Source organism: Crassostrea angulata, chromosome 8 (genome assembly GCF_025612915.1).
Source record: "Crassostrea angulata isolate pt1a10 chromosome 8, ASM2561291v2, whole genome shotgun sequence".
Classification (NCBI taxonomy): domain Eukaryota; kingdom Metazoa; phylum Mollusca; class Bivalvia; order Ostreida; family Ostreidae; genus Magallana; species Magallana angulata.
The window spans coordinates 25588505-25732683 of record NC_069118.1 but is presented as its reverse complement, the minus strand read 5'-3'; the positions used below and the strand labels follow the sequence as shown (position 1 = coordinate 25732683).

At 33.7% G+C, this 144179-nt stretch overlaps 7 protein-coding genes, 2 long non-coding RNA genes and 2 pseudogenes across 15 annotated transcripts; 6 read left to right on the top strand and 5 right to left on the bottom strand.

The window, feature by feature from the left end:
- Window positions 1–16162: 16162 nt before the first annotated feature.
- Window positions 16163–25009, bottom strand: LOC128160844 (uncharacterized). Its single transcript, XM_052824158.1, has 9 exons — window positions 24968–25009; window positions 24295–24372; window positions 23038–23124; window positions 22806–22874; window positions 21359–21464; window positions 21252–21272; window positions 20793–21143; window positions 19995–20333; window positions 16163–16416 (listed from the first exon to the last, which is right to left on the bottom strand). The coding sequence occupies exons 1-9, from the start codon at window positions 25007–25009 to the stop codon at window positions 16163–16165; spliced, it is 1347 nt and encodes a 448-aa protein (XP_052680118.1).
- Window positions 25010–42311: 17302 nt separating this feature from the next.
- On the top strand, window positions 42312–45589 carry LOC128157754 (uncharacterized). Its single transcript, XM_052820364.1, has 2 exons — window positions 42312–42466; window positions 43395–45589. Exon 2 carries the CDS (start codon window positions 43402–43404, stop codon window positions 45064–45066), a length of 1665 nt encoding a protein of 554 aa, XP_052676324.1. The 5' UTR covers window positions 42312–42466; window positions 43395–43401; the 3' UTR covers window positions 45067–45589.
- Window positions 45590–64086: 18497 nt separating this feature from the next.
- On the top strand, window positions 64087–64765 carry LOC128160843 (3'-5' ssDNA/RNA exonuclease TatD-like; annotated as a pseudogene).
- Window positions 64766–68748: 3983 nt separating this feature from the next.
- Window positions 68749–84643, top strand: LOC128160842 (uncharacterized; annotated as a pseudogene).
- On the bottom strand, window positions 77138–78357 carry LOC128157776 (uncharacterized). Its single transcript, XR_008239856.1, has 2 exons — window positions 77968–78357; window positions 77138–77575 (listed from the first exon to the last, which is right to left on the bottom strand). It is a non-coding gene; the product is annotated as an uncharacterized LOC128157776 (long non-coding RNA).
- Window positions 84644–84785: 142 nt separating the features above from the next.
- On the bottom strand, window positions 84786–91109 carry LOC128157763 (uncharacterized). Its single transcript, XM_052820381.1, has 5 exons — window positions 91016–91109; window positions 88321–88484; window positions 87757–88085; window positions 87194–87430; window positions 84786–86740 (listed from the first exon to the last, which is right to left on the bottom strand). The coding sequence occupies exons 1-5, from the start codon at window positions 91076–91078 to the stop codon at window positions 86610–86612; spliced, it is 924 nt and encodes a 307-aa protein (XP_052676341.1). The 5' UTR covers window positions 91079–91109; the 3' UTR covers window positions 84786–86609.
- Window positions 91110–94979: 3870 nt separating this feature from the next.
- LOC128160368 (zinc finger protein 791-like) lies at window positions 94980–101285 on the top strand. 2 transcript variants are annotated; one of them, XM_052823678.1, is made up of 2 exons: window positions 94980–95057; window positions 96195–101285. In XM_052823678.1, the coding sequence occupies exon 2, from the start codon at window positions 96378–96380 to the stop codon at window positions 99129–99131; it is 2754 nt and encodes a 917-aa protein (XP_052679638.1). In that variant the 5' UTR covers window positions 94980–95057; window positions 96195–96377; the 3' UTR covers window positions 99132–101285. The 2 variants fall into 2 exon arrangements, with proteins under 2 accessions (XP_052679638.1, XP_052679639.1); XM_052823679.1 differs by lacking the exon at window positions 94980–95057 and adding an exon at window positions 95090–95499.
- Window positions 101286–106142: 4857 nt separating this feature from the next.
- Window positions 106143–113322, top strand: LOC128161725 (glycoprotein 3-alpha-L-fucosyltransferase A-like). Of its 6 annotated transcripts, none has more exons than XM_052825096.1 (3): window positions 106180–106243; window positions 108076–108373; window positions 111191–113322. In XM_052825096.1, exon 3 carries the CDS (start codon window positions 111520–111522, stop codon window positions 112849–112851), a length of 1332 nt encoding a protein of 443 aa, XP_052681056.1. In that variant the 5' UTR covers window positions 106180–106243; window positions 108076–108373; window positions 111191–111519; the 3' UTR covers window positions 112852–113322. The 6 variants fall into 6 exon arrangements, with proteins under 6 accessions (XP_052681060.1, XP_052681056.1, XP_052681058.1 ...); XM_052825098.1 differs by lacking the exon at window positions 106180–106243 and adding an exon at window positions 110227–110363 and having other exon boundaries at window positions 108007–108218; XM_052825095.1 differs by lacking the exon at window positions 106180–106243 and adding an exon at window positions 110227–110363 and having other exon boundaries at window positions 108007–108373.
- An 8373-nt stretch (window positions 113323–121695) lies between these two features.
- On the bottom strand, window positions 121696–122706 carry LOC128157784 (uncharacterized). Its single transcript, XR_008239858.1, has 3 exons — window positions 122591–122706; window positions 122170–122351; window positions 121696–122065 (listed from the first exon to the last, which is right to left on the bottom strand). It is a non-coding gene; the product is annotated as an uncharacterized LOC128157784 (long non-coding RNA).
- A 306-nt stretch (window positions 122707–123012) lies between these two features.
- Window positions 123013–130072, top strand: LOC128157783 (glycoprotein 3-alpha-L-fucosyltransferase A-like). Its single transcript, XM_052820403.1, has 2 exons — window positions 123013–123366; window positions 128476–130072. Exon 2 carries the CDS (start codon window positions 128562–128564, stop codon window positions 129924–129926), a length of 1365 nt encoding a protein of 454 aa, XP_052676363.1. The 5' UTR covers window positions 123013–123366; window positions 128476–128561; the 3' UTR covers window positions 129927–130072.
- Window positions 130073–136304: 6232 nt separating this feature from the next.
- Window positions 136305–139197, bottom strand: LOC128160517 (short-chain collagen C4-like). The gene is made up of 3 exons (XM_052823845.1): window positions 138752–139197; window positions 138108–138176; window positions 136305–136794 (listed from the first exon to the last, which is right to left on the bottom strand). Exons 1-3 carry the CDS (start codon window positions 139056–139058, stop codon window positions 136334–136336), a joined length of 837 nt encoding a protein of 278 aa, XP_052679805.1. The 5' UTR covers window positions 139059–139197; the 3' UTR covers window positions 136305–136333.
- Window positions 139198–144179: the final 4982 nt, after the last annotated feature.

Sequence of the window (144179 nt, the reverse complement as noted above, 5' to 3'; positions counted from 1 at the left end):
GTTCCACCTATTTCTTAATTTGTATTTATAATTTTAATTAAATGTATTTGGGCTGAATAGGAACTGAGGAAATTCTAGTTACAGAGTTCCAAAGACACACATCCCCTGGCTACAATGAAATGTATAAAAAAAAACTGTCCCATGCAACCTAAGCAACCGCCTGCGTTGCCTTTCCATTCCACTACATCATAATTCATAATTAAGTTATCATTCGTTCGCATTTCAAAATATTTAATGCCCATATTCTCCGACTCCATGCCAGGAAATTAAGATGGTTAGTTACGACATTCTTACACATGTAGGCTACATGTATGAAGACACTGTTGTCGACGGCCAAAGGAATTTTTACAGTCGTTCTTTAAAACGGTTTAAAGTTATACCAATATAGGATATGCATGCCATTTTTATATCGATATTTCTTCATCGGCATCACTTATAATTTACTCAATTTTCTCTCTCTCTCTCTCTCTCTCTCTCTCTCTCTCTCTCTGTCTGTCTCTCTCTCTCTCTCTGTCTCTGTCTCTCTCTCAAGTCACGAGCGGCAATGCCATAACTCCACCCAGCTACAATTTGACAAAGATCAGTCAAAACAATACGTTGAAACTTTTCTCGAGTTAACCCCTTTTAAACGCTTCCATGTATTTCGCTATATATAGGCAAGACGACGACCTATATATATTTTCTTTTTGTCAAATTTTTACCTTAAAAAGTACTGGTACAAAGATTTTTATCATGCAAATCCATCTATTGTTCCCGCATAAAGATATTTTAAAGAGTTAGAACCAATAATAATGCCAAATCTTTATATGAAATCAGCGGTAGAACCATTGGTGATAGTCTTGATCCGCAAGGTAATACCATATTTTCCCTAGTCTAAAGGTCACCTAGACGTTTGTCAATACTTTGCTCTACGACAAACGTCTATGAGCATTCTACGATAAAAAGTTATACAAAGTTTGAGTGAGTCAAACGGCTTGCGTGACCTAGGCTATCATGAAACCTTACGCCGCTTTCTGAGTCAAAAGTAGACTGTATTGAGGACCTAGGCTATCATGACACATTACGCCGCTTTCTGAGTTAAAAATAGACTGTATTATCACATTTTTGCACCAATCAGAACATCGCACGGCCTTTTCCGTCAAGTCAAGAAAAAACTGACTGCAGAGTGTGCATGATCTATTGGAATTTATTATGACAGCTTTATTGCCAATAAGTAAGTAATATTGATACCTACATATTTGATTTCAATTCTTATTATTCAATTCGATACAATAATCAATAATATTGTTCTCACATTTCAATTAATTATAATGAACTTAAGCGTTACGGTATCCTTCTAATCTAAGGTTCCCAGTACAGGCACAGATGTGGGCCAACGTTTCTCAGTCCCTTTTTCCACATTCACAAAACCATCTGATTTCTCATTTCCCAATTCCACAAATATTTATTCTTTTTATTATTTTTTTTTTTATTTATTTATTTTTTTTTTTGGGGGGGAGGGGGGTTAGATATATTGAAAACGGGGAATGTCAATACCATCAATTATCCCCAATTGTCCAATCCTATACGGGTTTGTCTTTACATGTACCAAAACCCAGAAACCCAACAAGGATAGATCTGTTCTATAAATTCAAAATTATTACATTATAGCAGTAAACCCACTGACATACTCTTCTAAATATGCAGAGGCGTCAGAAGTAAATTAAAGTGTGTGGGTGGGGGGGGGAGCTTCGCCAAAATCTTGACCACCCCTAAAAAAGTTCGCCAATCCTCAAAATCATGCAGGGGTTGGGGATTGGGGTGGGTAACCGAGGTACATTGTAAAAGTAAGATGTAAAATTTTAATTTGAAAGTAGTTTTAGAATGCTACCGTTCATGATATTTTTTTTCACCATATTAAAACACTTATTGATGGAATGGAAAACACTATGCTTATTATTATACTACTGTGCTTATCTATGCGGGGGAAAAGTGTTGGGGTGGTGGGGGCGGGGGGGGGGGGGTAAGCCCCCTCCCCGGTTCCGACGCCTATGATATGATGCATGTAGCTGTGAAGTATGAAACTAGGTCTGCCTTTCCTTAATGATTCAGTATTAATAAATATATCTAAGACTAGAATATGAACATGGAAATCCGAAATTCTTCGATGAAAAATTAATAAATATTTCTAAGTGAATCTCCTAGCTGGAAAAATGAGCAAGGGCAAATTTGTCACTCATTTCAATTTTATCGAAGTTGGATTTTGTACATATATGACAGACGCAAAGAATCTTTTCACTGATTTTTTTTTTGGGGGGGGGGGGTGGGGGGTGGGGTGGGATCTAAGCTCATCTAGTTTGTGAAACCCTGTTCAATAGTAAGAAAGTAAGTAAGTATATGATTTATTATAGTGACATGTGTTTTATAAACAAATAAAGATACATGTATATGATATAATACCTTAATGAATAAGCACCCGGCCCATCGGACCTATATGTCACTTTAGAAACATGAATATACAAAAAATAGTAAAATATTAATATTAATACGATAAGACAACTTGTAAATATATATGATTATTTACTTTTACGTAGTAAAAACATGACATTCCACAGATAGATCAGATGTATAATTTTTCAATATGTTTATATATGATTGTGTATGGATTACAAATATATATTGTGGGTTGTATATAATGTCTGAATAGATACTATTAACGTATACTGTTTTGATGGAAAGTGTTTATAATTGTTCATTCATTAATGCATCCCTTAACTATACACCCATGCACATGTGACAGTGTTACGACAATGTGTAAATGATATGTATGTTTGTGTTATATTCACTGAATATGCGTAAATTCCTAATCTCTTGTAGTAACCCACAATGCATTGCAACTCATTCATGATTAAACCAGTCGGTAATATTAAACAGGTCACATACCAGCTCGAAACTGCAATAAATATTGATCATCCCTATAACATATCTCTTCAAAGATCATTTCCAAGGTCTTAAAAATCTGTACGATTCGATTTGAGATCGATCCCTTTACATAACATTTACCTTTGAAAACCCAACATGGTGAACAACCAATCGTAACTACTCGGCCATTTCCACTGGCGAAAAATAACTAATATAATTATTTTTCGCCAGTGGAAATGGCCGAGTAGTTACGATTGGATGAACAACGGCCTTTTTACACACTTACTATTCCGCCTTTTCATGATATTCTACTTGATTTTGATTTATTTTTTTCTTTCTTTTTATCCTTACCTAAAATACCAATCAAATCAGGTCATTGATTTTTTTCAAAACACAATTGTTTACTGGGACTACTTGCGTTAACACTGATCACATGGTTAAATAATAAAGCTGACCTTACAGATAGCTTAAATGTGTGTACCATTCTGACAGACAATGGAACACAGGGAACCTGCCGGAAAGCCCCGATAAGATACGGACTCAAGATAATCTATTTGTAGGGACATAGAATCCTTTTGATTATCATTATCCCCTAGCATGCATATCCACATTTAGTTTGGTTTAATTTATGGTAAACACACGTCTCGTTCTTTACACACTTTTTTCTCTTTTAAACGTCTAGTTATCTAAACGTATGTTTGAAATCTTTGAGATGTAAACATTTTAATAATGATCAAGGAGGCTCGACACCTCACAAAATCAAAAAATGGATCTTTTAACGGTTTTTATTTGAAATATGATTTCACAATAAAAGACCAATATAATCTCTAGTTTATTTGTGTTTGATTTTGTTTTTAGACTGGAAAATTTATTTGGCTGCAAACAATAAAATGTAGAGCTTGAATTGTGGTCTCATTGAGTGCATAATGTAATTGTCCTCTTATCAAAAATCGTTTATATATTTTGCGATAGAGCATGTCATGGAGAGAAGTATTTATTTATTTTTTCAATTTTCCAAATAAACATTAATGAAAATTAAAGTCGTTCCAACTTTTACAATACATTTGATGAACAAGGAAAATCTATTTACCTTCGAAGGTATTCCGCCAAAAATATAGTCATTTTAGATTAAGTTTTGTTAATTATTTTTATGCCGAGTTGTACAGTTGTAAAAGAGCTAGTAGATATTAATGATCAAATTCCTAACACAGCAGATAATTGACAGATACTAGGATGCGAATAATTTTAGCACACCTGATCCAAAGGCTCAAGTGACATTTTCTGATCACAATTTGTCCGTTGTTTGTCGTTGTTGTGTTGTCGTCGTTGTTGTAAACTTTTCACATTTTCATCTTCTCAAGAACCACTTGGCAGATTTCAACCAGATTTTCAAAAATCTTCTCAAAAATTATCTCAAAAACTATTCAGCCTGAAAAGCTTAAACTTGTGTGGAGGCATCCTCAGGTAGTGTAGATTCAAGTCTGTTCAAATCATGGTCCCTGGTGGTATGGTGGGGCCACAAGAGGGGATCAATTTTACATAGGAATATATAAAGAAAATCTTTAAAAATCTTCTTCTCAAAAACCATCAGGCCAGAAAAGCTCAAACTAAAATTGGAGCATCCTCAGATAGTGTAAATTTAAGTTTGTTCAAATCATTGTCCCCGGGGGTAGGGTGGGGCCACAATTGGGGGATCAAGTTTACATAGGAATACATAGAGATAATCTTTAAAAATCTTCTTCTCAAAAACTATTTGGCCAGAAAAGCTCAAATTAAAGTGGCAGCCTCTTTAGGTAGTGTATATTCCAGTCTCTCCAAATCATAGTCCCTGGTGGTATGGTGGGGGCTCCATGGGGGAATGGATTTTTACATAGGAATACATAGAGAAAATCTTTAAAAACCTTCTTCTCAAAAAGTATTAGGCCAGGAAAGCTCAAATTAAAATGGAAGCATCCTCAGATAGTATCGATTCAAGTTTGTTCAAATCACGGTCCCCGGGGATAGGGTGGGGCCACAATAGGGGGATCATGTTTTACATAGGAATATATAAAGAAAATCCTTAGAAAATTTTCTTTTAAAAACAATTTTGGCCAAGAAAGCTCAAATTGGCGTGTAACCATCCTCAGATAATGTAGATTCAAGTTTGTTCAAATCATGGTCCCTGGAGGTTGGGCGGGGCCACAATGGGAGATAATTTTTTATATAGAGAATAAATCTTTAAAAATCCTCTTCTCTAAATATTAGGCCAGGAAAGCCAAAATTTGAGTGGAAGCATCCCCAGATCGTATAGATTCAAGTTTGTTTAAATAATAGTCCAGGGGTAGGGTGAGGCCACAATGGGGGATGAATTTTTTTACATAGGAATATATAGAGAAAATCTTTAAAAATCTTCTTTTTAAAGACTATTTGGTCAGAAAATCTTAAACTTGTGTAGAAGCATCCTCGGGTCGTGTAAATTCAAGTTTGCAAAATCACAGTCCCTAGTGGTAGGGCGGGGCCGTGATGGCGGTTTGAATTTTTACATAGGAATATATAGAGAAAATCTTTAAAAATATTCTGGGAAAGTTTTCGGTCCAAAACTCAGTATTTAGTGTGAAAGCACAGGTTATGCAGATTTAAGTTTGATGAAACCATGATTCCCTAGAGAAGAGTGGGGCCACGAAATGGGGGGGGGGGGGGTATATAGGAATAGAGAAAAATCTTCTTTCAGGTACAACAACAAATGAGGCTTGGTATTTACCAAACAAAAGAGGTGGATAAAAATTGGCAGATTTTCAATTTTTTTTTAGCAAGATCTACTGTATTTAGTTGTCAAGATATTTTGATACTGTAATGCTAATTTGATCAGAATTAAGGCAATTGTTGCTCAGGTTAGTGATGTGGCCCCTGGGCCTGTTTTTTAATATTTTGATGAGTCAGAAACCGGAAAAAAATCTTTTCTTCAATTCAAACTAAAAAATAAACTAAAAATTGGATCCATATCAACTGCAGATATACCCGATTACTGAATAGCACTATTGTGGACTTTTTACTGACAGAAATACTATCATTGCCTTATAAAACTACTGGATTGTTACTGCATTTAAAAATCCTTTCTATCATGTGAGCCTCTGGGGTTTTTCAGCAGTTTCAACATGGAGTTGATCAGGAAATGATAAATATAATTAACAGTATCATCATAATACTGACAGGTATATTTGATTTTTTAAGTTTATATTAAAAATTACGATTTACTAATAAAAACGGGATTTCTTAAAATGGTAGTTTTTCAAGTCATAATATGTAAGAACCAGCATGAATAATTACTAAATAAATCTTATCATAACCATCTTTCATTTAATTTATCAATATTTGAGAATTAAGCTAAATGGTCTGATATTTCAGGTTATCCTCCAGTAAATGCAGAGCACGTGTATCACCTGCTGCAGCATATCTATACTTTTCCTCACCCCTACCGCACAATAAGAGAAAATACAGGAGGTACTCTTCCAATCCCTATAACAGTCGCAGCAAGTCTTCCAGGTTCGTTTTGTAACTTTTATTTACGTGCTAGTATGGTGCTTGATCCCGAAAACAAGTCGCTGCAAAGTTGTTAAGTTGAAGTTAACGTCCAAATAAAGTAATTACTGATAAAAGTGGGTTTACAGTATTTGCTAAGATTTTGTATATCAAATAGTGCGTTCAAACAACAAATATTGTATTATTTATGTACAATTATGTATACATTAACTAAATACTTCACGCAACTTTATATTTGTTCAGTTTTTGCAATTCGAATCTTTAACTGTAGAAATGTTAAACGTAACTTGAAAATATACTGAATTAATTTCAGAATTACTTTGTTCAAAGAAAAATGGTTATGAATCTAAAGTTTTATTTAAACAATAAGATGCTCTCTTTGGTGTTTCAGGTAGTCCGTGATTTTTCTTAGGCCGCTGTAGGTTTTGACCGATCGATATACGGGGCTTGTAGATTTCAGTCTGGCTGTTTCTATAGAGCCCTGAATTAACAATAATGTCGTTAAGAAATAGAAGAAATCATACTCGGAAGATGTAAATATAATGATTTAAATTCACATAAAGTAAAATGGAAGCAAAGTACATTACTAATTCAATATTTTTTCTTAAGTTGGGAAAACATTGCTCCTCAGCATATGGATTATATACATTCCGTTTTTAATCACATTGTAGAACAGGATCAAAAGCTGGTCCGTGATCTGTTCAATAGAAAACTTGGTAAGTTAATGCAGTGTTAAGATTAAGATTTTGGATAAAAATTGTAAATTGTTTCGGAAATGTTTCCCGTTTCATGCACATTTCCTCAAATCAAATTTGCTTTTAATTTCCACCCTGTTTCCATCCCAGACTCTCAACCATCATTTTTTATGACTTAAACGAAAGGTGTGTCTGCTTTATATAGAATAGTTTTTATTAATCCTGTCTAAAAAGATGTAATATCGATGTTAATTGGATGTGCCAATCAATTATTTTTCTAAAGTTTTCCTTCTGCAGAATCACTGGGCTGATATGATTCTAAAGTTTGTTCAGTATTCGACTCCCTAAATCAAAGAAGGCTATTATAAAAATATTTTTAATTTAAATATAATTTATGATTTAAATCAGTTTATTATGGCCAAAATAGATATCAATTCATTATACTCCCGTTCCGAAGGAGACGGGGTATACTGTTTTACCCTTGTGTGCCTGTCTGTTTCTCCTTCCCTCCTTCTGTCTGTCTGTATGTCTGTCGGATAGTAATACAAATTTTCGTCAAATATTTCTTAGCAACAATTTATTCCAAATGCTTGAAATTTTAACACAAATATTGTTTATGCATGCAATATTGTGTGACATATTTTTGTACCAATCAGACGTCAACTTTCTCTTAAATGACGACTTTGTTTTTTAGCCTAAGTTTTAAACAAATTTTCGTCAAAGATATCTTAGCAACTATTTATCGTAGATGCTTGAAATTTAAAACAATGTTTGTAAGCAAGCCATATCATAGGATATATTTTTTATACCAATAGGACGCCACTTATTGTTTAATGTAGACTTTGTATATTTTGCATATTCAGATTATAGCTGAGGTATCACAAGTGAGCATTAGCTCACAGATTTTTGTTTCATTTTTTTTAATTCCAACAACTAGACAATAATTAACAATGCCCATATATCAATGAACAACAAATTATTGAGTATAAAAAGTAAAAAGACAGGATTCTAATATCGCTTACTTTCAGTTTCATTTTAACAACACAAAACTTAGAATGCTGTAAACGTTACTTTTTTAAAAAACTAAGTTTGGAAAACAAAACATATACTAATAGCATTTTCATTGACGGTGGGATTACTATAAGGAATTGTTAATGATATAATTCTCTTGTTTTTCTAGTCAAATATTGAAAAAAAATATTTCCGTTAAAAATCTAATGATGTCTCAATAGCGTTTCTTTAATCTTCTGCAATACACATTTTGGCTCTAATGTAATAATATGACACCAGTAATTCTTGTTTGGAATTTTAGATAGATACTATTGTTTAAACAAATCTTTTTCATTTAAATTGACATTGGAAGGAAGACAATTAAAGTAAGAAAAAAAGTATACAATAAAAAACCGGAATATTAATTGGTGACGTAATCAAACTTTCGTTTTGCAGGCCGTGCTCCCACGGTGCAAGAATTTGTCCAGTTCCTTTTGAACTTCGAAGGTAATGAGGTGGTTGAGTCCCCTTGCAAGACTCTAGGTATTTTGTAGTCATATATAATAAAGAAATAACTTCTATTTGCATCTTTGACATGCATATTTTAGACAGGCAAAATTGAAGCTTCTAGAGGAATAATTTTAATAAATTGAGGCGTTTATGAATATTTTGAGATAATTAGAAATCTTAATATATATCAAGGACATGTAGGTTACAATGTTTTTATCGTATTGTGTTTTAAAACAGGTTCAAATGTGTTTGTTAAACTAATTGAAAATCTTTTAATTATGCCTCCTGGAATCTAACTGTAAAAGATATTCTACATCAATATGCAATTATATACAATATATAAAGTTCACGCAAAACACTGATTTATTGTTGTATTTTGAATAACAAAGGGCAGACATTCTTAAAAAATCAGGAGCTCAGAGTCACCTTAGAATATGGAATGGTTGAAAGAATAACTCAGCTCTTTGACCAATATAGCACAGCTTTTAGGAGAGTTTAACACTCGGAATATGAGAAGAATTTATGAACAGGAGACACGACAAAGAAACTTACAAAATGTTTTAGAAGAAGTTCAGCAACAGAATGCTATGCTGCAGCTTGATCATAATTCAATACAGAGGGAACTTACCGAATGCCATGTTGAGCTGGAGGATGAAAGAAAGGAGAAGCAAATGTACCAACTTAGATGGGAAGAGTTAAAGACGGCCGAAGAACAGTTATTGGCGGAAAAACAACAGTTACTGACAGACAAACAACAGTTACTGACAGACAAACAACAATTACTGAAAGACAAACAACAGTTACTGACAGACAATCAACAGTTACTGACAGACAAACAATAGTTACTGACAGACAAACAACAATTACTGACAGACAAACAACAGTTACTGACAGACAATCAACAGTTACTGACAGACAAACAACAGTAACTGACAGACAAACAACAATTACTGACAGACAAACAACAGTTACTGACAACCAATTAACAGTTACTGACAGACAATCAACAGTTAATGACAGACAATCAAAAATTACTGACAGACAAACAAGAGTTACTGACAATCAACAATTACTGACAGACAAACAAGAGTTACTGACAGACAATCAACAGTTACTGAAAGACAAACATCAGTTACTGAAAGACAAACAACAGTTACTAACAGACAAACAAGAGTAACTGACAGGCAATCAACAGTTAGTGACAGACCATCAACAGTTACTGACAGACAATCAACAGTTACTGACAGACAATCAACAGTTACCGACAGACAATCAACAGTTACTGACAGACAATCAACAGTTACTGAAAGACAAACATCGGTTACTGAAAGACAAACAACAGTTACTGACAGGCAAACAACAGTTACTGACAGACAATCAACAGTTACTGACAGATACTCAACAGTTACTGACAGACAATCAACAGTTACTGACAGACAGTCAACAGTAACCGACGTACAAACAGGCGGTTCAAACCACCGATATCTCATTATTTGTTCTAGTTTTGCCGCTTTTCCCCTTTCTTTTCATCATTCTTTTTTAAATTTTGAAACAAGATCTTGTGTGAGCAGTTCCTCTGAGACACTTTAAAGAAGATCGTTTTATGTAAGATGACACACTAAGAGACGTTTTTTCCCTTATGCTAATAAGTTTCCTTCGCGGACCTACAGTGGATAATATCTCTGTGGGCTTTACATGATTTGATTACAAAGTCAAAGTCCCGGTGATTGTTTATACATTGCTATTTATTTGTTATCAACATTCGTTTGTTTTAGAATCTCATCATTTTAACACCATGTTATACATATAAATAATGATATGCTATCCCCAAAAATGGACCATTCAATTTGCATGTATATATCAAAAATTACTTTTTTTAAAATTTGAAGTATAAGCTGAACATTATTCATAAATAGGCACCAGGGCTGCATTTTACGAAAGAACTTACGACAAAGTTGTAAATATTTACAGTCTCGTAAAATGATCTTTAAAGAACAAAATTGACATTAAACCATTTGTTTACAAATATTTCAATTCCAATAATTATATTTTCTAGCCATAATAATAAATAATTGATTAGTTGGTGTGAATAAGCATTCATTATTTGGTCGTAAGTTCTTTTAAAAAACGCAGCCCAGTACACGGTTATAAGAGCCTTTCGATTTTCTAATATCTGAATGCACATTTAAACTTCATGGCCATCGTGTAGTAATACTCATGTTATCTTAGATTTTGCGTTTTTATTCATTGTTTTAAGTGCATAATCTGTTTGTACTCGCATATAATGCATTGCCCTGTATGTTTACTGTTATTTTTTTCCTGGTTTGGAATAATTGCGTAGAATTACATAATTTCATTGTGACCAATTAAGGGGGCTCTATGGTCGTGACCACATTTTTAGACTATATTGATCTCCTTTAGAAGAAGAGATGTATATAAAAATCTATATAAAAATACATAAAAGAACCCAAATTTAAAAGGTAAAAATATATACAGGTTTTCTTGACTAAATGAAATTCTTTAGCAGATATGACGGTAAATGTGGTGACCATTCAGCCTCCTTAACACGGCGATATGAGATGTGCATAACCTGTTCATCGAAATACTTTGACCTGGGCTGCATTAAGATCGTAGCGGCTAGGTAGGGCCACGTAGCGGCTACGTTGTTGAACGGTAAGCTAGCCTAGCCACTATTTTATGCTAAGCATCGAATTCAAGATGGCCACCTTAGTTACCAATTTGTAACAAACATGAAATATATTTATTTAGTGATATTTTGTTCATCCATTAAGTTATTATGGATTTTAACATGCATATATCCGCTTGAAATTAACAAATTATGTCGATGCAATTAGTCTTTAGTTGAATATTCCCAACTTCAAATCTGAGACCTAGCGGCTAACCTAGCGGTCCGTTCAATAGACATAGATATCTACGACCTAGCGGCTAGGCTAGCTGCTACGATCTTGAACGCAGCCCTGGTAAAAGGTCTTCGACTTTCATAGGGATTTTAGGGAAAGCGACGCTGGTGGAGAAATATGGTGAATAATGATTTTTACGAACAGTATTTAACTTTTATACTTTTTAAATTCCCCGCATCAACTGCTGTCGTCATCTGTTCTTTCATTGTCATTTTGCATATTTGTTTAAACCATGTTTATGTTGGATAAAGGACGATAGAAATTCAATATTTGGCAGCAAATGATGAAAAAAAATGTAAAATCTATATTTAATGTTATAACTACTTGTTTCATCATCACTTCATGTATATAAAAATGCCTAAATTAAGATTTTGTATTATCTGGGCAGAAACATATATTTTTTTGTTTTAGAATTTGTGGAAAGAGACTCTAATGTATATTCATTATAAAGTTATCCAACTTATGAATGAACTTTATATCATAGTTTTTTTTGTACATTCTACCTTTATTTTGTTGAGCGAGGATTAACTTTAAATGAATAATGAATGTAAAACGTTTCACTGGTATTGAAAAACTCTAGATTGAAACGTAAAAAATTGCTGAAGATGTTTTTGCCTTAAAAATCGTAAATATATCTAATGTGTTTTTTTTTTAATGTTTTCTATGTAAACACTGTTCTATATAATAAAAGGTTTAAACATTTCTTGTGCTTTTTTACATCACTTTTTGAACATTTATTGAAATGCTTTTTGACTATTTAATTAATGATGAAATATTTTTATGTTTCATTTTCTTTTGGAAAATATATGTAGCCTTTTTTAAAGCTGCTTGGTCCGATTTTTTTTGTAATTACAGTATCAATTTTTTTTTATACAAATCATTTATCTTAGAAAGTTATTGACTTTCTCCTATTTACACCAGCAGAATCAGTCTCCTTTCAAAGTTAGAAATATTCAAAGTAAATAAAAAAAAATTCTCTTTGGGCAAACGAAAAAACAAACCAAAATGCATCACGGGAATGTTTAGAAAAGGAAACCGCTTGGTTTCGTCCCCCGAATGATTGGGGTTATTCAACCCGCATGCTATGCATCGATTCCAAAGAAAGCAGACTTTGGAAATATTAGCGAACAAAACGTATACATGTTTATTTGTAATTTGTCTGATCATTTTGACCTTTATTTAAAGCGATGTCAAATTCGTAATACAACCATACACGTCTCGTCGTCAGGGGTGAAATTTAACATGAGGCGAAATAACGCGGTACCTTTTAATGTAGTTTGTTTTGTTATCAAATTTTGTACGTATTTTTCTTCATTGAAATTTGGCATAATTGACGGGTAAAACTACTGCAATGTCTATTATTAAACATATACTAAGCATATCAGTCGTTTAAAGGTGTGCATAAAATTTGATATAAAATCGGACCAAGCAGCTTTAAAGAAAGCGGAACTACATTTTACAAAAGAACTTACGACAAAGTCGTAAATATTTACTGTCTTGTAAGATGATCTTTACAGAACAAAATTGGCATAAAACCATTTGTTACAAATATTTCCATTACCATAATTATATTTTCCAGCCATGAGAATAATTCATTGATTAGTTGGTGACTAATTAGCATTCATTAATTTGGTCGTAAGTCGTAAGTTCTTTTGTAAATCGCAGCCCTGGACGATCGTGGCCATTTAAGACTATATTAATTGTCTAAGATAAAAGAGCTCTGCATAATGATATAGCAAAATGTTAAAATGTTAAAGCTTTAGTATATGATTTTTGTTCTCTGTTAAGTGACAGTTTATGCCTAAACAAACTATTTAGCATATCTAAATTAAAGAAAAAAGTCTCATCTTAACATGATGATCACCCAGCCTCCTTAAATTGATATAACAAATGAATATGCTTATCTGAACAAAATTGTAAGTACATTAAAAATTTCTGTAAATAAATCGATAGACATCTCTTTTAAAACTCCACAATTCTTTTCTATGTCACTTATTTATATATTGTAGAATATTTTTCCTCTTTTATGTTTTTAGATAATTAAACAATACAAATTATTATAAGCGGCATATAGAGTACTGACAAAAAGCATCAAGAACAAAAACACGAATAATTTAACATAATATAATATTTGTATACAATAATAGTTTTTGATATTTTCAATATCAATCTTTATACACCTGGTTAAAGCATATCGATCGAGGACAGATGGTTATATATATTCTTATTTTCATCAGTCTATTTAAAGGTAATATTTTCCAATATAAAAAGGCTGTATCTATTCAATTATAATAAAGGAATAAATTAAATTGCTGCATAAATATAATACAAGTTTAAACTGGGTGAGACAGTTTACGCTTTAGAAACTGCAAAACATTTTTATAATCTTGTACTTTTTTAAACGTGTATACATGTAAACGAATTTAGATATCTAATCAGTAAATGTATTGTTTTTCATGATATGTCCTATCATCAAGAGCAGGCGGTTGCCAAAAGGATATCCCTATTGTATACGGGTAACTCCTCCTACAGTTTTCAAGATAGAAAGTTGTTCTTTTGCAGAACAATTGTACATATGTCAGAGCTGTGCATATTACTCATATTTTGATTTTTTTAAATACGAGCTGTTAAACTTACTCATTTTCTCGCAGATTATTGCATATAGGGTACCCCTATGGTACTGATAACTGCTCCTACAGTTTTCAAGATGTCTTTGGATGGATTATGTTAATCAATTCAGGGTTGACAAATGGATTATGAATACTGTTCACACTAAAGAAAACTCGGTTTGCTGTCACATTGACAGCTTTCACTTGTTTAGACAATGATTTAGTGCGTTTTAAACAATATTGAAATTTGAAATCAAATTCCACACGTAAAACTGGTCGTAAGTTTATGTTGATATTGCTGATGTATAAGACATGTTAAAACTTTGGTATGAAATGAAAATCTGAGTTTAAATTTTCATAATTTTTTCTGTTTTTAGCTTAAAAAATCCTCAGCATAATTACACATTGACAAGATATTTAAATAAAATATTACAATAACGAAGACACTTTTTTACATAAAATTAAGCAGACTATTTTTAAAGAAGATATACTTTTTAACGAAGATATAACAAATATCGATCTATAAGAAATGAATCATTAATTCCGCTTACAAGATATACCAATATTTTTTTTCCATTGTTAAGGATTGTATTTCTACTATTTATTTGATTCGATTCAATTTTTGTTTCACATTTTTCTTTATTTGCAATTGTATTTATAATTTTAGATAATAAACATAATATTTTGTTATACTTTCATGTTAAATACTGAAATCTGATTAGTTTAGACGCAGTTCATAATATGTTCTATTACCCTCAGCGTTAGCAACGCACTTAGCAACGGGTTACATTATATAAATAGTGCCTGTTTGGGAGGGTAACAGTTGAAATTGACACCCCGAGAAAACCATTGTCAACCGACGCGAAGCGGAGGTTGACAATGGTTTTCGAGGGGTGTCAATTTCAACTGTTATCCTCCCAAACAGGCACTATTTATTTTGTTATACTGAATGTCTTAATTTTTAAGAAAATTTTACTGCTTTTAGATAGGAATAACGTGAATTCTACAGTGAACCGTACGTGCATTTTTTTTCGCGCATGTAACAATTTTTAATGTTACCAGTTGCTAAGTGCGTTGCTAACGCTGAGGTTAATAGAAAGGATTATGAACTGCGTCTTAACCAATCAGATTTCAGTATTTAACATGAAAGTATAACAATACGAATTGTTACATGCGCGAAAATCATGCGCGTACGGTTCGCCTTAGAATTCACGTTATTCCTGTCTAAAAGCAGTCATGTTTTCTTTAAAATTAAGACATTCAGTATAACAAAGTAAATAGTGTCTGTTTGGGAGGATAACGGTTAAAATTCACACCCCGAGAAAACCATTGTCAACCTCCGCTTCGCGTCGGTTGACAATGGTTTTCTCGGGGTGTCAATTTCAACTGTTACCCTCCCAAACAGGCACAATTTATATAAAATCACATACAAACAAACAAAACTTGTGCTCATAGTCATTTATTTAATACTTTTCGCCAAAACTGCTGCGTCCGATTGTTCATCATTTGAACGCTGTATAAAAAGCTGTATTTCAAATACTTTCATTGATTAAAAACTGAAGTAGAAAACGTTTCTACTAGTAAAATGTAAGATATGTGTTGATATAAGCATTTGTACCTAGTATAGCCCTAGACGGGTTTAAACGGGTGGGTAACGGGTGGAAACAAAATTAATGATATTTATTTACTGGTTTATTACACAGGTGACTTTTACTTTTTGTGCAACTCCTACACGACATTTAAATTGACTGTGAATGTTTCCTAAGAAGAAACATTTATAGCTTTAATAGTAAAGAATTGAACCAAGAATCTTGTAAAATTGCTTCTTGTACATTAAAAACCCGCCCTTTGAATATTATATTACATGTATTTCCTATCTTGAAAGTCAGGTTTATAAGATATTTTTCGATAAAAATTCAGCGCTAAACATTCATTGTCACGAAAATTCGTCAATGTGTTTATACATACATCTTAGCTTATAATTGAAAGATATACACCGTGCAAATACACCCGTGCGCTAACTTCCAGTAGCATCCGTGCATAGCGTTTTTACGTTTTCTACGTTAAGTCGCATCCCATCCCTATCGCAGCCCATTTCCTTTATGACGTCATCAATATGGCTGCAGACGCAGGCTTGAGTAGAGAAGTATGCACCCTTACCACAGGGAGCTGTGTAGAGTCTATCGTCCTCACAGCGGTGGAAAATGTTGCAAAATTTCGGATCTGAATAATACCTGTCCTGATTATCTTCAGAACAGTCAAAACTACAATCTGTACAAAAAAAAAAAAAACAAACGAAAAGATAAACGACAGAAATATTACAAAAAACGTTCGTAACATATGATATAACAATATAACTTGTATCTAAAATCGATTTCAGTATATACTAATTTCTTTTTTAAAAACAAGCAAGATTCACAGTTAACATTACTTTTTTTCTTTGAAAGTTTGATAGCAATGTGATTAATTTAAATTTAGCTAATGTGTGTTTTTCATTACTGTTTGGCAAATGTTGTGTTTTTAATAGGTGTATTTGTTAATTTAACAATATCATAACACGCAGTAAACAATATGACGGCACGAAAAAAAACCAATATGATAACAGAAGGAAAAATTTAAAAATACTACAATACAATTAATTCGAGACAACTTGTATCAAAACGTTGATAATGGACCCTTAATAATTGCAATACGAACTAAAAAGGTAATATATAAATAAATCATCTTGATCTAGAAATGGTCAGACGTTTCATTTGTTGTATGGTTTTTTATATTTTGGTAGTATTAAATCAAATCTGGAACGAATTAAAAAAAAACAATTTTAGAATAACAAAAATTTATAGTATAAAGAAAACTGACATCATAATGTGAGGGATTTTTCAATAAATATTTACATGTAAGAGTTAGAAAATAATAACATATGCATACTAATTAATTTAAGAGTAAATAGTAACTCTACAATATTGTAGAAGGTGAAGTAATAAATTTCTGTAAGTTGTATTTTTACGGACTACTTCTTTTAGCGCAGTTATACAAGTAGTTGTTTGGTTGTAGTATATATAGAACCGATCAGGTATAGACAGGTCATCGAAGAGCAATCAACCCTTTCGAACACGATTTTTTCTGGCCGTACATATGACTGAGACGAGTTCAAGCCACGTGGGAGAAGAGCGGGCTTTTCATGCTGCGCCTAGAGGTTCACAACACGGTCCCATGCAAGATTCTATGGATGATTTTACGACCGCAGAAGCATTGGATATCTTTTCTGACAAGCTAGAGAGAGCGCTGAAAAGGCAGAAACAGGAGATTGTCATCGAATTGAATTTGACTTCAAAATCAACGGAGAAAAAGGTACCGGACTTTAAGTTTCAAAGTAACAAGATCCAATTTGAATTTAACTCGGACAGAGAACATGACATTCTTAAAGCAGTTAATCTATTAAAAAGCAATAATGTTGAATCTGCAATTGACGCTTTAAATTCTGTTGTAAAAGACTTGAACAAAAGAAATAAAGTTGTACGTATTGCCGACAAGTATGGATGGGATGTCGTACAAGAATATCAAGATGACCCTATTACTGATGATGCTGACGATGCTACTAAGCTTAGACAAGCTATTTTTAGGGCAAAGAAAAGAAACAACAACAGGAAGCCTTATGAGCGTAATAACCGTACGTATTCTGGACAAGATTCGTAGGGGCAATATGACTAATTTAGCCTTGATGGGGCATATGAACTGTTTAGCTTTGATGGGGCATTGTGTTTGATTTAGCCTTTATGGGGCACATTGACTTAATAGCCTTGATGGGGCATATACATGATTGATTTAGCCTTGATGTGGCATTGTATTTGATATAGCCTTGATTGGGCATTGTGTTTGATTTAGCCTTGATGGGGCATTGTTTGATATAGCCTTGATTGGGCATTGTATTTGATTTAGCCTTGATAGGGCATTGTGTTTGATATAGCCTTGGTGGGGCAATGTATTTGATTTAGCCTTGATGGGCATTATGTTTAATTCAGCCTTGATGGGGCATTTTCGTTTTTGGCCTTAATTGGGCATTGTTATGTGTATTATGATAGTTTAATTAGTCGTTATGTGACTTAAGATAATATTATAATTGATGATTGGTTCTTTGACTTATGTATTAAACATTATTTAATTATATATATTTTCAGCTTGCATGTACATTCTCACATGGGAAAGAAATTTGAGAGATTCAAGATCCAAGATTATAGGAAACAGTTTTGGGAATGGGTAATATAGTACTGAACAGCCGATCTGAAAATACCTATAAAACGTATAGAACTTAATTTCTGAGATTCAAGGCTTGGTGCAAAACATTTGATTTTCAGGATTAACCTGCTTCACCCTCTACAGTCGCAGTTTATTTATCTTATTTGATACAGATCAATTCTTCAGCAGCGATTATTGATGCAGCATACTATAGTATTCAATGGACTCATTGCATAAACTTGTGTAACAATCCGTGCGATAACAGTTTTGTGAATTTAATTTTAGAAGGCGGAAAAAGATTAAGGTCCAAACCTATAGTTGAGAAGAAACCTATTACACCAGAAATTTTAGAAAAAATTATGGATAAGTTTTCTCAGGTTGAAAATTTGTATCACTCCAGACTTGTTTGCATGGTACTATTGGGTTATGCTGGTTTTCTGAGGTACGATGAACTTGTACATATTAAGATGTGTGATATTAAGTTTCATCAATCTGGTTCACATATTGAAATCAAAATTGAAAAAAGTAAAACAGATGTGTTTATACAAGGTAACATAGTCGTTATAGCTAAAACAGGAAATAAACTCTGTCCTGTTACTTACATGTATCTTGAAAAATATATATCGTACACTGGTCTTCTGTTTCAGTTTGAAGAATTTATTTTCAGAGCAGTCACATTTTAAAGAAAGAAAATGTTTACAAGCCTTTGACATATACTAGAGCGAGAGAACTTCTGTTAGATGCATTTAAAATTGTTGGAGTTGATTTCAAAGAATATGGTTTACATAGTTTGAGAAGTGGGGGAGCTACAACAGCAGCTAATAATAATGTTCCTGACAGACTCTTTAAGGTACATGGTAGGTGGCGTTCAGAAAATGCAAAAGATGGATATGTTTTGGACAGTCTTAACGTAAAGTTATCTGTTACTCTGAATCTTGGATTATAATATCTTTAATTTCTTAATTGCATAATTAGTATACCTTTGGTGTCGAACTGGTTGATAGCTCACTCACTCTAACACCTGTGTTGTTGTTATTTATAAAATACTAAGAATAGAAATACTTTATGTTCGGATGAGTGAAACGAAGGAGAACATAAATAAATTTCTGTAAGTTGTATTTTTTACGGACTACTTCTTTTAGCGCAGTTATACAAGTAGTTGTTTGGTTGTAGTTTATATAGAACCGATCAGGTATAGACAGGTCATCGAAGAGCAATCAACCCTTTCGAACACAATTTTTTTGTTTTTGTTTATAGGTACATGAAGATATGATGAAGTATTCTTGATATGTATTTATATATGAAATTTACATTGTATTTTGTAGATATATTTGGAAATACATGTATACAATTATTGGGCCTAATTCCAGTCCAATGCTATTAAAAGTCGCGTGCTGATTGTATATTACGGCGAATAAACTGGTTGATAGCTCACTCACTCACACCTGTGTTGTTGTTATTTATAAAATACTTAGAATAGAAATACTTTATGTTCGGATGAGTGAAACGAAGGAGAACATAAGGATTGATATTCATATCTGGTAATTTTTAGCTGTAAATGCAAATATTGTATCGAATATCGGCCAAGTTATTGAAATACTATTAAAACATACTTAAACTGTCGTTACAAACTAAAACTTCTTTTGAAATTTTAGCTTCCGCTTCGTCAGCCTCTGTCTGGTTTTGAAGAACAGGGCGGCACGTGATCTCGTCAATGGAACTCACAACACTTTCGGGAATACTTCCAGTACAACCTACGGACCAACCATCATCGCCGTTATATGTTGTGATACAAGTAAAATTCATTCCATATAGAGGAAAAGTTGTATTTCCCAGAGTTCCAATCAAATTAATTGATGCAGGTGTACATCCACTTGTTGACGAGCATCTGATCTCAAATTGTTTGTCCACCGCTGACTTACCAACTTTCATTCGAACTGAAGAAAGATCACCTACAAAGTAATCATTTACAGGTTTTATTTCAAATCAGATCTTTTTCCTTTTAAAATGCATGTTACTAAATCAAAGAAATTTGCTGATATTTAAATAATAAATTGAATTAATTATTTATTATATTTTTATTTGTCAGTCATAATGAGCAGTTTATTCAAATTATAAGATTCTGGTTTAGACAAAAGATTTGTTTTTATATCATAGGTTTAAAAAAAAATTATTTGAATTTATTTCAGATAATTAATAATAACTGGGGACTGTAACTTTCTTTACAATCAGTTTTCTTCAATGTAACAAAAATAAAAATATGTTTTATTATATATTAGTATATAGTATTTGTCTGCATTTCACAAAATCCAGCCACAATGAATTCTAATGATAACACAAATCCAGCCGACTTACTTTCGATTTGAACGTCTACCTGGTGTTTATAGATAACATAAATCAAGCCGACTTACTTTCGATTTGAACGTCTACCTGGTGTTTATAACTTCTTATTGGCGTTTTTAATGTTATTACAAACTGTCCTTCATCACCACAATTTACTGGGCCCCCACGAATTTCTATGATTGGCAAAGAACGGATAATCCATCGTCCAGTCGAAATCGTTTCGGACTGTAGCGTTTGATTAATCTCGGGAAAATGTTGTGCTTGGAGGCGGTAGATATTTGGATTAAATTCCAGGAGAAGTGATGAGTTGGAGATGATTTGTTCAATGTTTTCTGAATAATTACATAATATTACTATCGCTGTATTAAATCTCAATTTCCAATATGTCGTGGTGGTGTTATCTGAGCTCAGAAAACATTCTACAACATTAAAAATAAATATATATACTGTTTATAAACGTTACAATTGAATTTTAAATATTTTATAAAGAAAAATTTGATTTTAAAGAGGCTGCAAGCCATACTTACGGAACTCTTTTGAATAATCCTCTGAAAAAGTAATAATATTATTTACATGGAAAGACTTAAGAATAATTTAATCGTTCCGAAATTTTATTTCTTTCTTACTCTTTTACCTGCTTTTGGACCTGGAGCTGGAGCTTTCTGATACATAATAGTCACCGCAGACATCACCACAATAGTCACTGCTATGAACACTGATGCTATCACAAATCTAGCAAACTAAGGATAAAATGTTATCTGTTAAAATATTAATTATTATTGCAAAATATTATGTGTCCTATATTTGATGCATAACAAATAATGCTTTGGACAGATGGAAGAAAGAAATGAAATGCAATGTGACTGAAAAAGATCAAAATTTTAAATGTATTCTCTCACGTGAAAATAAATCGCTATCTATTAAAGTCAAGTGTCCATTGCATGTAAAAACTAAATGTGTTACATTAATTTTTTAAAATTATGAGAATTTAAAACTATATACATGTACAGAAATTTAATTTGTTACAGATAATTTTAGATTCTCTGAAGTTTAAAACATTAATGTAACAAATATTTCACCTTATTAAATCATCAATTCAAATTTCAAAAATATTAAACGATTTTTGTTTCTTCGTCATGAAGAAAAGAGATAAACAGTAAAGATAAACTGTAAATACAATTGAGTCAGGCATTGAGTCGCACATAATTTAAAGCTGATTTCGAGCCTGATCAATGCATTGTTAATGTTGTATTTTTTTTTGGGGGGGGGGTGTTTTTTTCTTTTTTCTTTCGTTTTTGATTTATCGTTCATTCGTTTAATATCGTTGCAAATTACGCTACGATATATAATTTATATAATATAATTTGTCATAAAATTAAAGATGAATTATAGTGATAGTATTTGTCACTAACTTACATGTAATACTATGCAATATCGGCACATCATATTCTAATGGAAAGAAATAGTTTGCACCATTATTGATATCACCAATGTAATGAATTTTTTTAATAAACTGCATTTACGTCGATATGAATTTGAACGAATTTCCTTTTTAAATGATGTTAAAAATGTTTGCATCTGAAAACTAAGAAATTAAAAAAACACCAAGCATGCAATGGTAAAGAAAGATAAAACAATATTTACAAATCTCTCATTATTTGTGATGATAAATGATTTTCATACAACTTGCTGTATTTTTGTATTTCCTCATCAACGCATGTAGATTAAAACCTTACAACTCGTACGACAACGAGCATATACTTGTATCAATGCAAATCATTTGAAAACTAACATCAATGTTTTTACCCAACCGTTATTGCTAAATATTCTTACGTGGAAGCTGAAAGTAATTTGAGTAATTTATAACACTTCCTAGTATGTCTTTCGTCTTTTGAAACATGTGCTAATGAATATTTGGAGCTGATACTCTCTCATATAAAACTCCCAAATCTTACTCATCATAAATTACGGAAACTTTATTTATTAAAGGATTTGAATGAATTCAGGCATTATAATTAAACTGAATTGACAAGTCAATGCTATCAACTAAACAGAATAATTTATTGGTACATAATACTCACTTTTATGTAACGGAATTTAGCTCTGCTTACAGGCTTTTCAGCACCGTCGCCATTTTCATTGGGTGTGTTCTGTTGTTTACAGTAACATATTACATAAGAACAATCAGAGGGCTTTTTAGCATACTCAAAATAATGCAGTACATAAAAAACATTAGTGTTTCAATGAGAGAGAGAGAGAGAGAGAGAGAGAGAGAGAGAGAGAGAGAGAGAGAGAGAGAGAGAGAGATTTTACCACAGAGTTGCAGGTGAACTGTGAAACATTTGATTCCTCAACATTCTTGTTCCACATTAGTGTGCCGTTGTTTGGTAGTTGGGAATCCTAAACATAGGTTACGAAATGAATGAAACACAGACAAAGTATCTTTTTGAGGTGTTTTGTATGTACAGTCGAAACGCACATAATTTAGAAACGATTTCGTGACTGATTTGTTTTTCTATTTTTGATTTATCGTTTATGTTTATTAATTTAATCTCGTCGCAAATAACGGTCAACTTACTTTCATATTGAACTATGTTGACCCTGGTTTAAAAAACTGTGCATTTGCTTACTGTAGAATCATTTTTTTTTCGTATGGATCAATGTTCGTGGTCAAATATTTCCTTGCTCGTGGGGTCTTAATTTCGTTGATACATGTAGCAAGTTCGGAATAATTTTGATAAATATTAAATAAATGCTTTTATATACGTTCATGAAATATAAATTCATGGACAAGGGTTTTTTCACGAAAGTCACGAACATTTGCCCTAACGAACAATGATGAATCCAATATACTTCAAGAATATTTGTTTTTATAAAATGAGATCGCATACTGTGGAATCATTTAAATTCGAGGGGTCCAATTTTCATGGATTGTGGGTGTTTTGCCTATACGTCAGGATGTAATTTCGTGGATGCATCGGCTTCCAGTTTCAGTAAGAAAAGTTACTCTCTCATAATTTGTTTTCGTCGAGGATGTAAATTCGTGGGTGAGGACTACTCACAAATACCACGAAAATTGAGCAACCACGAATTCTAATGATTCCACAGTATCAAGATTTTTTAAAACTAAATATTTCTTCAGCAAATGCTTTCAGCATATTTACTAACTGTTAGTGCAAAATTTTGGGGCTGATCAAGACAATTACATTTTGAATGTAACAGAGATCTTGAAGTATTTTCCTATTTTGCCACTATGAAAAGGTAACATCATAAAAACTATAATTTGTATAAAATATATAGTTTTTATTTGTTTAATAAATTGCATAATATATCTTTTGCCTTAAACTACTTTTTTTTTTATAATTTGTATAAAATATATAGTTTTTATTTGTTTAATAAATTGCATAATATATCTTTTGCCTTAAACTACTTTTTTTTTTATAGTTTTCACAGAATTATGAAATGGAAATGAATACACTTTTCAAAGGCATACACCACCTTTTCATTGCATAAGATATGGAAAGTTATATGATAAAGAATAAACAATTCGGATATTTAAAGAGTACTTACAGCCAAAGGATCCAAATGTGATCCCGGAACGTAAGACGGAGGCAAACCCCTGAGTTCTTTTGATGAATCAGTAAAACGCTGAAACAAAAGAAGATAGATAGATAGATAGATAGATAGATAGATAGATAGATAGATAGATAGATAGATAGATAGATAGATAGATAGATAGATAGATAGATAGACAGACAGACAGACAGACAGACAGACAGACAGACAGACAGACAGACAGACAGATAGATAGATAGATAGATAGATAGATAGATTGTAGCTAATTCGTATTTTAATTTTTCAATGCATTCTTCTAAAGCCATTTATGTCTTCGAAAAGAAAATAGCAGTAATTCCTCTTACCCCCCCCCCCCCCCAATCACAAATTTAAAATAACGCCAAAAAATAAAAAACAAAAACAAGAGAGCAACAGGTCTCAATGGTTATCTGAGTATCATACCTTTTGGGGAATCTCATATATGCATTTATGAAACTTCTTTCTTGGGTAAAGTAAAATCTATAATATGGTAATGACCATCACCTTCCAAAGTGAAATCTGTCAACAAGGACATTGATAGGAAATAATTGTCCCATATTTGGTAACTTTCAAGATAGCTTTTATGGTTACATGCTTTCATAGAAAAACTTAAGATGGCTGGCATATACATGTTTGAATAAATACTTACAACAACAACCCCTTTTCCCATCCCCAGGGGCCAGACGGACATCCCCCCTTAGGACAGCAATATTTATAATATGACATTTTGCTAATAAACTATACCAGCTCCACAGTAACTGCCTACACCTTTGGTAATCCCAAACATGTGAGATGATGTCCGTATGGTATAATTAAATATTAACTTATAAGTAGTGATTGTAAAATTAATTAGAATTCTACTTTTATTCTACCTTTATTTTCAATAAACATGTCCAAAATAGCAAAAACTAAGATTAAGTCGATGGACACGCTTTGGCGGACCCAAGCAATGGTTAGTTTGTTTCAAAATAGATCACGTCGCGAGTGAATATATTTATTGGTAACTTGTTTATAGTATACTTTAAAGTTAAGATCTGATAACTGTTAAAAATTAAATCAGCTAATTCGATCCTTTCTTACGTATGATTTTATTTTTGTGGATAGAGAGAGGTGACCAAGAACGCGAGTTGACAAATTCACGTAAATATGTGGAAAGTGTAGGACGAGTTCATAACGCATCGCGGGCAGAAAACCTGGATCAGACATCTGTTTAATACAAACACAAAAGTTACTGAGTAAAATAAACCCATTTGACTCCCTTCCCTCTGTTTTTCCAAAAAAAAATTGTGGTTAATATTATAGTGAAATTTGACCTAAAGAACAAATTTAGATAAGAGTCGCTGCGAAGCACTATACACCAATTCCCTTGTTTAAAATAAAATAAAAGAGTAAGTACATTTGAATAATTTCAGTCAGCTGCAACAAAAAGAAATAAGGCCACGTACATGTATATATAAACAATTTTAGTTTTTTTTTTTATCCCTTTCCGCTCCTTCAAACCCACGGTGCTGTTGCATTCTAATTTCTATTTTAAAGTTTAGGTTACAAAGGCAACGAAGAAAATAAACGAAAATAAAAGATATCGACACAGTTTATATACAAAAAACCACATCTGGTTCAACATATTAGGCAGTGCACTATTTTAATGTGTAAAGTGTTGATTCACGCGTTTGTGTGGGATTTTATCAAGTTTATTAAAAAAAACCACTTAAAAGTTATTTTGTTATAACAATCCTCATGCTTTACCTGTTTAATAGTCACTATTTGGAATTTATTCAAAATTTAGTGTACACATACCAAACTTCAGAATTTCGGGTAGCCAATTTTTTCTTTACTTAAATTGACTATTTATAAATCTACTGTTTATTTAAAAACTTAAAAATAACCGGTTCTGGTTGCTTTATCAAATAAAAAATAAAACTTATTTAACTTCGTAATAACGTTTTTACAGTGGTTAATTATCAAATATGAAGAAGCAGGTGAATATAACTCCATTAACAGTTATACCCCTCATAGGCGTCGGAACCGGGGGTCTAGGGGGGCTTAGCCCCCCCCCCCCCCCCCCCCCCCCCACTTTTTGCAAAGTTAGACCTAACCAATAGGCACATAGCATAATAGGGGCTTCAGCCCCCCCCCCCCCCTTTTTCTCAGTAAGCATAATTGATCTGAAATTGACCTTGAAAATATTGAGAAGTTGGAGGCACAGGTATACTAGCTTGAAAGTTGTATCATTAGGTATAAAAGAATTTCCACCTTTGTTTGTACTTAGCAGACTTGGTCCTCCATACTTCCAGACAACTCTGAGTATGATAACTAGTAACATTGCACTTGCTATTGATACCAGAGAACATTTTCTCGGGATTTTTGCACAATCATATTTTCTGGAAGTAGATCCAGGTCATGACTATCAGAGAGCATCCAATGAAGGCAAGGGAGTACCCAAATATGTAGGATTCTCTTTGGATTGTACATGTGTTGAACAGAGAGGCCCTGCGAGTTTTGCCCGAGCTCCTGAAAATTAGGACTCTCTGGCGTTACTCGACTTGTAGTCTGCCAACTTGTTCTACACTCAGTCTCCGAATTGAGCTATATCCCAGAGTCATTCAAAGGATATGGACTGTCAAAATACTGTCCTATATTCTTAGGTGTTATTCTCCTTCTTATGACGGGTGTCTCCATTCTGTTTCAAACTCTGTGCCGTCTTGTTCTCTATAACACGAATAATAATTTCTTGGAATCCCACCGCTGCCACCAATTGCGACGTTTTTCTCTTCAGGCCCCCAGAGTCAACGCTAAGGGATCTCCTTGCTCCAGCGTTACAAACATTTGTGGGTTCTATGTTTTACTTTAAGAACCAGTAGATCTAAATAAAACTATTGAAGACAAACACAAGTTTCTGTTGAATCAAGTGTATTATACGAACAAGTTGTAATTGTACATCCAAATGGCTCTCTCTCTCTCTCCTAGCTCTCTTCCTTCTGGCTCTGTCTCTCCCTCACATTTTCCCTCTCCTCCTTTCAGACACTGTCCAGAGACCTAACGATGTTAGGGCATTAGGGCAACAGGCTCCGGTAGCGAGGCCTGCTACACCATTAGCTAGGGCATTAGGCTCCAGTATTAGGGCCTGCTACACAATTAGGGGGCCTGTTAAGGCAGCAGGCTCCAGTATTAGGGCCTACTGCACTATCAGGGCACTAACATTAGGGCACCATAATTATGGCACCAATTAAAAAACAAATTTCTAAACAGTAGTTATTTATAAAACAAGAATGCATAAAACTAAAACACTACAAATGATTCACTTTTACTTTCTAAAGACTAGAGGGGGATGGTACGAACAAGTCAGTTAATAATATCATTTTTTTTCGCAGTGCCTCTCTTGCCACTTTTAAAAAAAAAGTTACTGCGTCGATATACCCGGAGGAGGATCACAATACATTATAAAGTTGTGGTGTAATCCCGTGTGGAATCCCACATAAGGGGGCCGTGATCAGTGTAACACGGGGACCGTGATTTTGAAGCGGTGAAAGTAGGTCATCGAGTATTCAAAGAGGTATTATGTTTAATTAAAATCGATTTTAATAACCAAAAGTATCGCACGGAGAACAATGATTATTGATGAACTAGCATCGACCCACTTTTTATCGGAAGAAGAAGTTTACAAAATTTCGCGCATGCGCGGCAGGCCTAGTTTTCTTCGAGGTTGGAACTTTCGGCAGCCTTCGGTTTTCTTAAAAACAGTAATTAATCGCAGAATTATTACTTTCCGTTCAATAAATGCCTATTTCTTATTTGTATTTCATATGTTTTACCGGAATTAAACGTGAAATGTTCAGTTTTATCTTAAATAAGTCCACAAAACCGTAAAATATCGACCCGGGTTAGCCTACCCATTTTACCAATCAACAATCGTCGATTAATTTCTAAATACACATTGTTGTGCAGAAATATTTACAGCGAGTACAATTATATCGATAAGTAACGTATCCTGAAAATTTCAATGAGATTGGTTGATTATAAAAAAAAATTGAAAAACATCGATCTGCCCCGGCTTTTATTTTGCCCCGGCCCGGGTTTGCCTACCCATTTTACCAAGGTATCAGGAGAAAACGTACCCAGGAGAAACCGTACCCAATCTCTAGGGTACGTTTTCTGCAGAAGAAAACTTTTCGGGTACGTTTTCTACTGGAGAAAACGTACCCTATGAAAATCATAAGTATACTACTTGATAGTTTTAATACTTTTAAATACTATTTTGCATAATAGGTATACAGAAATGTAAGAATTTCCGATAGATAAATGAATTCAATACTTTATAACTTGGCCATTTTAAATAATTTTCAAATGCTACTTTAATGCATATTTCAATGCATAGATGTATAGAAATGTATTCATTTTATGAATGATATCTTTATAATAATTGTAGCAACTTTTATTTTAGTACGAAATAATGACCTGTCATAAAGTGTTATCAGTCTACTTCTTCTTATTATCCATTTATCGGTAGCCTTACCGATTTGAGTTTCTCTATGCGAGATCCCCTGATTTTAACTATAGTGATAATCAATTAAATACCACAGAGTTATTAGTATGTAATATTATATAAATAGTGCCTATTTGGGAGGGTAACAGTTGAAATTGACACCCCGAGAAAACCATTGTCAACCGACGCGAAGAAAAAAATTGTGTACGTTTTCTCCTGGGTACGTTTCTCCTGGGAACGTTTCTCCTGGGTACGTTTTCTCCTGGGTACGTTTTCTCCAGCATTCTTTATCAAGACTCGCTGAGGAAGGATTCAGCGAGGTGTGTACGATTTTTAAAAAATATTCTATTGTCTTATATGGATTATATATGCACAAATTTTTCTTGTGTTTAAAAAATAGGCCTAATGTTATCTTAATAAATTTTATGATATGTGTGTTCATAGAAGTGTATTGTAGATAATTACTACGTGTTTCCTTTCAGTAGCATATCGGGGTTCTATGGTATCATTGTATGTTTACAGGTATGTATGTATGTTTACATATAGCACGCGCTGAAATTGACATTTGGCGTCGGGATATTTTTAGACATAGTAAACAAAGGCACGCTGAACATCACTGGGGTATATGACAGAGGAAACTCACATTAACATTAGTTTCTGGAAATATTTCCGTATTGATAGATTTTTCGAAAAAGTGATTTTAAAACTACCGCGATATCATAGGACAGGCTCATATTTAAGTTGAGCAGATACACAGGTCCTAACCATCATTGGGTTTTGTCTCAATCTGTCAGCAATAAAAAGGGGGTACATAAAAAGAGGTATATAATGCACCTTCTTTTTGTTGTTACTCAGATTGTGTCAAATTATTGTGCTAATCATAGACCCTGAATAGTGAATTAATCTTGGAGCTTATTAAATGTTTGCCCCCATCCGTGGTCTAGCATAATGTAGCAAATTATAATACATGGAGCCTTATGTCGTAACAGGGGCCTAATAACAGTTACTTAAAAGAGCCTTATGACCTAGCTCTTTCGAAAAGTTTAAGGACCTATATGTTATCCATGTGTGTGGGCTGTACCGTGTACCTATGATCTATTTCACTGATGTCTTTATTGTCATTCATTATGCTTATTTCTAAAAAAAAAAAGTGAGCTTAATTAGTGAAAATAGAGTTTTGACTTGCCTATTGAAATAAAAAATCTGTGATAAAATCAATCTTCAATGTAAAATGTTACAAGTGCATTACAAGTACAGTATATTCTTCTGTAAGATTGATATTTTTAATTTTTTTATAAGCTTTGATTCTCTACAGTGCTGAGACAAGTATTTATTACATGCTGTACAGGATTGGGCCGTGTGCCCTAGCTTTTACGGCTGCTATCCTACATTATTTAAAGCATGCTTTTCTTGTTTCAGAATCCTCCTAACCAGTCAGCCAGCTGGAGGTGATTCCTTATAAGCACTCTGGTCAACCATATATGGATATAATCTGAATATAAATCCTTCTGCACTCTACACAATATCAAAATATCATGCGCGGTGGGACTGCTGACTTAATAGTGGTATAGCATTTGGTTCTTGCTAAATTCTTGGTGTTCTCAGACACGCAAAATAGATGAGTTGGAAGACATGATTCTTGTTCAATGCTGATTGAAATATTTCTATTTTTTTTTATGAGACCTGTGTTTTTATCTGTTTAGTGATAAAGTTATCTGTCTATTTACCTTACTAGGCAGAATAAAACAATTAGGTACTCAGTAATCCACATGGAGACTTCTCTAGAGCTTCAGTATGTTATTGTAATTTTGTGTTTTAAAAGTGTTTTAAAGAGATTCCTATTATTACAATTAGTCATTGACATTTTTTTAACATGTATGAACACGTATCTTGATTCAAATTCTTAGGTTTTACATGATCTCCATTTGTGTCTCATTTGTCTCAGTCAAATAGACGCTCTCACTTGATCTAGACAGTGACATAGCTACAACTACTCTCCGAGTATGATCACCCACATGCTCTATAAGTTTCAAGTTATTACATGATACATCATGCAGTAGGTTCAAGATATTGAATTATATCCATGCATATCATAAATGTGGAAATATGTAATATGCACACAGCCACACTATATGACACTAAAAGAAATTGATGTATATGTACTGTAATTCAGAGGAAACCTAATTATCTAGTATTTTTAAGTGTTAAAAAAGAACTTGTGCTGTTTGATATTACATGTACTACTCAATACATTAGGATACTATGAGTTGTTTAGTTTTTTTACATTGCTCAGAACTGGGATGATGTGCAATGGTAATGCAATGTAATCATTACCTTTTTTGAAAGTAATGTGTAATGCACCCATTTCTCAGTTACAAGTACTTGTAATATAATACATAACTTCCATAAAAATGCCATGAAATGTTATGAAAAAGTGTCCTTGTATCTTTTTTGTAATGTGTAATGTAATTCATTACTTGACTGTTTAGAAAAGTAATTGTAATTTATTACTTTTGTAAATGAAAGTAATGGTAATGATAATTGTAATGGAAAGAATTCAAATGTAATTGTAATTTAATGCATTATATTTTAAAGTGATTGACCCCAGGTCTGGGTTCTATGTTATACAGAGACTTGCGTCTGGTCACTGTTATCAGTATTTGTTTACTGTAATCAGTATGTCTGGTCAGTGTAATTCATATTTGGTTAATGTAATCACTACATTGTATCTAGATGATGTATTCACTTACTGGACAATTTTCACCGTTTCTGGACAATGTAATATGTGTCTTGTCAGTGTAAATAGTTTATAGTCAGTACGGTATTGTAATCACAATGTAGGCAATTACATGTAAAATCTTTTTCTTTTTAGTATTTGTTGAATGTAGTCAGTTTTAGATTGACATAAAATGTATTTACATGTATATGTGTGTCTAATCAGTATAATTATATATACAGAGTACATGTATACTAAAGTTCATACATTTGCTTTTTACAGCGCAGTATGAAGAAATTGAAATACCCACATGAGCCAGACCCTACTGTGCTTTGATAGACCCACTTATCTGATGATGAATGAGAAAAATGTGTCCTAGTGTCTGTAATAAACTTTCCAGATTTCATCAACTCTTCATTGATGGGTAACTATTTTTAACTAGGCCATAGTTGTTCAAAGAGATATCTTAGAGAGAGTAAAGATTGAAATGAATATTTCTCAAATTTGTCTTTTCATAATCATGATATCAATATTAATAATAATAATGAAGAGTGTTTGAAAACTCAGAGATTTACATGCAATGTCAACATCATTGTGAATCAATAAAGTGAAGCATTTTTTATTACATTAACTTCAATTTTAGTATCTGCTCCATAGCAATAATTTTGAAAAAAAAAAATTTGATCAATTAATATAATGCAAATTTATTACAATTAAGGTACCGGAAATCCACTACACCTTGACTTATACTTGTTAAAACACCACGTCATATGATGGCGATTGGAATGTTTTGTTAAAATGAGGCTTTTGTTCATCTTACTGAATTAAATTTTGAAATATTATTTATATCCTAAATTGCACATTTTTTCACCTATTATATTTACATGCCACTTAGCCATCATGCTATCTGTCATAATATATAAAGTAATTTTCTGCTGATTTGAGAAATTTTTCCATCAGATCTACCAGTACCTTAAATTTTAAGGTATGATTGATTGAACTATTGTTTGGCTTCTAAATTTAAGTATTTTCCTATTTATACAGAACTCTTGAAGACAGAATACAGAAGATGGCCATGACCATCTAGTCCACCAAGGAACCCCCCAGAATTTCCGGTACATGTAATGTATTAATCTTATGCACTTTCGCATTGCCAGATGCAAGATTTTAATATTACAATTAAAATCAACTCAATGATGGCTAACTTTTGCAGGTTGTATGTAGATATACTGCAGAAGACCTCAAATGTGAATGAAATTTAGTTTTGTAAGAGTGGAGCATGGAGTACATCTTTTGGAAATCTCGAAGGAAGCTAACATTACTCCTCCTTATCTGCCTCAGGTAAGCTTTTACTCTAGCTCTGATTTGATTTGAACATATTTTTATTGTAAAAATCACAACTGGGATTGGGCTCAAGTTTAGAAACTTAGACCGCCCTCTCCTGTAGCTCTATTTTGTGTGGAATTAATTATTGAATATTAAGGTTATAATCTGTGTGGTTTAATTTTATGACGTCAAGTTTTTCGTCTTTGTGATTTTATCATATATACATAGGATCTCTTATAATTAGAGATGTTGTATGGGTTGTATGAATTTTATCCAACAAGTTGTGTGTTTATTATCCTCAAGCCTTGGCGAGTAGATAGAATACACAGAATGAATTGCATAAAAATTATATACATGTACCATCGCAAATCATGAGATATTCTTTTTATCACGTCATACCACATCTTTTGTTAAACTCCAATCTTTTAGAAACGTCAACTACTCTATGCAGGTTGAAAAAGTTCCAAGCTTAACAAACATCAAAACTTTCATTTATCAAACGTAATCTTATGAATTTATAAAAAAATATATATAAAACAGCATTAAATGCTTCAGATTTATAACTCAGATTTACTCTACACTTTTCAACTGTTATATTTTGATACTTCTTCATTCTTTGTCAATCATCCAACTTAAACCTACAATATGTTTAATTATGACATCATGTTGGGTAAGAATACATAGTGTAAAATAATAAATTTGTTACATGACTCATGATGAGTGTTATCCAAAACATATTGAGCTGAACATGTGATAAACATTATTAGTGTAACTGTTCTTAGTGTATGTTAAAAAAGAAAAAAAAGGGCTTGGATGCATTTTAAGTTTCATGTGAATGATATTCAATTTCAAGAGTTTTGTTGTGAATTTTTAGGACCTTCTCCAGAGAAGATGAAAATGAAAAAATAGAATTGACAGTTAGTTCTGACAAGGAAAAAAAACACTGAAACATAATCTCCAGTAGGTTCCTCCATATCGGGAGATGTGCTGCATTACATAGCCAAAAATCCATTAAGCTATTACTAACATCATGTTTAGAATAGAAGAGGAAATAGGGATGAGGCAGCAATGGAGTTGTGCACTGGCTAAAGTCGCTACCATCCTCTACAAGTCATGTTCATCTATGGTTGATCTCTACGACCCTTCCATATGTGGGACTGGAATTCACAGTGACCCTTTCACTGTGTTAAACATAATATTATCTTTCTAAGCCCTGCAGTATACCTTAAGTCATGACGCTAATTATCTTCATCCCTCATGGCCAACTCGGCATATATATGGCTATTTCAGTTGAAAGTCTTTTACATTTTTTGCATTCTAATGCATGTTCAAATTTGTAAATTAAATATTAATTGATGACAGGCATGTTTGTGTTTTGATATTTTAAACATAGGTAATCAAAGATTACAAAACTCACTGAGACATGGTATTATCAACATGACCAAATTGATAACATTATATGCAAATTATAGTTAATGATCAATATCATAATATAATACAAGTAAAGCTAATGTCATAATATCTTATACATTGTGATATAATTAATATCACTATATTCATTCAAATCATGTAAATATCACAATAGCAATCACAAGATATGGTAAAAAAAATTATACAATATGATATTGTATCATATGATATGAGAGAATATTTTATCAAATGATATGACTCAATGTTTTATAATTTGATTCAACTGTGTATCATATGATGCAATACTATAGTATTGTATGATATACAGTACTGTAACCATATTACTTTTGGCTGTATATTCTATTTAGCGTTTTTGGCGGAGTGCGCTTCCACTAAATCAGGTACTATGCCATGCACCTATGTATAGGAATAGTCATATTCTGACAGGAATACACTATTTCAAATCCATGCCAACTTTTTCAAAAACTATTTTCCACCAAATATCGAATGATACATTATGGAATTTTGAAATTCATGACAACCGAGTCAGGGGTACTGGGTTGTTTGAGGGGGAGCCTTATCATATATTGAACATTAACATCTAATAGTGCACTTTTAAGTACAGGTTGAATGAGAATGGAGCCTATAACACAATTTATAAAACTCATGATCCTTTGGTCACAATTCTTGCAGATATTTTTTTCTGGGGGAGGAGGAGTGCCTTTCCCATTTTGACAAGTTTGAATTTCCCTGACCCACCCCTAGATACATGCATATTAATTGTATCACAACTATCAATTCTTTATCAAATGCCATTTGATTAATCCTCAACATGCAGGGTTGAATTTATGCCCAGGTAACAGTTAAATAAGGCTTTGGGCCTCTTTTTTTAAATATATACAGGTACATGTAATTTAAAATCTAAATATTTGGGACTGGAGACCTTTATAGCGAGCGCAGCTCGCCGGCGCTGCGCGCCGGCTAGCGAAGCGAGCTCTAAGAACCAGTGTGCGCGGGAAAAAGAACGAGCTAAACCTACAGTTCATCAAACAAAATCAAACAAAATTTTTTGTCTACGTCCCATAATGCTCTCTAATGTTTTCACCCGTGGTGCTATGCTAAAAATGGCCGACTTTTAACTCGTAATTTACGGTGACTTAAAGTTTGAAGACACGTTTTGAGTACCGCATATGCTTTGGCTAGACTCAACAGATTTGTTACATGCTTACATACCTCCGTATTGAGTCGAGAAACGTAAACAAAGACGAACAAAGTCATGTATGACGTCACAGTGCACTCGCGCTATATTTCCCGCGATAAATTTAGAGGTGGATCAAACATCGGTAATGAGTGTACAGGCTATTTCAGTATAGTCTGCGAAACCTGTCTCATTGACATATGATTTAATATAGAGATTTTATGTATATATACTAGCAAGAGCCACCATACTTTACTGTCATATCGACCCATCTTTAAAGTTATTGTGCATGCATGAGTAGGGAGGAAATAAACAATTGGACATTTTGAACTAAATAAAAATGAATAAAATGGAAAATAAACAGTTAGAAAAATTATGTAGATATTGCATATAGTCAGACCATTAAATTTAAAAGTGGGAAATTACACACCTACAAACAGGTACCGGGCTCTCTCTCTCTCTCTCTCTCTCTCTCTCTCTCTCTCTGGGAAGGGGGTTGCGCTGTATGTATCATAACCATTAAAATTAGTACATTTGGCATACTTATTGTAGAGCAATACTCTCTCAAATTGCTGGTACCGGGCGCTCTCTCTCTCTCTCTCTCTCTCTCTGGGAAGGGGGTTGCGCTGTATGTATCATAACCATTAAAATTAGTACATTTGGCATACTTATTGTAGAGTTCTCTTAAAAATTCTTTGACGTTCGTTGATACCTAAATAAAACTATAATTAAGTTGACAATGATGCAAGGTATGTGTAATTCTTGCTGCGCTCGCCAGAACGGTAGCACCGTAAAACATATTACTTGACAGATAAAATAGTGTATCATTGTAAAATAATTGTTTTAAACTATACTTACTACATTTATTAGTATATTAATTTTCCCAAACATTTTATGTATATGACCATGCATTGTCTTTCAATTAGTTATTTCTCTGCATTTATTTTAAAGGAAGTTAATCTTATTCTCTATTATCCTTCTCCGGCCATATATAAGTTGATGCATTTCATCAGCTAGCTTACATGTATATGCAAAGGGGGTACATTTACAAGCACAATGCACATTTCAGACTGGTTAATATAAAATTGGATACTTTTATCACCACCATTTCCCTATGCTAGCTAGTATTCTGTCAATCGATCCAATCTTGTATGTTTAGAAATAATTAAAAAAGTTATGTGATTGTGGAAGAATGGGAGATCGACCCAACATAGGCTTAGGTTGAGAGGATGGGGTGCATGATGAGAGATCGGTGTGTGTGTGTGGGTGGGGGGGGGGTGTAACATCTTCTCTTACGTATAAATATTTGGTACATGTATATAATTATCAATACATAAACACTTTCTTCACTTTGTTACAATGCAGTTAAACTTTTTGAAAAAAATATTATTCTTACACGTCCGTGTGTAGAAACACGCATTAGACCTATGTGAATTACCATTTGTTGACAGACATCACGTTACTTTCACTTTGAGAGTATGTGACGTCACAGTAAACGTCACATGGTGTGCAGGGAGCTGCCTTTAGTCTCGTTCCGTCATAATATCTTCTCAGCTGTAAATAAAAAAAAATAAAGCATCTACATGATTCAGAAGCAATTGTGATGTCACGATTCATACGTCATAATATCTTCTCAGCTGTTTCTGAGTAAAGGTGTTGCTTGCCTCCCAGGAAAATTCTTCGGAAAATTTCAGTTTTCGATTATTCCTTAAGCGGAACATTGTATTCATTGCTACATTAAGAAGTTAACCGAGAAGACAAGAATTCTGTAAGTATAGATATAATTCTGAATGTCTGAAAATTAATTTTAAAAATTAGTTATTCTAGCTAACTTCTTGTTCTCATTTTTTTTTTACTTTTTATCCTTTGTTTAATGTCTCGCTTCACACGATTCTTGTCACGTTTCACGGGCTGGTGTGTTTTAATTCAATGAAGAATCCAATCGTTTCCCTTTTCATTGATAGATACCAAAATGATAGGCTTCACGATCTTCGTTATGGCTGTGTTTGAAGGATATAAGTGGCTGAGAAAAGACGGTAAATATATATTTACCGTTTATGTACACAAACATCAATAATATTAATATACATACATTTATTGGTATATATGATATTTCTTTTTTATCAGTGCTACTAAGATAAAATTATCGAAAACAACCAATTCTGCATTTTGTTATATTATATCATTTCAGATGAAGCGGATATGGACCGCGAGATATCCGAACAGATTGATGTAATGCTAGAGAGCATTCAGAGATCTTTGTAAAAATGTTGAAATAAAACATTTGACCGATCCCATTCTGGCCTTTTGTTTGATTGTAACTTGTGTGATGTACAGTCAAGTACAAATTGTTTTATAATTAGTATCTTTACTGGGACGTTTGCAAATTAACAAAAACGAAGGTTTCTAAAAAAAAAAAAGTACAGTGAAGGGGTTGTACAAAGACAATGGCTTTGGGCATGGGGTGCGGTGTGCAATACAGGCAATGTCAGATTTTAAGCTTGTAAGATGAGTATTGATTATTTTTTTTCTAACGAATACATGTCCATTTTCAAATGTAAACAGCACCACACACCCACCCACCACCCACTCAACTACCTCGATCGAAAAATAATGAGTGTACATGTCCTCTTCATCAATATAATAATTTGAGGTATTTGTCTAACGAATAACAGTTAACGTTTATTTCCAACCAAACAGACATTTGCTATTAAAGGAGGTTTATTTTTTCATTTTGGCAAATTGACAACAGAAGAGGGGGGGGGGGTTAGATAGTGAAATGCACATTCAGTTTAGATGTGAAATGCAATCCATGCATTCAAAAATATTATAATACAACTTTGCAAAAGCACAATGTTTTCTAACTATATTCAGCTATTAATATATTTAAGAAATGATAAGCCTTAATATTTGGTAGTATCGAACACACATTTAACATAAAAACCCTAATTCTAAATCTTATTGTTTAATTGGAGCTCTAAGTACTTACACTGAGCCATTTCAAACACGACATAGTACACTGTGTAAATATACTATGCGTGACTTTGGCCACGAATTTACGGACTTGTATTATTTTTCAAAACGCTTAACTGTTGAAATACAAAATTATATTTTTAGTGTATGGTGGGTCATCCCTCCACGTTTTTGTTGATTGAAATCGGTTTGTTTTTTGGTTAGTCCTTATTTACACTATGAGAAAAATATGGTGCATAGCTAGACCCACTCTATCAAAGAAGATGCATTAAAGTTCTAAAAATATGTCACTATTTGGAGGTTTTGATACGTATTAGCCCGTTTAAAGTCAATATATTCCAAGTACTGAACATATTTAAAGGTTAAAAATCATTGATATTTTTAATATTTATTGTTTTGAATATTGTTTTCTAAAATATCAGATTTAATATAGTCTAATTTTTTAAGCATTTTATCCATGCATCCGTGTATTGTCATTATACACGCCCTATCCATCCATCTTCTTCTGAGAATTAAGTAAAACAATTAATCTGACATGTACAGCATATAATTAATAGCGTATCGTCATCAATGATGTCTGATACAGATACCCCCCCCCCCAAAAAAAAAATCAAAAAAAAAATCTACAAAATATAAAATAAGATCGGAAGAGAGAAGAAACAAGATTCGGTTAACAGTGATAAGAAAATCACATTAATTTTATCGTTTTGAGCTTGAGTGTAAGTATATCTTTTCTATAGTACAATGTATATAAAACGCCGGATCCGTACTTCTATTCGGATCTTAGGGATAGGGGGCGAAGGCCAAGACCTCCGGTGACATTTTTATTTTTCAAATTCCCATCGTGAAATACCGAAAGTAGGCCTTTGAAAACCCCGCCCCCAACCAGTAAACAAAATTCCCCATATGATCTCCGGAAAAAAGTGTCTGGGTCTGGATACTTCTGGACGTATCATCTTATAATTATACATTGTCTACATAGCTTTATAAAAGAATTCAATTTTCTGTTTGTGTTACTTTCATCACAAGCTCATGCAGCTACATGGATCCGCCAATCCATGATTGCTTCACTGGGTGGACGTATCAAAAGATTTGACTTGATAAGTGTCTTGCATGGACATGCAGTCAATTAATGTATATATATCATGCTAATAATAATAATAATATACATATCAAATTTTATTATTATATTGATAACTTAAACAAATTGTTGTTTATTATAGCAAGGATTGCGAACCAAGTATAAACAATGAGACATGTGGATGTCAATTAATTTTTACGTACATGTAATGGCTGTACAGTACGTGGTATAAATATTCATTTGCATGTTTAAGTTTTCTGCTGTATAATATTAACAGTTTATAAGCTTTTTATTTTTATTAATTTATGGTACATGAACGTGTTTATTATGTAATTTGTGTATATCATTATATGTACATACAAGAGAACGCAGGTTTTGAGAGAATCATGTTCAAACGCCGATACAATTTCTACGTACATAGCACCTCCAACAATTCATTTAATTGTAAGTCATCTGGGGGTTGTCTCGTATCTCCGAATCCTCGGCATGTATAATGATCATAACTTTTCATCCAAATAATTCATCTTTGTCAGGAGTAATAATTGATTTAATTAAGAATAATTAAATCAATCTGGCAAACAAATTAAATCAAGAATAATTAAATCTGTGTTTATACACATACTCATACACATTTGTTATTATATTAATACACGTAATTTCAGCATTGTCTGGCACTGACAATATAATAACATATATAGTATATACAAGTAACTCAATCGCAGCTTCTCGGGCCATATTCCGGCATATCTGCAGGTTTGTAGCTCCCGGTCGGAAAAAAAAATCATCTAAGTTCCTATTCTGTGCTGACTCGGTATAGATCGTAAGAAGCGCGTCAAACATGTGTCAGCTAAAATATTAACAAGTGGAAAACTGGTTTAAAAACTAAACTTTTGCAGATTTCTAAGGGTTGTAGGAGGCAGCCATGGTGTTAATTAGCTGTTTCTTGAAGCCCTCGATGGTACTGGCTTCTTTGACGTGATCTGGCAGACTGTTCCAGTCCCTGATAATTCTCAAACTATTCTTTAACTAGATGTAGATTAGAAGGTATTAAAACCACTTGGATTTTTTGTGTGTAATTTTTTTAATAGCATATCATAAATGTATATTTTTTTTTGCACAATACACAAGTATTTCCGTTGAATCAAAATTGAAATGTTATGTCAGTCATAATTCTTCGTACAAGTAATATATACTGTGGTTTCATTAATATTCAAGGGTATCAATTTTCGTGGATAAAGTGAGAATCACAGTTTCAAGGATACGTAAATTCGTGGCCAATGACCCTATCAATACGAAATGTTAATAGAAATAACACTTCAATCAACACTTAACTTCGTGGATCAACTTAATGACGAAATCCACGAAAATCGGTATTCAACGAATAACCGAATATTGATGGAACCACAGTAAGGTGAATTCGAGCTTTGTTTATCATTACTCTATGTCACGATTCGTCACGTTTCACGAGTTAATTTTATTTTTATTCATTAAAATATTGTGTTTTTTATTCCATTGATAGATATCAAAATGATAGGATTCTCAACCTTTGTGATGGTTGTATTTGAAGGTGTCAGGTGACTGAGAAAAGACGGTAAATATTTACCATTCATCTACACAAATATCAATACATTTACATATACATTGATGTTATTCTTTAATTTATCAGTGCTACTATGATACAATTCTTTAAACACATTGAATACTTGTGTCATTAGTTACATGTAATTTTGTCATTACAGACGTAGTAGATATGGACAGTGAAATCTCCGCAGAGATCGATGCAATGTTCACCTGGAAATCATTCAGAGATCATTGTAAAACAAATTAGATTCAATTTGTTGAAATAAAACATTTGACCGATCTCATGCTGGCCTTTTGTTTGATTTGATTTTAAGTCGTGTGATGTACAATCAAGTACAACTTACTAACTGGTTTTTTTCAGGGGCGCTTGCAAATTAACGAAAGCAAAAAAATTACCCAAAAGTCTATGAGACGGATTGCACAAACCGACTTCGATCTGTAAAAAAAAATTATGACTGTCGTCTTATTTAATATCAATCTATTATAATAAATCGATACATGTGTCTGTCTACCATTAACGTCTATTTTCGGGCACATCGACAACATTTTCTGAGAATTAAGTCAATAGATTTATTTAACAACATATAATTAAAATGACGTACATGTGTCTTCCTCAGTTTTTATCATTATTTATGATTTATTTGACTTCACATGTTTTGTTGACTTGCCAGATCAGCCACCGATCTCTGATTGTCAAAAATGTGGTCCAAATATTGATACAGATACAAATTTAAAACACCCCATAAGAACAAAAATGAACAATATAATTGTAAACAATTTAAGTAGACGAAATAAAGAGAGAAAGAGGACAGAAACCATATTCAGTTATCAAAACCATTTTTCATCTACATTAAAAGTGTTCTAGTTATAATATATAAATCGCCGGATGAGTACTTTCATGCGCGGATCTACGGGATAGGGACAGGACGCCAAGCAAAATTCTTATGCATCAAATACAAAATAATACCGGTAGACCCTCGCCCCCTCCCCCTTCCATCGGTAGACAAAATCCTCCATTTGATCCCCGGAAAATTCAATTTTCCGTATGTGCTACTTTCGTCACAATCACAGCTACATGACTGCATGTATATGACCAGATCAATAATTATAACCGGTACAATCAAAATTTAAAAAATCATTTGGCCCAGAGAAAGGGGGGGGGGGTGTGCTAACCTCCGTACACCCCCCCCCCCCCCCATTTTGATCCGCCCATGGGGCTACTAATTGCCAGACAACGGGCGATAGTGATGAAAGGGAAATAACTCTGATTTCTTTTCTTTTTTTATTTCAGATTAGGTGGTCACCAGAACAGGATCAGCCATGTTTTGCATTGGGAACGCATACAGACAGTTATAAATTGTGTAAATTCTTGCTGATAAGGTTTGTTATCTATCTATAATTGCATTTAAAAGAACACATAAGTTGCTAGCTATGGGGATTAAAACAATTCCAATTCCTACATTAGAAATTTTATAGCTACTTTCGTTTTGAATAATGTGATGTTTATAGTTTGTCCCAAAATATTTATGCAGCACATTTGGACGATTTTTAATAAAAATACACATACCTGTGAAAGAAGTGTAATTGAAATAGCTGAAAGGGATATTTTATAAGATAATTTCATTAACACATTATCATCTTTCACTCGGATAATTCACAGGAACTATAGTTTATCAAACGCATCTATGACAAACTTGATTTATTATAATCTAATGATTTACATGTATAAAATGAGACAGCTGTGTTGAAAAGTGTTCTATAATTTGTTTCAATGTCCGACTGAAAAAAAAAACCGAAGCTTAACGGGGAAAGCACAGGAGTCGGCGATTTTATCAATTTGTTGAAAGTAGAACCATTTTAAAATGTTTAACAAGACCTTGGACTTTAAGTAGGACGTCACGTTACTATCAATTTCTTGCGTCAAAACAAGCTAGAAATAATGCTGGTTTCGAGTGAAATATACACCGATTGCGTAGTCTTAGCTCAAAAGCCAGACAAATCTTGTTGATTTCAAAGAGCAATGGCTGAGCAGCCCACAATGAAATAGACAGGCCTACGTCACATTGCTGTTTGACACCAACTACCTAAAGTCCAAGCTCTTGTCAAAATGGTTCTAAATGAGAAAAAAATTGATAAAATCGCCGATTCCTGTGAGGAAAGGGGTGTAGTAGATGAATTCAAAAAAAAAAAAATTCAAAAATTCGTTTTACTAGCCAAATTAATTTCTAGTATTCACTCTGACTACACATATGAAAATTTTTATCTTTATCAATGTACAATCTTAAGTCTTTAATTTATTTTTTCATAGAAAAACAATGAATCCCCGTTCTAGTGCCCAGGATGTACACCGATGTGACCTTTGTGAGACCGCCATAGTACACAGCTACTGTGACTTTTGTCATGTCAACCTATGTAAACCCTGTATATTAGATCATATATTAGATGAATATGACAAACATAAAATAGTTCCTTTCCAGAAACGAAGATCAACCCTTATTCATTCGAAATGTGAAACACACTCACACAGAAATTGTGAATTCCAGTGCGAGGATTGCAACAATATGTTTGTTTGTTCTTCCTGCATGGCATCTACACAGCACAAAAGACATAGCTTCGTAGAAGTTACAGAAGTTTACAAAACTAAGAAAGATGGTATAAAAAAAGATACAAAAGAGTTAGAAAATCATATTTCCCCTACATATGAAGAAATTGCATTTGACTTAGAAAATCAGCTTGCAAGCCTTGATGGAGGATATGATAAACTTACAACAACAATTTCCAAACAAGGAGAGCAATGGCACAGAGAAATTGACATCATTGTCAACAAAATGAAAACTGAAATCAGCGACATAAAAGTAAAACACAAAGAACTTTTACAGAAACATTTGAATGATATCGAACAGATACAGTCTCTCATAAAGGAAACACTGCATGCCTTAAGGAAAATTGAGGAGTCCACTGAAGTATCTTCTACCATTGAATACAGCTCTAAGGTCAGTGAGTTCAGTAAGCCTCCACCCAAAGTTAAGGTTACACTGCCCACATTCCTTCCAAAACCAATAGACTGTGACAAGCTGTATACTTTGTTTGGACAGATCACCCCATTATCTACAGTTACAGAAGAAAATGTCTTGTCACTAAACCAACCCAACACTTCAGTCAAAGAACTACTGGATGAACCGGAGCTTGTTACCAAAATACAGACTGGGCATAAACATCTACGTAATGTTACCTGTGTAAATGAAGACATGATATGGACGAGTGGAAATAGCAATGAAATCAAATGCTTCAATCTCAAAGGTTCAACACTTGACACAATCCATACAAAATCAGGTGTTTGGCCCGGTGATATAGCTGTAGACAGTGATGGGAATCTAATGTACTCAGGTAGAGAAACAAGAACAGTGAATAAAGTAAAGAGAAGCGAGACAGAAGAGTTAATCAGATTAAAGGGATGGGTGCCTCGTAATCTGTGTGTCACCTCTACTGGTGATCTCCCGCTTACCATGTACAGTGATGATGAAAATCAATCCAAAGTTGTCCGTTACTCAGGATCTACAGAGAAACAAACCATTCAGTTTGACGATGAAGGTAAACCTTTGTACTTGGGGAGTAGTTATATGAAACACATCACAGAGAACAGAAACCATGACATCTGTGTAGCTGACTGTGAGGCTGGTGCAGTAGTAGTGGTTAATCAGAGCGGGAAACTCAGATGGAAATACACCGGTCATCCCTCAGTTACCAAGAACAAACCATTTAATCCCTATGGTATCACAACAGACAGTCAGAGTCGTATCCTGACAGCAGATAAAGACAACCATTGTATCCACATTCTGGATCATAATGGACAGTTTCTCCGTTACATTGATAACTGTGATCTAAAGGATCCGTATGGTTTATGTGTGGACAATAATGACAATCTGTTTGTGTGTGAGTTTTCAAGGGGCAATGTAAAGAAATTCAAATATTTTAAGTAAACATCATCAAATATAAAAATGCGATTTTCATCAAACAAAAGTGGACTTTTCCTGTGTACAGTTATGTGTATATTGAATTTCATTCTTTACCTTACTTATACACTGATGAATTCACAAAGTAAACGGTATTCATTTTTAATCAGCAATAAGAAATTCTCTTATCTTATTCCATTACTATTATTTGGAGAGAGGGCATTTAAGCATTATTTGCATGTAATATACATCTGTTGTACCTTATCAAGTAAACTAACAAGCGATGTGTCAGTTACTCAATCATCATCATTTAATGCTTATATTCGTATTGAAATTTGTTTTAGTAAGAATTTGTGTATCGTCGCTTTTTAGTCATTGTACATGTATATGCATGTAACCTTCTTGTCAAGGATATGAAACATACACGGAATATCCATATTATTATCGTTTTACTACATGTAGATTCTTGGATCCACCGGGGATTTTAAAAAATCTAGCAATAAGATTGTTACCAGAACTGTGTAGAACATGTAGTGAAATAAAAAACTAATTAATGTTGCATCAATTTATCTATTATAATCAATTGTGGTCAACAACATGATAAACAAACTATAAAAAGCCAAAATCATATTACAGAAACATGAAATAATTATGTTATTATGAAGATTAATTATATAATTCCGGTGAATTTTACATGCATTGAAAATGACAAAAAATCTTATGGGACTGCACCTACATGTAGTATGCATAATGTGAAATTAAGTCCAGCTTAATAACAAAATTAATTATAAAAATTAAACTATCTATATATTATACATAGTATATACGTATGTTCAAGCTCAAAATGAACTTGCACTATATATAAAGCATGTCCATGCCGGTATTTATGAGTTTTTAAACATAAATGTGACTTCACTGATATACATTTACCTGCATGTACGATATATGATGAAATAAATGTTAATTCCCAAAAGTGATTATCACAATCAAATACATGCACACTTTGTACATTAATTTTGTACTTTCTTGTATTTAGAACAACCAGCTTCGTACACAGATAACACAAATTGAAATTTAAAATTATTTTTGTTTGTTACTGAAAGGAAATACCTTCTCTATCGTGTTACGTATATTGCTGTATATATAAACGAATTATTCAGCAATCTTTTCTATTTCGAATTATTATAGACCATGGCGACTAAGACTGATAAAAGAACAAATTCCGTCTTCACCCTCCGATCAGCACCACCATTGTTGGAGTTTGTACAGCTACAGAGGAATCCCCAGGAACTGTCAAATGCTGCAAAAACAGATTGATAACAAATGTTGAAAAAAGAGAAGTGCAAGGGTCATTTGACAACAATTTGGGATTAGTAGAGACAGACAGACAGACAGACAGACAGACAGACAGACAGACAGACAGACAGACAGAGAGAATGACAATGAGTTTGTATGTACATATATGTACATTTTGTATGACTTGTTATGACTGTACAAGGTGGGCTTTTTGTATGGTTAAATTTCTAATGTGTAATATTTATAGCCTATAATAAGCTTTTTTATGCATAATACATGTACGTGTTTGGACAAAATACTGTATGTTATGAATTTGTATATAAGTACGTATACTATACTGCAGTTATACAATTATTTCATTTACATGTGCAAAATATACACATTAAACGAGTATATGCGAACTAAGTAGATATATAATGTATACTCACATGATGAACTCGATGAGCTACATGTGTAGGACACACTCGAAGAAGATCACCGATCTATAACCTTCGTTTCTTGAAGCCCTCGATGGCACTGGCTTCTTAGACGTTGTTCTTTGTTCCAGTCCCTGATGGTTCTCAAACTATTCTTTGCCTAGATGTAGATTAGAAAGTGTTAAAACCACGTGGATTTTTTGTGTGTAATTATCTTAATAGCAATTTAAATGTATTTTTTGGCACAATGAACAAGTATTTCTGTTTAATCAAACCTGAAATGTTATGTCAGTCATAATTCTTCGTACAAGTTATATATAATGGGAATTTGAGCTTTGTTTATCATTACTTTATGTCACGATTCTGTCACGTTTCACGAGTTAATTTTATTTTAATTTATTAAAATATTGTGTTTTTTATTCCATTGATAGATATCAAAATGATAGGATTCTCAATCTTTGTGATGGTTGTATTTGAAGGATTCAGGTGACTGAGAAAAGACGGTAAATATTTACCATTCATTCTACACAAAGATCAATACATGTAGCATTGAGAAACATTGATGTTATTCTTTAGTTTATCAGTGCTATACTATGATACAATTCTTTAAACACATTGAATACTTGTCATTAGTTACATGTAATTATGTCATTTCAGTAGATATGGACCGCGAAATCTCCCCGCAGAAATTAATGGAATGTTCACTTGGAAATCATTCAGAGATTGTTGTTAAAAAAAATTAGAATGTTGATATAAAACATTTGACCGATCTCATGCTGACCTTTTGTTTGATTTGATTTTAACTCGCGTGATGTACAATTAAGTACAACTTATTCAATGTTTTTTTTCAGGGGCGCTTGCCAATTATCGAAAGCAAAAGAATTACCCAAAAGTCTACGAGACGGATTGCACAAACCCACTTCGATCGGTAAAAATAAATTATGACTGTCGTCTTATTTAATATCAATCTATTATAATAAATCGATACATGTGTCTGTCTACCATTTATGTTTATTTTCTTGCACATCGACAACATTTTCTGAGAATTAAGTCAATATATTTATCTGACAACATATAATTAAAATGACGTACATGTGTCTTCATCAGTTTTTATCAGTATTTATGATTTATTTGACTTCATGTGTTTTGTTGACTTGCCAGATCAGCCACTGATCTCGATTTGTCAAAAATGTGGTCCGAATATTGATACAGATACAAAGACACCCCATAAGAACAAAAATGAACAATATAATTGTAAACAATTTAAGTAGACGATATAAAGAGAGAAAGAGGACAGAAACCATATTCAGTTATCAAAACCATTTTTCATCTACATTAAAAGTGTTTTACTTATAATATATAAATCGCCGAATGAGTACTTTCATGCGCGGATATACGGGATAGGGACAGGACGCCCAGCAATATTCTTATGCATCCAACCCAATGGTATAAATACAAAATAATACCGGTAGACCCTCGCCCCCCTCCCGCCTCCATCGGTAGACAAAATCCTCCATTTGATCTGGGGACAAAATCCTCCATTTAATTGATCCCCGGAAAATTCAATTTTCTGTTTGTGCTACTTTCATAACAATCACAGCTACATGACTGCATGTATATGACCAGATCATTAATTATAACCGGTACAATCAAAATTTAAAATATCATTTGGCCCAGAGAAAGGGGGAGGATGGTCCAACCTCCGTACACCCCCCCCCCCCCTTTGATCCGCCCATGGGACTACAAATTGCCAGACAACGGGCGATAGTGATGAAATGGGAAATAACTCTTATTTCTTTTTTTCTTTTTTTTTCTTTTATCTCAGATCAGGTAGTCACCAGAACAGGATCAGCCATGTTTTGCATTGGGAACGCATACAGACAGTTATAAATTGTGTGATTTCTTGCTAATAAGGTTTGTTATCTTTCTATAAATTGCATTTAAACCAACACATAAGTTGCTAGCTATGAGGATTAAAACAATTCCAATTATTCCTACATTAGAAATTTTACAGCTACCTTCGTTTTGAATAATGTGATGTTTATAGTCTGTCCCAAAATATTAATGCAGCACATTTGGACGATTTTTAATAAAAATACACATGCCTATGAAAAAAGTACCAAGAAATATAGTTGAAAGGGATATTTTCCAAGATAATTTCATTGACACATTATCATCTTTCACTCGGAAAAATTCACAGGAACGGATTCCTTACAGAGATTTATAATAGGAAATGTTTACATCTTTTTAGCTCACTTGAGCTAAAAGCTCAAGTGAGCTTTTCTGATCACACTTTGTCTGTCGTCCGTCTCTCCGTCTGTCTGTAAACTTTTCACATTTTCTACATCTTCTCAAGAACTACTGGGCCAATTTCAACCAAACTTGGCACAAATTATCCTTAGGCAAAGGGGATTCTAATTTCTAATTATCTCCCCTTGAAAATTAACACCTTTTCTCAAGGGGAGGTAATTAGAAATTAATGAAATTAATTGAGAAATTTTCAAAAATCTTCTTCTCAAGAACCATAAAGCCAGGAAAGCTGAAACTTGTGTGGAAGCATTCTCAGGTAATGTAGAAACTAATCAGCCTGGAAAGCTGAAACTTGTGTTGAAGCATCCTCAGGTAGTTTAGATTCAAAGTTGTGAAAATCATGATCTCTAGGGGTAGGGTGGGGCCACATTGTGGGTGTTGGGGTGTTAAAGTTTTACATAGGAATATATAGAGTAAATCTTTAAAGCTGCTTGGTCCGATTTTTTTGTAATTACAGTATCAAATGTTTTTTTCATACAAATCATTAATCTTAGAAAGTTATGGACTTTCTCCTATTTACACAAGCAGAATCAGTCTCCTTTCAAAGTTAGAAATATTCAAAGTAAATAAAAATAATTTCTCTTCGGGCAAAGGAAAAAACAAACCAAAATGCATCACGGGAATGTTTAAAAAAGGAAACCGCTTGGTTTCGTCCCCCGAATGATTGGAGTTATTCAACCCGCATGCTGTGCATCGATTGCAAAGAAAGACTTTGGAAATATTAGCGAACAAAACGTACACATGTTTATTTGTAATTTGTCTGATCATTTCGACCTTTATTTAAAGCGATGTCAAAGTCGTAATACAACCATACCCGTTTAGTCGTCAGGGGTGAAATTTAACATCAAGCGAAATAACGCGTAACCTTTTAATGTCGTTTGTTTTGTTAGCAAATTTTGTACGTATTTTTCCTTCATTGAAATTTGGCATAATTGACGGGTAAAACTACTGCAATGTCTATTATTATACATATACTAAGCATAGCCATCGTTTAAAAGCGTGCATAAAATTTTATATAAAATCGGACCAAGCAGCTTTAAAAATCTTCTTCTCAGAAAATAATCAGCCAGATGATTCTTTATAATTGCGAAGACTTTGGCTCCAGGACAATTCTTCGGCCTCACAAGAAAGTTCAGAGTTTGATGTAGCTTTATATCCCATATATAAACAATTGTTAAGGATCTTTTTGAGAACTGCAATACACAACATGTGATATGACTATAAAATCATCCTGTTAAAAAAGGGACTAATGATTATAAACATAAGAATATCCAGGGGGGAAATGGATTTTGTTTACACAGGATCTACATGTATTATTGTACATTGTCCAGATAGTTTGCATTATGACTCCATTAAGCTGATTTTATCATACCTATTGTTCCTCAGGTGAGCGATGTGGCCCATGGGCCTCTTGTTTCATTCGGAATATACTCGGAATACATCGTGCAATTTTTTAACGTTATCATCCGGGCTTGCTGGAATACAAAATCTCCGTAGACATCACATTTTTAGCATTGTATTGAAACCTGATAAGCTAACAGGGGCGTTTTAACAGAGAAATCTTGGAAATTTTTCATACTTTTATATGAACATCGTTTGAACCTTGAAGTATTTATAAATATCAAGCAATTAAGCCAAATGTAAATCCAGGATATCTTGGGACAGAGTATAGTAAACTATAGTTAATCAAACGCATCTATGACAACTTGATTTATTATAATCTAATGATAAATAAAATGAGACAGCTGTGTTGAAATGTGTTCTATAATTTGTTTCCATGTCCGCTTCGCGTCGGTTGACAATGGTTTTCTCGGGGTGTCAATTTCAACTGTTACCCTCCCAAACAGGCACTATATAATTTCAACTGTTACCCTCCCAAACAGGCACTATTTATTTTATTATACTGAATGTCTTAATTTTATAGATTTTTCTACTGCTTTTACATAGAAATGACGTGAATTCCACGGCGAACCGTACGCGCATAATTTACATGCATGTAACAATTCGTTGTGTTACCCGTTGCTAAGTGTGTTGCTAACGCTGGGGTAATAGAACGGATTATCAACTAAACCAATCAGATTTCAGTATTTAACATGAAAGTATAATAAACAGCTATTCTACCTTATCAAGTAAACTATCAAGCGGTTTGTCAGTTACTCAATTATCAGGACAGAAGTAAATTTAATAGACATTTTGCTCACTCCTATACAATTTAATTAGTAATTTGTATCATTCAATGCTTATATACATATTGAAATTTGTTTTGTAAGAATGTGTGTATCGTCGCTTTTTATTCATTGTATATGCATGTATATGCATGTATATGCATGTAACCTTTTTGTCAAGGATATGAAACACACGGAATATCCATATTATTATCGTTTTACTACGTGTAGATTCTTGGATCCACCGGGGATTTAAAAAAATCTAATGATAGGATTGTTTCCAGAACTGTGTAGAATATGTAGTGAAATAAAAAACTAATAAACAACACGATAAACAAACTACTAAGTATATTACACGGTAAAAAGCAAAAATCATATTACAGAAACATGGAATAATTATGTTATTATGAAGATTAATTATATAATTCCGGTGAATTTTACATGCATTGATAATGGCAAACAATCTTATGGGACTGCACCTACATGTAGAATGCATAATGTGAAATTAAGTCCAGCTTAATAACAAAATTAATTATAAAAATTAAACTATCTATATATTATACATTGTATATACTTAATTTTACATGCATTGATAATGGCAAACAATCTTATGGGACTGCACCTACATGTAGAATGCATAATGTGAAATTAAGTCCAGCTTAATAACAAAATTAATTATAAAAATTAAACTATCTATATATTATACATTGTATATACTTCTGTTCAAGCTTAAATTGAACTTGCAATATATATATAAAGCATGTCCATGCCGGTATTTATGAGTTCTTAAACATAAATGTGACTTCACTGATATACATGTACCTGTATGTACGATATATAATGAAAGAAATGTTAATTACCAAAAAAGATTATCACAATCAAATACATGCACACTTTGTACATTAATTTTGTAGTTTCTTGTATTTACAACAACCAGCTTCGTACACAAATAACACAAATTGAAATTGAAATTATTTTTTTTTGTTATTGAAATGAAATACCTTCTCTATCGTGTTACATATATTGCTGTATATATAAACGAATTATTCAGCAATCTTTTCTATTTCGAATTATTATAGACCATGGCGACTAAGACTGATAGAAGAACGACTTCCGTTTTAATCCTCCGATCAGCACCACCATTGTTGGAGTTTGTACAGCTACAGAGGAATCCCCAGGAACTGTCAAATGCTGCCAAAACATATTGATAACAAATGTTGAAAAAAGAGAAGTGCAAGGGTCATTTGACAACAATTTGGGATTAGTAGAGAGAGAGAGAGAGAGAGAGAGAGAGAGAGAGAGAGAGAGAGAGAGAGAGAGAGAGAGAGACAGACACACAGACAGACAGACAGACAGAATGACAATGAGTTTGTATGTACATGTATGTACATTTTGTATGACTTGTTATGACTGTACAAGGTGGGCTTGTTGTATGGTTAAATTTCTGATGTGTAATATTTATTGCTTATAAGAAGCTTTTTTATGCATAATACATGTACGTGTTTGGACAAAATACTGTATGTTATGAATTTGTATATCACTACGTATACTATACTGCAGTTATACAATTATTTCATTTACATGTGCAACATATACACATCAAACGAGTATATGCGAACTAAGTAGATATATATATAATGTATACTCACACGATGAACTCGATGAGCTACAGGTGTAGGACACACTCGAAGAAGATCACCGATCTATAACCTTTGTTTCTTGAAGCCCTCGACGACACTGGCTTCTTTGACGTTGTTCTTTGTTCCAGTCCCTGATGGTTCTCAAAACATTCTTTGCCTAGATGTAGATTAGAAAGTATAAAGACCACGTGGTTTTTTTGTGTAATTTATTTAATAGCATGCATTAAATGTATTTTTTGACACAATAAACAAGTATTTCTGTTTAATCAAAACTGAAATGTTATGTCAGTCATAATTCTTCGTACAAGTTATATATAATGGGAATTTGAGTTTTGTTTATCATTACTTTATGTCACGATTCTGTCACGTTTCACGGGTTAATTTTATTTAATTTAATAAAATATTGTATTTTTTATTTCATTGATAGATATCAAAATGATAGGATTCTCAACCTTTGTGATGGTTGTATTTGAGGGATTCAAGTGACTGAGAAAAGACGGTAAATATTTACCATTCATTCTACACAAATATCAATACATGTAGCATTAATATACATTGATGTTATTCTTTAATTTATCAGTGCTACTATGATACAATTCTTTAAACATATTGAATACTTATGTCATTAGTTACATGTGATTTTTGTCATTTCAGACGAAGCGGGTATGGACCGCGAAATCTCCCCGCAGAGATCGATGCAATGTTCACTTGGAAATCATTCAGAGATCATTTAAAAAAAAAAATTAGAGTGTTGAAATAAAACATTTGACCGATCTCATGCTGGCCTTTTGTTTGATTTAATTTTAAGTAGTGTGATGTACAATCAAGTACAGCTTACTTAATGTTTTTTTCCAGGGGCGCTTGCCAATTAACGAAACCAAAAGTCTATGGGACGGGTTGCACAAACCGACCTCGATCTGTAAAAAAAATTATTATGACTGTCGTCTTATTAAATATCAATTTATTATTATATAATAAAATATATGTGTCTGACTACCAGTAACGTTTATTTGCTGGAACATCGACACCATTTTCTGAAAATTAAGTCAATATATTTATCTGACAACATATAATTAAAATGACGTACATGTGTCTTCATCAGTTTTTATCAGTATTTATGATTTATTTGACTTCATGTGTTTTGTTGACTTGCCAGAACAGCCACTGATCTCTATTTGTCAAAAATGTGGTCCGAATATTGATACAGATACAAAAACAACCCATAAGAACAAAAATGAACAATATAATTGTAAACAATTTAAGTAGACGAAATAAAGAGAGAAAGAGGGCAAAATCCATATTCAGTTATCAAAATCATTTTTCATCTACATTAAAAGTGTTTTACTTATAATATATAAATCGCCGGATGAGTACTTACGGGATAGGGACAGGACGCCCAGCAAAATTCGTATGCATCAAACCCTATGGTATAAATACAAAACAATACCGGTAGACCCTTGCCCCCCCCCCCCCTTCCGTACATCGGTAGACAAAATCCTTCATTTGATCCGGGGACAAAATCCTCCATTTAATTGATCCCCGGGAAACTCAGTTTTCTGTTTGTGCTACTTTCATCACAATCACAGCTACATGACTGCATGTATATGACCAGATCAATAATTATAACCGGTACAATCAAAATTTTAAAAAATCATTTGGCCCAGAGAAGGGGGGGGGTCTAACCTCCGTACACCCCCCTTTTGATCCGCCAATGGGGCTACAAATTGCCAGACAACGGGCGATAGTGATGAAAGGGAAATAACTCTGATTTCTTTTTCTTTTTTTATTTCAGATCAGGTGGTTACCAGAACAGTCACAAGAGTGTGGTGATTTTGCCCACTATTTTTAGTGCGGGGGCGAATTCATCAGAGATCGTCTGCAGGACGCATGTTTTGTATATTGTACAATATAACTGATTGCAGTATACAAGTTTAGCTTTTTAAAAAAGCTTACCAAACTCTTAACAGCAATAAGATATCAAAAACAATTTAAGGTCATTATCCATACGTCACAAAACAACGTCTGACGTAATTCACGCGTTATTACGTCTTATCCGTGCCCGATCTAATTGAGACCTAACGTTAAAAGGCGTATTTCAAAACAAAGAAATCAAGCTGACATAGAAATTGATTCAAAACAAATATATCAAAAATCCTGGCAACTGTAATCAATTAGGCCCACCGGGGTATTAATCAGCGAAATAACATGACTAGGTTGTGTCGATTGCGTACTCGTTTTGAAAATATAGACCGCTTACTTTTGTGCTGCATAAACATCAATCCATTATAAGGTTGAATTTAATCAAATTCTTTTAACATTAATCCCTGAAAGTCCATAAACATCCAAAATGAAATCCTGATCGAGATCTATATTTCAGTGCATAAGGGAGATAAAAACACAAGGGGAAATAATTTGACCTATATCATCTTTATCCTATTCGCTTAGCAACGAGCATAGATTTGTTTTCCACAAAAAAAATGTTTTTAGAATTAAAAACCATGCGCTGAAGAGAAGTTATTTCATTATAAGAACAGTCTTTAAAACCAGTAAAAAAAAAAAGTTTGAAAAGAGGTTTTGTCTTGAAGGCATATATCAGGTAGTTAGCATTATCCACGCATGTATCCGCAATTTCTAAATACCGATCTCGATCCATAATACTAACCGATATCCAAAGAAACCATCTTTTGCGATTTAAATGATACAGATTAATCTACAGTTTGTTTAAATCATATTTTCTATTAAACAATAATGAAAACATATTTGTTTAGAGTTATGAAATAATTAACCTATGCACAGTTTTATTTTTACGGATCTTTTTTCAAAATATATATTTTAATGATTTTACCAAAAATATGCCAATTGTGATCCTGTAAAGGCCGGTCCCTTGGGTAATTTTATTTCCAATTGATTAATGGCGTTAAGATGTAAATAATATCAAAATTTTGGAGAATTCTGTACGTAAATAAAATCATAAGAGCTTATATTCTCTTTGAAAATTTATTGATTTTATCTAATTTGTATGCAGATTTATCTATTTTTTAATAAATAAGCAAGTGTAACATTAACATTTTTGTTTTGAAATAAAAATTCCTTTATTTTACATAGGATATAAGTCAAAAAAAGAATTTGTAAAAGTAAAATTTCAGGCTTAGGCTTATATTCTTTGTGTATGAGAAAAGCGCCATTTCCGCAATCGGTTCTATTTTTAGCAACGGCCCTAGCTTTTATAATACCGATGGACCAGCCAACAGGGTAAAATTTGATAAGAACATATCCTCAGATACATGTTTGAAAAATATGAAAAAATTCTGTACGCATTTTATTTATCTAGTGGGGTATGGACCATTACCTTAATATAATTTTTTTTTATATATATGTCGCCTTCTTCTCCATGCAATAGCGTGCCGAATATTTTTTAAAAATATGTGCCTTTTAAGAGTGCGTGCTTAAGATTGAAAATTATTTACAGCGTGTTATTAATTTGAAATCGACTGTAGTATGTAGAAAGAGATCTTAGGAAGGTTTGTATCACTGTTGAAAAATCAAAGTTAATACAACTGCATTCAGTATCATTCATTTTTACTGATATTAGTTTCACCGTTTCTAATATACTAACTTGTTTACTGATATTAGCCATAGCGTATCAAATTTCATTGGTATTTGTATAATCAAAACAAAAAGAAAAGAACAAATTATTTCAAGAGATGTTACAGAATATTGCTTTAACTAGTTAACAGAAAAATAAAAGCCTGAATTTTACTAAGAGCCATTTTTATTCTTCTTTCGTTTTCTCACTTTTTAAGATTTGAAATCTACGAAAATTGTTAAGTCGTACGTAAAATCGATCATCAGAAAATTATCTCCCTTGTGCCGAACAGTATATCAACCAATGAAATAAATGTAAATTTTCACATCATGTATTTTCTACCAATCACACAGAAGAGGAAGTGCACAGCCCGGAGACCGTAAATTATTTCAATTATTTATACCGTCTTCCAAGGAAGTCGGTAATAAAGATATTTAACGCCTACCTGGTAAGTTCTTGCTCATTCCTATCGGTTTCCCCGACTATCTAGCCATCTTAGCGGTGGGAAACACGATAAATGGCACTGCGAGCAGGGTCAATTTTGATGCAAGTGGGGAAAATTGAAAATTCAGTGCAACGCCGAGACAACGTGGTAGGCGCCATTTTGAAAAATAAATTTTGTATGACATAGTTTTGTACTTGCGGCGAGCCGCCGGGTGTTCATTTGTTGAAATATTGGTTTGTTTTATTTATGATTCATTGATTTAGTGTGCTTTGAATGAATATTATGGCTCAGGAGATGCAAACAGCAGGTGTTAGTAGGGGGCCCGAAAAATTCCGAATGGCTGGTACATTCAGTCTGAGGGAAATGGCCAGGATGGCATGGTAGGTACCTCAGGGAATAGCGTCAATAATAGCTAAATGGTGTATCATCTAGGCGGGTGCGGATTCCACCGCATACTGCTCAAGTGATAGAATGTGATTTGGCTACTGAGATGTCAGATTTTATCATTGAACCAGCCAATGTCTTCCCATTGGGTATTGTTGCTTCGAGGACTTACAATGCTTCTGGGAATAAGGGCAAGTTGTGTGTCATGAATATGACTGACCTCAGTCATATTGTTAAAACAGGAAGTGTTGTTGGAAAAGCGACAGCAGCTTGTGCAGTCAAAAAACAGCAATGCCTCAGTGCGTCGGGTGTCAACGGAAGGGCAAAAGGATTGTGAGCATGTCAGCTCGCTCATCAGAGATCTGAAGGAAAACGCTCCGGCTGAAGTCCGCCAGGAAGCAGTCAGCCTTGTAACAGAGTTTGCAGATATTTTCGCAGTCAATGATTTAGATTTAAGCAATTTTGTAGTGATTGAGCATCGTATCGACACTGGCGATGCGCGCCCCATTAAACAGCGGGAGAGGAGGAAGGCCAATTGGATAAAATGTTGGAAGCTGGAGTAATCCAGCCCTCTACTTCAGACTGGGCCGCTCCTTCAGTGCTTGTGCGTAAGAAGGATGGAAGCGTGAGATGGTGCGTTGACTTTCGTGCACTGAACAAGGTCACAATCAAAGACAGTTTACCTTTGCCACTAATAGAGGAATGTATGGATACTCTATCAGAAAACAAATGGTTTTCGAAGCTTAACGGTAATGCAGCTTACTGGCAAATTAAAATACACCCAGATGATATGAAGAAAACTGCCTTCATCACGAAGTATGGACTTTTTGAATTTACGCGGATGAGGTTTGGACTGGGTTTGGGTTTTGGATAAGCTGATTAGTTTACTGCTCAAGCCACCACTGTTAGCAATAACAACAAGCGCAGGACATTTTATTTTTGACACAGACGCCTCAGATTTTCCTGTTGGCGGAGAGTTAAGTCAGATTCAAGATGGACAGGAGAGAACAATAGGCTATGGAAACGCAGTGTTGTCAACAGAGCAACGTCGATATTGCACAACACGTAAAGAGTTGCTAGCGGTGATAAAATTTACTCTACAGTTTAGACACTACCTTCTTGGTCGTGAGTTTACGATTAGAACGGACCACCATAGTCTAGTATGGTTAATGAACTTTAAAAATCCACAGAATCAGAGTCAGTACAATATGCGGATAGTCCATCGGTCTGGTAAGAAGCATGTTAATGCTGATGCTCTGTCGCGGGACATCGCAGACAAGTGTCAGAGCTATTCTTCACAAATTCAGTTGAGAGACTTGCCTTGTGGGGGATGTAAATATTCCCAAAGAGCTCACGAGCGCTGGCAAGATTTTAGTACAGATATTGATGATGTGATACCGTTGGCTCAGATGTTGCGGAGGGTTCCACCGCAAATGAGGGAAATGCTAGTGGTATGAAACCTTTAGGGCCACAGATTAGAGAGTTGTTGGCATCAGTTCCCTTCGATCCTATGGATCAAAGTCAGGTTAATGTGGATTTTCCTTCAATTGAGTTAGTTGTTGTGAAGGGAAGTACTGGCAGTTCAATAGAGACAAGTACATTTGGAGAGGACAAGTCAGTGAGTCAGCTTGGTAGGGCAAAAAGTAGCAAGAGTCCTGAAGAGGATTCTGATCAAGCAGCTAGGGAAGGGATATCTCTGTCTTCATATTCTGCAGAAGACATGGTTAGGCTGCAGAGTGCAGATAAGGTATTGACTTTCCTTCGGGCATACTTAGAGTCTAGGGTTTTGCCAAGTGAGAGTGAGTTGATGACCTCTAGTCCTGAAGAGAAATGTTATGTTCTTGAGAAGGTGTCACAATTATGTTCCAAACATACTCCCATACTTTCCAGTCCTATTCTCAGACTTCCAGATCTATCGAAATCGTGTATTCTAAGGACTGATGCTTCTAATCATGGAGTTGGGGCAAATTCACGATGGTAAGAAGTACCCTGTAGCCTATGCAAGCCGTAAACTGATTGAAAGAGAACAAAGGTATTCGGTCATTGAAAAAGAATGTCTAGCGATTGTTTGGGCTCTCCAAAAGTTTCAGGCTTATTTATATGGCACATGGTTTATCATAGAAACTGATCATCAACCTTTAGTCCATTTACAGAAAACAAGAGTATTAAATTCTCGATTGATGAGATGGTCGCTATTACTGCAGTCTTACAACTTCATTACAGAGGTCATCAAAGGATCAGAGAACATTGGAGCAGATTTCCTGAGTCGACATGTTGCAGAATATATTAGTTTTAAGTGCATGAACTGTTTAACTCACGGCACATTTCATTTACAATAAAATGTTACAAAATTGTATTTTGTTCTTAGGAAGGGAGGTATTGTCACAAATATGTTCCAAACATACTCCCATACTTTTGGTTGAGTTCTGGTATCTAAATTTTGCTTGAAATGTATTTCCATACTTTGAGTTATTTATATATTTTTGCTTGCATGAGTGGTCACTGGGTGTAGTAATACTTCTGGAGAAAACCTGTTTAACACGTATAATTTATTTTTAAATCAACTTGCTCAGTTGTTTGAAGAGTGAAATGTACTCTGGGCGACAAGCTGTGTGGACGTGTCTGTACTCTGGCTGAGATATCTTGGGCGTTTCCCATGCTGTGTGATCTTGGGAATCTTGGGAACGGCATCCCTGTGTGGGCTTATTTGTGTGAGAGAGATACAACCCAGTAAGTGTTATATTTTTTCTATTTTTATGGTTTATATTAATTCTGCAGGTATGTGTAATTGTAATTTAAATAGCTATTATGTTACGGTAGCCCAGAATTGTAATATACTGAGTCAATCCATGTTTCTAATTTCAAATATGTGTATAAGAAAAATCATGCCACGTTGTTCGATATTTAAATAGGTGACCACGGAGTGGGCACGTGCACGTGGTGGACCAGGTTATATCCGTGCTAGGACTAATGGTGGGACAGTTAATATCCGAACCAAAAACTTATACTTTCCCAGTCCTACGGAACTTGCCTTATATGAGACGTCTTGTCGAATGCCATCTAGTCCATTCAATAAAACTGAAGTCAACAACCTCCTATTTATTGTATATTTGTAAATAAATTGTTTTTGTTTTGTAAATTTTGTTTTGTTTGACTTACAAGGACCATCCTTTTACCAGATTGGTGAAATGTTCTAAGAACCTAATAGATACAATTTGAATGAATTGTGACAGAGGGATTGTTTCATGTTAGATGATAGGGGTGTAATTTGGCGGAAACCTGCGGAGGATAAAGTTTCCCTGCGACTTCTTGTGCCTAAAGCTTTGCGTGACGAAGTAATGTATTTGTGTCATGACATTCCTTCATCCGGACATCAAGGTATTCAACGCTCTAAAGAGAGGCTTAAGCCGATTTTGTCATTGGTGGCGGATGGTCGCCGACATGAAGAACTTACATGTGATGTCTGTTGTAAAATCAAAAGGGGTCCATTACCAAATCGTTCTGCTTTGAAGAGTTATCAAGCAGGTAGTCCAATGGAAAAAGTTCATCTTGATTTCCTTGGACCATTACCTCGCGCAGAGAACGGAAATGAATACATACTCATGATGGTGGATAGCTTTACAAAGTTCGTGGAGTGTGTCCCAATACTATCACAGACAGCGGAAGTGACCGCAAGAGCTGCCATCAATGATTTTTTCTCAAGGTTTGGGTACCCGTATGAAGTGTTTATAGATCAGGGTAGGAACTTTGAGAGCGAGCTATTCCGAAAAATGTGCGAGAAATGTGGATCCATAAAACGCGGACAACACCGTACAGACCATCAGGGAATGGCCAAGTTAAGCATTACAATCGCACGCGTATAGACGCGGTACGCTGTTACATTGATGGCTGTCCTAAGAGCTTGGATCAATACTTGGGTCCAATAGCAGGTGCTTTATGGTCTGCTATCAATAGGCACACTGGGAACACAGCAAACAAATTGATGTTAAGGAGAGAAGTCTATGTGCCGGCAACAATCCTGTATCGACCCCCAGATTTCAATGATTTTCAAAATGGGGAAGAAGGAGAAGTAGATAAATATGTGCGTGATTTGCAAGAAAAATTGCAAAAGTCACATGAGATTGCCAGGAATAAGTTAAAAGCCACACAAAAAACAATGAAGCGGGATTATGATATCAGAGCCAGAGAACATCAATTTAAAGTATGTGATGCTGTGTACTGGCGCCGGAACGCAGGAAAGAAGGTAGAGTCAATGTGGATAGGCCCAGGTGTCGTAGTTGAAGCAAAGTCTGACACAGTTTTTGCTGTGAAGTCACGTCGGGAGGTCAAGATAATGCATCACGACAAACTAAAGAAATGTGATGCACGGAAACTGCCAAATTGGTTGGTAAATTACATGAGATCACGGCAAAGTAATGTTGCGTTTTTAAAACTGCCCCCCCCCCCCCCCCCCGATAAATTATATTTTACTGAACTTGGGTTTTATATATAACCCGGGATGTTGTGAAACGCAACTTGTGGGTCTCCCAAATCTGTATATTGGTACCAAAGAAAACTCAAAGTCAGGATTCAAATAAAATATAGATATTTCAGTTTATTAAATGAGGATAGTCCCAAGACTCTGGGAGTGTAAATATAACATAAATGAATTCCCAATTTGATGGGATTAAAATACAAATATTATAAATAGCCAAAACCCTTAATAAATATAGCTCTAAATCCTGCTTAACCGTGCGGGAGTCCCGTTCCTATAATAATCCTCCCCCTGTGGCCTATATACTTAAGTATAATAAATTGATTGATCTAATAAGATTATTTCATCAGCTCCCACTGCTAAATTATTAAGCATTTACCCAACGGGATATTTCCTCGGTCATTTCCAATGTATGGCTGTTGTCCAGAAGTGGACTTGACCGTCTGCTTAAAAATCAGCTTGCAGGCAGTTATAAAGCATCGGGCTCGGTCCTCATGACGTCATACCGCATGCTATACAAACACGCCATTATGAGGAATGCAGTAAACAAGATGGGAGAACTGAAACACGTGAATAACGGCGTTTTGACGATATGTATTATCGAAAGGCGATAGAAGGAGTTGTGATTGAGGAACTTAATGAAACGAAAGGGTTTAAACGATGCATGAAACTATGAATAAGGCCAAATGTATCGTCGAGGAAATTCGGGTAATTTCTTGCCAATATTTTTCACACTGACTTGGTAATTGTAAACAAAGAATACATTAATAAAACATCTTAATGCATAGTGCATTATCATTATACAATGTGTTAAATAGAAATTCACTTCTTGATATGGTGTATGTGGACTTTTGTTGCAATAGGGAATGTGTATTGGGATGTGAGAAATAAATTTCGTAACAGTAAGTCGCTAAGTGACCTGGGTGATCATCCAGATGATGAGGTAAGTGTTGGCGGATCAAACAATACAGATACTACTTCCGCCAAAGACCCTGCAGGTATTGCCACTGAGGAGAGACTTAGGAAACAGTCTGATGGACCATTCAGGGGTACAAGGTCTCATTCAAAGGGTATTACTAAGCATGATGAAACTATTGTAGCAAAACCGCCAAAGAGGGGACAGATAAAGGTACGGAAGTCATAATGTGTGTGTAAAAAACAAAATCCAAAAGGGTTAATGGTGCAATGTGATTCCTGCAGAGACTGGTTTCATCCGGAATGTGTGGGTATTACTGCTGAAATTGCAGAAAGGATACCTCAGTATACGTGCCCTGAGTGTTCTTTAATAGATGGGCAGTAGGGAATATGTATAAAAGTTTTGGGTAGTTTTATCAGCATCTATTAAAAACCCAGAGCTTGTAAGGTATAAAATTGGTTTCCGAGTGTCCTCGGATATAATTTATTTGCTAATGTTATATTTTAATTTCAGATTTAGCGATGGAGGAGCAATTCGAATTGTATGTGTTCGATGAGGAGGATGGTATGTTCAAGGAGGAGAGTGCTGGTGGGCTGCAGGAGCCAGTTGGACAGGAGGACTGGGCCAGTATGACAGTTGTTGACCAGAGTAGTGGCTCAGATCGGGAAGTTAGCATGCATCCTTGTCAGGAAAGAGCCCACACAAAGGAAAAGAGGGAAAGAAGAGTAAGAAAGTGCGCTGTACACAGTTGCAGGGAGACATTTTCGGGAGCTACGCCGATGCTCTACCACATTTGGAGGGACCATGCTGGAGGAGCATAGACTCCTGAGAAGTTTGTGTCTTTACTAGCGGATCTATCCGCTGAGGTTTTTTAAACACACCAGAGAGAGCCTGTATTGCAGTCCCTGGAGAGGTTGAGGGCGTGGGCTGAGAGACGACTGGGGAGAGTGGACTGGACGTTCTCCAGGCCCGTGCAGGAGGTGATGAACAGGGTCTCAAACTTTTTGGGACTTGACAGCCCAAGTAGTTGACTGATTGCCGGGATTAGCCAAGGCAGAATCGGCCATGTGGCTCTTCTAGTCCATCCAAGATTGATGGCAATGGGGATTAACATAGCTGTTAAGAAGGGGAGATGAGATACCTATTTTTCTCGCTCTAGATCAGATATCTCTGTGTCGAGAGAGGGGATTCAGGAGCCAGATGGGGAGGGTCACCGTGTGCCGGTGAAAGCGGAACTACCCGCTAGTGATCCCCTTGAGTTGCCTGGTCACCACTTGGCGGTGGTGGACTGCCATTGACATTGGCACCCTGGACGGATGCCAGTTCCATTTACAGGAGCGATAAATGCCGCGGCCCTAGACAGCCGACCCTCCTTAGTGCCGGTCAGCATTTCCGGTGGGTGCTTGGTTTATTGAATGGAGGAGGCCCGCATTCCAATGAAGTTAGAGAGTGGATTGGTGATTACAAAGGGGATCCACCCGAAGGAGGCGTATCGAGCAACAAGGGCTGATGTGGCAGCTACCATGAGTTTGTGCAATAGCAAGGGCTGGGCTGTTGGAGAGATAGGCCTGGATTACTCTACCAAAGAACATCACCCCCAGCAAAAGTTCATCCTTGCGGAATTTTTCCGCAGAGTTGACCCATGCTCCAATATGGTGTTGCATCTGAGAAGTGGAGATGAGAACAGCTGCAGTCGAGTTCCCACCCAAGACTGCATAACCCTTTTAGATGGGGTGGGCGTGTCTATCCATGCACCTATCTATCTGCACTGCTTCTTAGGGGGCCCAGCACAAATCAAACTCTGCATGGATAGATATCGGGAGGCCGGTGTACTCTGGGGTGAGCGGAAGGGTCCGCAGCATGTTAGATACCCAACAGGATGGCGTTAGTGCTATTCCACAGGATCGGATACCGGTGGAGACAGATAGTCCGTATCTGCCATGTGGGGTTGGCCAACCAATGACGCCAAAACATATTGGAAAGGTATAACAATTGGTGGCAACCCTACGCGGAGAATCCGCGGAACACCTTGCAGAGGCGGTGACGAGGAACTTCTCTACCTTCTTTGCAAAGCAGTTGGGCCAGAAACGCTGATCGTCGGTCTTCCTACCAGCGAAAAAATCGTTATGGATGAGAGACCAAGGACCGCCAGGAGAGACGAGAGGGACTGGGATCATCATGCTTCCATTCCGGACAGCCATTACCTGTGACTGATTGACAGTGACTTTTTATTTGGTCATGATTTATGAACTATTAATATGACTGCCGTCATGAGAAAAGGGCCCTTATCTTTTGACGTCACAATGCTCAAAAAACGACGTCAAAGTTGCAGCATTGTAAACGCAACTTTTTTAATTTTCTGTTTCTATTTTTTCTGCGTCTGTGTTGTGTTTTCTGAATAATTAGAGTCTGGCCTTCTACCGCGATTGATATTTTTTTCAGTCCAATATTACATGTTGATTAAAAAAATAAACATTTGATAAATGAAATATACACATGTAACGTCAATATCTACACATTTTGAACGCGTAATATTGCACACAAGTTGATGCTGAGACGTCATAAAATTGCTGCTTTTGCATCCGCTATGAAACTTAAACACCACAATTTACATTCTAGTGTAAATAAATCATTGTTAGAAACCAAAGACCCGTCTCACATAATTCAATGGTCGTGGATTTCCGATGATGAGTTATAAAGTAATCTGAGTAAAATTATACAACTTTAGTTTGCATGAGCAATACATGTATGATTTAATAACGTAAAAAAACAAACAAACAAAAAAACTACACTGCACACTCTTTGTTGATACGAGGGGTTGAAGGCTGAGACCTACCGAGCCCTACGGAATCGATGCAGAGCAGTACTGTTCAAATCTAACAGTTATCTGTGCAGTAATTACTGTGAAACAATACAAGTCAAATATTTCAAATCATACGTTTGGAAGTTCCCTCGCGGGAGACGATTCTTCACTTTTTAAATTAGTCGGAAGGAACACGCGAGAAGCGGCTATGTCTCAATTATAGTGCTACCGCCAACATACAAAATAAATTCACGCATATTCTACATGTATTACAATTTAAGAATTTGCGTTCAAATTTTGAAATTATTTAACGAATTAAAAAGCTATATAACTAACGGATAAGAAGAGTTTGAGAAATATTTTGACAGAATAAAAATCTACTCTGATATGTCGCATTTGATTTCATGGAAAAATCTGATTCTTAGTGACATTTTCATGTAAAGTGCCATTTTAAAATGAAACAACATAAAAGTAAATATACCTGTACAAATGAAAAAAAAAACTTGTTTATTATTTAAGCGCAACATATTTTTTTTCTTGTGCAGTTTAAATCCACATGTGTGTACTTTCTGAGCTAACTTACATAAAAATCATTTATAACATGGATTTATAGCATTTTATATGATTATGTTCATCTCTAATCATTTACGTACATGATCTATTCAAAATTCCTTAAATTGAACAGGTTTGTTAATGCAATCATTATGTTACTATACGTTTGATATCAAGTCGATAAAATTGCCGTTTTATAAATCAATTCATGTTTATCGATAAATACATGTATAAACACTACATGTGCGACATTTATAATTAATAACATGCAAAGCAATACAATTCGGCTTCATAGATGATGGTTTCTCATCTTTTCTTTTTTATACAAGAAACAACTTTCGATGATACTGAAGTCAATGTTTATGTGTGTTTGTAACAATGTACAGCAATAAAAAAAAATCCGAGAATCGCGATATTTCTTAAAAATTCGGAATACCGTATGCAACTTTATGCACACTATAAACGTTTATCATTTAATTTGTCATTTTATTTAAAATTGATAATCACTTGGCCGATATTTGTTTTCAATATGAGAGAGAGAGAGAGAGAGAGAGAGAGAGAGAGAGAGAGAGAGAGAGAGATTCATTCAGCGTGTAACATAGAGAGAGAGAGAGAGAGAGAGAGAGAGAGAGAGAGAGAGATTCATTCAGCGTGTAACATCGATAATAAGAAAATTAAATTTAGTCAACATGTAAAAAGGTTACTTCTCACTGAGTATAAGCTACGTTTATCGGCACTGTACTACCAATTAGTGCAAAAGATAAACATAATTATTGCAGAAGTCTTATTGAAATTTACTTGCAATCATGCATTTTGAAAAAAATGGAATAATGCTTATGTATAACTAATTATTTTAACGATTATGGTTTATAAAAATCGCATCACAAAAATACAACGGTATGCGTAAACTTACAAAGCGTATATTCAGCAGGTGGGGTGGCTTTTGAACATTGTTGGTCTGTCGTATTTGATACACTTAATTAGGTGTTTACGAGTATTTTTAAACAATTAACATAAACAAAAGGTAGCGATCAATACCGAACAAATTAACGTAACCCGCGTTCTGTAATGTGGCTATCTTTATATCCCGCATGTGCATTGTATCACCGATGAAAGCATTTTATTGTTTATATTTACATCTTTCATGTAATAAATTAATGAATTGAATTGATCGTAAAAAGTAAGTAAAGGTCATTAAATTATTGTTAATGTACACTGGAACGATAGATAAAAGCTATAGTCAAAGCGTCTTATATGGGATTTGAGTTTGGCATCATCATGATTATATAGTTCGTGCAATTCTTGATTTTTCTTAGGTTGCTGAAGATTTCGAACGGTCGGTAAACTGCATGGTTAGAATTGGACCGAGTTGATTTCAGTCCTGTCTGTTTCTATACAGCTGTAAATTACAATAAATTTTCGTAAGATATAGAGGGAATCATACTTAATGGATTTAAATTTTAATCTATAAATATAAGATGCCATTTTTGTTATAATCTTTTCTCTCAAATCAACTGTCCACATTCTTGTAGTTGTAATTACTTTTCAGTGAGAGAGTCGAAGACGATTTTTTTCCATTGGTAATTTTATAAAAATTAAGTGTTGATAACGTATTAAAGAGAAGAGCAATCATGACAATAATTTAACACAATACGCTCGAGTTTCAAAAACAGCTATAATTGATTTTAAACTTGCTTCAGAACTATGAAGATACTTAAAAAGTAATATCAGTAAATATGCGATAAAATTTCCGTGCAAAAGGTTTATTAAAAAGAATAAATATTTCTCTTTTTGAAAATAAATTCGCGTATGCAATTTGACTATGCCCCGAAATTGTGGAAACATACATGTAGGCATCGAATTTGACCATCTTTTTGTTTGTTATATGTTTGCTTACTAAAAAACTTTTATGTATTTAAAGGTTGGGGAGAAGTACCGGTATTTGTTTTCCTTAGATATCCTTTATGTATCCATCTTACATGTATGTTCGGGGGGGGGGGGGGGGGGGGGGGGGGTTATTGCATGTGGAGTCATCAGAAGTGTGCAGAACTTAAACTATATCTGAATATTCAAAATGTTTTTTTCTCTTTTGTTAAAATTGTAAGAAATCTAGAATTGTAGAAATTTATTAATTAATTCTACTTCAAACAATTAAAGACGATGTGAAAGGAAGTATAGAAGAAAAAAAATTAATGCAAAAAAAAAATTTGACGTTCGTGACGTCGTGACGTTTTCAACGAGCTACGTCAAAGTCGTGTTAACATATCTTACTAAAATTGTCATAAAATGCTTAAAACACACAAGATCTTGAATATCTTTGTATACTTGTATTCAGAAAGAGTTGACTAATCAGAATTGACAAAAAAGTGAGTTTGTGAAATTTTGACCTTAAGGGCCCTTTTCTCATGACGGCAGTCATATCTATTTTTCTGAGTAATGTCAAATCACAACGTTCTAGGTAATTATCTTGGTATTGTCAATCATAGGTGTTAAAATTGTATTAATGTATATGTCATTGTTTTTGTAATATCGGGGGTCAGGTTTTCAAAATCGGGGGGAGTGTGGTGATTTTGCCCACTATTTTTAGTGCGGGGGCGAATTCATCGGGCACCGGATGAATTCGCCCATGCGTAGACAGAGATCGTCTGCAGGACGCACGTTTTGTATATTGTACAAGATAACTGATTGCAGTATATAAAGATATCTAACGCCTACCTGGTAAGTTGTTGCTCATTCCTATCGGTTTCCCCGACTATCGCGCCATCTAAGCGGTGGGAAACACGATAACAGGATCAGCCATGTTTTGCATTGGACACGTATACAGACAGTTATAAATTGTGTAAATTCTTGCTGATAAGGTTTGTTATCTATCTATTATTGCATTTAAACCATCTCATAAGTTGCTATCTATGGGGATTAAAACAATTCCAATTCCTACATTAGAAATGTTATAGCTACTTTCGTTAAATTTTGAATAATGTGATGTTTATAGTCTGTCCCAAAATATTTATGAAGCATATTTGGACAATTTTTAATAAAAATACACATACCGGTGAAAGAAGTGCCATTGAAATAGTTGAAAGGGATATTTTACCAGATAATTTCATTGACACATTATCATCTTTCACTCGGAAAAATTCACAGGAACGGATTCCTTACGGAGATTTATAATATGAAATGTTTACATCTTTTAGCTCACCTGAGCTGAAAGCTCAAGTGAGCTATTCTGATCACATTTTGTCTGTCGTCCGTCTCTCCGTCTGTCCGTAAACTTTTCATATTTTCAACATCTTCTTAAAAACCTCTGGGCCAATTTCAACCAAACTTAGCACATATCATCCTTAGGCAAAGGGAATTCTAATTTCTAATTATCTCCCCTTGAAATTAAGGGCCACACTCTTTTTATAAAGGGAGATAATTAGAAAAAAATCATGACCCCCAGGGGTAGGGTGGGGCGACAATGGGGGATCAAAGTTTTACATAAGAATATATAGAGTAAATCTTTAAAAATCTTCTTCTCAGAAACTAATCAGCCAGGAAAGCTGAAACCTTTACGGTACTTTTAATTATATACTTTTGAATTTCAACACTGTTCATTATCAACACATGTAATACATCTACATGTATCTTCTCTTGCACAGCTAAGAATGTTGCCATGATATACATGTAGTAACAGTTTTAATAAGAAAAAATATACCCCCTCCTTCCCTCCTCTCTCTCTCTCTCTCTCTCTCTCTCTCTCTCGTTGTAACTATTCTCCTCCAAAGTCAGGAAGGCATACATAAGCCCCCCCCCCCCGCAATATTTCTGCTGCATCACAATTTAATTTTAGCATCTCTTCAATTATAAGCGACACCTTAATTAATAGGTAAACATGTTTATTTTCTCTTTCCGTAATAAGTGAATTGTGTAAGGGTCGGATAAATGAGAAAAATAGTTTTATTATTCGGTAATTGAAAATACGCAATTTATTTTTGAATCATGTTGAATGTATATGACCTAATAAATTTCACGACGATGAATGAGCATGCAGCCCAAAACATGCATACACAATTTTCTTTTTTAAAACAAACTTATGAGCTATTAAAGCTGTATTTACTGATTATACACTCAATTGGAACTTGTTGCACGAAAACGTCACTCCATGGAAAACGAACTCCATTAGATGTCGTCGTATAATGGCTGCCTTTTCATTCAAGTGAATATTTTTACTGATGGTTTTCTTATACAATTATATTTGTTAAAATTAACGTCTTAAACAATGTCAAGTGCTAAACACAATGAACTGAGTTAAATCTTTAAAGCAGAATTAGTGTACTGAATTTTTTTAATTGTGCTTTACACACGTGCTTGGACGACATTTCCGTATAAAATCGCTTCGTATGGTCATTAAAACAAAAAGATATTCAAACTACGACTGACTAATTATTTATATCTTGTGTAATATTTGCTTCCTCTGTATAGTGATTAGCAGCGTTCACGATCGCAGGTAGACTTCCAGCCCCGGAGGCTTTCACACCTCTAGAATTTAAGCCCCGCACTCACCTGAGAATTATCACCGGTAAAAAAGTTCGGCCTTTAAAACGATCTTTGGTTTTTTCTTCTGTTTTTTTTTTCTTCATTTACTGAAACCAGTATATTGTATCATAGCAAACATTTCAAATCTTCTATAAAATCTCTCTCTCTCTCTCTCTCTCTCTCTCTCCCTCTCTCTCTGCTAACGTATGAATATTTTAATATTTAAATAAAGTACTACCGGTAACATGTAGTAATGTTGACAGCGGCTAAATCTACATATTGGCATTAAAAAAATTAAAGTATGTATTTATCTGTAGTTTCGGGATAATGTCCATGGATTCAAATGATTTGTAGTTCGTTATTCAATGATTGTCTTAAAAATTCCTAATGATTGAAAGTCAACGCTAAAAGTAATATTTTATATCGACAGTGAACTGTCTCCTTCTTTGTGAATGTCTACAGAAAAAAATCTTTTATCTGTCTGGGAACAACGAAAAACCCGGAACTAACAGAAAGGCTCATACTATACACACGGCCGGGTGACTGTCAAGGTGTGAAAACTGACCACCTGTGTATATGTGTTGGGGCCTAAGAATAAATAGATGTAAACGTCGGGGAAATACACTGTTAAAACAAAAATTCTGAATTTTCACTTTTGATTAAAACAAATCATTATGGTTGCCGGGTGCATTGGGATCATAATCATTTAAAATCTGTCTTAAAAGATTATTATAATTTACTTACATGTAGGACTAGTTTCATGTAATGTTTGCACAAAAGTGGGATTTATTATATCTATTTAATAGTGATTACACATCGAGGTCAAAATAAAAAAAAATGCATTAATTTTTATAACCGATTGCTTAACATGAATCGTTTCGACATAACATAGTACTGCAAGGGGTATCAAGTAGATTCGTGAAAAAAAAGGGGGGGGGGGGGGGTGATATTATCCATACAATTACATTTCATTTTTCGACTTAAAGTTTACAGATATTTTTCTAAAACCACGGAGTTGGTTGGCAAAAATAAACGTAAGACATAAAGAAAAATAATCGATATGTAAATCAATTTCTTATTATTCTAATCGATTTTTGATAGATGGATCTCTCTCTCTATCTTTCTCTCTCTCTCTCTCTCTCTCTCGTGAATTTTCTAGTGCTAAAACTTAAGGCCCCGAGTCAGAAAGGTATAAGCACGTTAAAATCCCCTTACGGCATCACAACCGCCACTTCCAACATAGATTTTATTGTGAACTTTTGTACGCTTGCAAATGACACCAATACAATATTGTCAGAAAGTGATATACACTTCTCTCTCTCTCTCTCTCTCTCTCTCTCTCTCTCTCTCTCTCTCTCTCTCTCATTATACAAAAAAATGTGTAGCGTAGGGCATTTTATATATCTTATTTCTTAAACATTTAAAAGTAAATCATATATTAAGAAAACTGTACAGCTACGCATATTACAACATTTTACAACCTTCCTTGATTTAAATCCTTCGTTTTATTTCTTGCTGAAATTAATGATACAGTTAATTACCGCTCAATATGTCACTGATTATGTTTACAATTTATAATGTATTCTGCAGTAGGTGTTATTTTGTAAAATTAAAACTCGACATTTGGAGTGTATATTTATATAAATCAATTAACAAATGAGCTAGAAACTCGCACACTATCTTCAAAATGTACCTGTGTAGTCCAGCGGGCAGTCATGATATTTGGACATGTGTACAAAAAAAAAACAAGCATGGATATATTTTGTGGATTCTGTGTTTAATTGACCGTTTTAGTGGCTAAAACACAGCTTATGAGACACAGAGAATTAACAACCCGATCATTTAAACGAGGGCTTGTCATATATCATCAATAAGAAATGATTATGTAACCTTGCTGGTGTGGGGGGGGGGGGGGGGATTTTCGAATGGCTGGCAGAATGATCATAATGACATGTACTTTTTTAGTTATCAGATTCAACATGTAAAATTCAATACTTTCACCATATAGCTAGGGAAATTTTCATAATTTTTGATCGTAACATTCAATAACAATAGACATTTATTAATAAAGAAAACATATTAAATAAATTTAACGACCTGTTGCATTCTTCTGTCAAGTTATCTGTATACATAATGATAATGCTATATACAGTATAATAAAAATGAATATCGAAGAAAAAAAATATTCTGAAAATTTAAAAATCTTATTTTTTTCTCAAATTAATAGTACAGTGCCGTACAGTGGGGTACAGTGATGGTCAGTGCCCAGTACAGTGGCGTACAGTGGGGTACAGTGCTGGTCAGTGCCCTGTACAGTGGGGTACAGTGGAAGTCAGTAGGACTGTACAGTGGTGTACAGTGGAATACAGTGCTGTTCAGTAGAAATGTACAGTGGGGTACAGTGGGGTACAGTGGAAGTCAGTGAAATGTACAGTGAGGTACAGTCAATGTACAGAGGATGTCAGACAATGTCAGTCAATATTTGGGAACATCAGTGGATTTTGAATTCAGTAGTGATGTGATATGACTATAAAATCATCCTGTTAGAAAAGGGACTAATGATTATAAACATAAGAATATCCAGGGGGAAAATGGATTTTATTTACACAGGATCTACATGTATTATTGTACATTGTCCAGATAGTTTGTATTATGACTCAATTAAGCTGATTTTATCATACCTATTGTTCCTCAGGTGAGCGATGTGGCCCATGGGCCTCTTGTTTCAGTCGGAATACACTCGGAATACATCGCGCAATTTTTCAACGTTATCATCCGGGCTTGCTGCAATACAAAATATCCGTAGACATCACATTTTTTAGCATTGTATTGAAACCTGATAAGCTAACAGGGGCGTTTCGACTGAGAAATCTTGGAAATTTTTCATACTTTTATATCAACATCGTTTGAACCTTGAGGTATTTATAAATATCAAGCAATTAAGCCAAATGTAAATCCAGGATATCTTGGGACAGAGTATTAATAGTAAACTATAGTTTATCAAACACATCTATGACAACTTGATTTATTCTAATCTAATGATTTATAAAATGAGACAGCTGTGTTGAAAAGTGTTCTATAATTTGTTTCAATTTCCGACTGAAAAACAAAAACAAAGCTTAAAGGGGAAAGCACAGGAGTCGGCGATTTTATCAATTTGTTGTAAGTAAAACCATTTTAAAATGTTTAACAAGGTCTTGGACTTTAAGTAGGACGTCACGTTACTATCCATTTCTTGCGTCAAAACAAGTTAAAAATGATGCTGGTTTCGAGTGAAATATACACCGATTGCGTTGTCTTAGCTCAAAAGCCAGACAAATCTTGTTGATTTCAAAGAGCAATGGCTGAGTAGCCCACAATAAAATAAACAGGCCTACGTCACATTGCTGTTTGACACCAACTACCTAAAGTCCAAGCTCTTGTCAAAATGGTTGTAAATGAAAAACAAATTGATAGAATCGCCTATTCCTGTGAGGAAAGGGGTGTAGTAGATGAATACCAAAAAAAAATAAAATTCAAAATTCGTTTTACTAGCCAAATCAATTTCTAGTAATCACTCTGACTACACATCTGAAATTTTTTATCTTGTACAATTTTTTAAGGTCAGACGACACGTTCCTCGAGAATCTTTTTTGTATCTCCTTGTAATAAAGAGTTCCAATGAAAAATATAAATTTTATAATTACTTTAAAAATGATCAAAATTTATTTATAGGTGGTTATATGTCTAGATGGTCGAGTGGTTAGAACCGTGGCCGCTCACTTTCAGAAGTGTATAGGTTCTAGAGGTCGTGAGTTCAAAGCCCCGCCCCGGCGAATATATAGTTCTAATATAGTGAATATCACTGTGGTGTAGATGTATTTGTTTTTATATCAGCAATTCAAGTGTATCTTCAAGAAGATTATATAAGAAATTGCATACTCTAGTATTTTGCAGAAATGCCTGGTAAGGTACCCTAATTTTTTGCAAGAAGGCTTGTCAAAGTAGTAGTAAACCATTAACAAATTCCTGGAAAAAGTTATCTAAAATTCAGGAACGTGTCGTCTGACCTTAAAGTATTTAATTTATTTTTTCATAGAACAACAATGGATCCCCATTCTAGTGCCCAGGATATACACCGATGTGACCTTTGTGAGACCGCCATAGTACACAGCTACTGTGACTTTTGTCATGTCAACCTCTGCAAGCCCTGTATAGGAGAACACATCTCAGATGGGTATGACAAACATAAAATAGTTCCTTTCCAGAAACGAAGATCAACCCTTATTCATTCGAAATGTGAAACACATCCACACAGAAATTGTAAATTCCAGTGCGAGGATTGCAACAATATGTTTGTTTGTTCTTCCTGTATGGCATCTAAACAGCACAAGGGACATAACTTTGTAGAAGTTACAGAAGTTTACAAAGCTAAGAAAGATGATATTAAAAAAGATACAAACGAGTTAGAAAATCATATTTCCCCTACATATGAAGAAATTGCATTCGACTTAGAAAATCAGCTTGCAAGCCTTGATGGAGGATATGATAAACTTACAACAACAATGTCCAAACAAGGAGAGCAATGGCACAGAGAAATTGACATCATTGTCAACAAAATGAAAACTGAAATCAGCGAGATAAAAGTAAAACACAAAGAACTTTTACAGAAACATTTGAATGAAATCAAACAGATACAGTCTCTCATAAAAGAAACACTGCATGCCTTAAGGAAAATTGAGGAGTCCACTGAAGTATCTTCTACCATTGAATACAGCTCTAAGATCAGAGAGTTCAGCAAGCTTCCACCCAAAGTTAAGGTTTCACTGCCCACATTCATTCCAAAACCAATAGATCGTGAGAATCTGTATAGCTTGTTTGGACAGACCACCCCATTATCTACAGTTACAGAAGAAAATGTATTTTCACTAAACCAACCCAAACCTTCAGTCAAAGAACTACTGGATGAACCGAAGCTTGTTACCAAAATACAGACTGGGCATACAATTCTACGTAATGTTACCTGTGTAAATGAAGACATGATATGGACAAGTGGAACGAGTCCTGATATCAAATGCTTCAATATCAAAGGTAAAACACTTCACACAATCCTTACAAAATCAGGTGTTTGTCCCAGTGATATAGCTGTAGACAGCGATGGGAATCTACTGTACTCAGATAGTGAAACAAGAACATTGTATAAAGTAAAGAGTGGCCAGACAGAAGAGTTAATCAGATTACAGGGATGGGAGCCATGTAATCTGTGCGTCACCTCAACTGGTGATCTCCTGGTTACCATGTACAGTGATGATGCAACTCAATCCAAGGTTGTCCGTTACTCAGGATCTACAGAGAAACAAACAATTCAATTTGACGATGAAGGTAAACCTTTGTACTCGGGGAATTGTTATATTAAATGCATCACAGAGATTAGAAACCATGACATCTGTGTAGCTGACTTTATGGCTGCTGCAATAGTAATGGTTAATCAGATCGGGAAACTCAGATGGAGATACTCCGGTCATCCCTCAAGACAAGAACAAACAATTTATTCCCTATGGTATCACAACAGACAGTCAGAGTCATATCCTGACAGCAGACTTCAACAACCACTGTATCCACATTCTGGATTATAATGGTCAGTTTCTCCGTTACATTGATAACTGTGATCTAAAGAATCCAACTGGTTTATGTGTGGACAATAATGACAATCTATTTGTGTGTGAGTTTTACAAAGGCAATGTAAAGAAATTCAAATATTTTAAGTAAACATCATCAAATATAAAAATGTGATTTTCATCAAACAAAAGTGGACTTTTCCTGTGTACAGTTATGTGTATATTGAATTTCATTCTTTACCTTAGTTATACACTGATGAATTCACAAAGTGTATTCATTTATAACTTTAATCAGCAATAAGAAATTCTCTTATCAGTTTTCCATTACTATCATTTGGAGAGAGGGCATTTAAGCATTGTTTGAATGTAATATACAGCTATTGTACCTTATCAGGTAAACTAACAAGCGGTGTGTCAGTTACTCAATTATCAGGACAGAAGTAGATTTTATAGCCATGTTACTCAGTCCTATACAGTTTAACTAGCATATTTGTATCATTCAATGCTTATATTCATATTGCAATTTTTTTTGTAAGAATTTGTGTATCGTCGCTTTTTATTCACTGTAGAACCATTTCTACAAGAGCTTGGACTTTGAGTAGTTGTGACTTAAACAGCATTGTGACGTAGGCCTGTCTATTTCATTGTCAGCCACGCAGCCTAGGCTTTCTGAAATCCACAAGATTTGTTTGGCTTTTGAGCTAAGACTACGCAATCGGTGCATATTTCGCTTGAAACCGCGTCATTTTTAACTTGCTTTGACGCAAGAAATAGATAGCTACGTCCTACTGAAAGTCCAAGGTCTTGTTAAAATGGTTGTATATGCATGTATATGCATGTAACCTTCTTGTCAAGGATATGAAACATACACGGAATATCCATATTATTATCATTTTTCTACATGTAGAATCTTGGATCCACTGGGGATTTAAAAAAAATCTAACCATAAGACTGTTACCAGAACTGTGTAGAACATGTAGTGAAATAAAAAATTAATTAATGTTGCATCAATTTATCTATTATTATAATCAATTGTGGTCAACAACACGATAAACAAACTATATTACACGGTAAAAAGCAAAAATCATATTACAGAAACATGGAATAATTATGTTATTATGAAGATTAATTATATAATTCCCGTGAATTTTACATGCATTGATAATGACAAGTACTCTTATGGGACTGCACCTACATGTAGAATGCATAATGTGAAATTAAGTGCAGCTTAATAACAAAATTAATTATAAAAATTAAACTATCTATATATTATACATAGTATATACTTGTGTTCAAGCTTAAAATGAACTTGCACTATATATAAAGCATGTCCATATACCTGTATTTATGAGTTTTTAAACAAAATTCGCCGATCAGCACCACCGTTGTTGGAGTTTGTACAGCTACAGAGGAATCCCCAGGAACTGTCAAATGCTGCAAAAACATATTGATAACAAATGTTGAAAAAAGAGAAGTGCAAGGGTAATTTGACAAACATTTGGGATTAGAAGAGACAGACAGACAGACAGACAGACAAACAGACAATGAGTTTGTATGTACATATATGTACATTTTGTATGACTTGTTATGACTGTACAAGGTGGGCTTGTTGTATGGTTAAATTTCTGATGTGTAATATTTATAGCTTATAATAAGCTTTTTTATGCATAATACATGTACGTGTTTGGACAAAATACTGTATGTTATGAATTTGTATATCACTACGTATACTATACTGCAGTTATACAATTATTTCATTTACATGTGCAAAATATACACATCAAACGAGTGTATGCAAACTAAGTAGATATATAATGTATACTCACATGATGAACTCGATGAGCTTCAGGTGTAGGACACACTCGAAGAAGATCATCGATCTATAACTTTCGTTTCTTGAAGCCCTCGATGACACTGTCTTCTTTGACGTTGTTCTTTGTTCCAGTCCCTGATGGTTCTCAAACTATTCTTTGCCTAGATGTAGATTAGAAAGTATTAAAACCACGTGGATTTTTTGTGTGTAATTATTTTAATAGCATGCATTAAATGTATTTTTGTTTTGGCACAATAAACAAGTATTTCTGTTTAATCAAATCTGAAATGTTATGTCAGTGTTAATTCTTCGTACAAGTTATATATAATGGGAATTTGAGCTTTGTTTATCATTACTTTATGTCACGATTCTGTCACGTTTCACGAGTTAATTTTATTTTAATTTAATAAAATATTGTGTTTTTTATTCCATTGATAGATATCAAAGTAATAGGATTCTCAATCTTTGTGATGGTTGTATTTGAAGGTTTCAGGTGACTGAGAAAAGACGGTAAATATTTACCATTCATTCTACACAAAGATCAATACATGTAGAATTAATATACATTGATGTTATTCTTTAATTTATCAGTGCTATACTATGATAAAATTCTTTAAACACATTGAATACTTGTCATTAGTTACATGTAATTATGTCATTTCAGACGAAGTAAATATATGGACCGCAAAATCTCCCCGCAGAAATTGATGGAATGTTCACTTGGAAATCATTCAGAGATCGTTGTTGAAAAAAATTAGAATGTTGAAATAAAACATCTGACCGATCTCACTCATGCTGACCTTTTGTTTGATTTGATTTTAACTCGTGTGGTGTACAATTAAGTGCAACTTATTCAATGGTTTTTTTTCAGGGGCGCTTGCCAATTATCGAAAGCAAAAGAATTACCCAAAAGTCTACGAGACGGATTGCACAAACCCACTTCGATTAGTAAAATAAATTATGACTGTCGTCTTATTTAATATCAATTTATTATAATAAATTGATACATGTGTCCACGGGCCCTGGAAGTTATTGTAAATATATTACTTTTTTATACATGCACATGCAATATATTTATAATAACTTCCAGGGCCCGTGCATGTGTCTGTCTACCATTAACGTTTATTTTCTGGCACAATTAAGTCACTATATTTATCTGACAACATATAATCAAAATGACGTACATGTGTCTTCATCAGTCTTTATTAGTATTTATGATTTATTTGACCTCACGTGTTTTGTTGACTTGCAAGATCAGCCACTGATCTCTATTTGTCAAAAATGTGGCCCGAATATTGATACAGATACAAAAACACCCCATAAGAACAAAAATGAGCAATATAATTGTAAACAATATAAGTAGACGAAATAAAGAGAGAAAGAGGGCAGAAACCGTATTCAGTTATCAAAACCATTTTTCATCTACATTAAAAGTGTTTTAGTTATAATATATAAATCGCCGGATGAGTAATTTCATGCGCGGATCTACGTGATAGGGACAGGACGCCCAGCAAAATTCTTATGCATCAAACCCCACGGTATAAATACAAAATAATACCGGTAGACCCTCGCCCCCCTCCCGCCTACATCGGTAGACAAAATCCTCCATTTGATCCGGGGACAAAATCCTCCATTTGATCCCCGGAAAATTCAATTTCTGTTTGTGCTACTTTCATAACAATCACAGCTACATGACTGCATGTATATGACCAGATCAATAATTATAACCGGTACAATCAAAATTTAAAATAGCATTTGGCCCAGAGAAAGGGGGAGGATGGTCTAACCTCCAAACACCCCCCCCCCCTTTTGATCCGCCCATGGCCAGACAACGGGCGATAGTGATGAAAGGGAAATAACTCTGATTTCTTTTCTTTTCTTTTCTTTTTTTTTTATCTCAGATCAGGTGGTCACCAGAACAGGATCAGCCATGTTTTGCATTGGGAACGCATACAGACAGTTATAAATTGTGTAAATTCTTGCTAATAAGGTTTGTTATCTATCTATAATTGCATTTAAACCAACACATAAGTTGCTAGTTATGGGGATTAAAACATGTTCTTCCAATTCTTATAGCTACTTTCGTTTTGAATAATATGATGTTTATAGTCTGTCCCAAGATATTTATGCAGCACATTTGGACGATTTTTAATAAAAATACACATACCTATGAAAGAAGTACCATTGAAATAGTTGAAAGGGATATTTTCCAAGATAATTTCATTGATACATTAATAATTATCATCTTTCACTCGGAAAAATTCACAGGAACGAATTCCTTACAGAGATTTATAATAGGAAATGTTTACATCTTTTTAGCTCACCTGAGCTGAAAGCTCAAGTGAGCTTTTCTGATCACACTTTGTCTGTCGTCCGTCTCTCCGTCTGTCCGTAAACTTTTCACATTTTCTACATCTTCTCAAGAACTACTGGACCGATTGCAATCAAACTGGGCACAAATCGTCCTTCATCTTCGCTAGCCAAGGATTTTCGGTCCGCTTTGCTCCCCATAAACCCTTGGCGGATTTCATTACGAAAACTCGGTGATGTGGTGGCGCTATCTAGTGAGCAACTTGAGTTGCGCCCCTTGCATATTTACATTTTAATCGAATTAAACAACGGGTTTTATATACACTACGGCATTAATATAACTTGAAAACATGTTGACTACCGAATATCGGAACATAATTAACGATGCTATTAAATACGAATTAAGTTATAACCATGGGAAAGCACGGAATGTTTTATTCGTAGTGTTTTGTAAGGATCTGTACCGGGAGTGAAAAAGTCGCCGATTTATATGAAAGCTTTTATGTCATAAAACCAGGTATCGTTGTCGTGAATAATGTGAACCAAACAAATAAGATAAAACAGAACTCATTGAACCTTTAAAAGCAATAACCATAAGCAGGAACGAATATACTAACAGGATAGGCAACTTCTACATTCGCCATGTTTACTTCCCATGCATTTACGCGAGCCTTGACAAGTTTGCAGAACTACGTATAATCCCAGTAAAATATATAGGTTTTTAAAGCGATCTGGTTAGACCATCGTTGGGGAGGCACTGTACTCGAGAACTTGTGCCTCAACTTGTTAAAAGCACCGAAAGTTTTACCAAAGATCACACATGTGTTTTCTTTTAAAGTTTATATTTACAAGCTTTGCGATTGGATCAGCTACTCGCAGCTGCAGCCAATCATAAAACGGAGCTTGTCACCGAGTTTTCGTAGTGAAATCCGCCAAGGATTTATGGGGAGCAAAGTGGACCGAAAACCCTTGGCTGGCGAAGATGATCATCCTTAGGAAAAGGGGATTCTAATTAATAATTATCTCCCCTTGAAAATTAAGGACCACATCCTTACTCAAGGGGAGGTAATTACAAATTAATGAAAAATTTTGAGAAATTTTCAAAAATCTTCTCAAGAACAATAAATCCAGGAAACTGAAACTTGTGTGGAAGCATCCTCAGGTAGTGTAGATTCAAAGTTGTAAAAATCATGACCCCCGGGGGTAGGATGAGGCCACAATGGGGGGGGGGTCAAAGTTTTACATAGGAATATATAGAGTAAATCTTTAAAAATCTTCTTCTCAGAAACTAATCAGCCAGATGATTATTTATAATTGTAAGGACTTTGGCTCCAGGAGAATTCCTCGGCCTCACAAGAAGGTTCAGAGTTTGATGTAGCTTTATATCCCATATATAAACAATTGTTAAGGATCTTTTTGGGAACTGCAATACTCAACATGTGATGTGACTATAAAATCATCTTGTAAGAAAAGGGACTAATGATTATAAACATAAGAATATCCAAGGGGGAAATGGATTTTATTTATACAGGATCTACATGTATTATTGTACATTGTCCAGATAGTTTGTATTATGGCTCCATTAAGCTAATTTTATCACACCTATTGTTCCTCAGGTGAGCGATGTGGCCCATGGGCCTCTTGTTTCATTCGGAATACACTCGGAATACATCACCCAATTTTTCAACGTTATCATCCGGGCTTGCTGCAATACAAAATCTCCGTAGACATAACATTTTTTAGCATTGTATTGAAACCTGATAAGCTAACAGGGGCATTTCGACTGAGAAATCTTAGAAATTTTTCATACTTTTATATGAACATCGTTTGAACCTTGAGGTATTTATAAATATCAAGCAATTAAGCCAAATGTAAATCCAGGATATCCTGGGACAAAGTATATATAGATTAATGATTTATAAAATGAGACAGCTGTGTTGAAAAGTGTTCTATAATTTGTTTCAATGTCCGACTGAAAAAAAAAAACCAAAGCCTAAAGGGGAAAGCACAGGAGTTGGCGATTTTATCAATTTGTTTACCATTTTAACAAGGCCTTGGGCTTTAAGTAGGACGTCACGTTACTATCAATTTTTTGCGTCAAAACAAGTTAAAAATGATGCTGGTTTCGAGTGAAATATACACAGATTGTGTAGTCTTAGCTCAAAAGCCAGACAAATCTTGTTGATTTCAAAGAGCAATGGCTGAGTAGCCCACAATGAAATAGACAGGCCTACGTCACATTGCTGTTTGACACCAACTACCTAAAGTCCAAGCTCTTGTCAAAATGGTTCTAAATGAGAAACAAATTGATAAAATCGCCGATTCCTGTGAGGAAAGGGGTGTAGTAGATGAATTAAAAAAAAAATTCAAAAATTCGTTTTACTAGCCAAATTAATTTCTAGTGTTCACTCTGACTACACATATGAGTTTTTTTTTATCTTTATCAATGTACAATCTTAAGTCTTTAATTTATTTTTTTTCATAGAAAAACAATGGATCCCCGTTCTAGTGCCCAGGATGTACACCGATGTGACCTTTGTGAGACCGCCATAGTACACAGCTACTGTGACTTTTGTCATGTCAACCTATGTAAACCCTGTATATTAGATCATATATTAGATGAATATGACAAACATAAAATAGTTCCTTTCCAGAAACGAAGATCAACCCTTATTCATTCGAAATGTGAAACACACTCACACAGAAATTGTGAATTCCAGTGCAAGGATTGCAACAATATCTTTGTTTGTTCTTCCTGCATGGCATCTAAAGAGCACAAGGGACATAACTTTGTAGAAGTTACAGAAGTTTACAAAACTAAGAAAGATGATATTAAAAAAGATACAAAAGAGTTAGAAAATCATATTTCCCCTACATATGAAGAAATTGCATTCGACTTAGAAAATCAGCTTGCAAGCCTTGATGAAGGATATGATAAACTTACAACAACAATGTCCAAACAAGGAGAACAATGGCACAGAGAAATTGACATTATTGTCAACAAAATGAAAACTGAAATCAGCGAGATAAAAGTAAAACACAAAGAACTTTTACAGAAACATTTGAATGAAATCAAACAGATACAGTCTCTCATAAAGGAAACACTGCATGCTTTAAGGAAAATTGAGGAGTCCACTGAAGTATCTCCTACTATTGAATACAGCTCTAAGATCAGAGAGTTCAGCAAGCCTCCACTCAAAGTTAAGGTTACACTGCCCACATTCATTCCAAAACCAATAGACAGTGACAAGCTGTATATTTTGTTTGGACAGATCACCCCATTATCTACAGTTACAGAAGAAAATGTCTTGTCACTAAACCAACCCAACACTTCAATCAAAGAACTACTGGATAAACCGGAACTTGTTACCAAAATACAGACTGGGCATAAAACTCTACGTAATGTTACCCATGTAAATGAAGACATGATATGGACAAGTGGAATGAGTCCTGACATCAAATGCTTCAATATCAAAGGTACAACACTTCACACAATCCTTACAAAATCAGGTTCTTGGCCCAGAGATATAGCTGTAGACAGTGATGGAAATCTACTGTACTCAGATAGAGAAACAAGAACAGTTTATAAAGTAAAGAGTGGCCAGACAGAAGAGTTGATCAGAATACAGGGATGGAAGCCCTTTAACCTATGTGTCACCTCTACTGGTGATCTCCTGGTTACAATGTACAGTTGTGATTACACTAAATCCAAAGTTGTCCGTTACTCAGACTCTACAGAGAAACAAACCATTCAATTTGATGATGAAGGTAAACCTTTGTACTCTGGAAATAGTTATATGAAACACATCACAGAGAACAGAAACCATGACATCTGTGTAACTGACTATGAGGCTGGTGCAATAGTGGTGGTTAATCAGGACGGGAAACTCAGATGGAGATACACCGGTCATCCCTCAGTTACAAAGAACAAATCATTTATACCTCGGGGTATCACAACAGACAGTCAGAGCCATATCCTGACAGCAGACATCAAAAACCATTGTATCCACATTCTGGATCAGAATGGACAGTTTCTCCGTTACATTGATAACTGTGATCTAAAGGATCCAACTGGTTTATGTGTGGACAATAATGACAATCTGTTTGTGTGTGAGTTTTCAAGGGGCAATGTAAAGAAATTAAAATATTTTAAGTAAACATCAAATATATAAATGTGATTTTCATCAAACAAAAGTGGACTTTTCCTGTGTACATTTATGTGTATATTGAATTTCATTCTTTACCTTACTTATACACTGATGAATTCACAAAGTGTATTCATTTATAACTTTAATCGGCGATGAGCAATTCTCTTATCTTATTCCATTACTATTATTTGGAGAGAGGGCATTTAAGCATTATTTGCATGTAATATTATATAAATAGTGCCTGTTTGGGAGGGTAACAGTTGAAATTGACACCCCGAGAAAACCATTGTCAACCGACGCGAAGCGGAGGTTGACAATGGTTTTCGAGGGGTGTCAATTTCAACTGTTATCCTCCCAAACAGGCACTATTTATTTTGTTATACTGAATGTCTTTTTAAAAATTTTTAAGAAAATTTTACTGCTTTTACAAAGGAATAACGTGAATTCTACAGCGAACCGTACGCGCATAATTTTCGCACATGTAACATTTTTTAATGTTACCCGTTGCCAAGTGCGTTGCTAACGCTGAGGGTAATAGTAAATATTATTAACTGTGTCTTAACCAATCAGATTTCAGTATTTAACATGAAAGTATAACAATATATAAATAGTGCCTGTTTGGGAGGGTAACAGTTGAAATTGACACCCCAAGAAAACCATTGTCAACCGACTCGAAGCGGAGGTTAACAATGGTTTTCGAGGGGAGTCAATTTCAACTGTTATCCTTCCAAACAGGCACTATTTATTTTATTATACTGAATGTCTTAATTTTATAGATTTTTCTACTGCTTTTACATAGAAGTGACGTGAATTCAACGGCGAACCGTACGCGCATAATTTACGCGCATGTAACAATTCGTTGTGTTACCCGTTGCTAAGTGTGTTGCTAACGCTGAGGGTAATAGAACGGATTATCAACTGCTTCTAAACCAATCAGATTTCAGTATTTAACATGAAACTATGATTAACAGCTATTGTACCTGATCAAGTAAACTCACAAGCGGTGTGTCAGTTACTCAATTATCAGGACAGAAGTAGATTTTATAGACAAGTTGCTCAGTCCTATACAATTTAACTAGCATATTTGTATCATTCAATGCTTATATTCATTTTGAAAATTTTTTGGTAAGATTGTTGTGTATCGTCACTTTTTATTCATTGTAGAACCATTTTAACAAGAGCTTGGATTTTGAGTACAGTGTAGTTGTGTTAAACAGCAATGTGACGCAGGTCTGTCTATTTCATTGTCAGCCACGCAGCCTAGGCTCTCTGAAATCAACAAGATTTGTTTGGCTTTTGAGCTAAGACTACGCAATCGGTGCATATTTCGCTTGAAACCGCGTCATTTTTAACTTGCTTTGACGCAAGAAATAGATAGCTACGTCCTACCGAAAGTCCAAGGTCTTGTTAAAATGGTTCTATATGCATGTAACCTTCTTGTCAAGGATATGAAACGTATACGGAATATCCATATTATTATCGTTTTACTACATGAAGATTCTTGGATCCACCGGGGATTTAAAAAAATCTAATGATAGGATTGTTACCAGAACTGTGTAGAACATGTAGTGAAATAAAAAACTAACTAATGTTGCATCAATTTATCTATTATAATCAATTGTGGTCAACAACGCGATAAACAAACTATATTACACGGTAAAAAGCAAAAATCATATTACAGAAACATGGAATAATAATGTCATTATGAAGATTAATTATATAATTCCGGTGAATTTTACATGCATTGATAATGACAAAAAAAGAATGCATAATGTGAAATTAATTCCAGCTTAATGACAACATTAATTATAAAAATTAAACGATCTATATATTATACATTGTATATACTTATGTTCAAGCTTAAATGAACTTGCAATATATATAAAGCATGTCCATATACCGGACCGGGAATTTATGAGTTTTTAAACATAAACGTGGCTTCACTGATATACATATACCTGCATGTACGATATATAAAGAAAGATATGTTAATTACCAAAAGTGATTATCACAATCAAATACATGCACACTATGTACATAAATTTTGTAGTTTCTTGTATAAATTTCAACAACCAGCTTCGTACACAGATAACACAAATTGAATTTTTTTTTTTTTTTTTGTTACTGAAATAAAATACCTTCTCTATCGTGTTACATATATTGCTGTATATATAAACGAATTATTCAGCAATCATTTCTATTTCGATTTATTATAGACCATGGCGACTAAGACTGATAGAAGAACGACTTCCGTTTTAACCCTCCGATCAGCACCACCGTTGTTGGAGTTTGTACAGCTACAGAGGAATCCCCAGGAACTGTCAAATGCTGCAAAAACATATTGATAACAAATGTTGAAAAAAAGGATTTGAGAAATGAAAGGGTCATTTGACAAAAATTTGGGATTAGTAGAGAGAGAGAGAGAAAGAGACAGACAGACAGACAGACAGACATACACAGAGAGATTGACAATGAGTTTGTATATTCATGTATGTACATTTTGTACGACTTGTAATGACTGTACATGGTGGGCTTGTTGTATGTATAAATTTCTGATGCGTAATATTTATAGCTTACAATAAGCTTTTTTTATGCATAATACATGTATGTGTTTGAGTGGACAAAATACTGTTTGTTATCAATATGAATTTGTATATCAGTACATACACTTTACTGCAGGTATACATTTACAATGTAGGTATATTTCATTTAATTTTGCAAAACACACCAAACATGTATATGCAAACTAAGTAGAATGATGTATATATAATGTATACTCACACGATGAACTCGATGAACTACAGGTGTATGACACACTAGAAGAAGATCGCCGATCTATAACCTTCCCTTTGAAACAGCTCAGGATATAAGGCCAGTCGTAGGTCATGTAGTAACGGTAACTCCCGCTACTGTTTGACCCGTGACATTTGTCAAGGTCAGAGGTCGTCAGGTTACTGCCGCCGCCATTATGCCAGGAGGCTAGAGGGCCGTAGATAGGGTATCCATCTAGTGCTACACCTGAAAAGGTAGATTCATGTTCTGGGTAAAATAGAAAAAAGCTATAAAGCGTACCAACGTAAACGTAAACCCCTTTCATGATAGATTCATTTAAAATCATTATGCATGTAGTTCAAGAGAGAGTAATTCCAAGTCATGAAAAAGCATCATAAGCACGCGTTCAGCAGCGGGTCTTGCAGATGGTGGGGGTATCAAGTGGCCCCAAAAGTTTACCAATATATAATTTATTGTTGTATCATTATCATTCGAACGACATTTGACGTTTACACCCTACACATATCCTTAAGCCATGTAGTTTTTTTCAATTATATAAGTATTTATTATACCTAAAAACTCGTCCACCCCTTTGCTGTATAGACAGTTATGGGGGATTTTGTGGTAGTGGTATTCTCCTCTATTGGTGGCATGACCGTCACAGCTGTCAAAGGTCTCAGCATTGCTGCCTTCTACAGCGTTGTAATTCTCTGCGGTCAGTGGGTTGAACAGCGCCACCCCAGTTTTCGCGAGCCCTATCTTCCACATGGGCAGGCACCCATAGGACGACTGGTCTTCAGGCGTGTTCAGTACGTTGATTTCGTGGTTCTGTACGATAGGGGTGTTGGGGTTCACCATTTGCCAGGCATGGTCTGGCATCCCACTAGCCGTTATTTTGATTCTGCAGTAAACCAAATAATATAATTAAAATGTGCTTGAAGAGATATAACTATAACCTTTCAAGGCCTGATTAAATATACATGCAAGTGTATAGATCTTTAATTAACACATCATATATGCACCGTGCCCAATTGATTAGATCTTACAGTTTTATTTTTAATTTATGTATGTTCTGATTGATCAGTTATCGAGAGAGAGAGAGAGAGAGAGGAAGGAGAGAGAGAGAGAGAGCATACCTGTTTTGAGAGGCGTAAGTGGTGGCGTCCACACTAACGGTGGCGTCATAACTCCCCGTGACTGTGAAGGCGTTGATTTCAGTGGTTGTCAGGGCAGTCGCTCCATGCAGAGAAAATAACAGAACACAAGATATCGCCCACGATTCATGATTATGGGGCATTTTCTGAAACGAATTAAAAGGGATTAAAATTTCATTATTTATAAATAATTTTACATGCATACTATTATACATTTACAGATGGATCCTTACTCTTCAAGAAATCTCCTATCATGAAATATGTACATTTTTAATTGTGTTCCTATTTTATGAAAAAATTAAATCTTAAAATATTTGAAAAAAGTTGCCTAAAAACTATATACAGGCATTCAAGTCGACGTTAAAAGGTTGGCTTTCTTTATTCATAGTTTATTAGAATACCTGTTGCTGAAAGAGTCGGATGCGATGTTTAACAAAATTGGCCATTCGTAATATTTCATGAAATCTTATTTGGAACGTTTTCATATTCAAAATCAAATTTGACGATTGACAATTTCCGCTGATTTAAAGCAACTTAGTTTTTAGATCACCTGAGCCAAAGGCTCAAATGATCTTTTCTGATCACAATTTGTCCGTTGTCTGTCGTCGTTGTCGTCGTCGTCGTCGTTGTCGTCGTCGTTGTTGTAAACTTTTCACATTTTCATCTTCTTCTCAAGAACCACTGAGCCAATTTCAACCAAATTTGCCATAAAGTATCCTTAGGTGAAGGGGATGCAGGTTTGTTCAAATGAAGAGCCACGCCCTCTTTTAAGGGGAGATAATTAGGAATTAGTCAATCTAATTAAAATGGGAATTAGTGAAAAAGTAATGGTTTATTTTTAAAATCTTCTTCTCTAGAACCAATTGGCCAGAAAAGCTGTAACTTGCATGGAGGCATCCTCAGGTGTTGTAGATTCAAGTTTGTTCAAATCATGATCCCCGGGGGGTACGGTGGGGCCACAATTGGGGGTCGAATTTTTACATAGGAATATATAGAAAAATATCTTCAAATATCGTCTTCTGTAGAACCAATTGGCCACAAAAGCTGTAACTTGCGTTGTAGAATACTCAGGTAGTGTAGATTCAAGTTGGTTCAAATCATGATCCCCAGGGGTACGGTGAGGCCACAATTGGGGGTCGATTTTTACATAGGAATATATAGAAAAATATCTTTAAAAAGTTTCTTCTCAAGAACCAATTGGCCAGAAAAGCTGTAACTTGCGTGTTAGCATTCTCAGGTGGTGTAGATTCAAATTTGTTCAAATCATGATCCCCGGGGGCACGGTGGGGCTACTATTGGGGGTCGAATATTTTGCATAGGAATATATAGAAAAATATCTTTAAAAATCTTCTTCTCAAGAACCAAATGGCCAGAAAAGCTGTAACTTGCATGGAAGCATCCTCAGGTAAAGTAGATTCGATTTTGTTCAAATCATGATCCCCAGGGGTACGGTGGGGCCACAATTGGGGGGGGGGGGGGTCAAGTTTTTACATAGGAATGTAAAGAGAAATATCTTAGTTTTGAAAATCAATTGAGCAGAAAAGCTGTAACTTGAGTGAAAGCGTTCTCGGGTAGTGTTATATATATAGAGAAAAACCTTTAAAAATCAAATTAAAAAGGATGAAACTATAAAGGGGGGGAGGGTCAAATTTTTACATTGGTAATAAATTTGATCATTCGCAAAAATATCTAGTATATAGTATTACTAATATGCAATCATGTTGACATTTGTTGATTCTCAGTTGTTTAGGCTGTGGTCCTGGATAACTGTTGTGCCACATATAAGGTTCAAAGTTTGATGTAGGTTTATATTTAGCTGATTTTATTATGTCTAGTGTTCCTCAAGTGAGCGATGTGGCCCATGGGCCTCTTGTTTTTTAAAAAATATCTCTTACGTAAATTATATTAGTTTTTGTGTTAATCTCTCTGAAAATGCTATACTTAGTCTAGGTATTGTTGATAGCTTAAATCGTTTTGATGATGCGAATCCTGAAAAATCCTAGTCAATTATATACGTCATAAAAATATCAACTTTAAAAAGTTACTGCAATCAAATCTCTCTCTCTCTCTCTCTCTCTCTCTCTCTCTCTCATGATTGTAATAGCAATGGATGATATAATAACACACCTGACGAATCAATACAATATGTACATCGATATACTACAGGTACGTGTACATAATAGAAATAAAATTGCATAATAAACTGAATAGTTTTACGATAAAATGCAAAGAATATAGAAATATCACCAGATGAATTGATGCATTTCGTAATACACGAAATGCATAATCCACAAAGCAACTTTATTTAGTAAAATAGACCAATATACAATGAAGCGCTAAAAGTGATTCTTATAATCAATAAAAAGATGGAAGACCGTGATACACGGACATGTGATTAATAACATTCATATGTTATAGTTATAACTCACAATCTGCATACATATGTACATGTAGGTATATATAAATAGAAATTAATCATGCACAACTATAACAGGATTCTAGCTATCTAAAATTACAACGATACATGTAATTAAGAAATGGACTATATTTTCGAAGAATACAAAATGATACAGTGTAGTGTAAAGGGTGTACAAAGAATGTGCAATCAATGTTTGAATATTACATGCATTACATAAGGATGGTAGTTGTATAGTTAATCAATTATAATAGCACTTACCGTGGTCCACACCAAAGGCAGTTTGAATCGGTTTTTGCAGCGACCAGAGTTAAATATCAGCATAAATAGGACGTATCGGGTGCGCAATCTTTTGAATAATAAGTCACGAATAGATATTGAGCTTATACAGAGATTATTTAAATAGCTAGCGTCTGGTAAATAGTAAACTAATCAACTGACAAAGTTACGTCTACTAGATGATTTTTAAAATAACATCATCACTGTATATACTTATGTACATAGGAACGTTTTTTTAATTATAGATCTAATATAAAATACATGTTTGGAGTGGAATTTTATAGATCATTATAAATTGTGCGTCTTCAATGCTGACAGATTTTTTTTAAAGAGGACTGGGTTTTTTTCTTTTGCAAAAAGTTCGACTCCCTGGTAAAATATTTTGGATCTGTGCATGTTGAAAGGAGACGTGGAATAAATATGAATTAATTTTAATAATAATAAAAAAGGTGTTAGTAGTCTTTCGTCGAAAATTTAAATATATATTTGTTTATTTTCCTTTCTAATTAATTTCTTCAATGATGCGTTTTCCAACTAGCCATTATATCTTACAAGTGCATTAAATTGTTGCATCTAAATAATCTACTATTATATTGAATTTTTAGTGATAAACTTAATAACACGGGTCGACAGTGTTATAAAAAAAAACGAAACATGCAAACATTTACGTTTTTTGATGGTTTATTTTAGTGTTGGTTTGATTATTTGTTTTTTTATCGTTTAATGAATATTTTGATACCCTCTGAAAAAATGAACATCTTAAAATAGAACTTATTCACAGCCTTGTCGTCAGTGACACATTAGATAAACTTAATTCGTCATTGCTACAATAAATTTATTGCTCTAAAATTTATAGTACATGCATGTACCAGAATTACCGGAGTCACACGCTGTCAACACCAGCCCTCAACAATTGCAAGCCGTTTATATTTTTTATGACTTTATTACTCGTGGCTTCTAATATAAGAGATTGACTGCGTCCTTAAACATTTTCTTAAATAAATTCTCCCTTCCCGAAAACACGCCCCCCCCCCCCCCCCCGGTCTTTGTCTCACTACCTTACCGAAAATACAAAGTCAGTGAAAAACATCGACAACTTGAAATCGAAGTTATTAAGAGAAGGAAACTGTATATCTATATGCACATCTCACATTATTTCGGGCCAGTGTATGTATGTATACTTGTAAAAAGGTCAAGGTCATGAATTGCATGTAATTCATTCTGTCTGTGAATAACACTCTTCTTTTTCCTCTCAGACGCAATTTCTTTGAATTAGTTTATTGCGTTTGCATTCGTATTGAAGTTAAAAAAAAAACCCGAATGGAATATGAGATATGGACCGATATTGTTAATGTACTAGTACGTGGTGCATGTTAATACCCGCATTCTTATCTTGACATCTGCTACAGAAATTAACTTACTATATATTGCACACTCACATGACAGAAGGTACTCTCTATTATATTTTCCTATATAATAATTTCATTGAAAACAAGACTTTTCTTTTAACGGTTTTGATGACGTCATTTTTGGTTGAATTTTGAAGAAATTTATATAGATTATTTAAAGCGGATTCTTTTTGCAATTTTTGGACAAAGTTATTTTTGTTCTGATTTTTTTGCATGGGGTAAAATATGGCATTTCAACAATGAATTATGATAATTAACAAGAGGTTTACTTTTGCAATATGCAAGCAATTTTTTCCCTTCGGATTATTACCAAAGCTTAGAAACAGAGGGTTGTAAAAATATTATATCAGAAAGGTAAAAGCAATTCGAAATTAATCAATTAAAATCTTGTCAAAATCAATGAAGGGGTGACTTTTTAATATTTTTTATTTAAAGTTTGTTTTTCAATGAGGTACCATGTATAAAAAAGTGTATGAAGTAAAAAGGTGTATACAATAAAAACGTGTATTATTATACATGTAGTAAAAAAGTGTATACAATAGTAAAAAAAAGAAGAAAATTGCATACGTGGACAAGTGCATAGGCAACCTACAATTTATAAGTATGCACTGTTAAACTTAGGTTTTAAAATCACGTAAAGATCAAAGAATTAAAAAAAAAACAATACTCATCTGGTGTCTGAATTCATTTAAATCATTAACAATGCTCGTTTAAATGCACTAATCTGAACAAGTCCATAACAGTCGCGTTTTTGATTGTATATATATATATTGTTCTTTATTTAAATGACCATGCATATGCATGCACGTTCTGTGCTATATTTAATTTCTTAAATTTTGGTACTGCCAATTTAATATTCATGAATTGTGAACGGTTACATATATACAGTTCGATGCATTTTAAAGAGTACCTTAGACAATCTTTGTAATCAAAATTGGTAACCCTTTCGATTTTGGTTTTGTTTGAGAGAGAGAGAGAGAGAGAGAGAGAGAGAGAGAGAGAGAGAGAGATTAATTTTTTGCAATCGTCTTCGTCAATAAAGCTACAATAGACCTATTGCTACCGGCATATATAAAACGCACCGCCAAACCAGAAAAAAAAAATGCGCTAGTTGTTTAGTCCGAAACATCCGTGAAATTAATGATTTGGAAAAATTTTTCAAATACACAAAATTAATGGCTTGATATCATGTAAAAGTTTACTTTAATCAATTGTCTTCCGAAAATGATATCCATCATACCCATCAATCTTTCAGGCAGAAAAAAAATTGAGGTACAGCGTATTTTGATATTTTTGAAACCTATACATTAACCTTCTAACATTTAAATAAAGAGTAACTTGTGTTCCGTTCACAGTAAAGACTTGGAATTTAGGCACAATAATCATCATGCAATGTCCAGACTTTATGTCTATTAAATTTTAAGGTCATATCAAAAGGTCAAAGATAATGACATCATTTAGGATTTTTTTTAAATTTTCACCTTCGTCAAATACATGCAATTAAACCTCAGTTAACCTATAACCCACGGTCAAATTTTCATTAATATTTTTCGATATTTTAATTTCGGGATCATGAGAACCGTACTGGTTTGCAGTCATTATTTCTGTAGATAAATGTACGTATTGCAAAAACTGTTATGAATATACATGTACGTACTACCGGTATACAGAAACAGTACAGTAATTGCAACGGCTATTTCAATGTTATCTAAAGTTTTTAATGCCAAAAATGATAGCATTTAAAATTGAAATATGACATAATCCTTTTTTTTGTTGTTGCATATCCTTATTTAGGAAAGGAGTTTACATGTTATGTCTTAATTTTTATAATAAATAGATTAATTAAAATCAATGCGGCTTAAAGAGACCTCGATGGTCCTGGACACTTACAGACTATATTCAATTTCTTTGAGAAGAAATGCTCTATATAGAGATATGCATGTAAGAAAACATTGAAATTTTAAAGCTGAAGTATTTTTAATTTTTATTCACTAACTAACATGTTTATCGCAAACATTTTAATTTCTAAAATTTTAAGAAAGATTGGACTGATACTTTGTTGGCCATCAAGTCTCGTATCCAAGTTATCTTGCATGAAATTAACTAAGCTGGTTGTTGAATACACAGGTGCTTCAAGACGGTATGTAAACTTGCTATATAGCTGACTACTGCATGACCCCCTGCCCCATAAAAATACCCCTCGAAACCTCCAGATTTTTACTGTTTTTTTCTTTCATAAATCATTCATTTCTGATATAATTTATACCACCAGTCTGAAAATAATAATTTAAAAAAAAACAAACACTTTATAAATACCCATGGCTGGGGGGGGGGGGGGGGGGGGGGGTCGGTCACCAGTGGTTGAGCTACGGACCACTGATTTATTTCCATATCTTGCAAGTTAACAACATCTATAGAAAATAGATTGAATGTAGGGCCAGAAAGATGTAATCAAATTTATTTAAGACTTTTGTTTCCTTGGGAAATACATGTGGGAGTGTAATATAAGATCCGCCAATCTGTAATTTAGGGACGATCTAACTATGAGCGAACGCAACCATTCCGGAATGGGTTCGAACAAAACAACGATCATTGATCGACCAAAAGATCGGCAGGTAAATAAAAGAATCCTTAGTGATGTTAAAATTTGTTTATTGCTGAATGCAAGTTATGTTAATCGTGAAAATTCTCCCATTTTCACAGACATCGAACCAGTATCAGGTGTTTAGTGGCTTTGTCTGTGCATTAAATTAGCATTCGAACCCAGATCCGCCTAGAGGAAGGTCAGGGTCATGAATATTTTATCTTTTGTTTGGCAATCAGGAATGTTTTCATTGAGTCGATACGCTATTAATGCGATATTTTCTTATCAAGCTTAGCTAAATTATCGATGATAAAAAGATTTTTGTGTTTATAGCGTTAAAAATATTAAACTTTAGAAGTTTCGAGTCAGCTGAGAGACGAGACCGAGTTTTGTCATTTATGATTGTGCTAAAAGACGGAAAACCACAACTTAGACATGATAGAGAACAATAAATGATATGAAGATGTGCAAAGGTGCATGCGTTTCTGGAAAACGATATCAAAGATTTGTAAAATGATTTTTTTTATATTTTCCCCTATTTTACATGTTTTCTGTTTATTTGAAATTTACATGAAAGCTATATATATATACTGCTGAGTATGAATTTTATACACAAAAATTTATCAATCACAAGAAGACAAATATTCATATTACTCAGGGGTTTATATGTGCTTTTAAAATTTTTTATGTATACATCATTGCCTTTTTAAAAAAAAATTACAGAAAACTTTAAAGAAAAAATTACCTAAATGTTCTGGTTGCAAATATGTCACTTAGAGTTCTGAATTTGCTGATAATGAATTAATAAATGTATGATACTTATACCAGTTTCAAAAAGAGTCAATTAGAAATTTTTTTTTTACATGAAATATATTTATGAAATGAAAAAAAAATTGTTTTGTGTGTTAAGAGTTAAGTTAAGAGCTAATCAAAAGCATAATGTATAGTTGTTTTTCATGAATAACAGAGAAAATATATCAAATTAATCTTGAATTTGATTTGTTTTTGTTCATAATTTATTTAGCATTCCAAGATATTGCAGAATCCATCAAAAAATAAACCCAAATTTAAGATATTTGTATATATATATTTGACTATTTGACAAACCATAGTTTCCATGGTAACAAATTTGTTACTTTAACTGAGATATTTAAAATGTATTTTTCAGATGTTTGGGATAACATGAGACACCGATGCAACTTAGATTTGGAAACAGCTTACATTACCTGTAAACACATATTTTCTAAACATATTTTAAAAAGTATGTAACTTAAGAAGACACCAGTAAAAAGATTAAATAATGAAAGAAAACTTAAAGTGAGAAACTCGGGAACTTGCACAAAAATTCAAAATGAATTCACAGCAACAACATCGTGACCCTATCCGAGATATTTTCTCCAATCCGATCCTTTGGACCAATGGGAGCTCTCGTGATAAAATGGAGGCGATGTCCAAACTGGATTCAATACTGTACAGCACAATAAACAACATGGTAAAGAGGGAGCCAGAAAGTTTAGACAACGACCATTGCAACCATCAACGACCGCCCCACCCCTCAATGATGATGGGGTCCCAATTTTTCATGAGTTCACATGAAAGTGCAATGGACCACTTAAATATTCCATTGAATTCCAGTGTTCTTCCAGATTCCAAAAGTTTGCAAGTTGATTCAGGTCATTCCACTATAAATGAAACTGCTGGAGCAAGTTCCTCCAGAAGAAGCTTAGCTTTCAAAAAGAAACCGAATATAAACCTACCCAAAGAAATGAACACCGATATGGATGCCATGTTTGATAAGTATGAAAATATCACAGACAGCAGACCCATGGAACTTGGTCTTGGGGACAATAGGCATAATTTTGTGAACCATTCCCAAAATAAAGCTACTTTGATGAAGAATTCAGGTCTAGAAAACTCTGATGATATGCAGATGTTTACACGGTTCTCAGGGAATAGTATGTTCATTGAACTGGGAAACAGCCAAAGTGTGGTACATTCAAAGGAGGTTAGTGCGTTACCTGAAAAAGAATCTATGGATATTCCTCAAGCAACGCAGTTGAATTTAGATATTTGCGAAAACGAATTAACAAATGAGGTTAGTGAAGACAATAAAACAAATGATGGTGAAAATGCAATCACTGAAGAACAAAACCGACTTAAACCTACTAAAGGAACTAGGAAATATTTCATCAAAATTATCAATGGAAAGAAATTTCATGAATGTTCACTGTGTACCAAACTGTTCAAAACCAGAGCTGAAAGAAAAGCCCACAACAGAATGCATAGAGAAACCATAATGGACGTTGATGTTAAAGTCATCGACGGCAAGAGATGGCGTGAATGCTCAGAGTGCTCGAAACTCTTTAAGACTCGCAAAGAATTGCGCATTCATTTTCGCATCCATTCCAATGAAAAACCGTATTCCTGTGAAGTATGTGGCAAAGCTTTTAAACAAATTGCTCACATGAACTCCCACATGAAAATTCACTCAGGAGAGAAACCGCACACCTGTGATTTATGTGGGATGAACTTCAGTGAACGATCAAGTCTGAAGCGTCATGTTCGAAGGCATCTTGGAATTCGTCCATATCAGTGTGAAGTTTGTGAGAAGACGTTCTATACTAGTACCACACTCAAATCGCACAAAGAATCTCACGAAATTCGGTCAGGAACAAAGGCTCGCTATGACTGTACCATCTGCAAGAAGAGTTATTCCAGGAAAGAGACTTTAAACAAACACATGAAAACTCATGACCCTGAACAGAGAATAACCTGTGAGAAATGTGGATGTTATTTTCTGACCAAAGCCCATCTGAAACGTCATCAGCTAACTCATAAGGTAAGCGAGGATAAAAACGAGGACTACAAAAAGTTCTTTTGCGGTGTTTGTGAAAAGAAATTTTCCACTGATGGCCTACTTAAATCTCACATGACTACCCACAAGACGGAGAGAAATTTTAAGTGCGATATTTGTTCCTGTACGTTCAAAGACAAATATGCCCTGCAACGACATGGGTTTGTCCACAATCCAGTGGAACGGGAAAAGAAAGCTACGCATCTCTGTGAACAGTGTGGAAAAAAGTTTCTGTCGGCAAGTAGTCTACGTTACCATTTGGCAACGCATATGGACAATAAGCCATTCGCATGTGAGGTATGCAACCGAGCATTTTCTCGAGAAAGAGATATGATTAAGCATGCCACAATTCACGAGAAAGACACCCATTTCAAATGTCCCGAATGTGATGAAACATTCCAGTTGAGAAAACAGCTGTTGTTGCACATTTCTAGGAGACACCCAGAAGAAGAGAAAATCCACCAATGTAAAATATGTCTAAAGATCTTCAGTCGAGACGACACGCTTAAATGTCATATGAAACGACACGAGGGAACTGCCTATCCGTGTGACATTTGTGAAAAAATATTTGATCGGAAGTCTAATTTGAAAGTTCACAAGCTTACTCATACGATGACAAGTGATATTCAGTGCCCTTACTGCCCAATGAAAGTACGCTACAAGAGAAGTCTGGTTCGACACATTGCCAGAAGACACAAAAATGTGGGTCGGAAAGACCCGCACGAATCTCTGTCACATGACAGTTTTACTAGGGATAGTTTGGAGTATGGAAGCTCAGTGGCTGATGAAGAGGAAAAGAATTCGCTTAATCAATACTATGATGATGCAAATAGTAGTTTGTCTTTTAATGAAGTGGAAAACTTCTCGAATGATGAGGATAGTAACTTTGTACCACAGTACACTTACACAATCAATGATGATGATGATGATGATGATGAAGAGGAGAATTTTGATGATGATGAAAATGATACCAGCTACACTTCCAACCAAGAACCAGAATTAAGATTCCATGAATCTAAATCTGATTTTAAATTAGAAGATGGAGAAATCTCAGGCTCTGTGGAAAACCTCCTAATATACAAAAACTCAAGGGTTTCACCCATGGATGAAATAGACAAGAATGTCATTGATAACCATTTGGATGACAGACAGCAAGCGCTGAAAAATACATCAACTGGCTTTGATGAAGGACAGAATGGATCATCTACAGATGATTACACGGACAATGAGGATTATAACAGTGTACCTTAATGAGTCTAAAGCTTAAACCACAATTACTTAATATATTATCTACATAGTACATACCATGTTTGTATTGTAAACTTGTCTGTATTTTTGTTATTATTTTAGAAGTACATGTACATGTGTATTTATGTATCTTTTTAGGTGACGTTTTGTCTCCTTTTTTGTTTCTTGTGGTGTTTTTCTATAGATTTTATTTTTTAATGTTTTCTCTGAACTGTTTAATCTGTAAATACAATAATATCTTCTATTGCATGTATATAGCAAAAATATTCACAAATTTATTATGATACATTAACATTACAATCACTTTTATATTCTTTTGAATTTTTTTTTTTGCTTGAAATGATACTTTAAATTAAGAAAAAAAATTGTGTCTGAAAAGAAAAGAAAAAGAAATTTGATGGATGAATTTATGTTTAATACAGTGTAAATGTTTTGGAATTTTTTTATATATATCAAAATTTTTTTTCTTCCAAAATCATAATATTTGAGTAAATATTTGAACTGCACATATTTTATTGAAAAATTTACATATACATGTATGTCAATGCACAAGTTCAACAGCCATAGATCTGGTAGTTTTGTTTTTTTTTTTTTAGAATTAATCCAATATATTGTACAAAGTTTGTATTTTGAAGACATCATGATATATCTTTAAGTTGCTAAAGGGTTTTTCATCTGTGAAACACTGGATTAAAATCTACAAGTATTCACTCTGTCTATTATAGTTGGTTAGATAAATTACAAGTCTGTTCAGTATAATGTAAACAAAACAAGTGCTTGTAGTAGTAGTATTGATAATAATCTTTTACTTGGAATCAAAATACTATAAATTAATGTTTAAATTTTCTTTTTTTTAAACACAAACATATATGTACATACATGTATATACAAAAGTTTTATCAACAAAAATGTACCGTGCAATCTAATGGATTTTGATTATTTCCCTTTTTTGTGGAAAGAAAAATTCACAACCCACCATTTCATTGCGTAATGTAGCTTGTTGTTTAATCTAGAGCATGTATATTTATATTCTCTGTTCTTCTTTTATCTCACTGTTGTTGTTGTAAATGACGCATGTTTTGATAAACATGTACATGTATAATCCAAATCAAAAATTCCAGATTTTTATATTTAACTGTTATAATCTTTTATTTGTATTTATTTTTAAGATTGTACTAGATAATTTTTAAATTTATTAAACTGTACTAGTACTGAGGTCATGCAAGTCTGAAAACTTGATTTTGGTTTGTTTCATGGCTTTTGTTTAATAATTTTAGAAGAATATCAGATACATAATATATTAATAGATATTTTTATATAGTGTACATGTAAGAACAGAAGACTTTTAAAACCTCCAACCTGATGAAACCGAAGAAAAAAGCTGTAATTTAGAGCCGGTTATTTATTTATATATTTACTTTGTACAATACTTGTTTACAGTGTTACAGTTATAGTGTTGATATAGAGTTATGTTTTTTGTGTTAAACATAAATAATGTGCTTTTGTTTCAAATTTGATACATTAATTCGGTTTAAAAAATAGTTTCATGTCACAAAAAATCTATACATGTATTAAATAAGTACTGTTATTGTACATTCAGAAGTTGTGTTATATAAATGCATGTTTGTATGAACGGGTGATGATTATAACTTAAGGATTGCTCTTGCCTAACAGGATTTTTCGTCAGAGAGCTTTAGATCCTACAAGAGTTATGTTTCATGATTCAAAACTGACTGACACTGTCTGTTTAATGCCTATTCCACCCCTTTTTACCACCCAAGCGAAATTTAGATCTTATGAATTCACGCGGTTAAAGAAAATAAATCATACCAAGGAAAAATAATTGGATCCTTGCCTGAATTCTCACCCGTTATAAAAGCTACATTAACCTCAGCACGTGCAGATCTAGGGGAAAGGGGGGGGGGGGTCCGGAATCTTCCTAAAAATTCAAACTTATCAAATTCGCATAGTAAAATTTCCGAAAATAGGTCTAAGACCCACTTGGCAAACAAAATTATTATCCGAATCACCCACCCCCGGGGACTATTTTCTGGATCTGCGCATGCAGAAAGTTACAAAGTTACAATCTGAAAGTTTGATATAAAAATGGTTTTAAAAAAACCAACACACTAGTTAGAGGATATATCTTGATTTTATGCATGAGCAGAACTGGGGGTGGGGTGGTCGAGGGGGGGGGGGGGGGTGGAAGTCCGGTTTAAAATTATCTATTATTTTATTAATTATTTATTAAATTTGCTAGTCAAATTATCGCAAATATGCCTTGGACCCCCTCCCCCAAACCGGAAAACACGATTATCCCTCGGACACCCTGGACGAATTTTCTGGATCCGCGAATCTTATGCCACCGAGGTTATGCATCACACGTAATTTAGTTAGTTTAGTGATAGATGATGTTGTTACATTGTATTTCTTTGTACATTATCTTAGGTTTTGTACAATAAGGCGCAAATGTGTTGATGAACTGGATGAATACGCTACTCACGCAATCCTCTTACAAACTATGGACGACAAGACAATGTTGATTTAATTGACTTACTATGTTTTTTTTTTAATTTTTAATTTTAAATAAGGAATAAGGAATCATTCCGAAGGGCTTTATGATAGATTTGATCACGCCCCGACCGAAATTATCACCTCATAATATTCAAAGAATGATTCCTTATTACTTATATTTATATAATTTTAAGCAATCGTACGATTAAGTATTTAAATATGAATAAGCAAACCCCGCTGGGCCTCAATTTGGCGTCATTTGTATTATGGGTTATATAGTACAAAATCGATACGTAGTGTTATCACAGGCAAAGACACTGGAAAATGTAAATATACAAAAATAACACCTACAGTAGAATGCTAGCTATACATAGGGGTTGATGCGAGAGATAATATACCATGTAATACATAAAAATGCAAAAAATATGAATTATCAATTTACTTTACAAAGAAGATTTAAAAACATTACCTTAAACGAAGGTTATGGGTATATGTTAAACAAGTCTGATACCTTAGACCACATCGTTGACGGTTTTGCGTTTTACAATGTAAGTCTCGTATTGCAGTACAATTCACCTTTCTCTTCCAAGAAAAGCGAAAAAATACATGTATTATGAACAAAATGTTGAAGAGGAAACGCTTAGTTTTTACAACAATCAATTCAATGGTTTTTATTTCTAAGCTAGTATGACACTCAGTGCTATTGATTCATAAAAGATTATTAGCCATATCCTACATACAATTGATTATGTCAGATAAATTTGCATTTTTGTTTTTAGAATGAAATGGCTGAGTTAATATATGCATGCTGTATGTACAGTTGACTTTAACGAAAAATGCTAAGTTTTGAATTCTCATTAAGTGAAGCGTCGACTAAAATCAATTGGCATGTTGGTCACTGACAGATTTTGTCACATTTGTCTCAATTAATCGTCTATCTGGTACATGTTAAAGAAAAGTCTATATTTCAAAAAGGGTCCGAGGCGCTAGTGTTCTTTACAAATTAGATCTAAGTATAAAAGCGAGGATTATTATATAATAGATTGCTTTCTTGTAATTAAAAAGTTAGACTTATTGTGTCGAGCCGCGAAATATTCTACGTATTATTGACTTGCACTGCACGATCGAAGAAAAGAGGTATTGTCCTACAAATGCCATCCCTTGGAAAATATGCAATCACAGTATTTTAAACATTCGACAAACATAATTGCCTGCTTTACAGCCGATACCCAACATGCGCCTCATGGAGTACGTTGCAGTTTGTTAAACAGCAACGTGCTTTCTTTGGTGATTTATGCGGATATTAAGACAGTAGCTAGCATTGTAGAAATATAGAGTTGGACATACATATACTTTTAAAGAAGAAAAATATATAATATTAAAGCATTATTGTCTTAGTTTTACTTATTTAATTTATCTATGAGAAATGCGAAAAATCAAATTTTTTTTATTGGATCGTGTAGATCTAGATCATAATCTGTCTTGTCAGTTTATTGTCGTATGAATTGCATGTACATGTACATGTACAACCGATTTTCTGAAGAAGTGTAAACAGAGGAAAAACAGGTACACGCGTATGCCTTAAAATTGTAAATTGGTATAATATTGCATCTACAAACAAATCATTTGATAATCTCTCTACACACATCGTCGTTGGAGATTTCTATACAAACTACAAAAATAGAGACGATCACAAGTGTTTTAGTGTGATATGATTATTTACCGCCTCCAAAAACTTGTGTGGTGAAATTGTGGCTATATACATGTAACTAGCATTAATTCGAAAATAAACGCATCCGGAATATATACCATTTAATATGTAAATACTCCACAAATGCGACCCCCGATCTAAATAGTCTACATACCATTTTTACAGTTTTAAGTGAGGTTTAAAAGGATACGGTCACAATTTTGAAAAAAACAAATTTCCCCATTTTAATATTTTCAATGCTTCAGTGAGACATTTCTATTAGGCAATCAAATTTTAACTGCCAGTCACTGAGTTTTAAGCGAGTAACAGAGCGTACAATCTTACAATACTTTGCTATGGAAACCAAGATTTGTTTGCAATTTAAATGATGAAGTAAAAAATCCAGTTTTAAACCTAAAACGAATGTGTTAAACGTGAGAAACTGTTGCTTTATGCTTAAAACGAATTAGAAGCTAGACAAATCAGCTTGAAAAAGATTTTTTATTGGTATATTGAACCTTTGTAAACAAAAGAAAAAAAAAGCACGAGCCTTGCTTACATGACAAAGAGCTGCGAGTCCTTAGCTATCTTGCTTATACATGGAACTCTACGACTGACTCTCTTTCATTTTATCATTAAAAATGCATTCATAAAGCAGTGTAAATATTAAAAAACAGAAAATAGAATTTTACCAAAATCGTGACCACACCCCATTAATGACATTATCAAGTGTTATCTTTGTGACGTCTGTAAATATTTAAAGCAATAAAATGTTTTATTTGGTGCTTCATATGGCTATGAAGGTACATATATTTACATAGCTATAAACTGCGTTTGTGGGTAAGTCGATCTTATTCTCAAAAACTGAAACAACAAAAAAGAGCAATGATTAACTGAAATTATACTAAGAAAAAATTAAAAATCATTGAAAATCAAAATTTACTCTACTAAGTTTGTATTTGTTACTCCAAAGACGGTCAAAAGCATTTGTTGGCTTTTGTTGCTCAGGTGAGCGATGTGGACCTTGGACCTCTTGTTATTTTAGCTTGTCTTTTGAAGTTGAGTGTGGTCCCTCATTTGAGTCCGTTGTTTATGAAAGTTTTCTGACATGACCCGGTATGTTACTTGCGATTCTTTACATGGCTGAGAAAATTATTCTCGTAGAAAAATTGGGTTAAGATAGATATGCAAAGTCTTACGTATTTGAAATTTCTTTCTTCATCAAACTTCATCAAACTCATCACATTCAGTCAGTTTTGTAATGTAATTATTGGAGTAGAAACACACACACACACAAAATAAAATAATAAAAATCATTTTAATATGATGTGTAAATGTAAATATATATAGTTAATTAATCTGCACGTGCCATCACATGCTTTAATTATTATATTTCATATATTAATATTAATTTATGCCTCTATCCGAAATCCAAGGTTTGAATTCTCGACCTTTTATATGCAGCGTAAATGATTATTGCTGAATAATTGATTTGGGTTTTTTTGTCTACTAAAGGACAACACTGGATATATACATGTACAACTAAAATGTCATGACCGGTTTTCACATTAGAAAAATTTCCCTGTTCATTGCAATTGTTTTACTTTGAAATATTCACATTTCAGGTTGATCAGCGCCCGGCGAATAAATTAAAAGGCTTAGCCCAAATGAATTGACATCGCTCTGTAATGATTAGACATTAATCACGCACGTGTGTGCAACATATATATTGCTTTGTTGCTGTTGATTTCAAGACCTCCGACTGCGTATCTACCACAACAATTAAACTGTTGACATCGAAGAGTTAAGTGAACTTCATATTCAAATTAATTTTCAAAATTTTCAAAATTATGTTCTATTCTCAAATAAAGTCAGTTTAGAACTGGCACTTTTTTGTCATATAAATTAATATGTTTGTTCGCTGCACACGTACTTTACCTGTTCAAATACGTTTCGCGTAATTTTGATTCATTTACACAATCAAATGTCGTTATGCAAGTTCACTACTATACCTTTTTTTTAAAACTTAATTCAGCCTTTTATGTAAAATTTTAGTAAGTTAACACACTTATGCTTGGACCTGCTAATTTGGTAACTTTAGTGTGTGAATTTAGAAAATTTGAATTTAGGGTGGGGGATGCTTCAGCACACGTTAATTGATCCGTAGTATTAAGTTTTTTTTTTAAACTGCGCAGATATACATGTGCATTGTATGCTATTTGTCCTTCTAGAGATAAAGATATACTGTAACAGATTGGAACGTCGCCCGATCTAGTGACTCCCCTCGTGGTATTTCAACACGTACATTCTAATAGTAAATATCTTGATAAAAACAGTACCAGTTCTCGCTCTCTGTCTCTCTGTGTGTCTAATCCTCTCTCTGTCTCATCCTCATCTCTCTCTCTGTCTCATCCTCTCTCTCTCTGTCTCATCCTCTTTCTCTCTCTCTGTCTCACCCCCCCCTCTCTCTCTCTCTCTCTCTCTCTCTCTCTCTCTCTCTCTCTCTCTCTCTCTCTCTCTCTCTCTCTCTCTCTCTCTCTCTCTCTCTCTCTCTCTCATATCTTTATGACATCTCTTTATTATGTCTTATTACGCCAAAAGCCAGTGAAAGACTCAACATCTGGTGGAAAGGTAATATATGATACGTCATCATAGAGACGGTCACATAAGACGCAAAATCAATAAATAAAAACAAACGATATTTATTACATAATGATTTGCGAGTTTTCATTCAGGTAAAAAAAGAGGGGAATAAAACCCAACTCCAACAACTCTTTTTCCGTATGCATTTATTTTTTTACCAGTAAAAACTAGCGGCAAGTCAATGGGTCATAAAATTCAAACACATCAAGGTGCTGACTATTGAATTTAATCGTGTGCCGTAGTGGGTGTGGGCCAGATATATGCACAGGTAAGGTGTTAATTGTTTAAGTGTATACCTAGTCTCCGAAAGACATAATTTAACAGACACTGAAAACTATTAGAATATATGTTATGTATTTATAAGCACTGATGGTTCGATCTTCTTTTGGGTTGTATTGATTTTAACCTTCTTTCGTTTTTAGAGCTTAACGGGTATTGCGTCTTACACGAGTTATGTTTCCTTTACAGATTTTTTTTCGTTTTTGCTTTCAATTTTCATTTCATTACAAAAATACATGGTGACTATGTGTGTGTGTGGAGAGAGAGAGAGAGAGAGAGAGAGAGAGAGAGAGAGAGAGAGAGAGAGAGAGAGAGAGAGAGAGAGAGAGAGAGAGGAGAGAGAGAGAGAGAGAGAGAGAGAGAGAACCGTACCAAGCGCGATAATTATGTTATAAAGAAGGTTTTTAGAATGAATAATACATGTATGAATAAGCATTGATTTTTTGATTTTACCATTCTTTCGTTCTAAAAATTTACAAAATCTACTACGATATAGAGTTACGAACATACGTTTCATATTCTATGTTTCGGTAAGAAAAGCAGTACTGTGAAATGTAGTTTTTCTTAAATACTTGAATGTTTATATATATATATATATATATATATATATATATATATATATATATATATATATATATATATATATATATATATATATTCTAAAGAAAATTTTTTATACAAAAAAAAAGATGTTATCAATATGGAGCGATAATATTCTGTTGTATGATATATATGTAATTTCATAATGACAGCAATGAAAAATCACCCAAAAACAAATTCCTGAAGAAAAAGTTGCGCTCATGCTTTTTATCAGCGTAAGCGTAATGATCATTTTTAAACTAACTTCAAAATTTTCGGCTTCTTTCTGCTGTTGTCATGATTATACATTACAATTACACTAAAATTGCTGAATTGTTCAAATGAGTGAGCATTGCCGAAAAACAACCGCCTGTGATACAAGATAAAACTTTTTTTTTTTCTTAATGTAAAATATAAAAGTACACACTATCATTGGCATGCTTTTGTGGTGTAAGTAGGCAATATTTCACATACATGTAATGTATATATATATTAATCGTTTTGAAGATCTCACCAAAATTGAAGGCCTAAAACCTATATTCCCGACAGGACAGGTGTGAAGTATTATCTATAATCTGATACTTGGTGTATCCACTTTTATTGTACATCTTTAATTTGTTTTTTACATTAACACACGTACGTTTTACATTGTATATCGATGATATAGAAAGCTGACTTTTAAGCAATTGCAAGATATACCCACAGGCACGTGGCATCGATTTTGAAAGTGGGGGGGGGGGGGGGGGGAGGGGTTAGATTCATCAATCCAAAACATCTTGACAAGTAATAGAAAAAAAGGAAGTTTACTATCCAAAAACCCTGAAAATCCTTATATCCGTGTGGGGGGGGGGGGGGGGGTTGTTGCAACTTCAATTTTACTGTTTATTTCCTTACACTGTAGTATCAATTTAGTTTTTACATGGTTCCATAAAAGTGGGGGGAGACTCCATGTTAATTCAATTTTTTGTTCCTAAATTTAAAAAAAAATTCTTTGCTGCACAAAAAAGTGTGTGTGTGGGGGGGGGGGGGGGCTCCTGGCCCACCTAATGCAACGTGCAAGTCTACAAATTAAAAAAAACCCAACCCAACCAATGGTATAACTCATGAATATCTCTACATATTCATACTCTCTTAACTAGGGCACCGTTTTATAAAAAAAATCGATCTCAAATATACGGCGGTTTGAATAAGTTAAAAAACAACATCAAACACTATTTAAATATCATCCGTTTTCAAACACAGCCACATTGATCTGAAGCACGAGACATGGCATTGAGACACGTCAATGATGAAATTAAAGTGAACGACCAAGAAGTTTGACTGTCTTAATCAGATATCCATTCGTGGCGAACGGAGACGTCAACAGCTACTGCAACACAGGACGCGTGAGTTTGCATGATTAGGGAAATGATAGGGATTGTAGAGAGAAAGTTAAAGTGATACGTTTTCTTCCGTCTCACACTCCATGCATTGACATATACATTTATACGGCGAATGGAGAAAACCCCAGCCCCAGTAAAAACAGGATACGTTTTACAAAGTAAGTGGTTACAACAAAGCTCGAATATGACGAATATAGCAAACACAGATATAGCGAAATAACAGTTATATATAGGTTATTTAGCGAATTTACACCTATATATCGAAGTAATTTTGAGACCCCCGCTGGCTTAATTTTAACGCATTTCGTCATTTATAAAACGAGTAATTTCATTTACAAATTTGATTAAAAAAACATTTATGTTAAAAGGGGCATGGTCACGATTTTGGTCAAAAATATACTGATGTACAATGCTTCATTTAGGCATTCTTAATAGTCAACCAAAATTTGAGTGTCATTCGTTGAGTTATATAAGCGAGTTACAGAGCCTGCAATTCTTTGATATGTAAACAAAGCTTTGGTTTATATTTTGAATGTTGAAGTAAAAACTTCAGTTTTAGACCTAATATTCATGTGTTAAACGTTATGATCTGTTTATTTGTGCTTAAAATTAATAAATAGACAGACAAATCAACTTGAAAAAGATTTTCTACCGGCGTATTGAACCAACAGGGCACGGACGTTGTTTACATGACAAAGAATTGTGAGCCCTAGCTGTATCTTGCTTATAACTCTACGACCGGCTCTCAAACTTCAACTGATCATCAGAAATGAATTCCTAAAGCATTGGTACAGTTTGTTTATGTACACGTGTCATTCTGTCTTGCACACCGTGCAAGGACATGGAACTCACTTTTAAATCATGCAACATGTATATCTTAGCTAGCGGCGTGGTTGCTATCTTCTACGGTACACTAACCTAGCTAGCCCTTAAGGAGGGTGAATGGTCAGCAAACTACATGTAGCTAGCAGATCTACCCACGGATTGTAGATACGAATGTTTCAGCCATAACCTCTTATTAAGTAATAACAGGGATATTCTTAATATTTGATCTTCACTGTTGATAATATACTGTATGTACAGGGAAATATTCGCCCCAGTTTTTTTTCGCCCCTTTCGCCTTTGTTGTCAGCGGGCAAATTTAAGACTGTGCGACTTCCAATGTTCCAAGCTATTTCTTTAGTACACAAACGAGTCTGGGCATATTCAAGACGGGGTGAAACCATTTGCAAGTGTAGAAGGGCGAAAATAACACGGGGCGAAAATAACCCTGTATACAGTAAGTATTTTATGTTGACACAAAGCTCTTCTTCGTAAAAAGATAAATAAATATTGTCTAAAAATATTTTAAAAAGTAGAAAGAAGTAGCTTTTATTATTTTTGCTCGATTTCAAAACAAAAACTATGGTAATAAAGAATTTGTATCAAGAATTTGTGTCAAGTGTAATAGTTTTACGGTTGGTGATCCTTTCATTTGTTGGATTGATGCCAAAATATATTGATAATACATGTAATTTAAATAGAAATGAAAATTTAAAAAACCCAGAATAATATATTAATGAAAATGTTAGATCAACCAGAGACAAATAACTAGAAGCTAGCAGCTGTCATTGTGTAGGTCCTTGCGAAATCTATGACTATTGCTTGGCTTGCAAAATTCATACCCGGATTCTTTAAATTTCTTTTACGCACGGTGGTTTTAAATCTCCCCAATCTGATATGCCATTTATCATCTATAACTTAATTTCAGTAGGCTATTGAACCGTTGCTATAAAAACCAAGACCATGTAAAGAAACATTTATGAGATGCGCCCAGCATGGTAAAAAAAATCGAACCAACGTCAAAACTTTATAAATTTTTTAATTAGATGTGGGTGCTACGTGCGGTTTTACAGTTTATGTCATTATATTTTTGGAAAAGCGATTGAATATTGTATACGTATAATCTTATCAACCAGTTAGACTACCGATTCACAAATACGGCAATGAATAATGTATTATTGATTGACAGCGGATCACAATTCGTGGTCAACTTCCAACACGTGCGCTGTTTGAATGGAACCATGATTGTGGTGACATCTTGCTCGTTCGGTGGACTTTGCATATATTAATGGCTCATCGTGTGCCCATATATCGGATCATGAAAAGGTTGGCTAGAGGTAGAATGTGTAATAAATGATATTGATAAAAAAATTCCCATAGCTGTTATAGCGGCTCCTTTCCTTAACATCAAAGAAGATGCTGATATTTTTTTGTTTCAAAATATGTCACCCTTTAAATAGAGTTAATGGTTCAGTTCGTTCATTATCATTGGAAGTCGAAATACCCATGCACGTTTAGTATTTTAGACCATATACTGTATACTGAATAGGGCCCACAGGTAAAAAGTGTCATTACAAAAATAAATACACATGCACAAAAAAACTGCCGAACCATAGCTGGGTGGGGAATTTAATTGACATACTTTATTTCTGAACAGCACATATCTCAGGAATGTTTAAGAGGTAAAATTTTACATGTACGGCTTGTTGAATAATGTACTATAGAATTTGTTTCATTCTCCTTGTAATTTTTTAACAGTCATGAATGACGTTATAACTTTTTTTTGTTTTTTGATTACGCTTTAAAACTGTTCTTCCTACTCCAGCAGAAAAATAGGATAGGATTAATTGATTTGTAAGAGGCATTCGTATATAAATGCTTATGAAATGATTCTCAGTTATAATTATATTTCTTTTTTTTGTGGGGGATGGGGGTCGCGGGGTGTTACAATTATGTCTTTTACTAATTAACAATTTTTAATTGCCAATGAGTCCATGACTAATTATGGACTCATTGGCAATTAAAAATTGTTAATTACATGGACTCATTGGCAATTAAAAATGGTTAATTAGTAAAAGACAATTATATGAAAAAGGCGTTTAAGACCAAAGAATATCTCCTGAGCTCACAGTCTCTTGTTTTTCGTTTTTCAGGTATGGCTCTTTAAACCTGTTTTTGCGTCCAAAACTCTAGGACGAGAAATTGGTCAGAATCAAATGAAGACGAGCGAAGACTAAAAACAGCAATCTAGTAAAGCATTATGTTTGCCCCTCATAACCTCTCATTAACTTGGTTATACATTGTATAACCAAATGACATTATATTGAGACGACTGACGTTTTTGTTGGTGTTTTGGCTCTTTATCCTGTTTATACGCCAAGAAATCTGATAAGAGGAGGAGTCGTTCAGAAGTGAAAAGAAAAGAATGGAATTCAGTAAAATCAGATACATGTAGCAGTGTTCTGGAGACAGTCTTCTGAATATGTCTGCTATTAGAATGACATTTGCTAAAAAATGGAGAATCCTCGTGTTGATGACAATGTTGTTTGTTGTCTTCTTATGGTCCACGCAGGATTATATAGGAACGGTAGAAAAATCTAACCAAAATCCAGAATACAACAAAACATTTATATATTCTACAAAAAACTACAAATCCAATAAAAAGGGATCCTTTCTCAACCAAAACCAGTCATATAATGTAACGCATTCAAACTTTATCCAAAGTTTAAAAGTCAAAAAACCGTATATATTAAGTAAGAATCAAAGTAATGCACACAACAAAACATTTTCACAATTTCAGCCGAGCAACACAAATAACAAAACAAGTTTAAATTCAAAACAACATCAAAGAATCTTTCGCATTGCATGGCATGAACAAGATCCTGAGATTCGGGAAAGTCTTTCCAAGTATGATCCGACTAAATGCAAAATTCCAAATTGCCTCATAGAAAAAAGCCCCGCTCTGGCGGATATCGTTGTATTACGTCACAGTCATCTCCCTTTTAATCGAGCGATTGCAAAAAAGAAAGGACAACTGTGGGTATTGTATAGTACCGAAAGCCAGTACCACACCCTTCGACCCCCCAAACAATGGGCCGATAAAATTGATTTATCTGCTTCCTACATGGAGACAGCAGATTTTTATGTGCCATTGTATGGAAGACTTTTACATAATAAAACATACCCCTTACTAAATTATACCGGAGTTTTAGCCAATAAAACCAAAGATGCTGTGTGGGTGTCGAGTCACTGCAGCACACCATCTAAAAGAGAAAATCTGGTAAAAGAGTTAAGTAAACACCTTACGGTTGATATGTACGGACAATGTGGAACGAAAAAGTGTGGCACACAATATGACGATTACACAAAGTGCAAAGCAATATTTGAAGAGGACTACAAGTTTTACTTGGCGTTTGAAAACTCCATTTGTAACAACTATACCACGGAAAAATTGTATTCACTTTATCGGGAACACGCGCACATCATTCCCGTCATAAATGGCCCACAGGACGCGGGGAAATACCTTCCCAAAGGAACTTACATCAACAGCCTCGATTTCAATTCACCAAAAGAATTGGCAGAGAAACTGAAGCAGATCGGATCCAATGAAACTGAATATATCCGTTATTTACAAGAAAAGGATAAATATGTGATGAAATATTCTATCTCTGAATTGATAGTTAGAGGGATTCATAAGTTTCAATGTGATATGTGTATTTATCTGTCTGGACGTAACAATAGTAGTCCTGCCCCGAATCCGAAAAATTGGCAACGTATATTTGACCCTAGTGTGCACTGTATTCCAGGAATATAAAACATTTATTTGAGTTATACCTTTTTACTATCAAATATATCTGCTCAGTTGATTACATGTTTGCTCAATTAATTACAAAATTATATTTACGGGTATATAATGAAAATCTGTCATGCCAATTACATAAATTTTCATACAAGGAAGTGCTATATGAACAATTTTTGCAGATATGTGGCGTCAAACGATATTTTAAATCCAAAAATTTCAATTAAAATGTTCTTTAATATTTAACTGTACAGATATGCACTACCTGTATATTTAATTACATAGTTTTTAGTCATCATGGTTTACATGTTAAATATCTTGTTTCAGCTGAATTTACTTGCAATATGGTTATACTTGTACTACGTATTCTTTTAAGTCAGAACATTATACATGTGTGTAGGATTTGTATGTAGGAATCTATTGATTTGGAAAGAGGTAGACTTAGTTTGTAGCAAATAAAAAAGTAGAGTGATCGATTAGATGATACACAGTTTTACCAAGTTTTCTGTAGACATCAATATATACCGCCATTGATCAGTCAACAAATAATGCGCCACAGAAAAGTTTTGTGTTAACCTTTGGTATAGAAAAGTAATTTAATAAAAATAATTATTATATTAGTGTACATATTAACTTACTGTCTCTAAAATGATAAAAATGTATTTCATCGGAAATAATTCATTGAATTGGACAAAGACTGTAACACTGCCATGTTTTTTTTTTTAAAAAAACTAAGTATTCACAATACTGACTTCCAGATTGGTGGATACTGGATAAATACTGTGAAATCATTAAAATTCGTCCTGGCCAATTTTCATGGAATCCTTAATTTCTTTTTAGGTTCGTAGGGACGTACTTTCCTATATCTTACACCTGCAAAGGGAAATACCACCCTATGACCTAGTTCATTAATTCGTAGATAATTTTTATTCGTGGATGAGAAATACCCATGAACTCCACGAAAATGCAACAGCCACCACGAAATCTAATGATTCAACTATGAGCGTTTTGGTGGTTTTACGCAGATGCTGTTGTAAACAAATTAAGCATTAAATCTACCTCATACTAAGCTGCAGGTTTGAAGTCTCAATCTAATAAAAATTGGATGATCAAACTGAGAGCAACAGGAGTAACGTGTTAAAAAGTGGAAATTTTATACGACGCACAAAACAGTTCATGGTGCTACTGCGGATCGGTAACGTGCACTATGTGGCTGATAGTCTTGTGTATTTTCACAGGCCTCATTCTCTGGTATACTGTCCCTGAATGATGTATGCCTTGCACATAAACATTCTTTTTTTAAAAAGTTCAAAAACAAATGTGAAAATCAAAATAACCGGGTTAGAGAAAGAAATGGCATTTCATGTGGATGTATATATGCGCAGCGAGTCCCGAGGGAGAACTTTTATCCTGGGTAAACCATTGAATCAACATTGATATCGGATTTCACCGAATGATATTTTTTATAAACAAAACAAATAACACGAAATGTATTTACATATGTATTTGTTCACGTGTGAATGAACTACTTAACATAACAAAAAAAAAACACTTTTACGTGTGCATAGGATACATGTACGTGAGTAAATGATGAAATATAACTTAAAAAGAGTGTTTAAGAATTGTAAGAAGATTCAAACAAGAAAGTTACAGTTTGTTTACATACTGGCCATATTTCTAACACCCCACTTTAAATATTTATTATGTAGAAAACCTTAGCTTCAGTTTTTAAGTCGTTGACACTATCGTCTATTTATTACAATCCTCAACTGTGCATATTATTCAACAAAATTGTATCTGAGTAGGGTGATTTCACAATGCATCGGGCACCCTCTAATTTTTCCCTTTGATCACGCTTAAATAACCGTCCAAATAAAGCTAAACCTTAATCTAAAAGACATGTAAAGGTTTTCCCAATGCTTAATTATTGGAAAAATAGTGAAATTATTAAAAATGTAGAAAATAAAGCAAATTAATGAGTGTTGAAATATTTCACCATTGATTCATACAATATTTACCAAGCATCGGACAGCTCTACAGTAGAGAATATTTACACTTGCAAATGTTTTCCCTTATATAACACTGTTTGAGCAATCCGCTGTTATTTCTGCATAACATCATTATGGGTCAAGAGGTCAAAGTAGCGCATGAATAATGTAGGTCACTACTTTTTCTATGTACACAAACTAATCGACTTGTACTTGTGCTGAAACACACCTATTAGATATCGTAATGAAAACATAATTTGGGCATAACAAATAAACGTATTTGTATTTTGTTATACGAAGTTTTATTCATTCATTCTCATAAAAAATATAACATTAATTGTGGGGATAGGCCTAACTGATTCATGTTATAGATAACACGTTAGGCATGTAAACAGAATGTTTATGGTTCGACATCGTAACGAGGCGTTCTTGAAAATTACAATCGTAATTTGTCAAAGGAGTTAACTCAGTTGAAATTCATTTCTGATTTTATTACAAGCCTCGGTCAAAATTGCAAACGCAATATTACATACCTTTCGTGTGAAGTACATTCACGGATCACGGTCAAATTTAACTCCTTGTGTTTTTTGTCCGATTTGTTCCGTAAAAAGATCATCGAAGTTAAAATCCCTTTCCTCTATAATGTCGGAGGAAATCATTATGCTCTTGAATCTGATTCTGCGATAGATTTCCCCCTGAAAATGCCTAAGTAGATATATACTGGTATACTCTAACTCAACTTTCAATCGCTTGTTTTTAAATTTCTAACCGCTCTGCGACTTCAACACAGGTGGTACTATTCCGCCAAGCTTCAATCAGTTTTTTCAATTGTACAAGTGAATTTTTTGTTCTGTTTCCCTTTTTAATGATAAAAAAGTGTTGTCTCATCAAAAGTAGTGTCATATTCATTTATCACAATAATCAAATGCTTGCAACATTGTTGCACTATTTTTTGTTACGTCATTTTAATCGAAGCGGCTTTCTAGGTCATCACAAAAGAGAAAGTATGGAGCATTGTTAGTGTTATAATTTGCAACAAATGTAAATATAAGAAATAAGGTATCATTTTTGGATGTCTATCGGGATATAGATACGGGTTGGTACGTGATCAAATCTTCCATAAAGCCCTTCGGGCTTTATGGGATTTGATCACGTGACCAACCCGTATCTATATCCCGATAGACATCCAAAAATGATACCTTATTTCTTAATTAAAAATAACATTTTCTGGCTTTAAAGGGGAACAGGACACATATCACGTGATTATCATTGAAATGATGCTTTGATGTGCAAACTCTATTTTGACGTCATAATTGATTTGATTGTAAATTGCTATGATGTCATTTATTCATTATGACATAGGCTAATTCAGGATTTAATAGATCATTTCCCCGTACTAAACGGCTCAAAAGTAATCATTGTCAAAACATGAGCTGGTGGAAATTTGACAATCTAAGTTTAAGAAATGTAAACGCACAAGACAATGAGCGGTGAATATGATCAGTTAAGAAATGAAGATAATAATTTTTCTATTGATCGACGTATCAAAGAAAAAATTGACCGGAAAACTTCATCAATGCGCGTAGCGCATTGATGAAAAAGTTTTCCGGTCAATTTTTTCTTTGATACGTCGATCAATAGAAAAATTATTATCTTCATTTCTTATCATTTAATAAAACATTTTCAAATAAAAAAATGTGAAGTGTCATTGAACAAAAATGTAAATAATGTAAATGAAGCGGCGCGTATGAATACAAAACAACAACAGCAACAATATTCAAAATGGATGCGCCTTCAGGTGATGCAGAGCTATTGAGATGAATTTGATGGATTAAACACAAATAGTGAGTTAAAATCTGAACCGGCTGAATTGAAAACGAAAGGAAAATACATGCGATAGCTTGTGATATTATTCACTGTGCAGAAAAACTTGTAATAAAACTAGTTTTCATGCGAGATCGCTGGAATATGCAACTGGACATAACCATCCAAGGAAAGGCGATCGTGGACGAAAATAGCTGATATGTCGACAAGGAATAGTATGTATAAGCGACTTTTGTAAACGTTGTGGTAACTAGATAGCCAGTGATGTACTTAAATGGTATATCTGCCGCTTGGAATGCGCCGAAGGAGTTGATGCATTACTCATAGCTTTTCTTTACGACGCTTATTCTGATGACCGATCATGTCCGTGTGTAAATTTAAAAATTATCGTTACCAAATTTGAACAGCAGTGTTATCGGGAAAGTTTAGAAGGCCTATATGTTCGTTATAAAATTCCTGGAAAAGGAACAGCCAGCCTCGCTGTAAATGTTGATCGATCTCAAGCAGACGAAATCGTGAGAAGACGCTTAATTTTCCATTTCGTGAATCAAATAATGTGTTTTGTTTATTTTTGAAGTTTAAACTTTGAAGTTTTTATATTCACAAGGTTGCATTTTGTTTGCTGACAATAAAACAGAAACAACTTTACATTTTGTTGACAGTGTTTATCTTGGAAATTCCCGTTCTATAAATAGTGTTAGATCAGAACAGTTGAGAAAAGTAGATCCGGCAAAAATTTTATTGATGCAGGTATCAAAGAAATTTTTCGACCAATCAGAAGCGCTGATATCTCATCAAACGAATAAATATTAAATGATATATATATTCTGATAAAGATCAGATCGTGTTCATTGATTAATCTAAAAAAGCATTACCTTTTTGATGGTTATAAACAGAATTTGTCACAAAAAGTCATAATACTAGAATAAGGGTTAAGGGTGATTCATATTGTAGTTTCTCTCTTAAATGCTAAGAAAGTTGACATGAAAATTGTCTGAGTTATAAAGAACATGCTAAGGTTGATATATGAAATGTTTTAAAATAATTCATAAACAATCTTTTATGTGCCAATGTGCTATCACGTTTTGTTTAAATTTCGAATAAAAAACTTCAAAATTTGAAGTGCTGATTTTAGCAATATTTTGATAAAACTATGATATTGCTAAGTAAAAAAGCAATTTTGTAAACGATTATGTAATTAGTTTTCGTTCTAAAAATTAATGAATATGATTTTTGCAGATAAATTCCATTAAATAAAATAATTATTGCATAAAAATTAAAATTGCTAAAAAAATTTATAATGCCAGAAAAGAGGGATAATCCCTATCAAAACGTCTCCCTTTCAAGGTAAGAAAGTATTCATGAAAATGATATATGTTGTAGTGGACATCTTAAGGTAAATGTTTTTAAAAAAGCAACAAGAAATCATATTGACGCAAGCGTCAAATGGACCGCAAAAAATATAATTGTTGTATGAATCATCATTTGGTGTTTACATAAAAACACAACACAAAGGAGAAAACAACGTATTGTTTGTACTAATTTTTATGGTCAATTGTAATATACTTTCAGCAACTTGTTTTGAAGTTTGACATTTTACTAACTAATTTATAAGTAATTTTACTTATTAAAAATCGAGTTCATTACTTTAAGCATTTCTAACGGTAATTGTATGATTATTGCCATAGTATGAAGTAATGGAGAACACATTGATTTGTACATTATTTTAATACAAAGTTTAACTCATCATTTTCCTCTTGGAGATTATGTAATTTTTTTTGTTGCATTGTATTGAATTTTAAAACTATATGTATTAGTTTAAATGATTTCAAGGGACCACATGATAAAATAGAAATGGATTATTTTAAAGGTACATATAAGATCATGCTCAGCTGATAGAATCTGCACAATTTTAAAGGTAAAAAAATAAATTGGATAATTGTTTTCCTAAATGGAATTTTAAATCTCATCTCCACTTCAGTTTCCGACGTTAATCATATTTATTTGCATGAGGTTCTCAAAAGAATTAAAAATAAATCACGTAAGTTCAAGTTCAATTCAATTCAAATTTTCAGTTCTTTCATATTTTTGTGTAAATAATTGATATGGATGTCAGCTATACAGTAGAGATTAAAAATAAGATTTTTCTGATTTTAATGCAAAAATACAAAGGTTCGAAAAACTTAATTTATCAATTGCTATTCAGATTTCTTTCAATGTAAATCAACGAATCTGCAGTCAGGAATTTAGAGTAGTGCTTCTGTTTAAAGAGGCATGGTCACGTTTTTGGTCAAATTCTATTTTTCTGTTTTTATTATTGACAATGCTTTAAAATGCATTTCTAAACATCAAATAAAATTGAGAGTCGTTCGTAGAGTTGCAAGCAAGATGCAGGGCTCACAATTCTTTGTGATGTAAACAAGGCTCGTGCCCTGTTTTTGTTTATATACTTAGGTTCAATTTACCCGTAAAAAAAAGTTTTCCAGCTCATTTGGCTATCTTTTTATCTATTATAGGCATAGATAAGCAATTCCTAACGTTTAACACATTCGTTTTAGGTTTAATCCTGAAGTTTTTACTTCAACGTTCAAAATGTAAACAAACGCATTGTTAACATAGCGAAGAATTTCAAGCTCTGTAACTTGTTTATAACTCAACTAATGACACTTAAAGTAAGGTTGCCTATTAAAAATGCCTTCCTGAAGCATTGTAAATATTAAAATCGGAAAATTAATTTTTTGACCAAAATCGTGACCATGACCCTTTAAAGGAATATTTATCATAAAGGGTTCTATATCGTGCCAGCTCCTACAGAAACTTTGAGTTAAAAAGCCTGTGTCTGTAGAACTCATTTTAGGTGGTCAATTATTTTTAATTTTTTTTATTTTAATTCACATTAAGTATATCAAAGGGAATGGGACCTAACATTTTAATTATTATAAGAAATCATGCATTGAATACTGTCCGATGCATGGTTAATTTGTGTCCGATCCATGGTTAAATGAATATATGGAGCAAAAATGACCTTGACACTAATTGAAATAAAATTATGAAACCTATGGTTGTGCCTATTTTAGTCAAATTTTGTTTCAAAACTTATTTCTTTTTATTACAGGTGGAAAGTGAATTTTCGATTAGCCTATTCACAATCAAATGCACAACATTGAATCAAATAATGCTGTTGTGTATAATTTTCGTAACTACATTTTCAATTATGGCGTATTTGAAGTCATTTTACGATGCATATACTGCTATTTTTTGACAATGTGACTGTCAAATCTGAATGATAATAATGTTCATTAGTTCCACTTCAGGGATATATGAAACACCATATGAGCGCATGCACACTCACCCTATTCTAATTATTCAACCATGACCGTATTTGTTAATCAAGAGGAAAGCTGTCAATGTGACAACAAACCGGGTTTTCTATTGTGTGAACAGTATCTATCATCCATGTCAACCTTGAATTGATTAACACTACCTACCTATCACGAAAAATAGGGGTACCCTATATGCAATACTTTGCCAAAAATGACTAAGTGCAACAGCTGGTATTTTTTTCATCATTCATCAGTAATCAAAACCCTAACAATATGCACACCTCTAATATATGTCCAATTAATCTGCTAAAGAACAACTTCCTATATTGAAAACTGTAGGAGGAGTTATAGTTTTCTGTACAATAGAGGTACCCTTTTGGCAGCCGCATGCCCGCCCGCCCACTATTTCCAAATTTTCAATAACCGGATTTTTCCTTCGGAAAACCCGGTTAAAAACGTGGAACGCAAGTTCGAAATGTTTCTCGGGATGTGGTTTTTAAAGCGACCCAATTTAATTGGTTTCCTAGCTTTAGTTGTTTATGAAAAACATAAAACCAATTAAGTATGGATTGTTTCAATAGTAAAATAAAACCTAACTTTTGTGCTGTACACTCTATGAAATGGTATTTTGGTGTTCGCCAATCCCATTTTAATAGTTTTTTTCATATAATCATATATTCAGACTTTTTTTTTACACTCATAGAGAAGATTCATAATGAGAAAATCATTCACAGTAAAGGAATCATTAGATATTCATTCATAAATGTTATAGCTTTAGTATGTAAGTTTAAATGATTTAAAAAAGTAACATTTTTTTCTTGCAGCTCATTAAAGTTACGTTGCAAATATAAGCCAAATAATGAAGCTGTATTTTGAAATTTTTAAAATGTACGCACATTTACTCTAACTATCGGATATCATTGATAGTAAAACTAGTATATTGACAAGTCTAAAAAATGTATAATGAAATTACATCTTCCTGTTTACAATGACCATTTGGCGGATATGATTAACAGATATCAGTGTAAAAACGCTAAAAATACTATCAATATGGCATCTTAGATGTACGTATAACTATATTGATCACAAATCTGGAATTGTATAAATAAATATCTTCCTGCTTACAATGAGATTAAGGCTGGTGTGGTTGACATATATCAGTGTCAACGCAAAATAAATGCTAACAACTATCAACCATGCAAATTAGAAAAGTCGTACTAAAACGAAATTGATAGTATTCATACTTGTTGCATACTTGTTCATGAAAAAAAAATTAATAGTTCACCCACAGCACTAGTTTAAAATCTTATCTTTCACAATTTGATGCACAATTTTTGTTTAAATATGAACATATTTTCAAAGAGTTTGTAACATGTGGACTCTTTTTTCACATTTTCAGAAAAGAAACGGAGTGGCGGTATTTTCCATCTTTGCTATCTCTGTTTTAAACACGTTGTAAAAACTAAAACAAAGTCCACTCCCTGCAGTCCTGTTTGCAATGTGTCTACTAACTATCTTCTCTGAAGTCAACTATTCTAAGAAGGACAAGTTCTTACGTACTTCTAAACTATTAGAGTGGTTATTAATTGCATTATAATATTTGAAAGACGAAGACAAATACTTTGGATCTCTTAAATCCACACCTACATAGGTCACTAGTTTCTGTATATGTAATGTAAACAACCTCTGGTGCATCATGAGCCTTATAAGATTCACACACATAGTGAATGTACAAATTTAATTCTCTAACTAAAATGAACCGACTTTTGAATCAAAAGATTTGAACAACTGTTTTTTGTCAACAAACCTTCCAACACAGTTACCAATGTCTTGTGTTTCATCACAATTCTGCAGAGAAAATCTAGAAAAATATGGCGTTATGGCCAAAAAAAAAAAATATTGCAAAAGTTGACATTATGTCCAACTAAAACAACTTTTGACTGGAATTTTGTGAAGAAATTCAAAAGAGCATCAACAGCAGCCACCAAGTGTACAGCGTCCACTTCTTCACCATCACGAAACATTTTCCCATCCAAACTCTTAATCCAATGACTTCCGTAGCTTTGTTTTACTGACTCTTCAGCAAAACATGTTCTTGAAATTATAACAATTAAAATGTACATCTATTCGAAAGATCATCCAGACAATAAAATAAAATTCGATATGGGACATAATTTTAGTAAACACGCAGTACAAACCTAGTCCTGTTGTTTCAAGGTCAAAGTAACGTGTTGGTAAAAGTTTTCAATTGGCTGGGAGGACGGTATACACAAAGCTTAAGGTGGTAGTTTTTCACCTATACCAGTATGTGGTCTGCGAGGCGATTTCAGAGCAATAGGTAGGACCTTCTGAAAACTCCTCTTCCGCTGTTATTTGCTTTCTATGAATCAAAAGATTTCTACTGTATATGCATTTAGGTATGATCAGATCACTTATTATTAAGAGTCTACTCTATTTGTAATCTGTAAATCATATAAATATCAGCATTTAATATTATTTCACTGTCATCAAAAGTCTGGACACTGGTTGGCATGCATAAGCATACTTTTAGCAATCTCTATTTCAAAATAAAATCCGATACATTAACATTATGGTAATGGTAAGGTATTTCATTCCAACCTCTCTGCTTTAAGGTGCAATCTTTTTGGTGATTTCTTTTTTCCTTCTATTTTTTCTGTCCTTAAGAACACTTAGCCTCCTTGTATATAGGGGAAACGCCAATCTTCTTGCTGACCTATTGAGAATATAAATGATTAATTTGTTATCAAGACATGTAAATTTAAACAATAAAAAGGTTTCCTCCACAATTCATGCGGGTTATGAAGGTACATTGTAGCGATCATTGCCGATAAAATTATCATTACCTACTGACGCGGGTTGTATGTATTTCTAATGCAATGTCGCCACCCTCGTATCCCGCATGAATCACCAAAGGAAGTATTTTATTATTTAAATAGATGTAATGCATTCCCAACATCCCGTACAAATAAGTTGGCCGTTTTCCGGCTGGACTAACTGTGACTATACTTAAGAGTTTCAAAGGACGTACATGAAAAACGCTTAGCATGTTAGACGGATTCCATCTTATTCATAACCGGACCTAAATCTGTTCAATCTAAAACGCATTAAGATTTATATGTACCAGTCATAAGAGGTTAAATATACACAAAAAATTGGATGATGAAAGGTCAGAAGTATGGTCAAGGCCTGATGTTGCTATATCCAGACTAGTCAATATTTCAATGAGCTTGGTTATATCTTACATTGTACGTACTGATCTGCATCATCGATATCCAAAGGAGATACCACGATTGCTTTACCAAAGATGAGAAAAACTTTAAAAAATTGATTTCATACCCCAAAGGGCGATTGAAGAAGCTACCGCACCAGAGAAAGTGAGTTTTACAATGATAATGTAAAGGTTTTAACAAAAAAAAAATGATTTATTTTGATATATTTAACGGTTTATAATTTAAGATATCTTCATTCTATGTAATTATATGTAGAATGCGTGGTTATCCAAAAAACCTATTCTTTGTACGTTTTGTGTATAGTTCTCTTATTGTATAATTTTTTAAAAATAAAAACAGATATTATATCATTTTTTAAAAAAACAAAAACCCTATCAATTTTAAACCTCTCAGTATTCAATATGATGTAGATCTTTCTAAGACTTTTAGAATGAATTATGACAAATTAGTAAGTTTAAAAATCAAATATGTTATGAAACAGTACTAGTGGACACATAGAAACTTACATGTAACCTTAACAGGTAAAGTCACTTTAATAAAATCACTTAATATAACACGGCTAAATCATCTATTTATCTTTTTTCCAATCCCGGAAATTAGCGTTTTAAACAATTTCTTATTTAATTTTCTATGGAGTTCAAATGTCAATAAAATATAATAAAAAAAACTTTCAACCCAGAAATATTCATTTGTAGGATTTAAAGGGGCATGGTCACGATTTTGGTGAAATTTTATTTTTCCTTTTTTATTATCTAAAATGCTTTAGGAATGCATTTCTCATGATCAAATGGAATTTGAGAGTCCGTCGTAGAGTTATATGCAAGATACAAGGCTCACAATTCTTTGCCATGTAAACAAGGCTCGTGCCCTGGTTTTGTTTACACAGGTTCAAAATACCAGTAAAAAATCTTTTTCAAGCTGATTTGTCTATTTTCTTATTCATTTAAAGCATAAATAAACAGTTTCTAGCGTTTAACACATTCATTTTAGGTCTAAAACTGAAATTTTTCTCTTCAGCATTCTAAATGTAAACAAAAGCTTTGTTTACATAGTAAAGAATTATAAACTCTGTAACTCGCTTAAAACCCAACGAATGACACTCAAATTTAAGTAGCCTGCTAAACATGCCTTATTAAAGCATTGTAAACAATACGATCGGAAAAATAATTTTTTACCAAAATCGTGACCATGTCCCTTTAAAATGATTATATTATATATAGAGTGCTCTATAAAAGCTTTAATATCCATTGGATAAGGTAAAATTGTTAAATATATTAATGACTTCAAAAAATAATGTTACTTCAAAGACAATTGATCTTGACACTGACAAACTAGTAAACGCTGGGCCGGCAAACTCAGAAATGCACAGAAAACCAATTCTAGGGAGATATTACATGTAAATAATGTTTATCAGGAAACAGTTGTATTTTATTCAATACATATTATTTCACATATCCTTTATGTGAAAAGATAAAATTGTCTAATATACGGAATACTTTAGAAAATGGTGTAAGCATTTTTGAGATGACTTTATAGTGTTTGTCAATTTAAACTTGAATACATATGTAGTATATGTAGTATACGTTTACATATGTAGTATATTATTATATATAATCAAAACGGATTTGATGAGTTTTTTCCGATAGCGTCGCGTTACGTCTGTCAGCTACATCACGCAAAAACAATAAGATGAGCGACACAAAATGGACGTGTCTTCTGCTATAATCGAAAAACGGTATTTGCTGCCCTGCGTAGTGAAACATAGCATCAGTGCTACATGAAAAAATAGTGGTTAAAAAATTTTGTTTTAAAGTGTACAAATTGAAAATGATATAAGTAATTTTAAAGGAATCATTCTTTAAATTTTATGAGATGATAATTTCGGTCGGAGTTGGTCAAATCTATCATATAGCCCTGTAGCCTGGTTCCGTCCTACATGTACCCATAATGCTACTGAGCATTATGGGTAGGCCGGAACCAGGCTAAAAGCCCTTGGATTTTTGTCACGGTGTGACATTCAATCTTTCGGACTATTTTTAATTATTGTGTAAATTAACTTTTTCGGACTCTGTGTTAATTGCTACAAAAACTTTTCATCTATTTCGACAACTGTTTTTTTAAACGTTATAAATTCCGCGCAGCATTAATCCCACCTGAGGCACAATCAGTGATGGACAGCTAATCTTTTAATTGACTTCTGTTTATGTTTATTGACACTTAAACTTCTTTCATCTTATGAATCCTTTTATGTACATGCTGCTAAAATGTCCCGAGTTACTCAATAGCTGTTTGATAATTGATTTACTTACATCTGTACTTCTTATGTTAATCCTTCATTGTGTTGTTCCATTGTTCATTATATATTATTCTGAATTGTAAATTATAGTCAGTTGGAATCAGACCTTCGGTGCTGATGCATACCAAACTCACGTAAAAGTATATTTCATGTAAAATCTATATTAAAGTCTGAAAACTAAAACGCGCGTTGGCTTAGTGGAGGTTTCATGAGGCTGGGTCGAACAATAAGAGAATAAGCTCACGGTTGGCCCAGTGTTAGTCCTATACGGGAGAGAGCGCCCCGTAATATTTGGTGGATAAACCTAAGGGTAACGACACCCGGGACTGCTACATATATTTTGTAGTAGTCAGATCCTGGACCTCTACAACAGTTTAGCGAGTTTCCCCAGATTAAAAGTCTACAGATGAAGAAGACGATTTAAACTAGATTCAACATGGAATATTCTTTCCGACCGCAGTGGAGACAGAAGAAGTTCAGCTTCCCCTCAAGTCAGCGTCCAGTGTGCGGAAGGTGCGGAAACGTGCATCCCAACGTTTTATGTTTCGCGTTCAACCAGAAGTGTTACCGATGTCACAGAATTGGACATTATTCCAGAATGTGTTTTACACAGATGAAGAAACCAACAAAATGTGTTGAAAAGGAAGCAGTTTTGGGTCGTAAAAAGACGCGAGACATGAAACGACTGTGCAAATATCTTGAAAACAAACGTACTTTGAGAGAATTGCCGTTTAATTCAATTCGTAACAATCAATTTCATGCTTTGTTTGATACCTCAAGTATTCTACGAACTGAGCTACACAACATTAAGATTCAGCTACGCAAGTCTGATCAACTTACGAAGAGTATGGCTGAAAATTTACAAAGTGCTAAGTCTGAGAACGCAAGACTTCAAAGTGAAAATACGGACTTGAGAACAAAGCTCCAAGAAAACTCTAAACGTTCTGACATTGATATGTATCTAAAGAAAATTCAAAAATTAGAAGCAGAGGCACACGGTGATAAAGTACTCATGGATTTAATGCAGAGGAAACTAAAAGATATCGGGAGTGAACATTCTCAATATGTAATGAAAATTCAAACAGAGGCTGACGATACAATCAAACAGCTGAGGGAACAAAACAACGCCCTGCTGCAGACCATTTGGGTATTGGAATGTGATAACGAACATCTAGAGGCCTGGTTGCATGATAAACAACTTGACCGCCGATTTCAACCACACAGGCAGCAAAGAAGACAACAACGCGGCTACCGTCGATGATAAAAATTCAAAACACGAGGACGTGTTTTACGCGGACGCGAAGCATGTGTCACGGTGTGACATTCAATCTTTCGGACTATTTTTAATTATTGTGCAAATTAACTTTTTCGGACTCTGTGTTAATTGCTACAAAAACTTTTCATCTATTTCGACAACTGTTTTTTTAAACGTTATAAATTCCGCGCAGCATTAATCCCACCTGAGGCACAATCAGTGATGGACAGCTAATCTTTTAATTGACTTCTGTTTATGTTTATTGACACTTAAACTTCTTTCATCTTATGAATCCTTTTATGTACATGCTGCTAAAATGTCCCGAGTTACTCAATAGCTGTTTGATAATTGATTTACTTACATCTGTACTTCTTATGTTAATCCTTCATTGTGTTGTTCCATTGTTCATTATATATTATTCTGAATTGTAAATTATAGTCAGTTGGAATCAGACCTTCGGTGCTGATACATACCAAACTCACGTAAAAGTATATTTCATGTAAAGTCTATATAAAAGTCTGAATACTAAAACGCGTGTTGGCTTGTCTGAGGTTTCATGAGGCTGGGTCCAACAACAAGAGAATAAGCTCACGGTTGGACCAGTATTAGTCCTGTACGGGAGAGAGCGCCCCGTAATACTTTATTGGATTTGACCACACCCCGATAAAACGGAATAACTCTTTATTCCTTAAAAATACATAAAACGAAACGAGTACATGCAATACAGAGTTGGAGAGAGAGAGAGAGAGAGAGAGAGAGAGAGTTTTGCATATAATTAAAACACAAGGGAAGAGTAGATGTTTTTGGAAAATAAACTGCCCTGTGAAATCTATAACCTCTGGGTTTGCGTTAGCGTGCATAGATACATGTAACTCTACCTAAGAAAACGAGTTGACCAATCAGAAAGATTTAACACCGGCGTTTTGCTTTGTTTTGTTTATATGTGACGCAACAGTCAGAACTGATCCTAACGCCTTCGGAAAAACCTCACCAAATTCGTTTTGATATTATAATGAACTACTTGTACGGTCTAGAAGCTTTAAATAGGCGTCAACTCTAGAAAAGTTTCAACGTAATGTTTTGACTGATCTTTGTTGAATCAGATCGTAGTGCGCGGAGTTGAGAGATTACCGTTATTCTTGATGAGAGAGAGAGAGAGAGAGAGAGAGAGAGTAAATTATAGGTCACACCGATGAGCAAGCTAGATGAACTGTATATCCGGTTATTTTCGCGATTATCTAATTTTCGCTTTTTTCGCGATGTCTTTTAAATCGCAAATGTTTGGATACGCAGAAATTATATTCTGTATTATTTTTTTTATAAGAAACTTTTAAAATTGCAAAAGTTGACTTGCGCAAATTAAAAATGCTACACATTCTCCCCATTTTCGCATTTTTGTGACACGCGTAAAAAACCGGATATACGGTTTTTATCAATAGTTATAAAGTGACAAATCAAGGTCTAGTATATAATATAAATTATCCTATAAATTTATGTAACTTTGAAGTGTTTTGAAATTATTTCACCGGGAAACAACGATGTCTATATATAGACAATGGGATGAAGTAATGTCAAACATCGAAGATTGTACGAATATTTAAGAATCTATCTATCTATCTATCTATCTATCTATCTATCTATCTATCTATCTATCTATCTATCTATCTATCTATCTAGTTTTAAATTTTGATCCTCTTTACAGGTCTAAAAATCAGGAGGAGGATTTTTCAAAGCGGAACGTACCTATCAACGTTTAAAACACTAGTTCGAAGAAGACTTCCATTTGCAATGAAACTGTTTGACTATTGGCAGACTATATCTAATTTGGCTATTTTTTGTATTATTTTCGTATTCCTATGGTCAACACAAAATGATACGGATCACAAAAACTACATATATGCGAACTCAAGCCAACCCGAGAAAATAAAATCTTATCAAACTCACAAACAAAGTTACATATATTCGAACTCAAGCCAACCCGAGAAAATAAAATCTAATCGAACCCAGAAACAAAGCTACATATATTCGAACTCAAGCCAACCCATGAAAACAAAATCTAATCGAACTCAGAAACAAAGCTACATAAAGTCGAACTCAAGCCAACCCGAGAAAATAAAATCTAATCGAACTCAGAAACAAAGCTACATAAACTCGAACTCGAGCCAACTCGAGAAAATAAAATCTAATCGAACTCAAATTTTTTTTCGCATTGCATGGTACGAGCAGAATTCTGAAGTTCTATTCGGTATATCGAAATATGATCCGACTAAATGCAACATTCCCAATTGTCTCGTAGAGAAAAACACTTCGTTGGCCGACATCATTGTATTACGTCACAGTTATCTCCCTTATCATAAAACCATCGAAAAACCTAAAGGACAAATGTGGGTATTGCATACTAACGAGAGCCCGTACCATACCTTTCGACCCCCCAAACAATGGGCCGATAAAATTGATTTATCTGCTTCCTACATGGAGACATCAGATTTCTTTGTGCCATTGTATGGAAGACTTTTGCATAATAAAACATACCCCTTACAGAATTATACCGGAGTTTTAGCCAATAAAACCAAAGATGCTGTGTGGGTGTCGAGTCACTGCAGCACACCATCTAAAAGAGAAAATCTGGTAAAAGAGCTAAGCAAACACCTTACGGTTGACAAATACGGAAAATGTGGAACGAAAAAGTGTGGCAAACAATATGACGATTACACAAAGTGCAAAGCAATATTTGAAAAGGACTACAAGTTTTTCTTTGCGTTTGAAAACTCCATTTGTGATGATTATACTACTGAAAAATTGTATTCACTTTATCGCGATCATTCACCCATAATTCCTGTCATAAACGGTCCGCGAGACGTTAATAAGTATCTCCCCAAAGGAACATTCATCAACAGTCGAGAATTCTCTTCACCAGAGAAATTGGCAGAAAAACTAAAAGAAATTGGATCCGATGAATCTAAGTATATCCGTTATTTACAAGAAAAGGATAAATATTTCCTTCCCTCTGATTTCGTTGAAAGAGCAGTCTACAAGTTCCAGTGTGATTTATGTAAATATTTGGATGGACTAAACAATGGCAGTCTCCAAAGGAAGCCTATTGCTTGGAGGAAGCTTTTCGATACCAGTGGGCTGTGTATACCAGGAAAATGAATAGCATTTGTTGAAGATTTTTTTGTTTTGTTTTGTTTTGCTGAATTGAAAATATATATCTTGTGTAAACATGATTTGTGTTCAAGTTTACTCAAATTGACACATGCTGATACATGTAATTAAAGGCGGAGCTCCAATATAGTTAATTTCACTGTGTTTTATGTATATCTAATTGTACGCTATGGGCATGTAAAAGTCAATGCGAGAATTATTGCAATATTTTGCTTATAATATTCATATATCTATGCAATGTGTATAGTTCCGATCTTCTCAAATCGCCGTTTAACTGTATTTCACATATATCTCGAACGATCGTGTAGTGCGCAACCTGCGCTCTAGGGTTCGTTCGTCATCGAAGCATCGATCTCTTGTTTTGCCTAGATAGACATGTGGCGAAGAAACTGACGACCCACTATAAGTAGACTGTGTTCCATAGGTTGTGAGTTCAAGCCCCCGGCCTGAGCGGAGACGGGGCTCCAATGCAATGAATACTTTACGTAATCCTTTATCTAACCCTTTCACAATGAGAAGTATATGTCAGTTTGAGAGTTATTGCAATGTTTTGCTTATTATATTTTCAATTGCAATCCCTCAATATACCCTGAAACATTATTGTTTATAAAAAAAATTACTCATTAACAAAAAAGAGGTGTTTTTTTTAACTGAAAACCCCACTGAATATAACGTTTGTTACACATGGCCATCATGCACCTAGCCCCGTCATCCACACGTTCTTTGATATGCCAGGGAACATAATTGAATTAACATTTTAGTTTGAACCCATTTTGAAGGTATGCATAGGTTTGATAAATAAAAAAAGAAGTTTATACAACCTAAATGGTTCATGATCTTATTTAAATGTAATTATTGCTAGAGTTTAAATCATTTCATTAATATATCTCGTCATCCAAGTGCAAAAAACTTGTTGGTTTTCTTGTCGAAACATACGATGTTTGTATAATAATTCATACATTTTCGAAAAAAAAGAAAGGCAAATTAGACCAAATTAAAAAGAATTGAAACGAAGGAAAAATAAGTCTCATTCACCACAACAAAATATTTTGTTAAGTCATGGAATATCAAACTTGCAATTGTTTTCCATTAAAAAACCTACTTATCCGGAAGAGAATTGAACGAACTGCATCTGTTACATGAGCAAAATAATTCTTTGCGTAATTCAAGCTGTTTACTATTAAGATGTGTTTTTTTTTTTTCAAAACAAGGTTGCTTCATTTTCAAATTCAAGAACATTTATATTCTTCAGAGTTAATTTCCTTTTAGTTTCAGTTGGTTTAGAGTGCTTACAACCCTAACACCAATATAATTTCATACGTGAAAACGCAAATTACTGTGACCCCGTTCTGATCCTCTTTGAAGTGCAATTATATGGCGCCTACATTTCGGCTAATTGACGGCACACATTAATATACATGTATATACATTGATACCATAGTGACAATCAAAGGAGTAAAATGTAAAAAGACAATAAAATGCAGACCAATAAGGTCCATTCCCTACCCCTTGTACGCGCACACATAGTACATATAAGTATGCGAGTAAGCATGAAATCTCGTTGATGTACTTGCTTGTTTCTTTACATGTAAAAGTCTAATCATTTTTTAGACAGATTTGTCCAACTTTTTTTAGTAAAATATTGAAATGGTCAATTGTAGAACTAAAATAGCGTTTTTAGTACCAACTCACACCGACTTCGGGAGACTTGGTAAGAAGTGACGTCATAGGAATGTAAGATATCCGGTATTTTTAAGAGAGGTATCCGTGAGCTTACGTCACTCAGAATCCGGAGGTTGGTAGACTCGACAAACACGTAACATAAAACCGCTCAGACAGATTAGACTACCTTAATCTACTCAGAACTTTCAACTGTTTACACAAGGATTATTTTTGAAAATCACACTACATATATATATATGGTTACAAATTCAAATGTCTCGAATACAGTCATGACTATAAGCAATGACGAGGAATAGGTGTTAGGGGATTATTTTTGCAACTAACTAATTGAATACTTAGTAATATTCAGGATGTGCATTTGATTTCATTGCTAAAATTACTTTCAAATTACATAAACTATCGTTGGGGCGAGGACAGTAAGAACTACACATATATCTAGTATTAGTGTCATCTTTGTGAAATTTTGACAAGTATTTTGAGAGAGAGAGAGAGAGAGAGAGAGAGAGAGAGAGAGAGAGAGATAGAGAGAGAGAGAGTACATAACTTAAACTTGCTTTCCCTAAAATCGTTTCTTAGTTTTGGAAACACAAATATGTAAACGATAAATATAATTTTGGATTTATTTCATTTTTTGATATTGCATGCTAAACATGTGCGGATCCAGAAATTTTTTCAAGGGTGGCTCCGACGGTTATTTGAGTTTACCAGGGGGTTCGGAGGCATATATTTGGTAATTTTATAGTGTAAATTTTAAGAAATTTGAATTACAGTACGGGGTCTGGACCCCCTGGCCCCCTCTAGATCCGCGCATGCTAAATACATACGTTTTACCCATGGCCCCGTACCCATTTTGAAAGAGAGCTATTTCTAGTTTTATGACTTGACAATTTTAATATACAATACCTACACATTGTATTTATAACTGTGTATTTTTCGCTTTGTGCTTTTTTTTTCTCATTTGAGTTCACAATGATGTGGCTGTATCTGATAGCAATTTTGTCAAAATATTTCTCATTTCTTCCTTTATTTCACTTCTGTATGCAAAATAAGCTTAACATTGGATCGATAAGCAGGTAAAGTTGTTGTGTATGTATGTATGTATATTATATTATATATATATATATATATATATATATATATATATATATATATATATAAGAGGAGGAATGACCACAAATAGGCTGTCTATCTAAGCCCCCCCCCCCCCCCCCCCCAAAAAAAAAAAAATAAAATAAAAAATAAAATAAAATAAAAAACTAGTCATATGAGGCAGGTATCGCAGTAACTCTGTTCATACTTAAATAGCGAGAACACGCATTACAAATGTTTGATCCACATGTATAGTCAAAATTATTGTCACTGTAAACCATGACTATTCACTTTGGGCAGATTGTATGGAAACTATTTCACAGATAGAAAAGCATTTTGAATGTTTACATTTTTGTAATTTTACAAAGAATCATACCCAGAGGTATAATAATAAACATATATGTAACGCATTAAAGGCTGTGGATGGGGTGAGATTGTGGACAGAGTTAAGGTTGACTTGGATAAAATGAGAATTCTTGGGTACATGTATATAAACAACAGGATCACAAAACATTGAGTTAGTACAATAAGTCATTTTAGAATTTTTTCCAACGTCCACTGATTCTTCGCATTGAATCTGTGGTTGCATTCATAATCTCATTTGGTCATTTCTGACTCGTTACATGTACATGTACAACAGTATGTAGTGAAAGCAAGTGTAGAATCAGTTTAACGTCAAAGTTTTAATATTGATATATCGTATCGTGGACATTTCTTTGAGAGAGAGAGAGAGAGAGAGAGAGAGAGAGAGAGAGAGAGAGAGATACAATGTTCTGGAATGTTGCGAGATCTCCACATAGCACATATCGAAATCAGCAAGTTTTGAGAGAGATAAAAAAGCAAAATAAAGAGTTAGATAATTTGTTTTGTTCAGTGGGTACATCTAAAACAATTATGATATAATGGTTATGAATTATAGTAGCCAATAAGAGGGTATTCAGATTCAAGTATCATGCCATCCGATATTTCATTGTGCAAATTTAAAATATATTGATATAAAACTTTCTTAAGAGTGAGTTAATGTATCATAAGTAGTGTTTGATAAGGAATGTCTTTGTTTTTATTTATTCATCTTAAGGTGATTAGAATTGACAGAGGTGTGCCGACAGAGCTTTAATATGTAGAAAAATCGTTGTTCCTCTGAATTAACGCAAGAATCGACAATACTGCACATACTTTTGCTTATAAGAGAGAGAGAGAGGGAGAGGGAGAGGGAGAGAGAGAGAGAGAGAGAGAGAGACTTGCGTCAATATGACTCCTTGTTTCATATCGGATGTATAAATAAAAAAAAATTAAAAAGAAGCCATCGAAATGACTCAGAAGCAACTGTGACGTCACAAATTATGCAACGTCATAATATCTTTTGAGCTGTAAATAAAATATAGGTAAGCGTCTTTATGATTCTGAAGCAATTGTGATGTCACGATTCATACGTCATAATATCTTCTCAGCTGTTTCTGAGTAAAGGTGTTGCTTGCCTCCCACTGAGACCCAGGAATATTCTTCGGAAAAAATTCAGTTTTTGATTATTCCTAAAACGGAACATTGTAGATATATATATATATTGCTACATTTAGAAGTTTACCAAAGAGAGAAGAATTCTGTAAGTAGATATAATTCTTATTACCTGAAAATTAATTTTAAAAATTAGTCATTCTAACTTCTTGTTCTCATTCAAGCTAGCTTCAATGTCTCAATTTACATGATGGCCATGTTTTACAGGTTGATTTGAAATTCAATGAAATATCCAATTGTTTCCCTTTTTATTGATAGATACCAAAATGATAGGATTCACGTTTTTCGTCCTGGTCGTATTTGAAGGATTCAAGTGGCTGAGAAAAGACGGTAAATATTCTCCACTTATGAACACAAACATCTATGTTTTAATATAATATACATTTTGTATGTATTGGTATATATTAATATTTTGATATGTGCTACTAAATGAAATTATCTGAAAACAATGAATAATGCATTTTGTAATTATTATATTATTTCAGATGGAGCGGATATGGATCGCGAGATCTCTGAACAGATTGATGCAATGCTAGAGAGCATTCAGAGATCTTTGTAAAAATGTTGAAATAAAACATTTGACCGATCCCATTCTGGCCTTGTGTTTGTTTTGTTTGTAACTTATGTGATGTACAATCAAGTGCACATTATTTGGTGTTTTCACTTGTTCGTTTGCAAATAAAAAAAAAACAACAACAAAGGATTACGTGAAAAGTACTGGGAATGGGTTGTACAAAGACAATGGCTTTACGCAAAAGGTTGGAGAGAGAGAGAGAGAGAGAGAGAGAGAGAGAGAGAGAGAGAGAGAGAGAGAGTTTTGGCTAGATGGAGTATGTATAATAGAATCAATGCCAGATTTTCTTGTAAGATGATATTAAATAATGATCTTTTTTTTTATCATGCATATGGATACGTGTCCATTTAATAAAGCAGGATCGATATAATAGAAGAATGCAAGTAGCTAGGTTATGATAATACCAGTGACTTTTAAATGCAATGATATTAAATGATGAAAAGTATTATGATACATGTATATCATTATACATACATGTTTTTGTTGAGTAACAAGAGGCCCATGGGCCACATAGCTCTTGTCATTTAACTGACCCCTTGTTAATTTGCACAGTTCCAGAGATGGATTAGAAAACAACAACACTAATGTATATTTGTGAGGTTGGCTTGGTGAAGTGAAAACCTAAGAGTATAAAAAACACGTTAATTTACGGCTTACGTTTTTATAATCTTTTTATTCCTACCGTTGCCTTATCAAATGCATCATTTACGTGTATTTATAAGAAGTGTTTTTTTTATTGCTTGCGTGCAGAACTTTTAAGGTGTTATTTATGGTAATAAGCAATGAAATCAAATATATATTATTAAAATAGTTTCTTTTCCAAAATTGTTATCGAAAAGCGTAGCGTAGTGGGTACATGTATGAGGGTTCACTAGGGATATGTAAGTCTGAGTTTGAATCCCGCTGGATGTTTTAAAAATTTTACATTTTCATTTACATATTTAACAATATTTTAAACATATATTTATTGAAAATATGAGAATCCAGCTGAAAGTGTTTTAGTTATAATGTACTTTATTCCACATAATTATCGACAGATGTCCCATACCAACATATGTTCTCTACCAGACATGTATCAGTTGCTCCTTGAATATTTTTTTAATGTTGACCAAATATAATTCTTTGCAATATCAATATCTTCAATATCTTCTAAATCAAAAACATGAAAGTATTTTGCTTTGAACAGATTTTGTAATAAGTATAAATAAAGAGAAAACATAACAATTTTTACGACATCTATATCCAAAATTGCAATTTCTTTAAAGACACTCGTTCTACTACTAGAAAATACAACGTTTTTATTCTTTATAGACAAATTAATACAGTATTTGTTTTTGAAATAATAAACAAAAGTAAATAAACATAACTTTATAAGAAGTTCTGCAGTATTTTGTTTTGGTAGTTTCGAACGTTTTGCAACTGCTTGATTTCATAGATAAAATTTAAGAAACCATATATGGTTTTATTTCTAGCCCAGTTTAACAAAATGAAATCACTTGGTTAGATAAATTTGAAAAGAAACTTTAATACCATTCTATTTAGTGCATACAACACAATACAAAAAGTATCCGTCGCCATAAGGCGGACAGGGAAGTGCTCCACATTTGGCTTCTACTGGGTAGATCATTTTGTCGACGTACATGTGTTCTCCTCCAAGCACAGTTTCCCTGTTTACATCTACACATACAAAGTTGGCTGATCCTGGATGAGAAGGATCGCCGGTCATTAGATAGCCATAGTACTGTCTCTTCCATCCTGAGTTGCAAGATTTCCTGGCGGGAATCATCACGGAACTTGTTCCAGAACGAGACCGACAGACGGCGCAAGGAACGTCGTTCCCATCAGCTCCCAAGAAAGTTGACTTACCGTATTCAGCTCCGTAGATAAACGCATGGCCGGAGTATGCTGGACTTTTTAAATCTGGATTTTGACCCGGTAAACATAGGAAATCTGCAGCTCCTCCAGTGAAGCTTGGGTGGGAACCGGCAGCTATACCTAGTTAAGAAATGATAAAATCACAGGTAAATATTTACATTTTCGAGTAGTTTCTCCTCTCCTCCATTCATTAAGAAAAATGATTGGGATTCATTGTTTTAGAAGTTGACATGACTGAAATCTACACAATCTAGTTTTAACCAGTTCATTGAACGACCGAACCGTCAGCAAAACAAAAACAAAAAAATCACGGACTGTACAAAAAAAATCCTGTGGAGGCCATACTCAAATTCCCAGATAAAAACTATTGGCTTATTTTACATCTGACGTACTGATTTAAAATCACAATAAATGAAATATGTTTTCTTCCATTTAATCATTAATTCAATACTGTAAGCCAACTTTTTTTCGCATCGACTTAATTTCGCGATTTACTTGGGGAAAAACTAGTTCGCGACGACAAATTTTCGCGACTAAATCGTCAGACCCTTGTTAATATAACAACTATACAAAAGGAATGCTTCGCAGCGAAAAATATTCTTGACGACGAGGCTCTTGCGAACCTCGCGAACATTTCTCGCACGCGAATAAAATTGGTTTAGAGTATTTAAGAAAGATTTTTACTTACACTTCTTACAATGAAATGCGAACTATCATTAATCTTATTGACTGTGAATGTGGGGAACATTGTTAACGCGGGTTATTTTAATTTTTTCTCTATGATTGCTATCTTCATATTAGTCGCATGCATCACCAGCAAAAACATTTTATTGTTTAAATGATTAAAGGCTGTATATTAGTTGACGAGGTTTTCTTTTTCAAAATACTATTTATAGAAGAACAATCTGTCTGAATCAAATAGCAATATTCTTTTCTCTGAGAGGAAAAATAATTTCAATAGGAATTTTGTAGAAAATCCTAAATGAGTTTCAATACTTCCTGTAGGAAATTATTTCTTCTACGGGAATTTTTTTTCCCCTATAGGATATTAATTTTTTAAGGTGAATATTTCACCTGTCGTGTGACACACACTAAAAACAAAAGTGGTTTTATACTCTCTAGAAAATGGTATATGATTTTATATACAAAACTGCATCTTAAGTTAGTGCAAAAATGCCTCTACAGCACTTGAATAATCAAGATATCCGGTACAGTGTTTCATTGCCCGGTACATTGTTTTATATATATATATATATATATATATATATATATATATATATATATATATATATATATATATATATATATATATATATATTTATAAATATATATATATATATATATATATATATATATATATATATATATATATATATATATATATATATATATTTGCGGGGCTAATGTTACATGTATTTAATTTTTTTACGAACCGGAATAAAGTTCTTCTGAATCGCTGTCTGGGCAGTGGTGATGTCCCCATCTGATGAAAACTCCTCCACCTGTATAGCACAAATAGATTAAATGACATTAAAACTAAGCAATGAATTAGCATTTGATTATTCCTGTTAGTTAAATTTCTTTTGTTTTTGTAAGATATATGTATAATAACAAAAAAACAACAACAACCCCCCCCCCAAAAAAAAAAAATAAAAACCGCAAAAATTGTTATTAAATGCAAAGTACTTTTAAAATAGACGTGAAACATATTAAAATGTTACACATTTATATTGATTAAAAATTTCTTCAATGTACATATTAGTATATTACATTAATTCAAGACATTATTTGTGTTTGCTATAATGGTATAATGGTTTGCTATAATGGGTGTACTTACATTAAACAAAAGGAAAGACGATTTTTGTTTAATGTAAGTACACCCATCATATTCATTGAAGTTTTTAGTTTTAAAAGTCTTTAAAAAAAACCGCATTCATTTTTGTCAGTTTTATTAAATCATTCAATTAGCAAATTTTGAAAAAAAAATGAATAAAACGATTTTTGTTCATTATTATACAAGTACATTTAAGAAACATTTAAAACTCTTTTGAAAGCCTATTACAAATGTTTAAATTACCTGATTTGAAATTGTTCAGTTGTGACGTCAGACTACCTATTGTGGACGCCTGTTGCTGGGTTGTCCTTGTCAGGTGGTCGATGGAAGACTGGAGACTCTGCTGCTGAGTACGAAGCTGAGTTTCCACCTGACCAAGCTCGGTGACCAGTTCCTGTATTCTTTCTTCGAGCATCTGCATCTTTGAGTTTGAGTCCGGAGTGCCATCAAGAACAAATCTCTTGCTTGACTCAACACAACCCTCGCACACGTTAATTGAGTAAATGTGGTATATCAATAAAAAATCTGCTAACAAGACCATTCCCGACATTGTTGAACTGTATTTGTAATTTTTCCTTATCTCGAAGTTTCTTACCTTTATGTCATGTGTTTGTATTCACAGACCTATAAAGTGCAAGTCGTCGCTGTATTTCAGTTTTAGTTGCATTTTAATACTGCAGGAAAATCTCGATTCCTAATATGCAGTTAATATGAATTAGATTTTTAATAAATCCAGTTTAAAATAAAGATGCCGATAGAATATAACCTTTTAAGGTCATTGGAGTATGTTCTGAATCAGTTCTTGTGAATTAGTTTGTATTTAATTTAAAAAACCTACCATGTTTAGTAGAAAAAATATATATATAGTTAATAAATAATTCATTAATTTTTGTTAAATGACGTATATATTTCTTTTGTTATCAGGGGTAATGATGCCGAGAACACAATAAGTTTTAACACGGATGTAAAATCAGAAATTGTTTTATCAGGTATCCGATATCCGATCCATATTAGGCAATTATTTTCAGCCTGAAATATCAAACATGTATTAAAGGGGCATGGCCATAATTTTGTTCAAATTCAATTTTAATGTTTAACCCCTTATTGCAGAAACGTCAGGTCAAAGTAATTATATTTTATCTTAAAGGGGCATGGTCTTGATTTTGGTAACGATTGATATTTCCGATTTCAATATTTACAATGCTGCAGTAAGGCATTTTCAATATGCAACTACAAATTGAGCGTCATTCGTTGAATTTTTTGCTATAACAAAGAAAGCTTTTGTTAACATTTTGAGTGTTAAAGTGAAAATTCCGGTTTTAGACCTAAAATGAATGTCAAACGTTAAAAACTGTTTATTTATGCTCAAAATGAATAAGAAGATAGACAAATCTGCTTGAAAAAGATTTTTCTACTTTTATATTGAACCTATGTACACATTAACAGGGCTCGAGCCTTGTTCACATAACAAATAATTTTGAGCTCTGTATCTTGCTTATGAATCAATGACTGACACTCAAATTTCATTTGATTATTAGAAATGCATTTTTAAATCAAATAATAAAAACAGAAAAATAGAATTTGACGAAAATCTTGACCATGCCCCTTTAAATTATAGAATGATTATAATAGAATGATGCAGTTATTAATGTATCATAACTACTGATACATGCTTAAGATATTAAGTTTCTACAATGTCATGATAAATCAGAGCAACGAGATAATTTGTTATATGAAATTGTTATTGAAAATAAAATTGTTAAAACCTAGATTGTATTCCCTTTAACTTTTTCAAGATCTTTTTTATTTCGGCCTGATGATAATTTTTGTCATCCTATTATTTATATACTAGTTTTCTTTTGATTTAAGAATTTTTCAATCAGAAAACACTTTAACGACAGTCAGGAAAAGGGGTACTGATTGCCAGTACATGAGCTAATTTAGCGAAGTTAAATAATTTCAAATAGAATCATTTCTCGTACTGTAAATACGGATTTAAGAAGAAAAACAAACACATAAAATCGAAATGATTTATTCCATACCTTTTTAATAGGCTTGCTATGCATTAGGAACACGCGGAGCATGGAGTGATCTGTGATATTTTAAATTGCTATAGACAGGCGTAGCACGTGGAGACATGAAATAATTCGCTCAAATGACCCCAGTCTGCTTATGATTGACATGGCAAACAATATGAATTTTGTAAAAGCAAAGTATTTAATTTCAGGGATACAACTGTGTAATTATAATTACCACTCTCTCTCTCTCTCTCTCTCTCTCTCTCTCTCTCTCTCTCTCTCTCTGAATCAGGCAATTTTTAATGTAAAAAATGTATGTATACAATGTTTAACACATTTCATAAGTAGAATAAAGAAGTATATTACCAATCATTGTGTAGATATCTCTATCTTTTATTTTTTTCTAAATTGGCCATAAAAGTTTTGTTCGATAACCGTAAGACTGATGTAATGGAAATAAAAACGGTTTATTGTTTGCTCTTTAATAAAGAAATAACACCGACAAATTAGAGTATCTAATTACAATTACATTTTGAAAAAAGCATAATCTTCAACTTATCTGGTCATTGTCAATCTCCGGCCGTCTTCATCGAGCGACGGACAGTTGTCAAATAGCATTATATGAAACGTGCGCTTATTGCACAGTACGGTACGCATTTTTTATCGTTTTTGGGCGGGTCTTGGATAAGTGATTGTTGAACGCTTTTTGCACGATTGGTTTGTTTTATCAAAAGTGTGTTTCGTTTCTTGCAGGATACGGTTTGTATCTTGCACAGATCGGCACTCTTTGTTTTAGAGATGTACATATTGTTGCATGCTTCACCGTCTGTAATTTAGGTACATTTTGGGAAACACATCAATAGTAAACTTTGAGCGAGTTACAGAGCTTGAAATTTTTCGCAATGTAAACAAAGCGTTTGTTTACATTTTGGACGTTGAAGTAATAATTTCAGTTTTAAACCTTAAACAAATGTTTTAAACGTTAGAAACTGTTTATCTATGCTTAAAATAAATAATTAGATAGATAAATAAGCTGGAAAAAGACTTTTTACTGGTATATTGAACCTATGTAAACAAAAACAGGGCACGAGCCTTGTTTATATGACAAAGAATTGTAAGCCCTGTATCTTGCTTATAACTCTACGAATGACTCAAATTTTATTTGATCATTAAAAATGTATTTCCAAAGCATTGTAAATAATAAAAACATAAAAATAGAATTTGACGAAAATCGTGACCATGCCCCTTTAAAGGTTTACAACAATCAGAATAACATGTTTACAGCTAAACATCATGAATTGTTATCTGAGGTGGAAAGTCTTATATACAAAATTATCCCTTTCCTTAAAAATAACTTTTGAAATATTTTTCATTCGTGTTTTCCGAAGGATAACGAACATCCTGGGATATACGATTCGTCTTCTTCATTTGCCAATGAACTTTTAAGACAGAATCCTTTCTATTAACTCTATTGAGTCTTTTCTGGTTTTCGACTTGTTAAACGTAAATTTGATTGATTGTTCATTAAATTAAGATGAAAGGAAATTAAAAAAGTATACTTTTTTTTTAATCAGCTTTACCATCAACTTGGCATAGAAAAGGAATCAATGTTTAGAATTTAACAAGGACTGTATTTTTGGCGTAATGTTGGCGTAGGAAAATATCTCATGTTTTGCAATTCAGAATTGCTGCTGATTAATGAGTCTGTTTTTTGCATTTTAAAAAAATAACAGTAATGTTGGATTTTACTAATGTGAACTATTGATATGATACTTGGGTTTCGGAATATGTTTTTAAAATATGATTTGCCTATCAAAGTATATTTTTATAAGCTTTTTGAAGCGCCCAGTCTGTAAATGATTTTTGTTAAAAAATCACTAAAATCAGTTTTTCTCTCTTATTAAATGGTCATTATATAAGCTTTACTGTCAATTTATATCTTTATATAAAGTCTTCATAAGGCATAAAAAATCAGAAATATTTTATTATTGGAAGCATAAAAAAATTATCAAAATTTCTTCCAAATTTAAGAAAATTAGAGGAAATTCGGTTTAAGCAATATCAAATTTTAGCATAAATATTTATTCCATTTTAGAAGTATAAACTGATAGACATTTTGATATTCTATCATTTCATTGAAGAATACAATCCTCAAATCTTAAACAAATGTCTACAGATCTACAAAGAGCTACACTTATTTTTTTTTTCATCCTTTACGTTGAGGAAAAAAGTAGTGACCATGACCTGAATTTTCTGCGAATCAAAGAAGTCAAATTTGATTAAACTAATAAAATCATTTGGTAATATGTTCCGTTTGACTGTGTCAAAATTTCATGGATATTTTATTATAAGAAGTATGTTTGATAACGAGAAGACTCCTTCCTTAATAAAATATCCACAACTTTCATTGGAAATTCATCATCAAAACTCACCCCAGATATCTAGTGACTGCAAGATTGATTGAAATTTAAGTGTTGAAAAGTCAAATATTTCTTTATTTTAAGAACTTTTCCAAAAAAAAACTGCATTAATCAAATGTATCTTAAAATACATGACAACTGGAATCAAATTTCTATAGAGCAAATAATGTTAATCAAGGACGTTTTATCCATTATTATTTTGCAACCACTTTATTTGATTTATGAACATTTGTACTATTCTTAATGAGGTAAACATTATAATCCAAGCGTTGATAAAATTTCGGTTTTTGATTTGAAGTTTGTTGCGTTCTGAATTAAAGACTTCCTTTTAATTCAAGGCGTAGACACTATGGCTCTTCAGAGGTTAACAACATGCAGCTTAATGAAACAATGCAGTTTCATTCGAAATTACTTGATGGCCATGAGAATAATGCGTAATAAATGTGTTGTCGATCGTGATGAAAATTGCGTACAGTGCAGAGTAAACTAACAGTATGAATTATAGAATTATAACTGTACTGTTGCGTCTGAATGTTAAGGGAGTAAAATATCATTGCATGGTTATCGACACTAATAACACTGTTTTTGAAATGATAATTTCTTGCATTATTGGATGATGATAAGATATAAATAAATATCAATTATGCATACTAGCCTTAATTGTCACACTTACCCAATGTATGTTCAGCTACATTTATGATTAAAAAGAACAACACCAACTAAAATTAAGTTTAACAAATTTAATATCATTATAAATAAACAACAAAAATGAAATGACAATGTTGTCTATTATGTTAAAAAATATGTCACAAAAACCTATCAATAACACATATGATAAAAATGAAAAAAATTAGCAAAAATTCCAAACAGAAAGAACATAAAAAATGAAGATATCAAACTATGGTAGATGAAAATATCAGAAATATGATGATCTGAAAAGAAAATTCTAAAAAATATGACCATGTGAAAAATGGAAAATTTGGAAATATGAACTTTGCCAAATATAAATACACATTCTGTATGATTTGTTTTATCCAAAAAAAAAAAAAAAAAATTAGATATATTTTTATTTACTGTGAATCAGTTAAGAAAGCAATACGCTGTTTGAATGAATTTAGAAAAAACGCTTCCGCTTTTATTTAGGTATAAATCGAAGAACGATTTAGCCAAAATCACTAAAAGTGAAAAAAGCTTAGGTGGCAAAGTATATATTTTTTTTAGAAATAAGAAATA

Coding starts and splice junctions, on each gene's coding strand:
- LOC128157754 (XM_052820364.1), top strand. CDS start 43,402: ATGAATCCCCGTTCTAGTGCCCAGGATGTACACCGATGTGACCTTTGT.
- LOC128160517 (XM_052823845.1), bottom strand. CDS start 139,058: ATGTCGGGAATGGTCTTGTTAGCAGATTTTTTATTGATATACCACATT. Junction 138,177..138,751: donor ACTGAACAATTTCAAATCAG/GTAATTTAAACA, acceptor TGTGCTATACAG/GTGGAGGAGTTTTCATCAGA. Junction 136,795..138,107: donor TTCAGAAGAACTTTATTCCG/GTTCGTAAAAAA, acceptor TTTCTTAACTAG/GTATAGCTGCCGGTTCCCAC.
- LOC128157763 (XM_052820381.1), bottom strand. CDS start 91,078: ATGCTGATATTTAACTCTGGTCGCTGCAAAAACCGATTCAAACTGCCT. Junction 87,431..87,756: donor AGGGGTGGACGAGTTTTTAG/GTATAATAAATA, acceptor CTACCTTTTCAG/GTGTAGCACTAGATGGATAC. Junction 86,741..87,193: donor TAGTTCATCGAGTTCATCGT/GTGAGTATACAT, acceptor ATGTTTTTGCAG/CATTTGACAGTTCCTGGGGA.
- LOC128161725 (XM_052825100.1), top strand. CDS start 111,520: ATGTCTGCTATTAGAATGACATTTGCTAAAAAATGGAGAATCCTCGTG.
- LOC128160368 (XM_052823678.1), top strand. CDS start 96,378: ATGAATTCACAGCAACAACATCGTGACCCTATCCGAGATATTTTCTCC.
- LOC128160844 (XM_052824158.1), bottom strand. CDS start 25,009: ATGTCCGTCTGGCCCCTGGGGATGGGAAAAGGGGTTGTTGTT. Junction 23,125..24,294: donor CACATTTGGATCCTTTGGCT/GTAAGTACTCTT, acceptor ACCTATGTTTAG/GATTCCCAACTACCAAACAA. Junction 20,334..20,792: donor GGTAGACGTTCAAATCGAAA/GTAAGTCGGCTT, acceptor ATTACTTTGTAG/GTGATCTTTCTTCAGTTCGA.
- LOC128157783 (XM_052820403.1), top strand. CDS start 128,562: ATGAAACTGTTTGACTATTGGCAGACTATATCTAATTTGGCTATTTTT.